The sequence below is a fragment of the Phacochoerus africanus genome, chromosome 15 (assembly GCF_016906955.1).
Source record: "Phacochoerus africanus isolate WHEZ1 chromosome 15, ROS_Pafr_v1, whole genome shotgun sequence".
Taxonomy (NCBI): domain Eukaryota; kingdom Metazoa; phylum Chordata; class Mammalia; order Artiodactyla; family Suidae; genus Phacochoerus; species Phacochoerus africanus.
The window spans coordinates 57525683-57669861 of NC_062558.1; the positions used below are offsets into that span (position 1 = coordinate 57525683).

At 47.2% G+C, this 144179-nt stretch overlaps 1 protein-coding gene and 1 non-coding gene across 2 annotated transcripts; one reads left to right on the top strand and one right to left on the bottom strand.

Annotated features, from left to right (window-relative positions):
- Positions 1–5300: 5300 nt before the first annotated feature.
- SLC35F3 (solute carrier family 35 member F3) lies at positions 5301–100872 on the bottom strand. Its single transcript, XM_047762279.1, has 7 exons — positions 100547–100872; positions 83951–84275; positions 21309–21528; positions 13153–13278; positions 11438–11630; positions 10568–10657; positions 5301–6796 (listed from the first exon to the last, which is right to left on the bottom strand). Exons 1-7 carry the CDS (start codon positions 100620–100622, stop codon positions 6561–6563), a joined length of 1266 nt encoding a protein of 421 aa, XP_047618235.1. The 5' UTR covers positions 100623–100872; the 3' UTR covers positions 5301–6560.
- Positions 100873–121375: 20503 nt separating this feature from the next.
- LOC125117171 (U6 spliceosomal RNA) lies at positions 121376–121478 on the top strand. The gene has a single exon (XR_007132529.1). It is a non-coding gene; the product is annotated as a U6 spliceosomal RNA (small nuclear RNA).
- Positions 121479–144179: the final 22701 nt, after the last annotated feature.

The window sequence follows — 144179 nt, forward strand, 5'->3', positions numbered from 1 at the left end:
AAAAAAATTAAGCTTTGGAGGAAAACACCAGGGCAGCCCTAAATAGTGATTGCATGCAATAAAAGATTGAAGAAAGTCGCAAGATTGTCGTTGGATAAGTATGTGTCTCAATTTAACTGGTATCATTGAGAAAAAGTTAGTGATTATTATGAAATGATTAGTTTTCACAAATGATTTAAACAAGTTTAAAAAGCATAGAAATAGCCTAATTGGTTGGAATGATGTGCTAAATCAAAAGCCCACAGTAGATGCAGCAAATGCATGCACACATACCCACACACAGGGTCCTTGAAGCACTCCAGTGTCTGGTACAGTACCATTCAGCAGGGACGCCTACAAAATATAGACATTTGCAAGATCCTAGAAAAGTGCTAGTCTACCAGCATTCCCACAAGGCTGCCTGCTCTGTACACTCCAGATTATAAAGGAAGGTACATCATACATGCAATTTTCTCACGATGGAGATGAAATCAGATATCAAGGATACCAGAAGTCAGATAACAGGGTGAATAAGTACATCTACTTGGTGTAATTGAGTTTACAGTTCTCATAAATGGAGGTGCCGCAAGAAGGTGGTGGGGCATAAAGAACATCAAAGTCTAATCCCTGATACTCAGTGTATGTTGACAAAGAATGCCATAGTGATATACCAACAGCTTTTCTTTATTTATGCCCAGACTTCCCTTCTACATTCCGCTGTACATGGCATAAGCGAGGCCCTTTACCCCTTATCCCTCCCTTGTCTGAGAGTCCCCAGTAGTTTGCACATAGATTCCTAGTAAACTGAGTGCAATAGGGAGCCAGCTGGTCTCCTGTTTCCAGTGGGGAAATTCCCATCTGGAGGTTTTAAAGTCCCTCTCATTTTTTTTTTCTTCTGGCAAAGAGACTCTTCTTTGGGGTACTTGTCACCCTCAGAGAGGAAGGGCCTGGGGGCTCCCTCTCAGGTAGCAGAGGCCACTGCTTTTACTGCTACTGCTGCTGCTGCTAGTACAAATGCACATATTGATGGCTTGGCGTGATGAGTATTTTTCATTTTTTGCAGGAAACCTATTATTTTCTCAATAAGAGAAAAAAAATTCACCATTTTTTTTGCTGTGAAGTAAAATTTACAATGCATGGCAACACATTACATGAAATCTCATTTGCTCTGATTCTAGTAATGCCACCTTTTTTGATAAGTTAGAAATTTATTTTATCTGAAGTTTACCACTATTTTAATCCAAGAAAGTGATTTTCTTAAGATTTTGACAATGCTGAATACATGAAAAAAATATGTAAGGAAAAATGTATTCTTTATTTTATTTTATTTTTTGTCTTTTCTGGGGCTGCACCTGCGGCATATGAGGTTCCCAGGCTAGGGGTCTAATAGGAGCTGTAACCACCGGCCTACACCAGAGCCACGGCAATGCCAGATCCAAGCTGATTCTTCTATCTACATCCCAGCTCATGGCAACACTGGATCCTTAACTCACTGAGCAAGGCCAGGGATCGAACCCACAACCTCATGGTTCCTAGTTGGATTTGTTAACCACTGAGCCATGACGGGAACTCCCATATTCTTTATTTAAAAAATTAATTTATTTTTTGGTCATGCCTATGGCATGCAGAAGTTCTCAGGCCAGGGATCAAACCCGTGCCACAACAGTGACAATGCTGGATCTTTAACCTGCTGAGCCACCAGGGAACGCTGGACAAACAGAGTTCTGTTTAAAATTCTTTAAAAAATATATTTTAAGCACTGTGAAGAATTTAAAAACCTTCCTTATTTATAAATCATGGATGTTATTTCTTATAGATCATTCTCATCCATTCTATAAAGCAGTTTGACCAAGGAGTCCTGCTAGGCCCCAGTTTCAAGATGTATGAGTACTAGAAAGTAAAAACAAATATAGGAGTCCCTGTCATGGCGCAGTGGTTAACGAATCCGACTAGGAACCATGAGGTTGCGGGTTCAGTCCCTGACCTTGCTCAGTGGGTTGAGGGATCCGGCGTTGCCGTGAGCTGTGGTGTAGGTTGCACACGCGGCTCGGATCTGGCATTGCTGTGGCTGTGGTGTAGGCCGGAGGCTACAGCTCCGATTAGACCTCTAGCCTGGGAAACTCCATATGCCGCGGGAGCCGACCTAGAAAAGGCAAAAAAAGACAAAAAAAACAAAACAAAACAAAACACACAAGACCTCTTTTAAACAAAAGTCCAACTTTTCTTTGAACATTCCAATTTTCTTGCACATAACATTCAGAGTTCTTGGACTCAAGCAACAGAAATGGCGTCTTGCTGTCTAACACAGAAGAGAATTTACTGGAAGGCTCTTTGGGGCTGTGTGCATCTGAAAGATCTTTGGGAAAAGGGAGGAAGCTTGAACATCTTTGGGGGAGGAGGCTGGAGCCACGGCAGGACCTTGGGGACTGGCCGGTCAGCAGAGCCATCATGTTCCCCAAGAGCTGGCCAAGTCCTGGGAGACTGCAGCCCACTGGCCAAGGCTAGTTCACATCTTCCCCTCCTCCCCTGGGGGCTGGAGGTGGGTCTGAGATGGAGAATCTGTTCCCTTCAGCTTCTGCTACAGGAGCAAGGTGCTATTTCCAGCAGGGCTCAGATGCTGGGCAGCCAAAACCAAGAAAAGGAATTCCAAATCATTGTGTGAGGCAATAATTTTTTCACTAAACCACTTGATTGAACTATAATTCACATACCATAAAATTCACCTGTTTGAAAAGTACAATTTGTCAAATTTCAGCATATTTGCACAATTGTGCCACGACCACTACATTCTAATTTTAGAACAAATTATTTATTTTCAAAATTGAAAATAAAGAACTCCATGTTGTGCATCCTTGGCTGGATTTAGTTGTACAGGAGAGGTAGGTCTCTGACCACAACTTCCTGTCTCTGAATTCCCTTTATCTTTGACAGCCCAAGAAAGGAAGAGCTCAGGGTCTGCCCAGGTGGGTTCCTAGACAGCTCTGATCAGTGCAGCCAGGGGGCCGCTGGGTCACTTTGCACCCTCTAACCCCAGATGTCCACATCCTGAGAGGGGCGGACTGGAGCAGCAGAGGTCCAGGTACCTTCTATCTCCTTTTCACTTTTATTCTTTAAAGGAGCAAAAGTATAAAAATCCTTTAGTTGCTTCCCAGACTGGCCTCTAGAGGGCAGACAAGAGCAAAAACGCACCCCCCCTTTCCAAAAGCCACCCACAGTTCGGTCAGGAGGAACGCCTTTCTGAGATTTTTCTCTTTATGGTCCCTTCCTGGTTTGCCCCAGTTCATCCCAGTTCTTGAAATCTGCTTGGTGGGAGTGGAGCGGGTGAGAGGAGTTGTGGTCTGTATTCTTTCTGGAAAGAAATATTTCAAACAGCCCAGCCCCCACCCCAACTCATTTACAATGTCCTGAAAGGAGCATTAAATTCTGAACTTTTTATCCTTTCCATTTCACATAACTTACCCTTCATAGTCTTTTTTTTTTTTTTAATTTTTATTTTTTTATTTTTGGCCACCCCAGAGCACATGGAGTTCCTAGGCCAGGAATCAGACCCAAGCTGCAACTGCAACCCACACCACAGCCACAGCAATGTTGGATACTTTAACCCACTGTGCTGGGCTGGGGATCCAACCCAAGCCCTGGCACCACAGAGATGCCATCAATCCCATTACACCACAGTGGGAACTCTCAGTCTTTTTTATTGGTGTAAAATATACACAACATAAAATTTACCATTTGGACCAGTTCCCAGTGTACGGTGCAGTGGCATTAAGTACATTCACAATGTTGTGCAACCATCACCAACATCAACCTCCAGAACTTTTTGTAGCTAACAAAACTGAAACTCTGTACCCATTGAACAGTAACTCCTCCTTCCCAGGCCCTAATAACTACCATTCTACTGTCTTTATGAGTTTGACTATTCTAGGTACCTTATATTAGTGGAATCAGCTAATATTTGTCCTCTCTGATTGGCTTATTTCACTTAGCATAATATCTTCAAAGTTCATCCAAGTTGTAGCCTGTGTCAGAAATTCATTCCTTTTTAAGGCTGACTAATATTCCATTGTGCATATTTACCTCAGGTTGTTTATCCATTCATCAGGTGATAGACACCTGAGCTACTATGAATAATGCCACTCTGACCATAGGTGAGCAAGTATCTCTGAGTCCCTACTCTCAATTCTTTTGGGTCTTTTAGGCCCATGGGAGAATATAGATCTGCTCTAGTGGAGGGTTTCCCAATTGCCCTTGTTATGGCTTACAAAGAAATATTTGTTTGGCTCCTTGGGATAACTCAAGGGGTTGGGAGCCCACGCTCGGTACATGGGCAGGGAATTCTGTGATCTGGGCAGCCACACCCTCCAGATTCTGACCCCACCAAGTGGCGCATAGTGTGTAGACACCCTGGGTGTAGGTGGCGGGCCAAGGTGTCCTACAGAGCTGTCACCTCCTCTCTTTTCACATGCCCTCTTAGAAAACCCATCCTTCTGTGGCCGCAGGGTGGGAGACACTGGGCCCTAGCGCCCCTGGCCACAGCTGCCTGGAACAGTGGGGTACATGTGAAATCAAACACTCTCTGGAGCCAACAGAGGTCAGGACACTCACGCCAGCAGTATGGCAGCTGAGCTCGAAGAGCATGTCAGTATCAGGCTGAGGCTGCCCTTGGAGATGCTGGGGTAAGGGAGCTGAGGAAATGGTCTGGACAGGGAAGGGGGACAGAAGCAAGACCAGAGCTGCGTGAGGGCAGACGCCGGAGGAGAGGACAGGAGAGAGGACAGGGAGAGGAGCACTGGGGGGTGGGAAGGGGTGGGAACGCTTCCTCGAGACTCATTTTCTTCAAGGTCAGCTCTTTGTCCTGCATTTCGCTTTTGTGAAGGTCAACTCTGTCTGCAGGAGTTCCCGCTGTGCTTCAGTGGAAATGAATCTGACTAGTAACCATGATGATGCAGTTCGACCCCTGGCTTCACTCAATGGGTTAAGGATCCAGCATTGCCATGAGCTGTGGTGTAGGTTGCAGACTTGGTTTGGATCTGGCATTGCTGTGGCTCTGGCGTAGGCCGGCGGCAACAGTTCCGACAAGACCCCTAGCCTGGGAACCTCCATATGCCGCGGGTGCCACCCTAAAAAGACAAAAAACAAAACAAACAAAAAACTGTCTGCAAAACAAACCTCCCTCCCTTGAGGTGGTTGGGGGACATATGTTCCTGGAAGGTGCAGGAGGCTGGGGCCTGCTGGGGGAAAACTATATGGTGAGGAAGCTGGAAAGTCAGATGCAGCACCAGGGACAGTAACACAGTTGCCACCAAGACAGCACAGAATGCTTCTTTTTTAAATAGTTTATTAATCTGTTTGGCCAAACAGGTAATGGAAACTGAGAATAATAATTTGCTAAAAAGTTCAGGTCATGAATGCCCCTTTCCCCTAAGAAACAAAAGACTCCATGGTTACAGAGTGCACCATTGGGTTATGACAACATTTCAAAATAAGGTTTCCATTTCTGATGTAACAATGTAAACTTCAAAAATAGTAAACTCTAACCCCCTTGTCCCTCTTTACAGATCTATCATAGATAGAATTTTCTGGCAGACCTAAATTGTATAAGTAAACAGCCTGGTGCTTAAAAGTTTCGTAAAAAGGTTTGCAGATTCGGTAAGTAATTTTTCGGTCTTGGTCAAATGGTAAAAGCAACCAGCAATTCATCTTCCGCGGAGTCCACCACGTATGCACACCGTGACCCGTGTTTCCACTACACTGGTCATCCGCTTTGCCGTGTTTGTACACACACACACATTTATATAGTGTTTTATTTGTTTCTAAAGATTTCTACATCTAAATGATAAGACGGCGCCGGTGACTTATAATGTCACCTCGCTTCACATAGGTAAAGACGAAAATTCTGTAGAAGGCACTGTAATTTCTCTTGCACGATCTTACACAGACACGTGAGAGCAAGCCAGCAGGGGCTGAGACTTAACCTTCCCTTCCCGTTTCCTGGCTCGGTCTGTCCTCCTCCAACTGCCACCCCCAGCTTCCCCACAGTCCAAGGGTTTTGATGCCTTTAACCTTTTCGGCTCCACCCCCTCACATCCCATCTACCCATCCATCCAGCTATCCATCTCTCCAAATTAACGTAGAGTTATCTTTTGGTTCATTGAAATCCCTTAGAATTAAGAGTACAGCTCTGGTATATGACAAAATATGACCTACCATAGCTGAAAAATAATCACAGTGTGCAATGTCGTAGTCAGCTGCGAAGGTGCAAAACATTTGCCCTGCCTTGTCAAGAACGCCCGTCCTCCGAAACAGTCTAGGCAAGGATCAGCTGAACCCGCTTCACATTCATTTAAAAAGTACGGAGAGCTGCCGCTTCTCGCTTTCGGACTGAATTGGTACCCTTAAGGGAAAGGTCTGATGTGAAAAAAGTGCAAGCAATTTGGACATGCCAATAAATACCGTAGAACTTACCGCAGATTAACCAAAACTGTACAGGTATGTACACCTCGCCAAACTGAGGTTCCCCCTGTCAGGCACGGATCCCAATCACCACCGTGAGCGGCCCCGCAGGGTCCCAGAGCCGGGCCTCAGCGGGCGAAGGAGGGCCGGGCCCTTCTGCTCTTGCTCTGCGGCCCCAGGCCCACGTCCGCGCCGCCCTCGGCCGCCTCCTCCTTCTTCCTCACTTTGAGGCGCGTGAGCAGCTTGATCAGCCAGACGTCCCACTCCTCTGGCAGGAGCAGGAGGAGGAAGCCCAGGCCGATGATGATGATGGCGATGACCCGGACCCCGTTGAAGACGATCTTACTGGTGTAGTGATCGACCACTGCGGAGACGGAGAAGGCGGGTCACTCGGGAGGCGGGGCCCAGGCTGGGCGGGGGCGGGGCCCCTGGCAGTGGGTGACCAGCCGGGCGGGCGTTGCCTCGGGCGGATCACCCTTAACTTGGGAAACCCTGCCTGGTGTGAGGCCCAGCACGGTGCTTCCCCTCCCCAACCTGACCTGGCACCTTAGTTCCGACATTGATTTGTGTGAGAGACAAAATGAAACAGAGGGCAGTTGGAGGGGGGTGTGTGTGTGTGTGTCTGTGTGTGTATACACCAGAGTTAAATGTACCCATCTCTGGGGTGGCAGGATAATTAAAACGTTATTGCTTTCTTTATATTCTTGATATTTTTCACATTTTCTATAGTGATATACTTTTATAGTTTAAAAGCACTATATATATAATAAATAAAGGATCATCCTACCTACAAAACAGAAGCAGACCAGGGACATGGAGAGCAGGCTTGTGGTTGCCAGGGCAAAGGGGAGAGGGAGTGGGCTGGACTGGGAGCTTGGGGTTGGTGGCTGCAAACTGTTATATTTGGAATGGATGGGCAATGGCGTCCTGGTGTGTAGCACTGGGAACTGTGTGTGATTGGGTCACTTTGCTGTATAAGAGAAACTGAAGAAATATTGTAAATCAACCATACTTTAATTAAAAAAAATTACCAACATAAAAAAACCAAAGAAAAACAAATCAGAGAGTTCCCCTTGTGGCTCAGCAGAAACGAATCTGACTAGTCTCCATGAGGATGTGGGTTCAATCCCTGGCCTCGCTCAGTGGGTTAAAGGGCTGGCATTGCTGTAAGCTGTGGTGTAGGCTGCAGATGCAGCTTGGATCTCGTGTTGCTGTGGCTATAGCATAGGCGGGCAGCTGCAGCTCCAATTCGACCCCTACCCTGGGAACTTCCATTTGCCACGAGTGCCGCCCTAAAAAGCAACAAGAAAAAAAAAGAAAAGAAAGAAAAAACAAACAAATCAAATCAATTACCTATCAAATTAATAAAGTTTTAAGATGCTAAATATATAATATTATATTATATATTATATATATTATGTATAATATAATATACATAATATATATAATATAAATGTACATATATAGTATATGTTTGACGACCAAACCTGACTTAGTTCTTTTAAGATAATAAATATAAATTCTTGTTTCACCCTAGGGTATTATTAATGTGAAGTGGTAACACCACCTGTGTTGTCACCGACTATTAAAGTTTATTAAAGGCCCAAGAAGCTCCTTCCTGACTCACATCAAGTGAGGGAATACAATGAGAGTGGGACTTGTGCCAGTTGATACAAATCCAAATTGTCGTGCTTTTCATAAGTAAAGATTGAAAATCTTTCAAATATTGGTTTTCTTTTCTTTTTTTCTTTTCATTTTCTTTCTCTCTTAACTAAACCAAAAAAAGGAAATTTGAAGCCTGTCTCCACACAGGGAGAACCAGTTGGCTTTTATCTCATTTTGTGGAAGAGGGTTTTCTGACTTGAATGCAGCTTTTGAAACTGGACGTGCTGGACCCTGTCCCCCATCTCGCCGAGTGAGGGCTGCCCTGTCGTCCCCCTTCGTGTTCTGCCATGTCCTCCTGCCCCCTCCGCTCCTTCATCCTCCCTCGCCCAACTCTCCCCTCAGTGGGCAGAGAGGTAAAAGTTAAACCTAAAAAACCCACTTAGTAGTGGTTTTCTGGAGTTAGTAGACGTTTTCTAGAGTTAAAGTGTCTCCTTTGTCTCACTAGAATTCAGAAGTCCTTTTTTTTAATATTGGCAGAATAGCCTGTTAATTCACAAATGGGGACAGTTAATTAGCAAGTCCCATGAGCTGCACCACAGAGGGTGTCAGGGCACATCAGGAAGCTGGGTAAGCCCTCTGCCCCAACAGGTCAGGCAACAGATCCTTTGCTTCTTGCTCTGAGTGTGATTGCTTCCTTGGGCGTGTTATTGAGCCTCTCACACTGCAGGTAAGTCGTAAGTCGTAAGAGGATTTGGATTTGTCTCTGGCACACCTGGCTGTGCGACAGGGTCAAAGCAGATTCTGTACAAGGGCCCCCTGGAATGTGCCTCCTCAAAACAGGAACACCGTGTGACTCTATAGGCGCAGTGAGATGCAGGGGGACTAGGTTGCTGAGCTGTTTTTCAAGAGCCTGTGGGGTGTGGAGACCGACAGGCTGGACCACTTTTTATCAGCTCTCTGGGAGCTCTGGGCTTTCTGCCTTTGGGAAGTGCCTCAGATCATTTCATGTGGTCCTCAGACACAGGGACACCCTTCACTTCCAGGGGACAGGCGGAGGCCCAGAGAGGTGAAGCATGGGGAGTGCCATCCTTCAGCCAGCAGAGGGGAGGCCTATACAGAACGTGAGGGGTGGCACATGAGAGAAGCCAAACCTCAGGAAGACGTTCAGGAAGTTGAGAGTGGCTGCGCCTGGGCTTCCAGGCATATTAACACCAGACTGGGGAATTCCCACTGTGGCGCAGAGGAAATGACTCCAACTAGTACCCATGACTTTTCGAGTGTGATCCCTGGCCTCGATCAATGGGTTAAAGGATCTGGCATTGCCATGAGCTGTGTTGTAGGTTGCAGACGGGGCTTGGATCTGGCATTGCTGTGGCTGCGGTGTAGGCCAGCAGCTGTAGCTCCGATTGGACCCCTAGCCTGGGAACCTTCATATGCTTTGGGTGTGGCCCTAAAAAGCAAACAACCACAACAACAAACAACAAACAAACAAAAAACCCCCAGCCGACTGAACAGAATAGAGGTTGCCATTTCCCTGGGGGGGATTCCTCTAATGGCCCAGAAGGGAGCAGGTGGGAGATGGCTTTGGAGGGCGCTGTGCCAAGACCAAGGGGTGATGTGATTCACAAATAGATCCTATAGGGATGCCGAGGGTGAGGCAGGGGGATTCTAGGAAGCAAATCCCAAATCACAGCAGAATGAGGCAGGAAAAGGAAGGGGGAGGGAGCAGGTGATGACAAGCTTTGAAAGAGCTGCCACAGGGCATGTGGGTACGTCCCTGGTGAAAGACAAAGCAAGACACTGAGTAGCTGTGCAGAGGGCTAACTTCTGGGAAGCAGGAAACAATGTTTATGCTTCTGCAGTTTGCAGACACACCCCTACGTCACACCTGCCATACCCTGAGCTTACTTTCTCTCCTAGAAAGCCACTGACAATAATTAAAAATTTTTCCTGCTGCACATTTGTGTATACTTATTTTTTTCCTTTCTTTCTTTCTTTCTTTTTTCAGGGCCACACCCGCGGCATATGGGGGCTCCCAGTCTAGGGGTTAAATCGGAGCTGTAGTTTCCGGCCTACGCCACAGCAACATCACATCTGAGCTGCCTCTGTGACTTACACCACAGCTCACGGCAATGCCAGATCCTTAACCCACTAAGTGAGGCCAGGGGTTGAACCCTCGTCCTCATGGATACTTCTCAGATTCGTTTCTGCTGAACCACGATGGGAACTCCCTGTGTATACTTTTTAATGATAGCAATGATATTCATCTCTTGACCCCTCCCGCCCCGTGCCAGTTCGAATCGAGATGGCTTTCAACTTTCTGAATCTTGGTGTGGTAAGTGAAAATCCACCCATTCGGGAGAAAATACTGTATGTATCCCAAATATCAACATTTCACCTAAGTGCTTTCTTTCTCTATAGAAGGATAAACATGCCTTAGCACAGCAAGAATAGATATGAGTGTGTGTGAGTATGTGTGTGTGTGTGTGTGTGTGTTTACGAGCAGATCCAGAAGGCCGTGGAAGTTTACCTGCATTCACAGGTACACTGAGGACGATTCCAAGAGACATCAGAGTGGGATAGGTAACAGCAATTCCAAAATTTAATACAATATTGAATGCTGAAATAAAGAATAAAAAAGTGGGTGTTATTCACCACTATCCCTGGGAGGCAGAGGCGTTTTGCCCTTTACTCTGACTCAGTGAACCTGGGATTCCTGCAAGGGTTCCAGGACTGCGGACTAGGGTCAGACATCCTGGTTCTTCAGCTCTCCTCTCTTCCCTAAGCTCTGAAGAAGGGAAAGAAATTCAGAAAGGGCGGTTACCAGGGAGAAACCATCAGAAAAGAGGACTGGGGCCAGCCTAACTCAGCCCATCAACTTTTCTCTGTTGCTGGCAGTGCTTCTGGGCTGCGTATGAAAGGGAGCTTTGGGACAGACATTGTTAGAAGGAAAAGGCATGAGGCGTGTCCTTGGTTGCTTTTCTGCTTAGGACCAGCCTTATATCAAGTAACAGTAATGAGGACACGAATACTTAGGATCATTGATGATATTCACTGACCATTACCAGGCAGTGTTCTGGGAGCGCCACATACATTAATTTACCAACTTCCTAGCAGCCTCATAAAGAATGTGCCTTGACTAGTAGATGACACACGGCACCCTGGGCTGCCAGTTCACTGTTCAGAACAGCCAGGACCACGAGTGGTTCTGGATCAGACTCCAGTGTCACCACTACAAAGGCTTCCACACAATGACCTAGATAAGCCCCAGAAACTTTAGGATGAAAACACACTAGCTTTTCTCCTTCAGAAGATGGGTTTCCAGACTGCGCTCGAGCGGCGCAGCTTCTGCTGTCAGTCCCTGCTTGCTGGGGATTCTGACAGGGGGATGGCCACTTACTCAATAAAAGGACTGAAAATCCACAAAGGTTTCCCCATGGAATGTCATCGAAAGAGCTCCAGTGTTCCACTTTGGTAAAGTAGAGGATGATAGGAATACAGGTGATGAAGACGATATTGAAAACACCCAGAACGGACAAAAATAAGGCAGCTTCTCCAAATTTAGCACTGCCCAGGAGGAGCTTGAACAGAACCTGCAGGAAAGAGCAGAGGGGGAGGGGTGATAGTGGGCCTGGGACCCCAACTCCCCATGGCGAAGAGGGTACACTCGATAAGCGGGGGCTGGACAGCCCTGTGATGGGTAAATTCCTTCTATGTAGCCTTCAGCGAAGGGCAGTGGGATTTCCCTACACTCAGCAATATCACCACGGAGAACGACTCTCCCAGCACAGAGAGGGCAGCTTCCAGAATCATGGGTTTTTACATCAGTCTGCTCTGTATTCACGACACCACATCCCAGCTTCAGAGCACTGAAGACGGGGAAGCTACCTCGATTAGAAGGATCTGCCGTGATGACACATCCCTCTCGGCGACCCCTACCGTTGATCTCTGACCTTGCACCACAGAGTTTGAAAACCACCGCCCCCAAGAAAAAGGGCTTTGGCTGCAAAGTCATTTCCTGTACATCAAAGGGGGAGGGATTATAACACGCAGGGCCCATCTCTGCTCTGTCCCACTGTCTCCATTCCAGACTTGGCATGGCTTTTAGTGGAACCCACCCAACTTTGATTTCTTGCACCTATTCTTTTTTGCACATATTTCAGAGGCATAAAAAGTGAGGGGAGGGACAAAAGTGACTGGAGTGGCCAGAAGCTGAGCTCACAGAGGCAGAAGACCCCAGTTCACCATGTTTAAGGAATGGATGGACCAATATTAATCTCTGCAGTGATGTCACTCTGACTTTCCTCCTTCATTTTACAGCCAGTTTACATCTCTTTCGAGTATTTCTGGACATTTCTAGGCAGGAAGCATGGAAAGGGACATACGGTAAATTGCTTTCAATCTTCCACCTACTGGCCTCTCTGGATAAAGATCAGGGGATAGAAGAGATGGAAATGCAAGTCCAAATGAGAATATTTGGCATTCCCGCTGGGGCACAGTGGGTTAAGAGTCTGACCGTAGCAGCTCAGGTCGCTTTGGAGTGTGGATTTGACCCCCAGCCTGGTGCAGTGGCCATTGCTGCAGCTGTGGCATAGGTCACAGGTCAGATCCAGTCTCTGGCCCGGAAACTCCATATGACATGGGTGTGGCCATTAAAAATCACTCACTCACTCACTCAATCAGAATATTTGTGTTCATCGTGGATGGGGTTTCTATGTGCTCTCTGCTTCCCATTAGCATGCAGCTCACTGAAGACAGCAGAGTGTGGCCCTTTTACTGCTTTCTGCATGTGGGCAGTGGCTTTTCAGTCGCAGACTCCACATCCTCTGGGTAAAATGTGTCCCAGAGAAGGAAGACGGCCTGTGTGTCTCTCTCTGTGGGCAGTGAGGGCAGGGAGCTGAGGAAGGGTGAGAAGGCACAGTTATTTCACCTTCCAAAAGCTTCTAGTGTGTTTCTCCCAGTGCTGGGAAAATACACAGAAAACACTTATGCCGTGACCCCTGGGTACATGTTAGCTACTTGATATGGTTAATAGAGAGCAGAGGTGAGAGTTGGAGTCCTGCCTCCCCCCGCCCTACCCAGGGCAAGCCCAGTGGGCTGGTGCCCTGAGCCTACCTTGTAGAGGGCGGACATGGACGCGGAGCCCACCACCAGGGCGATGCCGATGACCGAGTGGCTGTGGAAGCCATCGGCGTAGGTCATCATCACGATCCCAGCAATGGCGAGGATGGCGGCCACGATCTGGATGGGAGGAAGACATGGTGGTCAGGGTGGTGGGTGGCAGGGAACCAGAGGGGCTCCCTGAGTGCCAAGGAGGGGGCGGGGAGGGCACGAGAAGGCCACGACGGGAGGGGTGGTCCTTTTCAGTCCTTTGGAAACCCAGCGAGGCTGCTCTCCCGTCTAAATAAATATCTGTCTCTGCTTGAAAGGAGCACCCGGCGAAGGCCAGCATGACCCTGGAATAGGAAACGGCTGGCAGCAGGAAGGGGTGCCGTGGGTCAGCATCATATGGTGGCCAGTCACCATGATCCTGGGCACCCGAGTGGAGGGGGCCATAATCCCAAAGACAGGTTATCTGGTCATGACCACGCCTGGTGGGCAACACCTGGAAACCACCACTGCGCTCCTTCCCAACCTTCCCAAAGCACCTCCTGGGATCACGCTTTCAAGTACTTCCCATCTCAACAGCGAGGACACCTTGATGGCCACATGTCTCGGCCCATTTTACATGCCAGCAGTAGGATTATCTGAGAGAGCTCGTGTCACTCACCAATCAGTGCTACACACCCTGTCCTAACCCTGGCATGCAGCTTCTCGGGGGGGGGGGGGGCGCTGCTGCTGGCCTGACCCCCATGGCCCCCCTCAATCCCATCCTCATCCAGATACAAACTTCTCAGATGGAATGATGCTCCAGGGCCTCAGACACAGTCCTGAGGTGCAAAGTCAAACTGTCGGAGCACATGAGCCATTAACTTGGGAAAGCATTTTGCAAAGGAGAAACACATTAACACCCAGAATAAGTACAAGTTCCTTCCCCCCCGCCCCAAGTTTTGGCTGCCCCGCAGCATATGGAGTTCCCGCGCTAGGGATCAGATTTGAGATGCAGTCATGACCTAAGTTGCAGCTGAGACAATGCCGGATCCTTAACCCACTGTGCCGGGCCGGGGATCGAACCTGCACCCCAGCGCTCCCAAGGCACTGCCAATCCCGTTCCACCATAGCGGGAACTCCAAGTACAAGTTCTAATCAAATTGGCTGGGGAGCTCCCTTAATGTCGCTGAGGGGCAGGAGGGGCTACTGTAGGGAGAACACGGGGAGGGCAGAACACACGGAGGGCAGAACACACATGTGCAGGACAAGCTTTGACTCTTGGATTTACCAATTTTCTCTCATGGGTTGCTCAAAACTGACCTCTGCTCTCTATCAACCATATCAAGTAGCTAACATCTACCCAGGGGTCATGGGATAAGTGTTTTCTGTGTATTTTCTCATTTTATCTTCCAAATAGGTGGCTATTATCATTCATTTCATTTTATAGACAGGACTACTCAGGCTCAGAGAGGTTCCGTAACTTGCCCAAAGTCACAGAGCTGCTGGGTGGCAGAGCAAGGACACACACTTCAGGTCCCATTGCAAAGTCAGTGTTTATATGTACACACAGAAAGCGTGACTCACATAATAAACCATTGCTAACTCAACTCGGCGATCTGAAGGGAGAGTTTCTGCAGGCTCGAAACAACACGTTTAGATGAGTGAAAGATAATGTGGTTGAGCCTCAGTTTGAGGTAGAGACTTCTGGTGCTTTCCTCACAGTATTTTCACATAACGCTCTGTCCACCCACACCACAGAGGCCCTGGGGAGAGCAGGTGACTGTCAATTCCCAGAGAAGCACCAGCCCTGCTCTGTCTACCTGCTGTTCCTAGTTTAATGGTTCACTCTTAGCCGCATCATTCTGCATCACGCAAGGCATGTATTTTATATTCAAATGCTACAGGTGGTGACATGACTCTCCACTAAGCAAAGGAAACAGGTACCAGACTTTTCCCCAGAACAAAGGGCTGGAGAAGCAGCAGGAGGTCACGGAGGTGTGGGTTCTGCTCAGAGGACACACTGGGGACAAAGACGCTGGGTCCTTCTACCTGGCTGGGCAGCCAGGTCAACAGAACCAACCAGAAAAGGAAGGAAGGACAGAGGGGAAGGCAGCTGCCTTGCAGAAGATGCAGCGCATTTCCAAGGGTTCTCAAGACTTTCCAAACATAAAGATGAAATTGGAGGAAATAAAGGAGAACAAGGGGTATCATGACCTGAAGATTGACAAGGCAGATTGCGGATCTCTTCCTCTTTTTTCTCCATTGATTAAATCATCAACAGCTAAAAGCTTCTGCCTGAGCTGTGCTGTGTGCAAGAGCTGAGGGAAGAGGCGAGACATAGAGGGTGTGGGTGGCCACTGGTCTTCCAGCCAACATTTGAGACACCCAGGCCAGTGGGGTGTGGGGTCTCTGCCAGGTGGAGGTGGGGTCAAGCACCCCTCTCTCCCAGTTCACACCTCCAGGTTTTCTTCTGCTTTTGGGGGGCGGGGGGCGGTCCCAGCAGCCACAGGGCACAGGATTTTTTTTTTTTTTTTTAGCTTTTTAGGGCTATACCCATGGCGTATGGAAGTTCCCAGACCAGGGGTGAAATTAGAGCTCCAGCTGCTAGCCTACGTCACAGCCACAGCAATGCAGGATCTGAACCGCATCTGCAACCTATGCCACAGCCATAGCAATGCCAGATCTGGGCCGCATCTGCGACCTACACCACACCTCATGGCAACACTGGATACCTAACCCACTGAGTGAGGCCAGGGATCGAACCTGTGTCCTCATAGATACTAGTTGGGTTGCTACTGCTGCACCACAACAGGAAATTCCCACAAGTCACAGGATTGACTGCCCCAGCCACAGGGCACACTCTCTGGGCACCAGCAGCCCTGCTAGGACTCCCAGCCCCGAGCCTGGCGCTTGACCAACACACTAGAGGGGAAGCTGGTGGCTTACCTCGCTTCCAATGCCCCTTCCCCAGCCTGAAGTCCCTTTGAAGATTCCAGTTCTCTCTTTTGTTTTTATGGTCACACCTGCGGCATTTGGAAGTTCCCAGGCTAGGGGCTGAATCAGAGTTGCAGCTGCCAGCTTACACCACAGCCCCAGCAAAGCCATGTCCTAGCTGCATCTATGACCTACGCTGCAATTTGTGCTGACCCTGGATCCTTAACCCACTGAGTGAGGCCAGGGATGGAACCCGCATCCTCACGGACACTATGTAGGGTTCTTAACATGCTGAGCCACACAAGGAACTCGTTTAAAAAGTAAGTGCATAGTTTGTATTTCACATCCTAACATGTCTGGGCTTCTGGGTTCCCATTTGGAAATGCTCCCTACCTACTTCCTACGCTGGGTCGACCTCTCAGGAGGGCCAGTCCTGTGTGTCCTGGTCTCGGAGGGTGCTCATCTAGAGCTGGGCCTCCCTGGGGAGGGGGCCGAGTCCAGGATGGAGTAAAGATGACGGAATGTCCCCACTCGCCCCGCCCCTGCTTTCCCACACTTTCCTGTTGCCCACCCCACCTCCCCCGTGGGTCCTGCTGAACAAGGACTTGGGGATCCAGACTGATGGGTGACTGTGGCCTGGGACCAAGGTAGGGGAAAGCCACGATCTCTCCCTTGGGTGGAGAGGAGAAAGACGTGGGCATGGGGGATGCCCAAGCCGGCGTGTTGCCACTTAACCTCTTAATGATAGCTTTGCTGTGAGGTCATCCATGGTGACCACCGGCCGGCCCCGGGACACTGCACTGAGCCCCAGCAGCTCACTGACATGCCCGTACCCCCTTCGGCCACACTGCTCCCCATCGGTGGTCAGGCCCAGAGGGACGGGCCACCAAGGGAGCACTGAGGAGGGAGCCATCCTCAGACCAGCTCTGCTCCCCACTCCTGCTGCGTGTCCTCTGCTAAACGGAACCCTGTTTGTGATGCATTTTAGATTTTACAGTTTGGGGCGGTTCCAAAAAGGTAAAGAACAGTCTAATTTTTAAGGTTTTCTTTTTCTTTTTTGGCTCTACCCAGTGCCTGTGGGAATTCTGGGGCCTGGAATCAAATCCTCACCACGGCAGTGACAATGCTGCATCCTTAACCTAATGAGCCACCGGGCAACTCCCGAGCCATCGATTTTTAAGTTTTTTTTTGGCTGCACCCTTGGTACATGGAAATTCCCAGGCCAGGGGTTGAACCCATGGCATAGCAGCAACAATGCTAGATCTTAACCACTAGGTCACTAGGGAATGGCAAGAATAATTTTTAGATATACTTCCCCTGACACTTCTCCTCCTGAGCCCTGGACTACTCTCACCGACTCCGAGAGTCTGGGGGAATTCAGACATCTTCTAGTTCGCCCCTCTTGTTTCAGAGACTGGAAAGGGGTTGCAGGGCCGTGAGCCCTCCCCCCCACCAGTGCTCCCCCACACTCCTTGTGCTTTGCGTGCCCTCCCCCAGGCTAGGCTCCAATGGTGGGGGCCGGCCGCCGACAGAGAAGTTGGAGTCAGATCAATGACGTTCAGGGCCCCTGTGAAAGGCGGCAAGCATGTAATTATGAAAACCACGGATGGAGTCTGCTTGGAGAGGGGACCTGCTCTTGGAAAACGTCCAGCCCCCTAGGAATGTGCTGTTGGCGCCAGCGGGCCACGGGGGCCATGTCACAGCTGGCCCCCTTGCTCCTTGCTGGTCCCTCCTAGTTAGAAGTCTCTGCTGGAACCTCTGAGACTCTGATGGTGGTGCAGCCCATCAGCCCTTTCACTGTCCAGCTGCTGACCACAGCTGGGTAGGCTTTGGCTTCAGGGGGGCCATGCTTCATGCCCCCCAAATTCTACCTGCTCTCATTCTACTGCGACTTCTGACACACAAACATGGCTCCCTACGTGTCAGCTTCTTTTTTTTTTTTTCTCGTCTTTTCGTCTTTTTAGGGCTGCACCCCCAGCATACAAAGGTTCCAAGGCTAGGGGTCCAATTGGAGCCAGCCACAGCCACAACCACAGCCACAGCAATGCGGGATCCGAGCCATGCCTATGACCTACACCATGGCTCATGGCAATGCCAGATCCTTTACCCACTGAGCAAGGCCAGGGATTGAACCTGCGACCTCATGGATACTAGTCAGATTCGTTTCCGCCAAGCCACGACGGGAACTCCATCTAAGCATCAGGTTCTGACTTTGTCAACCAGAGAAGTGGACTGACCCATCAGAGCCTGCTAATGGAGAAGGAATTAGAAGAGTAACAAGACTGAGAAAAGAGAACATTAATTGGCTTTCACGTGTAGCTATCACCTTATTTTGTTCTCACAACTATGCTATCAGATGAGTACTAACAATTTTATTTTATTTTATTTTTTTACTTTTTGTCTTTTTAGGGCTGCACCCATGGCATATGGAGGTTTCCAGGCTAGGGGTCAAATTGGACTTGCAGCTGCCAGCCTATACCACAGCCATAGGAACACAGGATCCAAGCTCACGGCAACAATGGATCCTTAACCCACTGAGTGAGGCCAGAGATCGAACCTACATCCTCAAGGATATTAATTGGGTTCGTTACCTTTGCCACAATGGTAACTCCCTAACATTTTAAAATGAGGTCATTAAGGCTCAGAGACGTTAAATAACTAGTTCAAAGCCCAAGAACCTCTAAGAGTGGACTCAACCCTCCTCACGCCATTCTGGGCTGGAGCACCTCCCTGTTGCATTATGGCCCCCAAGCCTAGAGAGCTGGGAAACGCGTGAAAAGTGCACCTAAGCTCGAGAACAAGGTTGACCAGGGGGCCAGCTTGGGCTCTTCTCAGCCACATCCGATGCTGTAAGTGGCCTCAGTCTCTGCAGCACTCGAGGCTGAACATTTGCTTCTTTCTGGTTGGTCCACGTGTCCTGGCCCTGTTGATGTTTTCCAGGAACCGTGACCCTTGTAAGCCAAGTTACTGCCTCGGTAATGCACACCCTCGCCGTCATCCCTTCCACATGCAGTGCTGGGCCTCTGTCTTGTTCTTGATATGTGTGTGCTCAGCCTTCGGGGATAGAGTCAGTTTCCTTCCAGCTCTGGAAAGGGCTCAGTGGAAGGTGCCAGCTGAAACCAGCAGTCTGAGACAGTCTCCAAGAACTCGGGTTCAAGCTGATCTTGGGCTCAAATCTCCATCTCTTTACCAAGGTGGGGACCGTCTGGTCACTCTGGCCATGCTGGCGTCTTACCGATTTTGCTGGTTCTCTGATGCTTAAGGGAGAGAAGACAGTCCACCTTGACTTGGAGTGGGTGACCTTAGGTGACAGGCCACTTACTTCTGAGGAGAGTGACGATCATTAGACCCATGACTGCCTGGTGTTTACAGGTTAGAAAATCCCACCAACAACACCGGCTCCTTGGACCTTGGTTTCAGTGCTGGCCTAGTGCTGAAGGCTTCAACATACAGCCTTGTTCCATCTACAGTGGTCAGCACGGGCCACGCAGATCAAGTGGCCAGGATGCTAGACTGAATCACAGCTCAGGGATGCTGGGGGAAAGCCCTCTTAAAGAGCATCCGGGCAAAGAGCTGGGTGTGCCACCTCTACTCTCCGGGGGTCCAGGACGGTTTCAGTATTTTCACCTCTCTTTCTCTGAACCTTGAAAACATTGTGTCTTCTGCTGCTTCGATGCAGACTTAACCTTGAAGCATCGCTTCCTGGCAATGGTGTCACTTGGAATTGGCTTTGGTCTCAGAATCATGCCATCAAATCTCCATGCATCCTCCTGGCTCTTTGCATCAAAATAAAGGCACCATGGGCCCTGGGGCATTTGAGTCTGGAGTGTCCAGTCAGGTGGGCTGTTGGACAGATCGCCGCAGGCCAGATGGCATTTCTTGTGGAGATGTGTTCCCTGGATTATCTGCTCAAAGCTTTTCTGGGTCGGAGCACGGTGAGTTCTTATTCCAAAATTAACACTAAGCCTCAAAACAAATTTTCCCCCGGCTGCAAAAGCTAAAAATATGACCCAACAGTTGACTCATGTCCCACTGCTGTTTGAGTAACTAGGTGGGCGTGAATCCACCGTTAAGGTGATGTCACTGTTCCCAGGACAGTGAGCAGAGGACACTAAGCAGAGGGCCTGGTGCCAGCAAGGTTCACTCTAGCTGGACCACACTTCAAAGGGACTTTTAGCCTCCAAGCTAGCCTGCATGACCAGAGGGCGCAGGACGGAGTGAGTGATGCTCTGACTAAGAGCACTAGCTGCTTGGTCCAATTCTTTATGTCCTTGTTTGAGGCAAGGTGATGACGAGCAGTGGCAGCTCCTGGCCACCAGAGGGAGACAAACAGAAGCTGGCAGGATGCTGTGTCCAGGCAAAATGTCACCTATTCCTTTTATCCAGGGCTAGTCCCTCTGTTTCAGCTGCTGTTTTGTTGTGTGTGTGTGTGTGTGTGTGTGTGTGTGTGTGTGTTTTAGGGCTACACCGTGGCATGTGGAGGTTTCCAGGCTAAAGATCGAATTGGAGCTACAGCTGCCGGCCTACACCACAGCCACAGCAGTGTGGGATCCAAGCTGCCTCTGCAAGCTATACCACTGAGGGAGGCCAGGGATCGAGCGCGCAACCTCATGGATCCTAGTTGGATTCGCTTCCGCTGTGCCATGACAGGAACTCCTCGGCTGCTGTTTGATAGCGCATTTGTGACTCGCTAAATGTGACTGGACTTCAGTGGAATTTACACAGTCTCAGTTGTTTTAAAAGGGAGTACTTCAGGGATAGCATTCCATTCTTCCTGTCCCTGCACAGTGTGGACAGTCTGAAGTGCGTCCGGCCTGCTTCGGCACTGAACACACGGTCCAGACCAAGGGCCCAGCAAAACTGCACATCCATGTGGATGCGGAAACGCCTTTGGCTTGCGGATACCTCCTACTCGCATAGAGGGACCATGTTAGCAATTCGCTCTGGGCTTCAGGGCCCAGCTCCCTCCTCCCAGGTGGGCCCCCGACCTGCACGCACCAGGGAACCCTGGTTGAAATGCTTGAAATGAAAGGTGCTTTAAATGAATGCTTATCTAGAATGGGTCGCAAGCAAGAAGGTGTGCAAGAACCGGGGCCCTGGGCTGGGCTCCTTTTCTGCTGCAAATCACAAGGGAAGTGGTCAGCGGCTGGCGCTTACAGCCCAGCACATGGAGCTAAGCAAGCCGATGGGCGGGTTTTGGTTGGCATGACCGAGTGAGGGAGGAAGACAGAGAATAAGGAACTTACCCTCACTCCCATGAACCTGTCCCTGAGAACGATCCACGAGAGCAAGAACACAAACGCTTTGTTGCAGCAGAACAACACGGAGACATCCGTAGTGTTTATTTTCTTTATTGCATGTAAGTACAGGTAGTTTGTGAGAGTCCAAAGAACACCAAAGGGTGCTGCCTTGGTAAAAAACACCTTCAAAGTCAAGCCATTGTCTCCAAAAAATCGACAGCATTCCCTAAAACAAGGAAAGAGAAGCAGTGTTATTATATTCTTGGGTCCAGGCATCGTTTTCTCCCCCTCTCCCAAGTTTGTTTACTTTTTAGTGGATGTAGGACGGGGTGGGGCCCTTTTATTACCATTTTATAATTTTTGCTTTTTAGGACCACTGGTGTGGCATAGGGAAATTCCTAGGCTGGGGGGGGGTCGAATCGGAACTGTGGCTGCCAGCCTACACCGAAGTCACAGCTACGCCAGATCTGAGCTGTATCTGTGATGACACCATAGCTCATGGCAACAGTGGATCCTTAACCCACGGAGCGAAGCCAGGGACGGAACTCGCATCCTTAAGGAGACTATGTCAGGTTCTTAACCCGCTGAGCCACATGGGAACTCCCTATGATTATTTTGCATCAGCATCTTTCTATTACAGCCCTTCAATCGACTGCTTTAGTTCACTGAAGAAAGTGCTGCTTGAGGCTCGGCTGTGGTGGATTAGTCTTGCTGTCCATCTGGGATTTGGAAGGGATGGTTCCGGCAGAAGGCAATGTTGGGACCCTCTGATCTGAAGACGCCCCAATTCCAAGTGACTGCCCAAGGGCTTCTGGCACTTGGTTAAGAAGACATATACACCTCTAGGTCTTTTTTTCCCAGGGGGGCAGATGTTGGAAGAGCACTCGCTGAATCGTATTTTCTAAAAATCTGCCCCCAAATGGAATGGCTTTTGGGATCAGGCAGCAGCTGCCATGTCTTGGGCACACTGAACACATTCTGGCTATGACAGCAGTAGGGTTAACTGCCTAGCCATTTTCTCCATGAGGCCACTTTCTTTTCATTTCTTTCTTTCTTTCTTTTTTTTTTTTGGCATCCCCGTGGCATGTGGAGTTCCTGGGCTGGGGATCAGATCTAAGCCGCAATTGCAACCTACGCTGCAGCTGTGGCACTGCTGGATCCCTAACCTACTGTGCCGGGTCAAGGACTGAACCTGAGCCCTAGGGCCCCAGCGATGCCGCTGACCCTGTTTCGCCACAGCGGGAACTCCCATGAAGCCACTTTTAGAGTTTGTTCTTTCCCTGGCTGGAAGGTCCTGTCTCCATGCCGCCTGAGAGGCTGGCACAGAAGGAAGGAACAGGTGCAAGAGCTCAGCATCTTTAGAGAGGAAGAGATGCACAAACACTGCAGAAGTTTCTTTTTTGTTTGTTTGTTTGTTTGCTTTTTAGGGCCACACCCGAAGCATATGGAGGTTCCCAGGATAGGGGTCTAATCGGAGCTACAGCTGCTGGCCTACACCACAACGCACGGCAACACTTAACCCGCTGAGCAAGGCCAGGGATCGAACCCACAACCTCATGGTTCCTAGTCGGATTCGATTCTGCTGTGCCATGATGGGAACTCCCAGGAAATTCCCAGGATAGGGGTCAAATGGGAGCTATAGCTGCCAGCCTACACCGCAGCCACAGCAATGTCAGATCTGAGCCGTGTCTGTGACCTACACTGCAGCTCACCACAATGCCGGATGCTTAACCCACTGAGCAAGGCTGGGGATCGAACCAGCATCCTCATGGATACTAGTCAGATTACCACTGAGTGACAATGGGAACTCTGATATCGATCTAATTTAATTAAACTTAGAGGTTACCCTTCTTAAAGGGACAGAACACAGGGAGGATTTCCAAGTCTCCCTTGACTATTATAAAAAAGGATTCCCATTGTGTCAGGGGCCATGCCAAGTCAATTGGACACCTCACCGATAATCTATGTTTGCCTCGGCCTGAGTGTGATGGATGTAGAAGTGTGGGTGGGATACAGACACGGTGGGGTAGTGACAGCCCAAGGTGCTGACTGGAAGTGGGGAGGAGGGAAGGTGTCCATCCTAGAGACAAAATTGATTTCTGGGCCCAGCAGAGCATGGCTGGCCTGTGAGGACTCATGGTCGGGGGATTACAGCTCAGGTGGTGGATCTCAGTTCTAATGAGAACCCAGGGAGCCAAGCGCCTCATGTTTTAAGACCAAAGACTGTGCACTAATCCATGTCAGCTGGCTGGGGGACATGAACCCCCCCCCCCATGGCAAGGGGACACAAGAGGGATGACATCATCTCTGCCAGAGACCTCCTCTTCTTCTTTTTCCTTTTTTGCTCTATTAGGACCACACCCACAGCATAAGGAGGTTCCTAGGCTAGGGGTCAAATCTAAGCTGCAGCTGCCAGCCTACACCACAGCCACAGCAACGCAGGATCTGAGCTGTGTCTGCGACCTACACCACAGCTCACAGCAACACTGGATCCCCAACCCACTGCACAGGGATCGAACCCACAACCTCACGGTTCCCAGTCGGATTCGTTTCTGCTGCACCACGACAGGAACTCCAAGAGAGACCTCTCCCTGATACACCAAGAATACAGTACGGTAGATATCCTGTGTTTGTCTCTAATTGTTCTTGGTTGTTTCAAGTGCATAAAATTCAATTACGTGTTTTCTAAACCAACGAAATATGACTGAGAAAAGAAAGCTCGGGTTTCCCTATGAAATCTAAGTTGAGAGCTTCAAGGTAGACATAATAAAAGTAAGCCACAAATGTACCACTGCTGCGTTAGCAGTGAAACACTAAAAGAAAGGGAACACTGTAAAAATCTACAAGTTCTACATCCATATTATTTAATGACTACCTATGTCCTTGGTACTCTTTAAAGAACCTTGACTGGAGTAGCCTGGCTGGGTGGGATTAAGATAGTTTGTCATTGAATTCATTTTTTTTTTTGTCTTTTTTGGGCCACACCCACGGCATATAGAGGTTCCCAGGCTAGGGGTCTAATTGGAGCTGTTGCCGCCGGCCCACCCCACAGCCGCAGCAACATGGGATCTGAGCCGCGTCTGTGACCTACACCACAGCTCACAGCAATGCTGGATCCTTAACCCACTGAACAAGGTCGGGGATCGAACCCGCATCCTCATGGTTCCTAGTCGGATTCCTTAACCACTGTGCCACGACGGGAACTCCTGTCATTGAATTCAAATCAGGAAGTTCATTTATCACCTGTTATAGTCATAGTTCTAGACAAGGCACTGCAGCTGATACAGACCAAGTAAACAGTCCCTCCTCTTGAAAAGATTATGGTACAACTAGGGAGATAAAACTGATTCCGCCAAAGGAAGCAATGCAGGTTTAAATAAAATCACCTATTAGATGGTGCGGCCTATAATAACACTACGGAATTCCTGTCTGGCAGAGAGAGTTGGACTGAGGGGAGAAAGTCCCATAGAAGATAAGATTTTGAGTTGAACTTTGAAGGATAGGTAGAACTTAGACAGTTGGGGTTGGGGAAGAGATGATATCCTTAGAGAGAGAAGAAATGGTCCCCACAATGCAAGAAAAAATAGCTATAACAATGGAAGTTGAAATTGCAAATTAAATATAGAATAGTCGAATTAAAAAAATTAAGAGTGAGAATATAAAGTCAAGGTAATCTCGAGGAGGAGGTGAGAGTGAGAGCGAGAGGGAAAGAGAAGGAAAGAAAAGATAAAGAGAGAAGGTCAGGCCAGAAAGTCCCATACTGAACTATAAGAAACAGAGGAGTTCCCATTGTGGCTCAGCAGTTAATGAATCCGACTAGTATCCACGAGGATGGGGGTTTGATCCCTGGCCTCGCTCAGTGGGTTAAGGATCCGGCATTGCCATGAGCTGTGAGGTAGGTTGAAGACACAGCTCTGATCCTGAATGTCAGTGGCTGTGGTGTAGGCCGGCAGCTGCAGCTCCGACTGGACCCCTAGCCTGGGAACATCCACATGCTGTGGGTGCAGCCCTAAAAAAAAAAAAAACCCAAACCAAAAACCTCCCAATAGAAGTAAAACAAAACAGGCCAAAGGATAGGAACTCATAATAGTACCAGGCATCTCAACTACAAAAATGGAAGCTAGACAGTGATGACCTTAACATTTGCCAAGGAACAATATTTTTCAAGGCAGAATTTGAAAGCCAGCCAACCATCCATCCAGCCAATAGGAGGGTAAAGATACTCTTAGGGAGGCAATACTCAAAACACTGTCTCCAAAGCCACTGAAGGATGGGTTGCACTAAAACCAGGGTGTAGACCGAGGAAGAGGAAGATAGGGCAGCCATGGACAGGTTCCACCACGGGCAAGAGTGAAAAGCTGCTCCAGGATGGCAGACAGGGGGCCGCAAAAGGCTCTGGAAATGGCGGGAGTGGGGTGGGTGAGGTGGGGGGTGTCTCCTGATGAAGCAAGCACAGGGCACATGTGGACAGGTTTTTGAGATGGTGGAACATTTCGAGGAAAACAGCAATCAAGAATGGAAATCAAGGTAAATGAGAGAGAAAAGAGGCAAATATCGCTGGCAGGAGAAATGCAGGCTGTTCACAAAAGGAGACAGAGGTGGTGAGTAACATCTGTACGCTGATCATAGACACAATGAACCCCAAACTGGCCCAGCGTGAGGATGGAGGGAACAGACTCAGGTGAGGTGGGGATGAGGTGGAAAAGAAGCAATGTATGTTTACATTTACGAAACACGGAGGAAAGGAGTTCTTGTTGTGGTGCAGCGGAAACGAGTCCGACTAGGAACCGTGAGGTTTCGGGTTTGATCCCTGGCCTTGATCAGTGGGTTAAGGATCCAACATTACTGTGAGCTGTGGTGTAGGTTGCAGATGCGGCTCAGATCTGGCATTGCTGTGGCTCTGATTCGACCCCTAGCCTGGGAACCTCCATATGCCGCGGGTGTGGCCCTAAAAAGACAAAAAAAAAAAAAAAAAGAAAAAGAAAAAGAAAAAAACAAACAAAACAACAACAATAACAAAAACCCAAAACAAAACAGAAACATGGAGAAAAGAATTTAATTTAGGTAAAATGGCATAAATACCAGGGGAAAATATCCACAAGAATCTGGAGTGACTGAGAGAGAAGCTGTGTTGGAGCGGGAGTTGCTGGGTTTTAATGGGATGTCTTTCACTACTATTTTGTTTTTCCAAGGTGTGTCCACTTAGTATGAAATTGCTAAATATAAAAAATTGTTTAAAAACACAGGAGAGGTCAAGTCGCTGTGGTTGCAACTGAAATGGGAGTGCCCTCACTCCCAATGGGAGACAGCTTGGAGGGGTACAGTTTGAAAACCACAGATACAGAGAAACCCTGCCAGTTCCCTGTCATAAGCGTGCTGTAGCCCAGACAGATGAAACGATGTGCTCAAGTTCAAGTTCAATCAGAGAGTGGTGGAGCCAGACCTGTAGCTTTTGCTCACTCCTTAATGAACAGCAATGATCCCGTCTTTCTCTCCTGGATCCTTTCCACCTCCATTAAATATGCACAAGCTTCACTAACTTTAAAATACCCATTCCCTAGGCAAAAGCTAGCATCTTGTCAGCCCCCTTTCCTCTCTTTTCCCTCCTTTCAGAAACTTTTAGAAGAGTAATCTGCACTCGTGTCCCTTGGTGGCCTCACTCGCTCGTCTGCGCACTCTAATCAGCTTCCATCACTCACCCAAACCCTTAGACTGATGGCCAATGACCTTCTAGTTGCTAAATCCTACAGGCAACTTCTGGTCTTCACCTCACTCTTGGAATCCTCTGACAGCACTAACTGTTCTGCCCTGAAACAACCCTCTGAGCTTCCAACTCAGCACTGCCCCCCCCAGGTTTCCTCCCGCCTTGCCACACCCTTCCAAGACTTCTTTGGTATTTTCCCGGGTTTGCTGCTAGTTACCCCTCTTTTTAGCCTGCAAAGAGTCACTGAGCAATCTCATCTACTGTTATGACTTCAAAGCCCAACCAGTGGTCTAGTCAAAACCCTCCTCCTGTCCAGTACCATCTGCATCCTGGACATCCCAGACACCTCAAATTTGGCCTTGCCTAATGAATGCCACCATCTTCCACCTCAATCCTCAATCATCCTAAGATACCATGATTCATATTTCTACTGGCTAGATATTTGGGAAACACTCTTAACACCTCCTTTTTCCTCTTCACATCTAATTCATCGCCAGGCTTACAGGTTATTTTTCCTAAGTATCTCTTTGTTGTGACCAGCACCTGCCCTGTGCCTCTGTCCACCTCACTTGGACCACAGCCACTAGAATTACTGAGCTTCTCAGCACAGTTGTCTCTCCTCCAATTCAACCCATTCCATACTCCATGCTATCATTAAGGAAATCCTCCTCTAGCCTCATTTTCCCTTAGGATGATGGCCAGGTTCCCAATGGGCTTACCAGGGCCTCCCTGACCTGGCCCTGGCCCACCGTGCATTATCTATCACCACTTCCCCACCCCTACTCTGAATTTAAGCCACTTTGAACTCATTTCAGTCACTTGAATTCAGTGCTCTTTCTTTATCTGCTCTCGTTCTCAATGGATTTTCCAATCCCCTGAAACACTCTTCCTCCTTTAGGTGGCTTCTTCCCATCCGTTGGGTAGCAGCTCATAGAACCTCTTCAGTGAAGTGCCCTGATTTGTGTTCCCAAAATGTTCTGTATGCCTCACTATATGCATAGGACCCTTTATTATAGCTGCTTGTTTTATCATCTGACTTCTTCACTAGAACATAAGTTCCATGTGGTCATTCCATTTTTGCTTCATTTTATATTCCCAGAGTTTATCCCATAACATGTTTTTTTTGGGGGGGGGCCACACCTGCAGCATATGGAGGTTCCCAGGCTAGGGGTCTAATCGGAGCTGTAGCCGCCACCCTACACCACAGCCACAGCAACGCAGGATCTGAGCCATGTCTGCAAGCTGAACCCCAGCTCATTGCAACGTCAGATCCTTAATACACTAAGCAAGGCCAGGGATCAAAGCCGAATCCTCCTGGATACTAGTTGGGTTCATTACCACTAAGCCACAACGGGAACTCCCCATAGTGTTTTAATAAGGAATATTTTTTATTTTTATTTTATTTTATTATTATTTTTTTTGTCTTTTTGCTATTTCTTGGGCCGCTCCCGCGGCATATGGAGGTTCCCAGGCTAGGGGTCGAATCGGAGCTGTAGCCACCGTCCTACACCAGAGCCACAGCAACGCGGGATCCGAGCCGCGTCTGCAACCTACACCACAGCTCACAGCTCACAGCCAGATCGTTAACCCAGTGAGCAAGGGCAGGGACCGAACCCGCAACCTCATGGTTCCTAGTCGGATTCGTTAACCACTGTGCCGCAACGGGAATTCCAGGAATATTTTTTAACGAATGGATGTGCTTAGCTTTTTATGGAGGAACACTCATTTCCAAACTATGCACTGACCAGCAGTCTTAGAAATCCCAGGGATTGTTTAAAATACAAATTGCTTGAATTCATCTTTAGACACGTTCAATCATATCTTCCCGTAAGAGGCCTAGGATTCTGTAGAGAGTGGTGCAGTTTATACAAAGATTACATTCTTGACTGCGTTCCATGATTCAAAATTCACAAACCTTGATTTGTTTTCCCACAGTAGCACTGTGTTTCTGTCTGCCAGCTAATGCTAAGACGGCTACCTGACATTTACAATTCACTTGGCCCCCCAGAGTTGACATTGTGATCCTTGTTTAACTTTTAAAATCTCGAGGGAGTCACATTATTTGAAATTTTATGCATAGCTGAAACATTAGTCATACACCTGTACTTTGCTACTGCACATTTGCATTAAAATGTGATTGCATTATATTTTTAAAAATTTCCAAATGATTCTCAGGTGCAGCTATGTTTGGATCCAAAAACTCATGCTGTCTCTCTTTCTCTTTCCCTGTTTGCTGTATTTCTTTTTATGAATTTTTAAAATCATGGCAAAATCCATATAACATAAAAGTTACCATCTTAACCATTTTTAAGTATACAGTTCACTGGTGTTAAGAACATTCATATTATTGGGTAGCCAAACTCTAGAATTCTTTTCATCTTGCAAAACAGAAAGGCTAGACTCATTAAACAACTCCCCACTTCTCTTTCCTACAGCTGCTGGTAGCCACCATTCTACCTTTTATCTTTATGAATTTGTCTCCTGGAGGTACTTCATACAAAAGGGATCATTTAGTATTTATCCTTTTGTGATTGACATTTCATTCAGCTTAATGCCCTCAAGGCTCATCCATATTGTGTCATGTGTCAAAACTTCCTGCCTTTTAAGGCTCAATAATATTCCTTTATAAGTGTGCATCATGTTCTGCATACCCATTCAACCACTGATGGACATATAGGTTGCTTCCACCCCTTGGCTATTGTGAATAATGTTGCTATGGACAGGGGTGTACAAATACGCCTTGGAGATCTTGATTTCAATTCTTTTGTACATACACCCAGAAGTGGAATTACTGGATCATATGATAATTCTACTTAAATTTTTTGAGGACCCATCATACTATTTTGAATAGTGGCTGTGCCATTTTACATTCCACTGAAAGTGCACAAAAGTTCTAATTTACTCACATCCTCATCAACACTTGTTATTTTATTATTATTTTTTTTAGTTTTTAGTTTAGCTACTGTAATGACTGTAAGATGATATCTCGTTGTGGTTTTGATTTGTATTTCTCTCATTAGTGATGTTGAGCATCTTTTCATAAGCTTCTTGGCCATTTACGTATCATCTTTGGAGACTATCCAAGTTCTTTACTTATTTTTTCATTGTTTCTTTTTGCTGTTGTTGTTTGAGTTGTAGGAGTTCTTCATGTATTCTGGATATTAACCCCTAATCAGATATACGATTTGCAAATAGTTTTTCCCATTCCATAGGCTGCCTTTTCACTCTGTTAATTGTGTTTTTTGATGCAAAAGAGTTTTACATTTTGAAGTAATCCAATTGATCTAGTTTTACTTTTGTTGCCTGTGCTTCTGGTGTCATATCTAAGAAATCACTTCCAAATACAATGTCATAAAACCCTAATGCTTTCTTCTGAGAGTTGTATAGTGTTATCTTTTATATTGAGATATTTGATTCATTTTGAGTTAACTTTTGTATAAGATATAAAGTTAGGATCCAATTTCCTTCTTTTGCATATGGATAGCCAGTTTTCCTAGTATTATTTGTAGAAAAGATCGTCTCTTCCCCATTGAACGGTCTTGGCGCCCCTGTCAAAATCATTTGACTGTACATGGGAGGTTTATTTCTGGGCTCTCTACACTAGTCCATTGGTGTATATGTCTGTCTTCATGTCAGTACCACATTTCATGCCAGTTTTAATCACTGTAACTTATGTTTTGTAACAAGAAAATATGTGATCTCCAATTTTGTTCTTTTCTTTCAAGATTTTTTTTTTTGCTATTTGGTACCCCTTGAGATTCAGTATGAATTTTAGGATGGATTTTACTGTTTCTGAAAAAAAAGCTCTTGAGATTTTGATAGAGATTCCATTAAATCTGTATATATCCTTATGTATTACTGATATCTTATCAATATTATGTTTTCATTGGATGTCTTTCCATTTGTTTGTGTCTTCTTTGATAATACCTTTCTAATAGGGAAAAGTGTGAGTGGCATCCAGCTACAAGTAACAAACTACTGGGTAAATGTTTATATCCCTTCTTTTTTTTGCATTTGCATTTATTTAGAACATTAAGCTGACAGAAGCAGCAGAGACCAACTGATCAGAGTTATGAATTAGGCTTTTGTTTATCTTGAAAATTTTAAAACATCTTTGGGGGAATTTTAGGTAAAATTGGTTTTCCCATGTGAGCCACTCTTGCTCTTAAGGAGGTGAAATGTGTTTGCATTTTTCACAAGCACATTTTTTTTTTGTCTTTTTGCTATTTCTTGGGCCGCTCCCTCGGCGTATGGAGGTTCCCAGGCTAGGGGTCTAATTGGAGCCGTAGCCACCAGCCTACGCCAGAGCCACAGCAACGCAGGATCTGAGCCGTGTCTGCAACCTACACCTCAGCTCACGGCAATGCCAGATTGTTAACCCACTGAGCAAGGACAGGGACCGAACCCGCAACCTCATGGTTCCTAGTCGGATTCGTTAACCACTGCGCCACGACGGGAACTCCCACAAGCACATTTTAATGTTACACATCTTCCCTTTCATAGCACATCCAGGCTTAGCCACGTATCCCTGTGTGTGAGAATCAAGTTGTAAAAACTTGCTTAGATCATCTGGAAAATTAAATTTTGCAGCACAACAAAAATACTGAATCATTTTATAGCTTGGTTTCCTATATTGTAGATTTTATGAGCAACTAGTAGAGTGTTCATTAACTTTGAGTCCAGAAATTGTGCATCTATCTGAAATTGCATGCATCTGTCTGTCTGTCTATCTTACTGTTTGGTCAGTTCCGAAAACACATGCCTGAGACATTTAGGGGCGGAAAAAGACAGGTCTTCCATGATGTTAGTGGTGATGACCAAAAAGAAAAGGGATGTGAGAGGAACAGAGAACATTCACAGCCTATAAAGAATGCCAGGGAGTTCCTGTTGTGGCGCAGCAGAAACGAATCCGACTAGGAACCATGAGGATGCAGGTTCCATCCCTGGCCTTGGTCAGTGGGTTAAGGATCCAGCATTGCCATGAGCTGTGGTGTAGGTTGCAGACATGGCTCAGATCTGGCGTCACTGTGGCTGTGGCGTAGCCAGCAACTATAGCTCTCATTCAACCCCTACCCTGGGAACCTCCATATGCCATGGCTGTGGCCCTAAAAAGACAAAAGACAAAGAAAAAAAAAATTCCATTCTCTAAGATTTCCCCCCCGAACAGTCCAGCCTTCACCATGCCTTGAAGAGGGAACATTTCAGAAACACAGATTGTATACATGTCTCACTAACCAGGAATTTTACAGCCTCCTCCACAGGAATCTGTTCTTTGGGGCTCAGCTGGTTTTTCACGCACAATCAAACAGCACAAGTGTCTGAGGGGCACAGAGAGCGTGTCTGCTCCTCCAGTGTTGTTCTGTCCACAGGGTGCCCAGCTGACCTGCTGGTCACTGTGAAGCAATTCTGGATTCCATCCAAAGGTAAGGACTGAAGCAGCAAAGACAGGGATGACGAACAGCTTCCATTTGTGGGTAGAGACTAAAATGCCAGCTGAAGTACAGTGGTCACTGGGAAAAGATGGGCCCCCACGGTGGCTGTACATTTCTGCTCAATCTGAAAGAGCCTCTGGATATCAGACACCATGCCGTTTGTCCTGAGGAACTCATGCAAATATTCACTGCACAAACTAAAGCCACTCTCAGAATCTTGGCTTGTGGTAGTCCACTTAACCCAGCGAGACTGGATATAAGGTTTTCTGTAGCAGAAAGACACCAAGGGACCATCTGTTGCAAGATGGGATTTCTCTCCTGGGCAGAGCCCTGTTAGTATCTTCTGTGGTCCTGGGGCTTTTTTGGAGCAGCATGAGCAACAGCTTGTCCTGGTGATCTGTCTGCTAAAGCTGGCCACATGGAATCAGAGCTTCTGTCACAGGGCTCAGCTAAGACAGCAGAACACAGGGGTGGGGTCCTGCCTCATTAGGAATCAAAGCATTTCTCTGCACTGGGCTGAACTTGGTTCTCATGGGCTTCAGAAGTTCAGAGATGCCTCTCCATCCTCTCCCCTTCACAGACTTACCCAGGCACCTCCTTCTCCAGGGCTCCTTCTTTGACTTCCACCTCTGCCCAGCACGATGCAAATCTGCCCCCACAACATTCTGTAGCTAGCACCCCCACATCTCCTCGGAGTTTTATAATTACTGTTTGCACCAGTGTCTCTTCCAACTGATTACTGGTCCCTTCCTGGAAGGAGCCTTAGTGCCCTTTGGGCCCATCAGGACCTAGGACAGCACCTGACTCCAAAAAATACTGGTGAATAAATAGCCATAACTCAGCTTTTTTTTGCTTCATTTTGTTATTTTTTAGGGCCACACTCATGTCATATGGTAGCTCCCAGGCTAGGGGTTGAATCGGAGCTGTAGCCACTGGCCTATGCCACAGCCACAGCACTGTAGGATCCGAGCTGCGTCTGTGACCTACACCACAGCTCAGGGCAAGGATGGATCCTTAACCCACTAAGCGAGGCCAGGGATCGAACCCATGTCCTCATGGATACTAGTCGGGTTCGTTAACCGTTGAGCCATGACGGGAAGTCCCAATTCACTTTTATTTTGGCGAAACCTTAATGGTGGCTGATGTGCCAGGTAGAGTGGAAATATCTTTGCCACCCACTCAGCCAGCTGGGACAGGATGAGAAAACCAAGCACAGCCTGTTGTTGCAATGGTTTCTCTGCCACTTCATGTTCAGGGATTGTGGAAGGGGCCTGTGTGGAGTGCTGAGCATAAGGAATCTGCTTCCCTGAATTTTGCAGGAATGGGCATGTGGATTTAGGGTATATTCCCTGCAACTAATTATGCAAATGTGTGGGCAATGCGCTTTGCTATTTTCAGGAGCTGTGCCCCAACTATTTAAAATCATGGGCATAATTTGTCTTCAGAAAGAAGAAAATCAGGGAAGTTATCCTAAAGTTTCTCCCTCTGGCATTATCAGTGCATTTTTTTTTTTGCTTTTAAGAGACAGCTTCCTTCAAACTGAAAAGATGTAAAGATTTGTGTAATTCAGCATCAGATGAACAGTCTGATCTGGAACCTGGAGTGAAACACAGATGCCACAAACTCGGGGGCTGAAAAGTCAGGGTAGTTACTAAGGAGAGCAATTTTATAAGAGGTGAAATGAAATTCTGCTGTATTTCAAAGATAGAGATGTTTATGGATAAGATCAATTCCAAATGTGCTCTTTTGGATGGAAGTGATTTACATTAACTGCAAAGCTTTTCAAGGAGAGCACCAGGGGACCAGCGTGTGGATAGGTGTCTGCTGTGTTTCGAAGACAATTTTCCTCTCGGTGTCTCTCTCTCCCTCACACACACAGCCGGATCTGCCTCCATCCAAAGGAACAGCATCGACTTCTTTAGAATTGGATGGATTTCCGTGGCACATGCCAACAGCTCCTTTTAAAAATAAATGAGACTGGACCCTAGGAACTGTCTAAATACATATTGCTTGGCCCTATTGACCCCAGACATGGAAGGTATCCCCTTGAAGCAGACTCTGGTGATCCCTTGAGATTTAAGGATTCAAAAATGGCTGAGAGAGAGTTGCCCTTGCTTTGGGGTGTCTCTCAGCTTAGAGAAAACTGCAGGGACCATCTGAGTTCTTGCTGTCACATCCTCCCACCCTAGACTCTGACCTTCACCCCAGGAGCTACCATTCTCTGGGGTCCTGTTTACTCCAGAGGGTTCCTGATGGGCCTTCCTGTTTCTTATCTCACCGCAATTCCTATTTATGGTTTGCTTCTGTTCACCCAGAATCTATAAACACCCAGTACAGACAGCTCTGTTTGGGAGAGAGACAGTCTACATTTTCTAGCAAAGGGCAGGTTTTCACAGGAAAGTGACCCCCATCTGCCTGAGGGCAGCACAGGTGTCTGGAGGGAGGATCTTACTCAGAGTGTCCTTTCTGGGAACCTGGTAATGAGCCACTGGAGTCCTAAGTCTAAAAATGACTTTGTTGGGGTCTCTAGGCCTCGGCGTTTTCACCTGTGAAATGCAGGACCCATTCAAGGGACCTCTAACACCCATTTACAGTCAATAATATATGACTATGGGACTCATATCCCAGTAGCTTAAACATCTATTGCCCTGGAGCAGAGGCCTAGGCCCAGGGCCCTGGTCTGTGAGGCTGCAGGGAAATAGATCAAGCCTGACCTGCTTCTGCCTCTCTATCACAGGGGCCACTCCACCAGCAAAGAACTGCACTCTGAGTGTATTAAAACCAGCCCAGTGTGGGCCAGGGCAACATGCTGCAATTTTGCAGGGCCCTTTCCCATCTATGGCAGGGCACTGGGGAGTGTCAGGGTTCTCTTTTCAGCCTCCCGGAATTCTCCTGTACTGCAATTGTTTCCGTTATTTCTTTTTCTCTTTTCTTTTTGTTTAGGGCCACATCCATGGCATAATGGAGGTTCCCAGGCTAGGGGTCAAATCAGAGCTGCAGCTGCCGGCCTACAGCACAGCTCACAGCAACATTGGATCCTTAACCCACTGAGCGAGGCCAGAGATCCAACCTGCAACCTCGTGGATCCTAGTTGGGTTAGTTACTGCTGTGCCAGCACGGGAACTCCATGTTTCCATCATTTCTTGGTAACAGTTCAGAAAGTAGATGATTTAGGGAGCCAGGATCTTCTCTGACCATATTCTCTATGAAAGCCCAGAATGGAAACCCCCACAGGTCTGGCAGAGGCCACCGATCTGAGCCAGATGGCTTCCCTGCTGTCTTCCACTGGCCTCGGAAGGAATCCGCTGCCTCAAACATTGTCATGCTTGTCACGGTTCTAAAATGTGCCACATGGTCAAAACTCAGCACAACAGGGAGGGAACGCGCATCGTAACATTTCAGGGATGTGATAAAGCAAGGCCTCACAGGTCTCTGCCCGCTGCATCCTGAGACACCGAAGCACAAGCCCGCAGACCTGCAGCCAGGCCCAGACACGTGCAATCTGAGATGCTGAGCCACTGTTTCCCTGGAGCCAGGACAGCTGGGGGTCACCCCTGCCACTGACCCCCTCAGCTTCCCCTGTTCCTTTCATCCCTCCTCAGAGTCCACTGCTCCTATTCTAGCCTCCACACATCAAGGACCTCCACCAGCTCCTGATGTTTTTTGCCTTTTGCCTTTACATGTATTTGGAAAGCACCACGTCCAACTGGTGAGAAAATGCATGATTGAGAAGAGCCAGACAGCGACGAACACACACTACGCTGGTTTCTCTAATCACAAAAACCCTACGACCTGCCTCTGTTATTTGGGGAAACCACTCCTCCTTGAGCCCCCAACTCCCCCCCAAGCTCTAGCCAAGATCTGAAGTGTGGTGTGGTCCAGAGACCAGCAGCTGCATTGCCCAAGAACTTGCTAGGAACCTAGAATCTCAGACGTCATCTCACACCTTCTTCTTTCTCTCTCTTTTTTTTTTTTTTTTTGGCTGCCCCGTGGCATATGGAGTTCCTGAGCCAGGGATCATATCTGAGCTGCAGCTGTGACCTAAGCTATAGCTGTGGCAACCGTGGATCCTTATCCCACTGTGCTGGGCCGGGGGTTGAACTGGCGTACCAGAGTTCCCAAGATGCCTCCGATTCCATTGCACCAGAGCAGTAACTCCACCTCATGCCTTCTTCTTGAGATCAGCACTTGTGTTTTTTTCTTTCTTTTCCTTTTTTGGTCTTTTTAGGGCTGCACCAGTGGCACACAGAGGTTCCCAGGCTAGGGGTCGAATTGGACCTGTAGCCATTGGCCTATACCACAGCCACAGCAACACCAGATCCGAGTTAAGTCTGCTACTTACACCACAGCTCACGGCAATGCTGGATCCTTAACCCACGGAGCAAGGCCAGGGATAGAACCTGTGTCCTCATGATTATTAGTCAGATTTGTTTCCACTGAGCCACAATGGGAACTCTTGAACCTGCATTTCAACAAATTCTGAGATCTGCACGCAGAGACACACCTGCATTTGAGAAGTGGGCCTCTGGCCATGGAGACTGAATAGCAGATGCTGCCTGGCACCTTCCTGGCCACAGAGATTAATGTGTATGTTGATTAACGTGCCACCCTAAAGGGTCCTTAAAGATACCATCAAAATCAGAGTCCAGGGTCTCTGCAGTCCATCCAGGGTAAAGGAAGGAAGCTGAGCCTGGTCCTCAGCATCTCCTCTGTTGATGAGTGTCTGTACCCTTGACATTGGACTTGGGGCAGTGAAGGCATCACTTCCCTTTCAGACTCTCCTGCAAGTGTGAGAGGCTAATTCCTCCCTTGAACCAAGGAATTTGCCCGAAGCTTACCGTCCCGTGTCTGCTAGAGCAGAGTTACAGTATGTCAGAACTGTGCTCAGCATAATACACTTTTTCTTCCTCCATTTTTCCTCTGAGTTATTGTAGTCTGATGGTTAGAATTCTCTGGCTGGAGTTCCTGCTGTGGCTCAGCATGTTAAGAACCCAACAAGCATCCATGAGGATCCGGGTTCAATCACTGGCCTCACACAGTGTATTAAGGATCCGGTGTTGCTGTGGCTGTGGCATATGCCTGCAGTGGCAGCTCTGATTCGACCCCTAATCTTCGAACTCCACCTGCTGTGGGTGCAGCCCTAGAAAAAGGAAGGAAAAAAAAAAAAAAAAGAATTAAAGAATTATCTGGCCAAACAATCAGGAAAGCCAGAGGCTGCTACTGACCTCCAGAGGGAACAATGGCAGAGACAGTAATCTACCACTTTTGGTTCCTACTGCCTTGATCAGGGGGGCAGTGTAGAAAACAATAGCTTTTAAGGACAGAGAGGCAAAGATTAAACACTGCTTCCCTACTTGTGCTGCTGGGGTCACAGACAAGATATGGAATCTTGGGGGTCCTTAATTCCTTCATCAGGAAAATGGGCATTTTAACAGCAACCTTCGAGGGCCAGGGTGGTGGTTAAATGAGATAAAATGAGTTATGTAACCACCGAAGTGGCTGCCATTCCTTCTATTTAAAGGGACAGATTTTGGAGTTCCGGTTGTGGCTCAATGGGTTAAAAACCCGACTAATATCCACGAGGATGCAGGTTCAATCCCTGGCCTCACTCAGTCGGTTAAGGATCCGGCGTTGCCACAAACTGCTGTGTAGGTTGCAGACGTGGCTCAGATCCTGCATTGCTGTGGCTCTGGCTTAGGCTGGCAGCTACAGCTCCGATTTGACTCCTAGCCTGGGAACTTCCATATGCCTCAGGTGTGGCCCTAAAAAGTCAATAAGTAAAAAAAAAAAAAAAAGACAGATTACAATGTAAGGAAAATTATTTGCGGCTTGAGTCTAATCCCTCATGCTACTAATAGACACAGATTTCAAATCTCCTTAGCATTCTGTACCAAATCACAGTAGACACAGTGATCAGTCTGGAGTCCTTTCAAAAGCTTTTATTAATAGTTGCTATACTTGCAAGGGTCATAAAGAGTTTTCTTTGAAAAGTACTAATATATCATGATTTATTTATAGTCTCAGCATCTAATTAAATTCTAGATTCTATTCAACCGCCTCAGCTTCCTAATGTTCTTTTACTGCCTTCTTTGTTTTCACAGGTGCAGGGCACTGGCTTTGGGGGAGGAGGGGTCTATGCTGTGGTACAGACCCTGCCCTTCAACATCTGGGTAAGGTGAAGACTTGCCCTACACCAGCCTCAACAGGGAGGGAACTGCCTTTCCAGATCCAAAGTCAATGCCGATGACTGAAGCTTAGAGTCAAAGTAAATGATCCCATTCTGATACTGAAGCCTCACATCCTTGGGCAAAAGTTTCCACTACACAGTAGCAGCCCTTTGTTGAAGCTGGTAATGCAGAGATGCAGAAAAAAAAAAAATGAGGTTAGGGGAGGGAGTGGGATGGACTGGGAGCTTGGGGTTAATAGATGCAAACTATTGCATTTGGAGTGGATAAGCAATGAGATCCTGCTGAATAGCATGGGGAACTATATCTAGTCACTCATGATAGAACGTGATGGATGATAATGTGAGAAAAAGAATGTATATATGTGTGTGGGTGTGTGAGTGTGTGTGTGTGACTGGGTCACTTTGCTGTACAGCATAAAATTGACACAACATTGTAAACCAACTATAATGGAAAAAATAAAAATCACTAATAATAATTAAAAAATGAGGTTGAAGGCATGGGCTCTAGAGCCAGACTCCCTGAGTCCATGTACTGGTTAGGAGAGTTACCTGGACCAGTTACATAGCTTCTTTGTGCCTCAGCTTCATCATCTGGAAAATGGGAATAATAATAATACCCACGGCACGTGGCTGTTAAATGAATCGCTTTGTATAAGGTGCTTTGATTAGTGCCTGTACAAAGTAAGCATTCTGTAAACATTAGCTCTCATTGTATTATTTTGATGATGACGATTCTTGATTTTAGGCACATCAAGCCTCCTTTCAGAAGGCTCACTAAGCCACATGCCCCAGTAAAGCATGGATCTGGGTGCTGGCAGACCTGAGGCTGAAACTTCATTCTTCTATTAGCTGTGTGCCTTGTATAAGTTATTCACCTCTGTGAATCTGTTCCTGTACATCCGATAAGGGTTGGAAGGCAGAACTTTCAGGATTATTGTGCAGACAGAATAAGAGAGTATGTGATCTCCTAACCCCCAACTCCCCATCCATCCCACTCCCTCTCCCTGCCCCTTGGCAACCACAAGTCTGTTCTCTATGTCTATGAGTCTGTTTCTGTTCTGCAGATCGGTTCATCTGTGCCATATTTTAGATTCCACATAACAGTGATAGCATAGTGCATTTGTCTTTCTCTTTCTGACTTACTTTACTTAGTATGAGAATCTCTAGTTCCATCCATGTTGCTGTAAATGGCATTATTTTGTTCTTTTTATTATGACAGAGTAGTATTTCATCGTGTATATATACCACATCTTCTTAATCCATTCATCTATAGGTGGGCATTTAGGCTGTTTCCATGTCTTAGCTATTGAGAATAGTGCTGCAATGAACATAGGGGTGCATGTATCTTTTTTTTTTAATATTTTATTTTATTTTTATTTTTGTCTCTTTGCTGTTTCTTGGGCCGCTCCCGCGGCATATGAAGTTCCCAGGCTAGGGGTCAAATCGGAGCTGTAGCCACTGGCCTACACCAGAGCCACAGCCACGTGGGATCCGAGCCGTGTCTGCAACCTACACCACAGCTCACGGCAATGCCGGATCGTTAACCCACTGAGCAAGGGCAGGGACCGAACCCGCAACCTCATGGTTCCTAGTCGGATTTGTTAACCACTGCGCCACGACGGGAACTCCCATGTATATTTTTGAATGAAAGTTTTGTCTGGAAAAATGCCCAGGAGTGAGATTGCTGGATTATATGGTAGATGCAAAGTATTACATTTAGAATGGATAAGCAGTGAGGCCCTGCTGTATAGTACAGGGAACTATATCCAATTACTTGTGATAGAACATGATAGAAGACGAGAAAAATAATGTGTATATATATGACTGAGTAACTCTGCTGCACAGCAGAAGTTGACAGAACATTGTAAATCAAGTATAATACAAAATTTTTTTAGAAAGAACTTTGGGAGTTCCCACCGTGGCGCAGTGGTTAATGAATCCGACTAGGAACCATGAGGTTGCGGGTTCGATCCCTGGCCTTGCCCAGTGGGTTAAGGATCCGGTGTTGCCGTGAGCTGTGGTGTAGGTCACAGACGCAGCTCGGATCCCATGTTGCTGTGGCTCTGGCGTAGGCCGGTGGCTACAGCTCTGATTCCACCCCTAGCCTGGGAACCTCCATATGCCGCAAGAGCGGCCCAAGAAATGGCAAAAAAAAAAAAAAAAAAAAATACAGAAAAAAGAACTTCAGGGAGCTCCCACTGTGGTGCAGTGGAGGCAAACCAGACTAGGAACCATGGGGTTGCAGGTTCGATCCCTGGCCTCGCTCAGTGGGTAAAGGATCTGGCGTTGCCGTGAGCTGTTGTGCAGGTCGCAAATACGGCTTGGCTCCCGCCTTGCTGTGGCTGTGGCTGTGGTGTAGGCCAGAGGCTACAGCTCCGATTCAACCCCTAGCTTGGGAACTTCCATATGCTGTGGGTATGGCCCTAAAAAGCAAAACAAAACAAAAAAACTTTAGGGAAAAAATGGTGAAATTTAAATAAGGGAGAGACTACGTGAGAAAGTGCAGTGTCTGGCTGGTACTTCATAAATGAGTTACTTTTTCTGTTAATGTGAAATTCATGACTTTTGCAGAAGTCCAGAGCTCTCTGGGGAACTCTGAGCAAATGCTTGCTTTTTAATCCTGATGCATGATCTAGATTCATATAACTATTCTATGGTGGTCCTAATTCTACTTCTTTTATTTTTAAAAATATTTTATTGAAGTATAGTTGATTTACAATGTTGTGTTAATTTCTGCTGTACAGTAAAGTGAGTCTGTTAAACACACATACACATTCTTTTTCATATTTTCCTGTGATGGTTTATCACAGGATATTAAATATAATTCCCTGTACTCTACAGTAGTACCCTGTTATTTATTTATTTATATGGTTTTACCCACAGCATATGGAGGTTCCTGGGCCAGGACTGAATCCAAGCTGCAGCTGCAACCCAAGCCGAGGCTGTGGCAACACCAGATCCTTTAACTCACTGCACCAGTCCAGGGATTGAACCCATACCTCGGCACCATGTTGCTGCAAATGGCATTATTTCATTCTTTTTTATGGCTGAGTAGTATTCCATTGTATATCTATGTACCATGCCTTCTTTCTCCATGCATCTATGGATGGACACTTAGGTTGCTTCCATGCCTTGGCTGTTGTAATATTGCTGCTGTGAACACCACTTGTGTTAACTTGCAGGCTCACAAGCCATCTTGTCAGTAATCCAGCCTCGTCCTTGGCCTGGGATCAAATCCTGCTCTCAAGTTGAAATTTGTAGAGCCTTTCTTCTTCCCTGGCCCATCTCTATTCTTCTGCCCTCCTCTCTCCCCAGAGCACATCAGAGACCACTAGCTGGGAGTTCTCATCTGATACCTGGGAATATCACCATTTGGATCAAATGACCTAGAAACCTGCATTCTGAGAAGCCAGGCGTCTCACCCCCTCTTTCCCTACTCTTGGCTTTCCGTGGCCTTTTAATTTTAACTCTGCTTCTTTTGAATTCTTTAACACAGGAGACAGAATTACAATGAAGGGCTTTCTGCCTTCTCGTCTACATTTTCCCACGTTCAGCAAGCCGTGAGAACAGAGCCAGGCACGCAGAAAGAGCTCAATTAACATTGGTTAGATGTGTGACTCCTGTTTGAAACTGAACCAATGGCTTCGGTGACAACTCACGGGGGAGGGGGGTGGTGGGAAAGAGTCTGAGCTGAATATTTATGTGGAACCCTAACAGGAGCAGTGAGGGGGTTGGACGTGTGCCACATAGCAAACAGCTGCCTTGCGTACAACCTTAGAAGTCAGACACACCTGGCTATGAATTCTGTCCTGATCACTTCCTACTGTGCGATCTCAGAAAAGTTAATGTCCCTCTCTGAGACTCAAATCCATCATCTATAAAATGGGGATAACAGGAGTTCCCTGGTGGCTTAGCAGGTTAAGGATCAGTGTGGTCACTGCTGTGGCACGGGTTTGATCCCTGGCCCAGGCAGTTCCGCATGGCAAAAATAAGGAGATAAATCAAATGGGGATAACAATACCTCTTGAAAAAGAGGTAAAAAAGTCTTGATCACTTGAAAAAAGTCATGAAAAAAGTCATGATCACTCTCTCATTTGTGCCTAAAGGTTCCTGACAGGCAACAAATTCTCCAAAAGCGGTATCTGTACAGGTGCCCTTGATTTCAATCACCATCATCATCCCAATAATTAGTGAGTTCTTGAAAATTCCAGGTTCTGGAGTTCCTGTTGTGGCTCAACAGATTAACGACCCAATCTAGTCTTTGTGACGATGCAGGTTTGATCCCTGGCCTTGCTCCAGGGGTTAAGGATCTGGTGTTGCCACAAGCTGTGGCATAGGCAGGCAGCTGCAGCTCTGATTGGACCCCCCCTAGCCTGGGAACTTCCATAGGCCATGGGTGCGGCTGTGAGATTAAAAAAAAAAAAAAAAAAAGTCCAGATTCTGAGGGTAACCATTCTCTTGCTGCACATTTTTCACCACCATCAACATCTCTGCTGCAGGGAGCCTTCCCATCACTGCTGGTGATAAGGCCTGTGTTCCCTGGTGGGTTGGAATGGTCTGCCTTCAAAAATCTCTGTCCTTTCCAGAATTCCAGAATTTGGCTGTGTTTCCATGGTGGCCCCCCTTATGGAATCCATTCACTCTCGCCATGATTAGGATCTACCTTAGGGACAACTGGACCAATCCAATCTTTTCTTGACCCACAGTGCTATTCTGTATTCCTCAGTGCTTTCAATGAAGCTTCAAATAGACCTAAGCGCATGGCTACTAATTAACAATGACTTGCGTAATTATTTAGTGTTTGTTATTTGTGAGACAATGACTAGCAGAAAATACCCGTCCTTTGTGTTTGAGGAATATTTGTTGGATAAAGCATAAGGAAGTGAGAGAATTTGTTCAAAGGGTTCCTGCCAGGTGAAGGCTTGGCTCGTGGTCATGTGCATTGGGCGTGGGCTAGCCTGCTGGGAGAGGGCCGTGGAGTCTGTCCTCCAACAGGAAGGCCTGCGGGAAGGCTCTGTTCCAGACCCTGGAGAGGGGCTCTCCTCCGAGGTCAGACCCAGGTCAAGAGCGAGGTGGGACAAGCCACCAGGTAGGTCCAAGCCTGGATCATAAGCTAAAGGCCCAGGAGGGCCTGCAGTGCACTGTCAGCATGGACCAGATGGGGAGTTGAAAACTGCAGTCCTGGCTAGCATCAGGGATGATGTGTTAGTTGGGGCTGGAAGACGGGATCCTCTAATATATTATTTTTCCTTCAGAACTGAGCACAGCAGAAACTGTCTGGTGCACGATTTAGGGCTCTCTCTTTCCTGCAGTGAGTGACCAGGAGTGGCCTGCGTGGATCTGGGCACAAGGATGTCAAAAGGTGTTGGGAGGGGTCCCTGTCCTCTGGCAGCTCACTCCACGGGGGTGTGGGGCCAGGATCCTCCTCCATGCCCTCAACCAGGGAAATGTTTGGGAAAGGACAGAGAGCTGAAGCTTAGCAGCAGCTGCAAGTCCCAGCCTGCTCCCTGCTCCCTGCTCCTCCGACAGGGCCACAGCTCTGACAGTAATTTGACGTGATGCACAATAGAGGAGTGAGTGGTTGGTTGGGCCTTCACAATGAGCCCTAATTCTGAGACAGAGTACACAGAAGTCTTCACGCGTGCTGGAGATGATCAATTCCCAGGGGGCCACAATGTGACCTCGGAAGTGTGGGTGATTTGACCATGTGTCATGGACCTGTTTCCGCTACCAGATAAAAACTGAGCTGCCTCTTCTGCTTACATTTATTTATTCTAGGATGCATGTCTCAAGATTCTGTTTTAAACTACCAGCTATTTGGTCAGTTGTCATGCTGAGGCCTTAAAAAAGTCTGTTTTAACATCTTCCTAGATGTGTTTTTCCAGAGATGTATCATAGGTGATGTAGATTGACTTTATATCCATTTCCTTTCTTTCTTTTCTTTTCTTTTTTCTTTTTATGTCTTTTTTAGGGCCACACCTGTGGCATATGGAAGTTCCCAGGCTAGGGGTTGAATCGGAGCTATAGTCACCAGCCTAATCATAGCCACAGCCACAGCAATGCGGGATCCAAGTCGCATCTGCAACCTACACCACAGCAATGCTGGATCCTTAACCCGCTGAGAAAGGCCAGGGATCAAACTCATAACCTCATGGATACTAGTCGGGTTCAGTACTGCTGAGCCACGACAGGAACTCCGAACTCCGACTTTATGTTCATTTTCTTCTCTGCCAACCGGAGACAAGGAGGAAACAGGAGCTGCAGGTCCTGAGTATTAGCCTGCAAGGGCCGCTGTAACAAAGTACCACAGGCTGGGCAGCGACCACAGACATTTATGTCCTCTCAGCTCAGGGGCTGGAAGTCCAAGATCAAGGTGTTGGCAGGGGTGGTTTCCTCTGAGCCCCCTCCCGGGCCGGCAGACCCCCCAGCCCTGTGTCTTCGCATGATCTTCCCTCTGTGTTTGTGTACTGGTTTTTGCCTTCTTCTCTCTCTTTTTTTTTTGTTTTTTTTTTTTTTAGGGCTGCACCTGCGGCATATGGAGGTTCCCAGGCTAGGGGTCGAGTCAGAGCTACAGCTGCCAGCCTATGCCACAGCTCACAGCAATGCCAAATCCTTAACCCACTGAGCAACCAGGGGTTGAACCCACAACCTCAGGGTTCCTAGTCGGATTTGTTGCCACTGTGTCATGACAGGAACTCTTGATTTTTGTCTTCTTATGAGAACGTCAGATTGGATGAGGGCCCAGCCTAAGGACCCCGTTTTAACTTAATCATCTCTTTAAAGGCCATGTCTCCAAAAAAACCGATCATATTCTGAGGAAGGGGAGGGTTAGGATTTCAGCATATGAGTTTTGGGGGCACATGACACAGCCCATAAACTGTGTGCTTAAACTCATGTAAGGACACAGTAGCCTGGGAAGGCATCTTGCCGTCCCTGCCGTGACCTCTGCTGACTGCCACCTTTAGGAGGACCTTTGGCACTGACCACAGTTGCCGGGCAGAATCTGTGGGCACTTCACATTGGTGTCCCAGTGGCCCGGCCACTGCAGACAGGATGAGTGAAGATGGTGGACAGGGCCAGCAAGGCACCACCTGGAGGCACCTCTGGGTTCACATCCTGAACAAATTCCACCTCTCTGAGCCTCTGTGTCTCCATCTTTACAGAGGACATGGGCATCAGGCTTACCCCGTAGGATGACTGCAGGAGATATGAGATAAAGCATGTACCTGTGGTCGGGACTGTGCTGGCACCTGGTGGGGGCCCAGATGGGGCTACTGATAATGACATGCAAAGTCATGGGATGGTCCTGGCAATGGGGGAGTCACGTAGGCTGCCCCGGGGCCCGGTCCCCTGCTTCCTGTTGGTTTTTAATCCAGCACCACCCAACCCCTTTCTTGTTCCACTCCACTCTCCTCTGAGAAAGCGCAGGGTTCAATGAAAGCTGACTGACTTCTGAATCAACACAACGTCTGGTCTCAGAGCATCCCTTGTTATTCTTCTCGCCACTGGCTTCCAATACACGGACTGGCAAAGTGTTCCAGTTACAGGGTGAATGTATTTAATGATGAATCTCGGTAGAAAGGGGAAAACACAGGCATGAGAACTCTAATGATAGCCCCTCCATCTTGCAAATGTGCTCAGGCATCTGAAAGTAGGTGGTGAACGGTAACAAGAAGGAGGTCCATTTGGGACCCAAAGAATTCAGTGGGCACCCTCGTTTGAAGACTTCAGCTGAAAACGAAGCAGGAAGCATTGCCATTAAAGTACACAGGTTTGGAGTTCTCATCATGGCGCAGGAGGAACAAATCTGACTAGGAACCATGAGGTTGCAGGTTCAATCCCTGGCCTTGCTCAGTGACGTAAGGATCAGGTGTTGCCGTGAGCTGTGGTTTAGGCTGCAGACTCGGCTTGGTCTAAGAAACCAACTGAATCTCTGTATACATTGTCTTTATTGTGATCAATGATATGTTTGGATTGAACTTCTACCCTGTTATTTTGTGTCTTCTATGTATCATGCTTGGTATTTGCTTATGTTTGTTTCACTTTTCCTATGTTCTTTTTGTTTGTTTAATGCCACACCCAGGGTATATGGAAGCTCCTGGGCCAGGGACTGAATTTGAGCTGCAGCTGCGGCAATGCCAGATCCTTTAACCTACTGGGCCAGACCAGGAATAGAATTGGTGCCTCTGCAACAACCCAAGCTGCTGCACTTGGGTTCTTAACCCACTGTGCCACAGAGGGAACTCCCTCCCCCTCTTTAGCCTCACCTTCAGCATGTGGAAGTTCCTGGGCTGGGGATGGAACCCTTGCCATAGCAGTGACAACAATGAGTCCTTAACCACTAGGCCTCAGGGAACTCTCCCTTTTTTTCTTTCCTATTTCCATGAATTGATTTCCTCTAGTTTCTATATATATATTTTTAACAAGCAGTTATCTTTAAAATTTTAGCATGAAAATTTAGCAAGAAAATTTTTCTTAAAAGTATACATTCTTTTATAGGAAGCTCTCATGTTAGGGGTGAAATCGGAGCTGCAGCTGCTGGCCTACACCATAGCCACAGCAACATCAGATCTTTGACCTACACTATAGCTCATGGCAATACCAGATCCTTCACCCACTGAGCAAAGCTAGGAATTGAACCTGCATCCTCACAGACACTATATTAGGTTCTTAACTGCTGAACCACAATGAGAGTTCCTATTATTACATTTTTTATGTATTGATTTTAATTGGCGCTTATCCAAGCCTATCTTTTTTTTTTTTTAATTATATCATTTTCCTATTACCAGTGTAACAAACTACCCTAAACACAGGCTTAAAGCAATGGAAATTCTCTCCCAGTTCTGCAGCTCTGAAGTCTGACACAGGTGCCCAAGGTCTGGATTCCCTCCTGGAGGCTCTAGCGAAGAACCCATTTTCTGCTCATTCAGGTTTTTTGCAGTCCTTACGTTTGTAGGACTGAGGTCTCCACTCCCTGCCGACTGTCAGTGGAGGCCTGTTCCCAGCTTCTAGAAGTTGCCCTGTTCCTTCCGTACATCCTTAATCCATTTCCATTAAAAGTATGTCAAGGAGGAGTTCCTGTTATGGCTCAGCAGGTTAAGGACCTGACACAGTGTCCGAGAGGATGAGGGTTCAATCCCGGCCTTGCTCAGTGGGTTAAGGATCTGGCATTTGCTGTGGTGTAGGTCGCAGATGTGGCTTGGATCTGGCATTATTGTCACTGTGGCGCAGGCTGACGGCTATGGTTCTGATTCAACCCCTAGCCTGAGAACTTCTCTATACTGTAGGTGTGGCTGTCAAAAGAAAAAAAAAGGCCCTTTTCACCCTTCCATCTCTCCTTGCCTCTTCTTCTTCCCTCTTACTTCTCTCTCCTCACCTCCCTCTTCCTACTTCTGGGACCTTTGTGATTACACTGGACCTGTTTCCAGAATGAACATAACCCAGGATGCTCTTCCCATCCCAAGGCTCTTAACCTGAATAACATTTACAAAGTCCCTCTTGCCATCAGCATATCCACAGGTTCTGGGCGCCAGGACATGAGTACCTCTGGGGGGTTATCATTCCTCTGTTTACCTCCTCTGTTGTTCTTGTTGTGGGGGCTCTATTTCTTCCTTTATCTCTTTGCTTATTTTAAACATACTTATGTGCAGGTGGCTTTCTCCCTGCTCAATTATCTGCAGCACATGGCTTAGGAGCCATTCCCATCTTCTGCCTTTTTCTCAGAGCAGTGAGCTCATCTTCATGGATCTTATCTGTTATGGGAAAGCATTCTCAGCTGTGAAATTCCTACAGGGAAGTTTTCACTTAAAAAAAAATGGTTTCTGGGTTTTAGCACTGCAATTTTTTTTGGTCTTTTTAGGGCTGCACCTGCTGCATAGGGAGGTTCCCAGGCTAGGGGTTGAATCAGAGCAACAGCCACAGCAATGCCAGATCTGAGCAGCGTCTGCAACCTACACCACAGCTCACAGCAACTCCAGATCCTTAACCCACTGAGCAAGGCCGGGGATCTAACCCACAACCTCATAGATGCTAGTCAGGTTCGTTAACTGCTGAGCCGTGATGGGAACTCCAGCCATGATGGTAACTCCCAAATTTTGACTTTGATTTCTCAACTAAGTATGGAGCAAGATTGGGCTTCCAGTTTTTTTGGGTGGGTGCCTTTTTTTTGAAGCTATGACCCAGGGCAGGTGATCTGTTTCCATGCCACATCCCTGGACCATTAGCAGTTTGTCTAGTTCCCCAGGGGAAGGGCCTTTAAATCTCAGCCCAAGTCCCACTTAATTCCTGAGCTTTTCTTCACAGCCAGTGGGAAGGGCGTGGGAATTGGTGTAGGAAGCGATAAAGGAAAGGTCTGAGGAGGGGGGCAGAGAGACCTGGCTTCTTAGCCAAGGAACCATGTTTGCACAGACCCCAGGCTCAGGAGGGCTACACGCTGGTTTAAAGCTTTGCCTAGTTTTTGTTTGTTTGTTTGTTTTTTTGTTTTGTTTTTTTGTCCATGCCCCCAGCATGTGGAAGTTCCTGGGCCAGGGATGGAACAGTGACAATGCAGGATCCTTAACCCCCTGAGCCACCAGGGAACTCCTGCTTAAAGTTCTTCATGTTTTGAACAAGGGACCTTGCATTTGCATTTTGCACTTGGCCCAGCAAATTACATAGATGGTCCTGATGGGAGAGCAAGAAGAGGGTAAGTGAGGCTCAGGGAAGGGGGTTAGGGGGTGGGGGACAGGGCCAGGGAAGGAATGAGAGGGAGAAAAATGAAAACTGAAGAGCAGAGTGCGAGTGAGAGATTCATGACGTCACACATTTATTAGCAATAAAAACAAAAAGTGGTGGTGGTACACATTGAAATAGTCATCACGTAAAAAAATTCTCTGCAGAATGAATGACACTATTTTTTTCAATCAATAAATTGAAGGGGCCACTACAGATTAAAAGACTGAAAAGGCTTATCAGTGACAGTCAGGAGACAACTGGAAATTTGAACCCTGATTTGGATATTTTATACTGTTAAGGAATTTTTATTAAGTATTTTAGGTATGGCCATGGCCATGGTATTGTGGTTATCTTTTTTTTTTTTTTTTGGCCATGCCCACAGCATGAAGAAGTTCTGGGCCAGGGATTGACCCTGAGCCACAGCAGCGAGAAAGACAGATCCTTAAACCATTGAGCCACCAGGGAACTCCTTGTGGTTATCTTCAGAAGAAAAAGACTTACATTTTGGGGATACATACTGAAATCTTTACACATGAATTGATACGATGACTGGGATTTGTTTCAAAATAACACAGGAACAAGTAGGGTATGAATATTAGGTGAAATACGATTGGCCCTAAGTTGGTAATTGTTGAAGTTGGAAAAATGTATACATGGAGGTCACCGGACTATTCTGTGTGCTTTGTAAATGTTTGAAGTTGTTCAGAATAAAATGTTTAAATTTTTTCTCCGTACCCAAACACGTGGCTTTTGGCCACAGACATCAGGAAAGGTAGAACTTACATTTAAATAATGTGTATGTCTTTTTCTTTTTTGGTTGCCCCAAGGCTTATGGCCAGGGATCAGATCTGAGCCACAGATGCCACCTAAGCCGCACTGCAGCAACACCAGATCCTTAACCCAGTGGGCCAGGTCAGAGACCGAACCTGCATCCCAAAGCTCTCAAGATGCCACTGCCAATCCTGTTGCACCACAATGGGAACTCTGTGGGGCTTTATTAAAGGGGCTCATGATCCCGGCCTGGGAAAGCCTCCTGCGAGGATGGAGAGGTGGGGCACCTCCCCTCAGGTCCCAGAAAAACCAGTAAGAACTGGGAATACCAAATGCATCTCTACTCTGGGGTTTTTTTTTTTTTTTTTTTGCTTTTTAGGGCCACATCTGCAGCATTAGGAGGTTCCCAGGCTAGGGGCTGAATCGGAGCTACAGCTGCTGGCCTATGCCACAGACACAGCCACAGCAACATGGGATCCAAGCAGCATCTGTGACCTCTACCACAGCTTGCAACAACACCGGATCTTAACCACTGACTGAGGCTAGGGATCAAACCCGCAACCTCATGGTTCGTAGTTGGATTCCTTTCCGCTGCACCACTACAGGAACTTCCTACTGTGGGGTTCTTTTGGCACACTCTGAAAGAAGCCGGCTTTCAAACCATCAGGATATATTAGTTAGAAACTGTATACCAACATCCTACAGTCATTCAAATGATGGTTCTGAAGACTGTGGCACCACCAAAACAAACCGTTCAATGAAAACATCAGCATACAAAATTTTATAGGTCTATCTTCTCAGCTATATTGACGTATGCAAATGAGTACATGTAAGGTAACTCATCAAGGTGAGGATGGCTGTGTTTGAGTTAGGGGTGATTTTTTTTCTTTTATTGAAGTCTATTATTATTTTTTTGTTTTTGTTCTGGGCCCAGGAATTGAATCTGCACTGCAGCCGTGACCTGAGTTGCTGGAGTGACAATGCTGGGTCCTTAACCTGCTGCACCACAAGGGACCTCCAAGTCTATAACTTGTTTGGAATGAAACAGGCCTCTATCATTCAAAAACACACCTATTAGTTTTGTTGTTTTTTTGGTTTTTTAACACAAATCCAAATCCTACACAATCTGTTCAAGAGTCTACATTCCATGTAGAGTGAATCTTCAACTTGGTTCCACATAAATTCCTGGGAGCCTGGCTGCACAGCCCACCACTTGCTTAAGAGCCTTTCTGAGATTCATGCCCTGAATTCTGGGCTGACATTTCTAACCTTGTCTGGGGACTCTGCTTTCCATGACCCCAGATCAAGACACAAGCAAATCACCTGGAGAGCTGCTTGGTCCTCTCCCCAAAGACCCTGGTTTCATTGGTCCAAGGAGCACCTGGACCCTTACAAGCTCCCCAGGTGATTCGAAGCTCAGCCAAGGTTGAGCATCCTGGTCCCAGGCCTCTGGGAGCGCCAGTAGGTGCCTCCAGTGCCAACCAGTGCCTTGCAGGTTGACCGTCTCTAAATGCTGCTTCCATAGCCACCCGTGGCTCTCAAATTTTAAGCCGCATTGGAATCAACCAGAGAGTGTGTGAAAGCACCGGACCCAGAGGTTCTGATTCCGTAGGGCCTGGGTGGGGCCTGAGAATGTGCATGTCTCGTAAGTTGTCTGCCGCTTCAGGGACCACACTTTGAAAACCACCTGACCTTAAACCGCGGCTCAGAACACTGTTGCCTACTATTCCTGAGTGACAGAGCCCAGAACGTAGACTTAAACAAGATACAAGGATCCTTTTTTCCCTCTTTTGTGGCTGCCCCGAGCCATATGGAGTTCCAAGGCCAGGGGGTCAGATCCCAGCTTGCAGCTGTGACCTAGGCTGTGGCTGCGGCAACACCAGATGCCTTAACCCACTGTGCCTGGCTGGGGATTGAACCCGCAAGCAAGCACCACAGAGATGCCGCCGATCCTGTTGCGCCACAGCAGGAACTCCCGGGATATATTTTACCTAAGATTTCCCAAGGGAGGTGAGAGAGAGGGTTTATTGTGCATGCTAAACACTACTCTTCATAAGAATTAAAATTCTTACTAGAAATGTCAAATACTTCCAGCTCTCTCTGACATTCTTCTTTAGACAGGACCAAATTCCCTGACTCCTTGTCTCTGGCCCCAGATTTCTCCTCTGTTTCTCTGTATGTCTGTTTTTCAGACACAGCTTTCCTGGTCTTGCCTCATCGCACCCTGAGCAGTGAGCAGGGTTACCAGGATCAATTATTTGAGTTACTGTACATAGCAACTCTTTTCGTTCATCATCAATTGTGTGTGTGTGTGTGTGTTTCCATTAGCAAGGTAACCAAATCCAGGTCCCATGACATGGACACACCTGCTCCAAAGACAAACCGTAACCCAGAACTGTGACAACCTGGACACATAAGCAGCTTGCACTTGTTCCAAGGCCAAAGCCATTAGTCAAAGAGCTGTTTGCCAAATAAAAACTCAGCTCTATCTGGCTGAGTGTTAGCACACAAATAGTCCTGTTTCCCTAAAGCAGATGGAGTTCCAGTAACCCCCAAGTGGGGGCTGGGTGCAGAGAGTGAGAAGGAGAGGTGGGGACCAGAGCTTTGGGCCTTGGCACCATGAGCATCTTCCCACCTGTCCTGAGGCCACAGCTGGAACCTCATTCTGGAACCAGCTGCAGGTCATCCTGAAGCTGAGGCAAGTCAGTTTACCCACAAGAAACGCACTGATGGGGTGGGGACCAGAGAGGCTGCCTTTGGCACACTTGGGTCCTAATTCTGCCAAGATCAGATGCCAGAAGACCTCTGGAGGACCAGGAAGGGGAGTGATAAGGACAGCACTCCTGGAAGAAGTGGAGCTGCTTCCTTCTCCTACAAGAGTCAGGCCCAAAAGCTGCCACTACAACCGCTGCCACCATACTTTGAGCACCAACTCATGCCAGGCACGGGGCTAGGATTTTTTCTTTGCTTTTTGCTTTTCAGGGCCACAGTTGTGGTATACATGGAAGATCCCAGACCAGGGACTGAATCTGAGCCACAGCTGTGACTTATGTTGCAGCTGTGGCAACACCAGATCCTTAACCCACTGAGCTGGGCCAGGGATTGAACCTGAACCTCTGCAGCAACCCGAGCTACTTCAGTCAGATTCTTAAGCCACTGTGCCATGGCGGGAACTCCTGGGGCTAGGACTTTTACATGCATGCTTTTTAATTAAAGTTTTTTTTTTGTCTTTTTTGTTGTTGTTGTTGTTGTTGTTGTTGCTATTTTTTGGGCCGCTCCCGCGGCATATGGAGGTTCCCAGGCTAGGGGTTGAATCGGAGCTGTAGCCACCGGCCTACGCCAGAGCCACAGCAACGCGGGATCCGAGCCGCGTCTGCAACCTACACCACAGCTCACGGCAACCCACTGAGTTAACCCGGATCGTTAACCCACTGAGCAAGGGCAGGGACCGAACCCGCAACCTCATGGTTCCTAGTCGGATTCGTTAACCACTGCGCCACGACGGGAACTCCTAAAGTTTTTTTTTTTAATTAAAGCATAGTTGATTTACAATATAGTGACAGTTTCTGCTGTACAGCAAAGTGACCCAGTCATATATATGAATATATGTATATATATATTCTTTTTAAAAATAGTGTTTTCCATCATGGTCTATCCCGGAAGATTGGATATAGTTCCCTGTGCTATAGAGTAGGTCCTTGTTGTATGTTCATTCTATGTATAATAGTTTGCACCTATTAATTTCAAACTCTCAATCCATCCCTTCCCCACCTCGCCTTCCTTTTGACAACCACAAGTCTGTTCTCTATGTCTGTGACTCTATTTCTGTTTCATAAGTTCATCAGTATTTTATTTTAGGCTCCACATATAAGTGGTATCATATGATATTTATCTTTCTCTATTTGACCAACTTCATTCAGTATGATAATCTCTAGTTGCATCCATGTTGCTGCAAACAGCATTATTTCATTCATTTTTAATGCCTGAGTAATATTCCATTGTGTGTGTGTGTGTGTGTGTGTGTGTGTGTGTGTGTGTGTGTGTGTATGCCACACCTTCTTAATCCATTCATCTGCCATGGACATTTGCGAATAGATATGTACTCTTTATTAACACATATATTCTCAAGTTATTTCTTAGAGTCACAGCAAACAACCCTACAAGGTCAGTCTTATCAGCCCCATTTCACAGATGAGAAAACTAAGGCTCAGAAGAATAAATCGCTTGCGCAGATATACACCGAGTCAGTGCCACAGCAGGTCTGTGCCTGTGCTAGCTCATTATGGTGCCTTGAGAGTTGTGGTTATGTCTTAGTCATTATTTTGCCCTCCAGCACTCAACACAGAGCTTGGCACATAGTAAGTGCTAAGTAGATATCTACTGAACACCAAGAACCCCCTCCTTGCTTAGCCAGGTAGTAGTCCTGGGGGAGTCTTAGAGGGTGCAGAGATGTCAATTTCATGAGGTTATAAGGGCACAGGATTTCTTGCTACAAACCCAGATTTGGGTCTTCACTCCGCTTGGTATAGGGCACTAGTTTAGTCTTTTAACTTTTCTTGAGTTCCTTATCCATGTGACTCCTTCAGGAGAGGTGCAACAGTGTCTCCAAACAATGTCACCTCACTTCTCCCAGCAGGATCACCAAGGGGATCCCAAGCCTGCCCCACCCCCTTCTCCTGCCCAGAAAAGGATCTGGGAGTCAACTTGGATGGTCTGCCAGCAGCAAGGCTTGGCTGGCATTATTTTAGCCAAAACTGTACTTAATAAAACTATTTTCATTTTCAGGAGAAGAATTTCAGTCCATGAAACGTTCTGCTTTTCTGGTCTGGCTTCAGGTAAAGGAATAAGAAAAGTTGTCCATATTGATGTTTTGATTTTTAACTTCTTCCCTCTAATGGGCACCATGTTGTGTACACTTGGGCTACAGTGGAGGGAGGTGAGGACAGAGAAGTCCTGTCAAGTGTCTTGTTCCTGTTCCCACATAATTAATAGTCCTAGTGGACCAGAAAGGAGAAAGGAGGGACATTTTCCAGATTCTCCCATGAGCCGTGTGCTCGCTTGAGTCCTTTCTCCTAATCCTCCTATCAGCCTTTCAATGTCAAGATCATGTGATTTCTCATCTTAACAGGTGAAAAAGATGAGACCCCAAAAGTTACGGGAATTGCCCATGGTACTCAGATATTTGAATTCCATATCTCAAGATCCGACCCCAGAATTTTATTCTTATTAGCCTATTTGAGTTAGTCTTCACCATTCATTTCTTTTTTGGCCACCCCGTGGCATATGGAGTTCTTGGGCCAGAGATCAGATCCGAGCCATAGCTGCGACTTAAGCTGCAGGTGCTGCAATACCGGATCCTCAACCCATTATGCTGAGCCAGGGATTGAATCTGCATCCCAGCGCTCCCAATACACCACCTATGCTGTTGTGCCATAGCAGGAACTCCAGTCTTTACCATTCGAACCCCTAAGAAGGCCACCGGAATCAAAGACTGAAACATCCCTCCTGTAGGCTCTCTGGGACCCCTAGCAAACTCACGTAGTGCAAGCCTCAAACTCCCCAAGTGACTTTGATCTTCAACCCAGATGGTTGTCACTGCACTCATGTCTAATTTACAGAGGACAACATCATTCCTTCAGTCTAAAACAGTAGGTTTTGTTTGTTTAAGTGAGACCATATTAAAGAATAGAGGGGCAGATTTCTACTTTTGAATTCACATGGACTTTGACAATTTGTAAAAATCACCCGGGGAAGAATCAGGCTTGTTATAAATTCAGTGCCCTGGGTCTGCTTCTGGCAGAGGAAATGAGAACAGGCAGACACAAAGCCTTGGAATCATCATTTTCACCAGTGCCCTGGACGATTTCTTCAACACACCAAACTCTTGAGAATTGCTGACACATAGTAACCAGGACTAAAGAGCCTGATGTGAAGAGAGATTATTCAATTCTTACACCAACAAATTTCAAGAAATGAGTGCTTCTCTTGCACTGGTCAGAATGGCTGTCATCAAAAAGTCTACACATAATAAATGCTGGAGACGATGTAGAGAAAAGGGAACCCTCCTATACTGTTGGTGGGAATGTAAATTGGTGCCGCCACTATGGAAAACAGTATGGATGTTCTTCAAAAATCTAAAAATGGAACTACCACATGGTCCAGCAATCCCACTCTTGGGCATATATCTGGACAAAACTATAATTTGAAAAGATACATGTACTCCTATGTTCACTGCATCACAATTACAGTAGCCAAGACATGGAAGCTACCTAAATGTCTATTGAAAGATGACTAGATAAAGAAGATGTAATACACACACACACACACACACACACACACACACACACACACTGGAATATTACTCAGCCATAAAAAAGAAAAAGACAAAATCATAATGCAAGAGAACATAAAAAAGAATATATATACTTACATGAATATATTTATACACATATGTATATAAACACACACATGTATGTATAAATTGAATCACTCTGCTGTATACCAACAACTAACACAACATTGTAAATCAACTATATTTCAATAAAATAAATTTTTAAAAAATGAATGTTTCAGGAGTTCCCGTTGTGGCGAAGTGGTTAACGAATCCGACTAGGAACCATGAGGTTGCGGGTTCGGTCCCTGCCCTTGCTCAGTGGGTTGGCGATCCGGCGTTGCCGTGAGCTGTGGTGTAGGTTGCAGACGCGGCTCAGATCCCGTGTTGCTGTGGCTCTGGCGTAGGCCGGTGGCTACAGCTCCAATTCAACCCCTAGCCTGGGAACCTCCATATGCCGCGGGTGCAGCCCAAGAAACAGCAACAACAACAACAACAAAAGACAAAAAAAAAAAAAAAAGAATGTTTCAAAGGGATGCACAAACTCGCTGATTTTCTCCATAAGAGTAAAACACCGTCTTTCTTCCCCACTTGCCTACATTATCCATTTCCTTGGCAAACTTTTCTTCAAGAGTAGCTCAAGGAGTTCCTCTTGTGGTCCAGTGGTTAAGGAATCTGACTAGGAATCATGAGGTTGCAGGTTAGACCCCTGGCCTTGCTCAGTGGGTTAAGGATCAGGTGTTGCCATGAGTTGTGGTGTAGGTCGCAGAAGCAGCTCCGATTTCGAGTTGCTGTGGCTCTGGCGTAGGCTGGCAGCTGCAGCTCTGATTCAACCCCTAGCCTGGGAACCTCCATATGCCACCAGTGCAGCCCTAGAAAAGGCAAAAAGACCAAAAAAAAAAAAAAAAAGTAGCTCAAAACACTGCAGTTCAGTCACTGTTAAAATTCACTCTAGGAGTCCCGTTCTGGCCCGGTGGTTATGGCTGTGGCTCTGATTTGATCCCTGCCCAGGAACTTCCATATGCTTTGGGCGTGGCCAAAAAAACCCCTTCCCTCTCAACTAAAGAGGACAGAATTCATGTGATGCAGTTGTACTGAAGCTGTGATCTCACTGAGTAAGGGTACCAGCATCCAAAAAAGACATCACTGAATAGAACAGTCTGAGGAAGAGAGATACAACGACCAAAGAATAAAAATACACAAGGGGGAGTTCCCGTCATGGCGCACTGGTTAACGAATCTGACTAGGAACCATGGAGTTGCGGGTTCGATCCCTGGCCTTGTTCAGTGGGTTGAGGATCCGGCATTGCCATGACCTGGGGTGTAGGTCGCAGACGTGGCTCGGATCCCACATTGCTGTGGCTGTGGTGTAGGCTGGTGGCTACAGCTCAGGTTGGACCCCTAGCCTGGGAACCTCTGTATGCCGCGGGAGTGGCCCTAGAAAAGGCAAAAAGACAAACAAAACAAAACAAAACAAAAAAACGCAAGGGTGTGAGCATCCATCAGGAGAGGCTTCCTGATGCTGAAGAAGCCCCACCCCCCCATGAGCCCAAGCACCCCAGCCTGCACCTGGAGACAGCACTGGAACTGTGCTTAGCAGCCTGGTTATGGGTGCGGCAGCTGGGATTGAGTAAAAACCCTCTTTCATTCTCTTTTATTATCGTTGGTTGCAATTAGCTAATGGGAGGTGGGAAGCGATTAGCTTGCTACTAAAAGGCAGTGATATGCTTTTGTTTAGGGCTTATGCAGCATACCAGAGGAAGAAGCAGAAGGCAGGAGATGAGATCTTTTAAAGGAAAGATTTAATAGTAGGCATCAGAATCTCTGGGGGGAAGGACTATTAGAGGTCATTGTGTCCTACAGAAAAATGCTAGCATTTTCCTTTCCAGGTTGAAGGTCTTAAGGCAGTTATCAGGATCTCTTAAAGTCTCACTTTATCCAGGATAAACATTCCCACCCATTCTTCATATGAAATGACATTTAGTCCCCTCCTCACCTCAATTATCCCCTACACCTTATCTGGACACAATAATTTATCCAAACCCTTCTAAGAGTGTGGAGCCCAGAAGAGGACGTTACCCCATTTGGTCCCATGAGTACAGAATTCAGCAACTCTTATCTGCACCATGAGGACAATGTCATTTAATTGACTGAGACAAGAAGGATATTAGTTTTTTTACAGAGCCATCTAATGCTGTTGGTGCGCCTTGATCTGGATATAAACTAAAACGAAGACTTGTCCTGTAAGCACAGGTTCAACAAACCACAGGCACAATCTACAGGGAACATCTGAAATTAGCCTCTTACACTTAGATAGGTGATGTATTAAAGGTAGTGTGTGTGCAATCTCCCCTTGCTGGTGTAGGCTGATCTTCTCCATCCTGTCAATATCATTTCAAATCCCAATAGGACCATCCGCTCTTTTAGCTCGGTTTCATCCATAATGTGATTTTGAGAAATGCATCCTCTTTCTCCAAGGGATTCTCACACCTTTTTATTGCAGTCTCTGCAGCTACAAAATTGGATGGGAAAGCAAAAATCATCCTAATATGAAATGATTCCCTAGTGAGCCAACTCTAATGTAGTGTAAGAGTATTTCCTACTCAAATATCTTTCCCCATTCTATACTAGCTCATCCTTGGATTCAAGGTATTTGTCCATCTTCTTTTTGCTGAGTGCAAATACAGGGCAATGAGTTGCAAAGTATACGGCAAATCTTGCCAAAAAAAGAGAACCAAAACAAACCAGTAATCCAATGGCAATGATGTCGGGGAATGGATCAACTCCTATACAAAACCACTGACCAACCGAGGTCAACAGATTTAGAAGAGTTAGCCATTAAAGATAGGGATGATGACCTCAAAGAGGTTTTAAAAGAGAATGGTCTAAATATTAAAGTATTTAAAGGAGACTTGGAAAAAGCTGGAAAAGCTCTTGTAAAAATAATTCTCTTAGAATCATGCAGTAAAAGTCAAACCCACAGTGAACGATGGCATTTTGTGCTTTCACACAATTTTGGCATAAAAATTACATTCCCAACTCACTCATCTCACTTTAAAAATTTCTCCATTAAGGTATAATTTATGTACAACAAACACATTTAAAAGTGTAAAAATCCATGAGTTTTGATACATTTATACAACCATGATACTAGTACTACTGTCAAGATAGAGAACATTTCCATCACACCCAAAAGGTACTTGGCCCACTTTTTATCCATTCTAAGAATTCACTGTTGCATTTATACACTAATTTCCCCCCTTTTTTGGCTGCCTGGCGCATGAGGAGTTCCCAGGCCAGGGAACAGATTTGAGCCTTAGTTGTCTCTGGATCCTTAATCCACTGTGCCGGGCTGGGGATCGAACCTTCATCCCAGGTCTCCAGAGACATCTTCAATCCATTGAACTACAGTGGGAACAGGATTTGGTGGTGTCTCTGCAGTGGCATAGGTTTGATCCCCAGCCCTACGCAGCAGGTTAAGGATCAGGTGGTAGGTTGCAGCTGTGGCTCAGATTTGATCCTGGGTGGCCTGGAGAACTTCCATATGCCTCAGGTGAGGCCAAAAAGAAAAAAAGTCTAGCCACAGCCACTGTAGAAGCAAAGCCGAGTAGCTATGCTTTGAGCCACATGGCTCTGACATCAACCTTACAAATGTTTTCTCAGTCTCCCAAAGCAACAGAAATAAAAGCAAAAACAAACCAATGGGACATAATCAAACTGACCAGCTTTTGCACAGCAAAGGAAACCATAAAAAAACCAAAAAGACAACTTACAGAATGGGAAAAAATAGTTTCAAAAGATGCCACTGACAAGGGATTAATTTCTAAAATACACAAACAACTTATACAACTCAACAGCAAAAAACCCAACAACCCAGTTGAAAAATGGGCAAAAGACCTGAATACACGTTTCTCCAAAGAAGATATACAGATGGCCAACAAGCATATGAAAAAATACTCAACATCACTGATTATTAGAGAAATGCAAATCAAAACTACTATTCGGTACCACCTCACACCTGTCAGAATGGCCATAATTAACAAGTCCACAAATAACAAATGCTGGAGAGGGTGTGGAGAAAAGGTAACCTTCCTGCACTGTTGGTGGGAATGTGAATTGGTACAACCACTATGGAAAACAGTATGGGGGTACCTTAGAAAACTATACACAGAACTACCACATGACCCAGCAATCCCACTCTTGTGGGCATATATCTGGACAAAACTTTCCTTGAAGAAGACACATGCACCCACATGTTCACTGCAGCACTATTCACAATAGCCAAGACATGGAAACAATCTAAATGCCCATCGACAGATGATTGTATTAAGAAGATGTGGTATACATACATCATGAAATACTACTCAGCCATAAAAAAGAGCAAATAATGCCATTTGCAGCAACATGGATGGAACTAGAGACTCTCATACTGAGTGAGGCAAGTCAGAAAGAGAAAGACAAATACCATATGATATCACTTATATCTGGAATCTAATATATGGCAGAAATGAACCTCTCCACAGAAAAGAAACTCATGGACTTGGAGAATAGATCTGTGGTTGTTGACGGGGAGGGGGAGGGAGTGGGACGGATGGGAAATTTGGGGTTAATGGATGCAAATTATTGCCTTTGGAATGGATGAGCAATGAGATCCTGCTAAATAGCACAGGGAACTATGTCTAGTCACTTATGATGGAGCATGATAACGTGAGAAAAAAGAATGTATACACGTATGTGTAACTGGGTCACCTTGCTATGTAGTAAAAAATTGACAGGAAACTGTAAACCAGCTATAATGGAAATAATAAAAATCATTATTAAAAAATAAAGAAAAAAGTCTTACTTTTATAATTCTTAGTTTCATTTTCAGAAAATTTCCCAAATATTTTTTCCGCTTTTCAGTTTGACATTTAAAAAATAGATACACCTTATTCTTTAGAGCAGTTTTAGGTTTACAGAAAAACTGAGCAGAGAGTACAGAGAGCTCCCATATACTCTGCCCCCTCATACACTATTATTAACTAAAAGTCTACAGTTTGAATTAGGGTTCATTCTTTGTACAGTTGTGCAGTTTTTAGTTTTGGTTTTTAAAAATGCATAATGGCATGTACCCACCACTACAGTATCATACGGAATAGTTTCACTGCTCTAAAACTCCCGCATGCTCCACCTATTTGTCCCTTCCCCTCTTACTCCATCACTGATCTGTTTTTCACTGTACCTGTAATTTTGCCTTTTCTGGAAAGTCATATAGTTGAATCACGGTAGACTGCTTTTTCAGATGGGTTTCCTTCACTTAGCAGTGTGCATTTAAGATTCTTCCAAGGACATCTTGGTTGCTTCCACATTTTGACAATTATGAATAAAGCTGTTATAAACATCCCTATGAAGGTTGTTGTGCGGCCATAAGCTTTCAACTTATGGGTAAATATCAAAGAGTGTGACTGTGGGATCATATGGTGAGAGTATGTTTAATTTTATAAGAAGTCACATCCCTGCCTTCCCAAGTGGCTATACGACTTTGCATTTTCAATAGCAATGAATGAAAGTTCCTGCACCTCTGAGTCCTCATCAGCATTTTCTTTTTGTCTTTTGTCTTTTTAGACCTGCGGCATATGGAGGTTCCCAGGCTAGGGGTCCAATGGGAGCTGTAGCTGCCGCCCTACACCACAGCCACAGCCACGCCAGATCCAAACCGTGTCTGTGACCTACACCACAGCTCAGGGCAAGGATGGATCCTTAACCCACTGAGTGAGGCCAGGGATTGAACCTGTGTCCTCATGGATACTAGCGGGGTTCGTTAACCACCAAGCCATGATGGGAACTCCCTCATCAGCATCTGGTATTGTTGGTGTTCCAAACTGTCACCACACTAATAGGTGAGTAGTGGTATCTTGTTGCTCTGATTTGCAATTCCATGATGATGTGACATGGAGTATCTTTTCATGTGCTTATGTGCCATCTGTATATCTTCTTTAGTGAGGAATCTACTCATGGATTTTGCCCACTTTTATTTATTTTTATTTTTTTAGGATCTAATCGAAGCTACAGCTGTAGGCCTACACCACAGCCACAGCAACGTGGGATCTGAGCCGCGTCTGTGACCTACACCACAGCTCCTTAAAACTCTTAACCTCAAATGCAGTCATGTCTTCTGTCTTTCAAACCTCCCACCAAAGCATAGGAATGGCATATTCTGCCTATCTTCCCTTACACTGGGTGTCATTAAACTAGTTTGATCTTTGCAGTCTAAGAGTCATAGCTGTTCTCACCACGGTGGCACAAAGAAGTAGGGCTAATATCTGCAATAACTTTTTTTTTTGTCTTTTTAGGGCCACACCCGCGCCATATGGAGGTTCCCAGGCTACAGGTCCAATCGTAGCTGTTGCTGCCAGCCTATGCCAGAGCCACAGCAATGCCAGATCCGAGCCACGTCTGCAACCTACACCACAGCTCAAGGCAACACCGGATCCTTAACCCACTGAGTGAGGCTAGGGATTGAACCTGCAACCTCATGGTTCCTAGTCGGATTAATTTCTGCTGCACACAACGGGAACTCTCTGCAATAACTTTAAAGTTGTGTCATGTTCATTCAGCATTTGTGAGGTATTTTATGGAATGTATAAGAATAGAGGATGGGAACTGAGGTCAGAAAGGTGGGAGATGGGTCAAGACAGGATCAGAAGTGGCTTCAGCAGACACTGGCAAGAAGCACCCCTCTTTATTCACAGCTGAGTAGCAGCTGCTGTACACCTGTACCATAATCTCCTTAACCGCTTTCCCACTTTTGAATATTTTAGGTGGTTGCTAATCTTTAGCTAGTTACAAACAATGCTGCCATGGTACCTTGTTTATTCTTCATGATTCATACTTTGCTGTACATCCTGTAACTTAATTAAATTCCTTGGTCAAAGTAGATATGTGTTTGTGATTTTGATAGGTGCTACTACCCAAACTGCCCTATATAAGGTTTACCAATTTGCACCCCACCATCAATGTACTAAAGTACTTGTTTCTCTCAGTTTTGTCAACACAGCGTATTATCCAATCTTCTTTTTGTTTATTTATTTTTTATCCATATCACCATTTAAAAAAAAATTACCAGTTTTGGAGTTCCCATCGTGGTTCAGGGGAAATGAATCTGACTAGCATCCACAAGGATGTAGTTTCGATCCCTGGCCTTGCTCAGTGGGTTAAGGATCTGGCGCTGTGAGCTGTGGTGTAGGTCACAGACTTGGCTCAGATCTGGTGTTGCTGTGGCTGAGGTGTAGGCCAGCAACTGTAGCTCTGATTCAACCCATAGTCTGGGAACATCCATATGCCGCAGGTGTGGCCTTAAAAGAAGACCAAAAAAAAAAAAAAAAAAAATTACCAGGTTTAATTTGCACTTCTCCCATAATGGGTAAGATTAAGCAATTTTTCATATATGCTTATAAATGATTTTCATTTCCTTTCTTAGGAACTATTTGTCACATCCTCTTCACATTTTCCTATTGCGTTGTTGGTTATTTTAATAGTGATTTGTGAGAGCTCTTTATTAGGGAGTTTAACTCTGTTACGTGAATTGCAAACATTTCCCCCAGTTTGCCAGTTTGTTTTTTTCCTACTTTGCTTATGGTGGTTATTATTTTACCAAGCAGTAGTCTTTAAACTTTTTTTAAAGTGTCAAGTTTAATTTATAATTTATTAATTTTTTGATGATTTCTAGACTTTTAGTCACAATAATAAAGGTAAGAAAAGAAAAACAATAAAAGGATTATCTCATGTTTTATCTAGCACTCATAAAAATTTAGGTTTCACAATTAAATTCTATTTGGAATTTATCTAGGCTTATATTAGTCAAATTATTTTTTTACCCAGATGGCTTCCCAGTTGTCCTAACATCACTTACTAAATAGTTCATCTTTCTTTTTCCTTTTTTTTTTTTTTTTTTTTGGTTCTTTTAGGGCCGCACCACCCGAGGCATGTGGTGGTTCCCAGGCTAGGGGTTGAATCGGAGTTGCAGCTGCCCAGCCTACACCACAGCCACAGCAACGACTGGTCCGAGCCGCATCTGCAACCTACACTGCTCACAGGATCCTTGACCCACTGAGCAAGGCCAGGGATCAAACCCGCAACCTCATGGTTCCTAGTCGGATTGTTTCCATTGTGCAAAGATGGGAACTCCAAATAGTTCATCTTTCCTTCACTTATAAGACACACCACATTTATTATATACTACAGTTCTTTATGTATTTAGATGTTCTGTTATGTTTGATCCATCTACTGTCTAAACGTGTGTAAGTACACCCTGCTTTAATTCCCAAGGCCTCCCGCCATATTTTAACCTCTAGAACAACTAGTTCCTCGTACGGCTCTGCTTTTTCAGGGCTTTCCTGTCCATTTCCTAAAACAAACCTTTTGGTATTTTAATTGGGATACCATTACACTCATAAATGAATGCAGGGAGGAGTGACATTTTTATGTTGCTGTCTTGTTTTGAAGTCTTCTTTATAGAGATTCCATAAAAGTTTGTTATGTTTATTACTAGGGATTTCAAAAATGGTTTGGTTGAGCTTGTAAATGGCTTCTTTTCATCCATATAGTTTCTCTCTGGATGTTATTCCCATGATTAGCCTATAAGGCAAAGGGTCAAGCTCAAACGATTTTTTTTTTTCCCATTTCTTGGGCTGAGGCATATGGAGATTCCCAGGCTAGGTGTCGAATTGGAGCTGTAGCCGCCGGCCTACGCCAGAGCCACAGCAATGCGGGATCCGAGCCGCATCTGCGACCTACACCACAGCTCATGGCAATGCCGGATCCTTAACCCACTGAGTGAGGCCAGGGATTGAACCTGCAACCTCATGGTTCCTAGTCGGATTCGTTAACCACTGAGCCACAATGGGAACTCCTCAAACGATCTTTTAACTTAAGATCTCTCCAAGTCCACGCATTGGTGCTTCTCTTTCATGAACTTTATGATTACATGGTTACTTTCCCTTGCATCCCTGTAACCTTCACTCACTAAGCTGATTTTCCTTATTCGTTAAATAATACTATTTACCTCTTGAGCAATGAAATTATTGTAAAGGATGGTCAAAGGTTTATCAGAGGACCAAAATTTCACTTATGGGGCATCCAGTGGTGGTCTAGATTATTCCATTGTTCTTACACATCCCCTCCAGAGTGTGCTGGTATCATCAGTTCTACAAAGCAGGATCCATCCCTGGCCTCCCTGTGCTGGGGACCATGGTCCAGCCACCCTTCTCTCAGCCTCTGCTTTTGGCTGAACCAGATGCTCTACTCTTTTCTACCAATTACCACAAATTACATCTCTTTAGGTTAGGGTTCCAACCACTTCTTCTGCTTCCATTTGTAATAATCATCTTAATATTATCTTTAAATATACACTTCTTAGAATGCTAGTACATGTGTTATATTCAGCAGAAAAAGGGCTTGATAATTAGCCACGTTGGGAGATAGCCCGTGTTATAGGTCTTGAAAGGTTTCTGTGCAGGTTAACGCCTTAAAGACAAATCAGTTCTGGAATAAAACACTATGCACTTCACAAGTGGATCTGACTACAAAAGCCTAATTAACACTCTGCACTACTCATATTTTGTAGAACACATTTTGCAAGATGCGGTCTTGAGAAATAAGCACCCAGGTATGCCTGAGTCACTCTGCTGGGGACACCTGTGATACCAATTATCTACCCTGGCTCAAGTGTCTATGTCACCTATGAACTGTGACCATGAGTAGAGGATTTAAATTCAAATATTCTCATCTACCCTGAGGATAACTACATTATTTTGCCGGGCCTCGTTTTTATTTTCAGTAAAATTAAAATATGGGGCTCTGGCTAGGGGCAGGGCAGTCCATCCCCCTTCCACAGAGACCCACAGCCCAAGACAGGTGACTCCAAGGGATGACAAGGCCCAGCCACGATGCATATCCATATCGTACCTGGGTAGGGGTGGGGAGGGCGCTACTGAAGGTGAGAACTAAAGGAATCTGCTCAGGCCCACAAGGCAAGGGGGGCACCTCTTCTGCCTGAAGGGTCCCTGGGAACATGAGGTACACACACTGGCTGGCTACCCTGCTAGAGGAAGAGGAAACGGATGTCAGGGATTCCTCTTCCTCCTTAGAAGGATGGAAGCTTCTATGTGGGACAGAGGGAAAAACAGGACAGAGCCTACAACTATATAAAAAGAAGGAAACTGAGTGGAAGAATAGGAGTCTTCCTGTCCGGAGCTGGTCATAAGGTCAAGACGGCCTGCAAGGGATGGACGAACCTTGTTAGGACTGGAAGCAGCCAGAGTTAGCAGATGGAGGAGACCCCCTCCCCGGCCCTAGTGCGCGCATCCGTGTGCGTGCGCATGCGCATGCGTGGGCCTGGATGCCCTGCCCATCCCGCTGTCTCAGCTACTCCAAGAGGATGCACAGCGACCTGGGCCATCAGCAATTCCCAGCAGGTACGTAGGGTGTGTGACTTCCCCCACCAGCCACCGCTCGCTGCCTGGGGTAAGTTCCCTATGATTCACCCACAGAGCTAGCAACTCCCTTCTCCTCCTAAGTGCAAACCAGTGATTCAATCTGAATAAACCTGGAGCCCACTCCGCCGTGTATCAGAAAGTCCACACTGGCTGCACTGGGGTGCTTCACCTGGCCTGCACTGTGATGGGGGTGGGGGTGGGGTCCATGAGGCTGGAAGGGCAGGGAGTGGGGGAAGACATCCTGTTCCCCGAGTGGCAGCAAAGAACAGAGTGTGTGGTTTCTGTGCAGTGATGTGATGCTTCTGGCATGAACACACTTGCATCTCAGGCTTTAGCATCCGATCAAGAACAGAAATATGACTGAGAGAGATCAGTGTCTTCAAGAGGCAGCCAGAGTAGTGATTTTTTTTCCTTTTTTTAAAAAAATTGAAGCATAGTTTCTTTACAATGTTGTGTTAGTTTCAAGTGTATAGCAAATAGCAAAGTGATTCAGATACACATATATTCTCTTTTCTTTTTTTTTTGCTTTTTAGGGCCGCACCCACGGCATATGTAAGTTCCCAGGCTAGGGGTCAAATTGGAGCTACAGCTGCCAGCCTACACCAGAGCTCACGGCAACGCCAGATCCTCAACCCTCATGGATCCTAGTCGGGTTCGTTAACCACTGAGCCATGAAGGGAACTCTCCACATATATTCTTTTTTGACTCTTTTCCATTATGTTATTACTTATAATTAGAGTAAAGTTATACTATACAGTTGGTCCTTGTTGGTTATCTGTGCGATACAGTTCCCTGTGCTATAAGGTAGGTCCTTATTGGTTATCTCTTTTATATATAGTAATGTATATATGTTAATCCCAAATTCCTAATTTCTCTCTCCTTTCCCTTTTCCTGTGGTAACCATAGGTTTGTCTTCTGGGTCTGTGAGTCTATTTCTGTTTCATAAATAAGTTCATTTTGTATCTTTTTTTTTTAGATTTCACATGCAAGTGATATCACATGATATTTGTCTTTCTCTGTCTGGCTTACTTCACTTAGTATGATAATCTCTTATTGAGAAGCAGCAATTCTTGAATCTTATTTTCTATACAGCATTGCCTTATGTGATTTTTTTTTAATTAGAAGAAAATATTTCTCTGCTAAACACTCCCAGACAAAAGCTAAGCAGCCAACCAATTAACCAAACCAGTCAACTGACCAAGTGATCAACCAACCAACCAACCAACCAACCTATCAAACAACAAAGTTTAAAACCACTTCTCATACTAAGTGAAGTAAGTCAAACAGAGAAAAACAAATTATCACATGATATCACATATATGTGGAATCTAAAATATGACACAAATGAACTGATTTACAAAACAAACAGACTCCTATAGATAACAGACTTATGGTTACCAAAGGGGGGATACACACTAGTATATATAAAATAGGTAAACAAGAACCTACTGTATATTGTATAGGAAACTACACTCAAGACCTTGTAATAACCTATAATATAAAAGGATCTGACAAAGAATACATGTTATGTATACATGAAATCGAATCACTGTGCTGTACACCTGAAACTAACCTGACATCGTAAATCAACCATATTTCAATAAAAACCCCAAACCATTCTATATTCCCCTCCCCATCCTTTTCCCTTTCTCTTTCTGGTCTCCAGCCCATAGCACACCTGTGCCCTTGGCCTTGGAACTGTGTTCTACCCCATTTGGTTCCACACCTTGGTTTCTAGCCTTGTGAACTCTGCCAGGTCTTGGCCTCGGCTGAGCTTCTCCCTCCTTCAAGACCATCGGCCATCGCAGCCTGCCATGTCGGTGGCCTGTCCTGTGCCCCCACCCTCTGGCTCCTGGGACAGCACTACAGTCTGACCTCCTCCCTGCCCCCCTACCACTCGACTGGAACACACAGGGCAGCCAGTGAAGCTCCCAGTTGTTCAAGCTCTCAGTTCCCAGAGCCACAATGACACTCTGCTTTGCCATCCTGGCCGCTTCTGGGAGCAAATTCCTACCCACATTTTAACCCATCACACAGCTCTTTTTGTCTGACGTGTGGTTTTTGTTAATGTGAGGTTTTCTGGCAGTTCAGTGCATAAAAGGACGTGACTTGAGTTACAAACTCCTGTGTCGTCAGTGGCCTCTGATACTGCAGTCCTTACATCATTTGCATAAAAATAATTCACATGTTTAGCTAGAGAAAACTCAGGATGGAGAGAGGTATCAAGGAGCTACCAGGGCCATAAGCACATCATGGGGTCTGTTCTTGCAATTCAGCAGTTCAAGGTAGTTTTCCACTCTCTGAGACAGTTACTGACACTCTTCTTAGCCTTTTCTACCTGGGTTGCTATTATTTTCTGTTTTACTGATAAAGGCCCTGATTCTCAAAGAAAAGGAGACCACAGAGGCAGAAGCAGAAGTCTGGGCAGGGGCAGAGCTGGAGGGGAATGTGACCTGGAGATGCCATGGGTGTGCAGATGGGCAGAGCTGATCCCCACCCCCCACCCCCGCCCCAAGCTGAGGAGGGAATCAGGGTCTGACATTGCACAGGTTCCTTGAGGGCCTGCTGCCTCCCAGACAAACTCCTCCTCCAGAGCCGTTCCTCTGCCTCCTCCTCAGCCGTTCCTGCTCGCCTCTTGCAGCCCAGACACCTCCTTTCTGACAGAGGTCAGTCTATCACCCAGCCCCACACTGGCTTTAGATGTTGTGTATTTTCCACATGTGGTGACAAATCCTTCCATTCTCACCATCCTCCAGTGGAGGGGTGGGGTCTCTGTTCCCCTCGACACTGGGCTGGCTTGGGACAGCAGAAGTACAGTGAAAATGTCACTGGGGATGTCCGAGGCCAGGGCTGAAAAAGAATGAGGTGGCTTTCCACTGGGGCCCTCACCGCTGGGCCTCTGAGCCATCATGAAAGCAGTCTGACTCCTGAGAGCCGTGTGTGTGTGTGGGGGGGGGGGCTCCCCCTGAGAGCTAGGGGTGTGGCCAGGAACACGGCAGTCCCTCCCCACCCCAGGGAAGAGCTGTAAAGCCTCAAAAGTCCCCTAAGAGGATCATGTAAAATGCAGTCTGCCCGCTCAGTTCCCTCTGCCTCCTACAAAGGAGTTAAACATCTTCTCCAAGAAATAAGGGCTCTGAGCTGGCTTTAAACACATTGATGAAATAAAACCAGACGCCTGAAAAATAACCAATAAGCATTTAAAAGACCCAATCCTCCCAACACTAATTAATAATAAAATATTAACAAGCTGCTCTCCCTTCTGCAGATTGAGCACCTAAAGTCTGTTATTTAAAAAATGTGCTTCCAGGGAGTTCCCGTTGAGGTTCCACGATAACGTATCCGACCAGTATCCCTGAGGATGCAGGTTCCATCCTTGGCCTTGCTTAGTGGGTTAAGGATCCGGCGTTGCTGTGAGCTGTGGTGTAGGTCACAGATGTGGCTCAGATCCAGCGTTGCTGTGGTGTAGGCCAGCAGCTGTAGGTCTGATTCAGCCCCTAGCCTGGGAACCTCCATATGCTGCCGGTACGGCCCTAAAAACAAACAAACAAAAGAAATGCTTCCATTTCCCATCCCACCCCCACCCCCTAGAGAAACAGGCAACAAAATATCCCATAGAATGGCTCTAATGAGATGTTCCTGCAATGAGGGAGTTTTAGTTTCTGGTATTTTTAACTTATGCTGTAAATTAATAATATACGTATGATGGAGAATGACTCATTAAACATAAGTGTCTTAAAATCTGGCACTTAGATAAGAAAAACATGAAAGGATCCTGATGTGCTCCTAAATGTTACATTAAGTACATAAATCATTTGGTTTTCTCTCTACTTCAAGTGAAAAACAGCTGAGGAGGTAAATGGAATTATTCTAATTCTATTTTAGAAGGTCCAGGAAGCACGAGAATAAGATTTGTACAAACATCAAAAAAAAGACAATCAGATTTGTCATTTTGTGATAAACTCAACTGGATGGTGTGGGGTGTGGCCATCAAACCAGAATGTACTTTCAGTGACAGAGAGCTTGCCAGGGTCAGGTTCACAGGGCACCCACTAACAGCTGGGGTCTCTCTTGGAACATGATGGCCCAAGCTGGAAAATGCATCTGAAGTTTTCCGGGGACCCTCAGCTGCAGATCCCCCACGCCTCTCAGGCCCAAACCTGGGTGGCAGGTGGAGGAGAGGATTGGCCCGAGGGGACCTGATCCTCTCTGATTCATGCTTGAAGCAGATAAAATGTGTTTTGGTGAAGAGAGGGCTGACTCTCTGAAGCACACAGCACAGGCATTGGCTATATAAGGGCATTGGGTTTGACCTTGTTTTAAAAATCAGACATGACAATATGACCCAGCAATCCCACTCCTGGGCATCTATCTGGCAAAAACCGTAATTGAAAAAGATATCCGCACCTGTATGTTCATTGCAGCATTATTCACAATAGCCAAGACATGGGAACAACCTAAATGTCCACTGACAGAGGAATGGATGAAGAAGGTGTGGTACATACAATGGAATACTACTCAGCCATAAAAAAGAATGAAATAATACCATCTGCAGTAACATGGGTGCAACTAGAGATTATCATACTAAGTAAGCCAGACAGAGAAAGACAAGTACCATATGATACCACTTGTATGCAGAAGCTAAATTGTGGCACAATTGAACCTATCTATAAAGCAGAAACAGATGCACACACCTAGAGAACAGTGTGGTTGCCAAAGGGTAAGAGGGAGGGTTGGATTGGAAATCTGGGATTAGCAGATGCAAAGTATTATATATAGAATGGATACACAAGATCCCACTGTACAGCACAGGGAACTATATTCAATATCTTGTGATAAACCATAATGAAAAAGAATATGAAAAAGATATATATGTGTCTGTGTGTATTATGTGTATATAACTGAATCACTTTGCTGTACAGCAGAAGTTAACACAACATTGTAAATTAACTATACTTCAATAAAATAAATTTTTTAAAAAAAATCAGGCATAATAATTTCCAGTGACTGCTTTCCCCACATGCTATCAATTCCTTAGCTGAGGAGGGCCTATGTGGAATGTAATATAATGAAATAATGTTAGAGAGAATTCAAGTGCAAAAAAAGTACCTTTTTTCTATGGCTAAGTTAGAAATGAAATATCCAGAGAAATATGGTCTGTGCAGTAGGCTGTTAAGGCTGAGGATGTAAGTTAACAACCAGCAACAGGAGGAGCAGTGACCACTGTGAATTCAGTGACAATCCATGACCAGGTTTCAAATAAGTACCCCAAACCCTTAAGTCAGCCTGTGGAAATAGACATTACTGGTCCCATTGTTAAGTATGAGATCACTGAAGAGAAAGGAATGCTTGCAAATAACTTGCTCAGAGTCACAGATTATAAGCGATGGACCTGAGAACCCCAACCAGCCTGACTCCATTGTCTGGGGTGCCTCCCCTCTGCCACGTGGCCTTGTTCCTCTCTGCATCATCTGCCTGGTGCAGGCATGAAACTAGTAGGTGTACAAATGCTGTGTGGGGGCAGGAGGCAGGGAGAGGGCTGCAGAAGCCATCCATAGCTGTTCCCATGGATGGAGGAGCCATTCTAACTTAGTTCTAAGTTGTATACAATCAAAGCTAAGATGATGGAGTTCCTGTTACGGCTCAGTGATAAGGAACCCAACCGGTATCCATGAAGATTCGGGTTCAATCCCTGGCCCTGATCAATGGGTTAAGGATCCAGCATGGCTATGAGCTACAGTGTAGGTTGCAGACGCAGCTTGGATCCAGTGTGGCTGTGTCTGTGGTGTAGGCCAGCACCTAGAGCTCTGATTTGACTGCTAGCCCAGGGAACCTCCATATGCCTCGGGTGTGGCCCTAAAAAGACAAAAAAAAAAAAAAAAAGGATGGTGCCTGTGGAAAAACTATGACACGACACATGACAAGATGCATCAGCTTAAGCATTCTGCACAGTGTGAGGATTTCCACTCTTTTTCTTTTTCAGCTTTCAAAAAAACCAAAAGAACATCAAGACAGAATACTGCTTTCCAGACATGTGAATCACCGTGCATGTCTGTCTCGCTTTCAGCTCATGTTCTAGAATGACATGACGATGGTCTGTGACACATGAGTTCTCTGCCCTTTTCCTGTCAAACTTGTCTCAAAGCCCCCCTTCCCAACAGCCCAAAATAATGACAAGGCACGAAGCTACCCTCTCTACTACAGGCTCCACATTGGCCACATGACTTAACTGAATCTTCATGAGGAGAAAGACTCCGTCAAGGTGGTTTAAATGTTGTCACTATCACCATCGTCACCACCATGACCATCCCTACCATCGCCATCATCACCACCATCATGATTATTACCATCACCCTCACCATCCCTACAGCCCCGTCAGCACCATCATCACCACCACCACCATTGTTACCATTACCTCATCACCACCACCATCATCGTTAACATGGCCATCATTACCATCCCCAGCATCAGCACCATCATCATTACCATCCCCAGCATCAGCACCATCATCATTACCATCCCCAGCATCAGCACCATCATCATTACCATCCCCAGCATCAGCACCATCATCATTACCATCCCCAGCATCAGCACCATCATCATTACCATCCCCAGCATCAGCACCATCATCATTACCATCCCCAGCATCAGCACCATCATCATCATCTTAGGATCTACAGAAAGCAGGAGCCAGGGTGTGTGTGTGAGTTTGGGGAATCACCTTTGGAGTCAACCAAAGATGAGCAGGAAACCTCTGGACCAAGTGAGGGTTTGGCGCTTTCTATACACTATCACATATAATTCTGTTTAGTTCAAACGCAAGGTCTCTCTGCAGGAACTGTGAAAGCCTGGGAGAAGGGAAATGCCAAGTGCAACCCTGAGGGGTAGGTATTAGGGTCTTCATTTTATAAATAAAGGGTAAGGCTTAGAATTTTTGGTGACTAATCTATGGCAATGTGGCCAAAAATGGCAAATGGGCTGATGAATGGCAAGCCTGCATTCCTTTCATTTCATCCCAGTGCCCCAAGCATGGGCTAGTCGTACTCTTCCCCCATCTTCCATCCTGCCCAGGCACTGCCTCCCTGTTCCTTCCTATGAGGAAACAATGTTTACCATTTTCCCACTGCTAGCATTTTTGAAGAGGTCTGGGATGGAAGTGAACAAAGGCCTCATGCCCCTTCCCTGAGCACCTGTGGCCTCTTTGATGGATGACTTGGATTAGAGAATCATCAAAGCTCTTTTCTCATCTTTGAGATCTCTACGCAGATACCTTTTTCCTCAACATGGTAAGATTTTAATATCCCAACGTGCCTGGGAACTGGCTTGCCGGTCTTGACTCTATGACTAGGAAGCACATGGAAAATCAGAAATGGCTTGACAATAGCTGGTGGGATGGGATGGAATCTGGGCCTCCCAGTCACACTGGAAGAGACCCCTCTTCCTGCAGCCACCACACACCTGCATGTGCCTCTCTGTACCTTCCCGCAGCCATGCATAGGAAACCTTCTCCATCACCTTAGACAATGTTAACTGCCCCTGGAGACCCACTGGCTGAAGTACTCCTCCCATCTGGGATCTAGTGATGCCCTGCCCTCTGCCTTCTATGCCACTGTGACCCTGATCTTGCAAATGTTCAGAGGGACTCTGGTGCTTTGTGCTGAAATTTTTACAAACTCTCTTAATAAGTCCGGCCTAGGCTATCTTGACCTTCAAAGAACAATAATCACATTGCTACAGCAATTATTTCAGTGGCTGTCATTTTTATAGGCCATAAACATGAGCATTGGAACCAACCTCTGGCAAAATTTCCATGAAACTGCATGGAGAAACAACACAGTGTCAGCTAAGGGAGACATACTTTGAAATTGTATAGGTAAAACATATGAGCCTCCTTATACTGCTGCCATGGAAGACAGATCCCTGATACCTGTTCAAGGAGGAACAGGGACCTTAGGTAACTGAGATATGAACAGTGGCTGAAGTCCAGGAGAACAGAAATCGGCAGTGAATGTAATACTTCCTACTTGTCTGAGTGAAAGCTGAAAAATCACTTGTGGAATGCTCTGGATTCGTCCTTGCAGGTGTCTGGCTGTCACTGAATTTCCCTGGGACGAGGCCAGTGGCTGTTTAACTAAGATGTGGGGGTGGGGTGGGGGTCATATCCCAGGGAAAATAGGTGAGCTACATTACAAATACCATGATAACAGGACAGAGCCCTGGGGGCCTGGCATCAATGTGTGTCACTGGTATCATAACCTGGAGCCCAGGGATGATGTGTTCCATTACTCCACTGATGCATCCTTGAGTATTTGAAATGTTGTCTTAAGACTGGCAGAGACTGTATAAACCTTTGCCAGCTACTCATTGCTATTATTTACCACCAAGCAGAAGATACCAGCCAAATAAAAAACTGCAATTCCCAAATATTTTGCCCATTTCTTCTAATCCAGTGACAAAAACAAACAACAAAAACATCATCAACTGTAAGGACTCTGGATATAGCTTATTTCTTTGGGGGTTGATGATTCTTGGAAATAAGAAGGGAAATGAGATTGTTCAAGTCATGAGGAAGGATGGGGGGAGGCAAAGGGATGGCCAAGCCCAGGACATTCTGCTCCTTCCTCCAAGAGCTGGTGGCCACATAGGGCTCTTTGGCCCCACGGAGGCCAAGCTGATCAGACCCCTTTGCCACTGATCTCCTGTACCCTGGACTCTGAGGGGCCTTAACCCTTGTACTCTGGATATCTCGAGGGCAGAAATGTGCTCAGAACCTCCCTTTCCCAGTGCCCTGCAGAGCACGGCTGAAGTTGATGGTCATGAGTGTACATTATTATAGGAAGGAATAAAGAATGAATGAATGAGTGAGCAACTAGGGCTAACCCAGGCATTTGGGTCTGGGTGGGGTAAGGAGATGCTGGGATCACCATAAGCCCCTTCAGAAAGACAGAGGGACAGGTCCCCAACCTGACATCAATGCCTCCCCACCCCACACCCCTGCACCCAGGCTTGTCCACCTTTCTCCATAGCACTCAGCAATCCTGTACCTCTGGCTGAGGTCATCAAGATAACCCAAGTCCAGAGATTTATTTGTTTGTTCTTTGTTTCCCCACTAAAAGGTAAGCTCCAGGAAGGCAGGGCTTTTCACTTGTTTTGGTCACTGCTGTATCCTTAAGTACTAGAACAGGAACACTTGCATCCAACACACAGAAAATCCCTGGTGGACTCTGTGGAATGAGTGAAGAGCTATCTCTGTTCCTCGAGTGGAGGGTCCCTGTGGCCTGGTTTCCAGAGCAACCTCACCCTCTGGAGAAATTTTTTCTTTTTTTGTATGGCAGCACCCACGGCATATGGAAGTCCCCAGGCCAGGAATTGAATCTGAGCCACAGCTATGACCTACACCACAGCTGTGGCAATTCTGGATCCTTTAACCTGCTGTATTAGGCTGGGGATTGAACCCAAGCCTCTGTAGCAACCCAAGGTGCTGCAGTCAGATTCTTAATCCACTACACTACAGTGGGAACTCTCTCTGGAGAATTGTTGATGGCAGCAGTGGGCCAGAGTAGGTCCAGGGCTCAGGGAAGAAAAAGCAAGCAGGGATCCCTGTCAGATCACATCAAGTAGGAGGCCTGATGGTGCCAGGAGGGCAGAGGTGTGCAGGGGCATCACTAGTTAGGGTGGCCTTGGTGATGCCCTCACACTGGGCTTGAAAGCTGTGTACCAGTGTTTCCCAGAAAGGAGATTTCCCTGAATGCCCAAGTTTGGTGAGAAAAAAAAAAAAAAATTGAAGTGCTTTTCACCAACACAAGAGTTTGCTTTCAACTGGAGAAGCAACTGATGATTCAGAACAAGAGACCTGGCCTTGTCCTATTTCAAGATTTACACACTCAAAGAAACAAACAAAAAAGCAAAATACCTGAGTCAGTCTATCACAGATGGGAAATAAGCACACAGTCCTGTAACCAGTTATGTAATTAGCACTCTGACTCCTACTTTCAAAAGCAGCTCTGATTATTCTGGTCCTTGATTCAGAAACTTTGTGAGGCTCCCACTGCCTGGAGAATAAAGTTTCAGCCCCTTGACCCATCACCCTTGACCCCATCCTGGCCTCCACCTGACCGTTTGGTCTGGACATCTACACAGCCCTGTCCTTGCAACCAAGCTGCAGCCAGTCTGTCCCCACACTTGCCCACCTCCTCCTTGCACCCTATTCTATATTCATATTGGGGGAGGGGTCTTTATCCCACTTGGATGCGAGCTCCTAAGGTTGGAAACAACATTTGTGGTACCCACATGTGCCTACATGCCCCTGTGCATGAGAAACACTAGCTGCTATATCGATAAACAAAGGATGTTGCGGCCATCAAGCCATCAGCCACTGCAGCCACCCACACGGGTGTTCCCAGAGGGGACCTGGGACAGGAAAGCACAGGACACTGGCCCCAGGCAGCTGAGGTGCACATCAAAGGAATGATTTCAGTGAGCCAGACTCTTGCGTCTTCCAAGAAAAGCGCTATGTTCCTTACCTTGAGATGTCTGGTTTTCCTTAATTAACAGTCATCTTGAAGTTCCCATCATGGTGCAGCAGAAATGAATCCGACAAGGAACCATGAGGTTGCGGGTTCGATCCCTGGCCTTGCTCAGTAGGTTAAGGATCCTGTGTTGCCGTGAGCTATGGTGTAGGTCAAAGATGTGGCTCAGATCTGGTGTTGCTGTGGCTGTGGTGTAGGCTGGTAGCTGTAGCTTCGATTTGATCCCTAGCCCGGGAAGCTCCATATGCCATGGGTGCGGCCCTAAAAAGCAAAACAACAATAACAAAAAAACCCTGCCAAAAAACCCAGTCATCTTTTGAAGTTCGGACTACCTGGTCTTTGTGGCAAAATCTCATATATCCTGGCTCCCCCTGACCTCTTTGGAGCCGTCGATCAGAGCGAATGGAGAGGCTGCCTCCTAAGCTTAAGTCTTCATGATGTTCGCTGAATAAAACAAAATTCTCAACCTTTAGGTTGTGCTTTTTTTTTTTTTCAGGCAATACCCCGACCGACACACAGACACGGAGCATGTGACTGTTCCACTGGCCTGGCTTCCACTTGCCCCATTCCATCCTGAACCGAGGGCTGTAGTGGTACCCTAAAGACCCAGTCTAGTGGCTTCTCCGCCCCACCCCCTCCCAACATTCACACCAGAATCCAAACCTCTCTGTGAGTGGGAGTCACAGGTTTACTCCTGACTACCTTCCTGCTCCTCTGTGGCGTCCCCCACTCACCTCCCACATTGAACCAGAGCTCCGCCCCCCAGACACACACACCTCTGAGCCTTCCCCAGGCTACTGCCTGCCCAGGATTCAGCACATGCAGGACCATCTGCTCACCCTCCGAGAGGCTCCTCCTCAGTCATTTCCTCCAAGAAACTTTCTACCTGGCCCAGGACCAAGCACCTGGCCCTCTCCCCTGGGCTCCCCCATCCACACATCCTCGCCCTGTTTGGCCATGTGACCCTTCCTGGGCCAGGGACCATGTTTGACTGTCTCCCTGAAAAGATGTGTTGTAACCATGTCCAGAAGGAACAAACCTCCAGACTGTGACTGCTCTGCTCCTTAGACTGAAAATTCCAGCTGCGTCTGAGACCCCTTGTGGATCCTGGGTACACTGGCGCAGCCACAAACTCACACCTGGCCTCCTCCAGATTTGAGCCGGAAGGTACCCAAACCGCCCTTTCCCCTTTTCTTGGCTCAGAAGGTCTGCTGGTGTTTCTGAAGCAGCATTGACTGGCTGGCTTCCAGAAGCCAAACTACGAAAGGCAGCGGGAAACATCTGTCACCACGGTCTCATTCACTTTTTTGGCAGTCACCCGAGAGCAGAAGGTTCCAGTGTTTGCTCATGAAAAGAGGTCACTCCTGGGAGGAATTCCTGGAAGATCTGACAAGACTGCAAGGGCCCCAGCTCTGCTCTGGCTGGTTTCTTCTGGCTGAGGCAGCCTCTGGGATGGACATGCCACCTTCCTGTGCCGGGGCCAGAGGGGCTGGGTGGCTGCGTGTCCTCACACCTGCCCTCACCGGTCTCTCCAGGGCTACAGACCCGACACAGTCTCCTCCGTGCACCTCCCGCTGGAGCCCAGCTGTGCTGGAAACTCTGGGCCGAACCCCCTTTCAGGTCATAGTTTCCGCAGCGCCCTCAAGCATCTCTGTGGCCAGAGCCCTCCCTGCAGCCACTACTGCTTCCCTGGGGCCAGCCGTTCAGCCGTCAGCCAGAAACAGGCAAGGGGAGGGTGGGGGTGTTGACAGTCTGGGAAAGAGGGGAGCTCGCTTTATGCCCAAATGTTTAGGGGTGTTACTGGGGAGGCCACAGGCTTGAGGCTGAAAACCTGGGACAGCTGGGCTGGGAGGTTTCATATCCACATGCTAACTCCTGACAACAGTGCCCGATCACAGGAAGCCCTGATCATCCTAGGCTGCCCTGCGCAGCCAGCAGACCTCCAAGTTAATTTTTGCCAGGCATAGCACCTGCGTGACACCGCAGGGGTTGGCACTCCCTGTAAGACCCACTCCTGCAGTTAAATAGGCCACCATGAGGCAGCCAAGGAACGAAGCATGGGCTGTATCCTAATTCAGAAGATATCATAAGATGGTGAGGGTTCCTGGCAATTTTTTTTCTTTTTAGGGCGGCATCCATGGAAGTTCCCAGGCTAGGGGTTGAATTGGAGCTGCAGCCGCTGGCCTACACCACAGCCACAGCGACTTGGGATCCAAGCCTTGACTGCGACCTACACCACAGCTCATGGCAATGCCAGATCCTTAACCCACTGAGCGAGGCCAGGGATGGAACCTGCATTCTCATGGATACTAGTTGGGTTCATTACTGCTGAGCCACAACAGGAACTCCAGGTCCTGGCACTTTTACGGCATTTCATAGTTTTTAGGACACTTGCATGTACAGTGTCTCATGGGATCTGACAACCAGCTTTTGTGCAAGACCACGTGTGTGTCACTGCCCTCTGTTTACAAACAAGTATCTGAGCTCCCAGAGCTTAAAAGACGTGCCCATGGAGCCTCCTCTCCCTCTCCAGTGGCAGTGGACTGGTGCTCAAGCATCCTCAGGGCCCCAAGTAAGTCACTTGCCAGTTCCATGTGGTACATATGGTGAGTTCTGGTTCCTAGTCTGGGCAGATGGATAGTGTTTTAAAAACCATGTCGCCCAGGAGTTCCTGTCGTGGCGCAGTGGTTAACGAATCTGACTAGGAACCACGAGGTTGCGGGTTTGATCCCTGAGGTTGCGGGTTTGATCCCTGGCCTTGCTCAGTGGGTTGATGATCCAGCGTTGCTGTGAGCTGTGGTGTAGGTCCAAGACGTGGCTCGGATCCCACGTTGCCGTGGCTCTGGCGTAGGCCGGTGGCTACAGCTCCGATTTGACCCCTAGCCTGGGAACCTCCATATGCCGCAGGAGAGGCCCTAGAAAGGGCAAAAGGACAAAAAATGAAAAAGCCATGTCGCCCAGACTCAATGTCTCCAGGGCCTTGACAGTCCAAGTGTGGCCCATGGGCCAGCAGCACCAGTCTCGCCTGGGAGCTCTTTAGGAAAACAGAGACTCTGATCTACCCAGACCCTTGGAATTGGCATCGGCCCTTCAACAGGATCCCAGAGACTTGTAAGGTTTGAGGAGCTCCGTGCAAGGCAATATATGCTTTCCTTCCTGTGCTTTGGATGACTTTTTTAGCTTTGTGTCAGGACAGAGCCTCAGTGGGAAGGGCTGGGGAGAAAAGAAACTGCCACCTAATTGCTTCCCCAAAACCCCAAGCCAAGCTACCTTATCTGTCCAACTATCCTCTGCGAAAACAGTCTCGACCTTTTGCCTTTTCTCCCAGCTCCCCGCTAAAGCACCATCACCCAAAAAAACATCTCCTCAGCTGACTCCAGATCTCCTTTCTGGCATTCATTTTGACAAAAGCACAAACAGGAAAGATGTGATTCTAGTTGGCTTCAATTTCTGGGAATCCAAAAGTCTGTTGAAAGAACTCCCAATTTGGCAGGGGAATCAGAAGTATGAACCATTAAGTATAAAGTAAGCTGTAAGGATATATAATATAACATGGGGAATATAGCCAATATTTTACCATCAATGGAGGGTAACCTTTAAAAATCATGAATCACTATATTGTACACCTGTAACTTTTATAATATTGTACATGACCTCTACTTCAAATTTTATTCTATTTTATTTTATTATTTTTGCTTTTTAGGGCCACACCCACAGCATATGGAGGTTCCCAGGCTAGGAGTCGAATTGGAGCTACAGCTGCCGGCCTACACCACAGCCACAGCAACGCGGAATCTGAACCTCATCTTTGACCTACACTACAATTCTCAGCAACGCTGGATCCTTAACCCACTGAGCAAGGCCAGGGATGGAACCCTCGACCTCATGGTTGCTTATAGGATGTTTCTGCTGCACCATGATGGGAACTCCCTACTTCAAATTTTAAAAAGACCCCAATCAAAAAAAAGAATTCCCAATTTGAGTTATGACAGAGTCGTGACTTCCTAAGTAAAGCCTATGATAACATTTTTCTCTCCCTTTTTTGAGGAAGAATGTCCCTTCACCGAAAGTGTGCATGGCTTAAGTGACATACCCAATAATTGGTTGGTAAATTAACAGCTCTGCTTAGCTACAGGGAGAACACAGTTTACAAATCAGAGAGAATTTTTTTTTTTTTTTTTGGCATGTGGAGTTCCCAGGCCAGAGATCAGATCCAAGCTGAAGTTGCAACCTAAGCTGCAGCTTAGACAATGCTCCATCTTTAACCCACTGTGCTGGCCTGGGGATTGAATCTGCATCCCAGTGCTCCCAAGATGCCCCTGATCCCATTGCACCATAGCAGGAACTCTAGAAGGATCTTTTAAAGAGGCGAGCTAAGCTTTATGATAGAACTTGGGCTAAGTTTTAATTGGCTTCTTTATCAAGTTTATGATTCTCCTCCCTGCCCTCCACTGGTCTCCAGTGGACAGAGCAGTCACCATAATTCTTTCATGTTTCTTCTCAGATTTTTCTGGCGGGGGGAGCCACACCCATGGCATGCGGAAGTTTCCGGGCCAGGGATCAAACCCGCACCACAGCAGCAAAACGAGCTGCTGCAGGGACAACACCGGATCCTCAACCACTAGGACACCAGGGAATTCCTCTTCCCAGACAGTTTTTACAAGAGAACTGTAAGCTGAAATCAAGGTGCGATGTCTTTCTATGTTTAATCTGCTCCAATGACCTTTCATTTTTTTCCTCCCTTGACCTTCTAGCCAATGGAGCTTGGTTTCTTCTGCGTTGTTTTCAGCACCATTGTTTAATGGTGCTGGGCCTGCCCTAAGTGGCCAGAGGTGCTAGTCATGTCCCAAGGTAAGCGTTATATTGGGGACACATGTTTAAGGCAGCAGCTAGCCCTGTCCCCAAGGGAGGCCCCTCTCTGAGCCAGAGTGTTTGAAGGAAGCAGGGAAAGAACATTTCATCAGCCCTCTAGTAATTCTCCATCAAGAAAGGGTGAGTAAGCCCACTGTTAACCCTTCATTAGAAACAGCGCCACGATAGTCCACGCAGTTTAAAGAAAGGCAAACTCCTAGTGACAAACTGAAAACACTCAGGGCTACTTTACTGTTAAATACATCATTCACTGAATATTTGCTTTTGTCTGTGATTAAAGGCAGGCCATTATTTCTCTCTTGCCTGTGGGACAATCTGGGGCCCTACAAAGTTTCTATTTGTTTCAGTTTGCCTTTAGCTGCTGTTTACAAGAGGCATATAAAGTGCCTCTTGGGCGCTCTCTGGCTGGTCCATGAATCCGCTTGTTTAAGTCTACACTGAGAACGCCCCAGGCCCACATGCCTTGTCTCTAGAATCCGCTCTGAGACCTTTCCACTAAGGGGACCTGTGAAGCTGGCCTTGTGACTCAATCTAAGCTCCATCATCGCTCCTTCCTCTAGACTCAGTGCTCTGATTTGCTCCTTGGTCTTTTAAAGGAGCCAGTCCAAGTTTCCCCTGAACGTGAGAAAAATCTGGCACCTCACACCCCCAACCATAACTTTACAGTGACATGATGGTAGAATCTCAGAGAAAATTCTGATCGGAGTGTAGACCTCCAATCCCACCCCTCCTTGCTCCTTGGACCCAATGATGTTTTTAGCAGTCTTGCAACTTCGAAGCACAATTTCAGAACAGGGCTGAAGTTTGAAGCAGATGGTAAATGGGACATAGTGAGTGTATGGTGGGGGGGGATGTGTCTGGCGGAGTATGGGGGAGGGGGAAGAAGGCAGTGGTGAGGGAGTAAAGAGCCCTCAACTTTCAAATTTCTTCCATCTCTGGGGCTGACAAAAGATAAACTCCCAGGGCCTACCTGGTCACCTTGGCCAGCATTTTTTCCTGAGTTTAGAGCTGTCTTGGGACAGCAGTGGGCCAGTGCCATAGCCACAGAGGGCCTTGGCTTTGGGCAGCCACGAGATCCAGGGGTTGGCTCACATGAGGCCCCATGGCCAACACTGACCATCTGATGATGCTTGCGGAGGCTGGCAGAGCCCTGCTGTGCATTGTGGCAGAGGGCTGGCATTGGGGTTTCTGGCCTCTTTGAAAGGGAGGTCATACCCACAGACCCGTAAGAGAAAACACAAAGCTCAGATGGTGTTTTGACTTGACAGCCGCACTGCCAGACATTTGGACCCATGCAACCACACAACCAAAGGAAGAAATGTCTTGGGCTGGAGAGGGAATGAGTAATCAAGTCTTGGCAATGAACTTGGCTGGGCAGGAAGGTAAGCTACAGGAAACAGCCCAGTCACCTGGCTCCATGGACCAGTCTTGAGCCCAGTCTTGGGAGGGGTAACAGAGCAACAGAGTTCTACAGTTTTCCCATGTCTTCCCTTTCTGGGGATCTGCCACCAGCCATCACCTCTGGAGGATGCTGCCTTCACTACGCCAAAAGGTGACACGGTGACGCGGTGACGCTCATCGCTGTGCCCACTGGCCGCGGGATAGCCCAGCAGCATCCCAGCCGGCCAGCATCCCTACCTGTACCTCTGCTTCACTGACTGCTTCTCTGCAGACTTGCAGACGTGCCCCGCGTAGTACAATGGAAAGAATAAAAAGTTCCAGTTGGTGGCGAACCATGTGAGGGTGAAGGGGGCATCGAACTTCCTGAAGGTCAGCTTGGCAAGCTGCGTGGCACCGGCCCAGGAGGAGCACACGCACAGGACCACGGCTACGCCCCAGAAGATCTTCTTGAGCTGCGCCTGGGAGCATCTCCAGCAGAGGCGGCTCGTTCTCCCGCTGGCCTCCGCCCCGGCCGGCGCCTGGGCCTCCGCCGGGCCCGGGGACTCCCGGGGGCGCTCCTCCCCTGCAGGAAGAGAAGGGCATGGTTAACCAAGGCCTCCACACCTTCACTGCGCCAGGATCCAGGGATGAGCGGGAGCAAGAGGGCAAAGGATCCCTGACTGCCATTGTCACAGCCTGCCACCCTGGAGAGGGGATGGGGTGGGGATAGGGAGAATGGGGTTGAGGGCATGGAGACAGAAGGGGCAGGGTTGGGGGGATAGGACTAGTGGGCATGGAGGCAGCTTCCTGAAACCTAACTTTAAGACCTCTTCATTGGCTTTCTTATGCTCTCAAAACTTGACCCTGAAAGTGTGGTTCAGGAGCTGCAAGCATCAACACCACCCCAGCTTGTTGGCAATGCGGACTCTCAGGAACCTTAGAATGAGAATTTGTACTTCAGACTTCCCCTTGTGACTCAGTGTGTTAAGAACCTAGTTAGTTTCCATGAGGTTTTGGGTTCAATCCCTGGCCTCGATCAGTGGGTTTAGGATTGGGGGTTGCCTCAAGCTGTGGTGCAGGTCATAGATGCGGCTTGGATCTGGCATTGCTGTGGCTATGGCATAGGCTGGCAGCTGCAGGTCTGATTGGACCCCTAGCCTGGGAACTTCCATATGCTGCATGTACAGCCCTAAAAAGTGAGGGGAAAAAAAAAAAGAAAGAAATGGATTGACATTAGCTGGAGGGATGGGCTGGGGTCTTGGCCTCCCCAGTGGGTCGTGGATCCGGTGTTGCTATAGCTGTGGTGTAGCCTCTAGCTGCAACTCCAATTCAGTCCCTACCTGGGAATTTCCTATGCCGTGGGTGTGGTCATAAAAAGAAAAAAAAAAAAAAGAATCTGTACTACAACGGGTGATCTCTGGGCACATCTTTCTCCAGAACACAGAGTGGCTGAACTAGTTCACCGTGTGTCAGCTCACAAGCAATGATGTGCTACAGAGTGCTGGCAGTGCTGGGGGCTGGGGAGTCCCACCTGAGGAGGTCATAGGCCTTGACATCTACAAGCTGCCAGGACACTGACACAAGCTCCTCCTGGCCTGTCACTTAAGGACATGGAACCCTGAGCCTCCTCTTATTTTGCATGTAGAACAAAAATCAATGCATTCCTCTTATTTCTTTCCTTGCTCTTCCTGACTTCCTGCTGATGGCTGTCAGTCCCATTCTGAAGTGTTACTTAGAAACCACAGCCTCAGAGTTCCCGTAGTGGCATAGTGGTTAATGAATCCGACTAGGAACCATGAGATTGCAGGTTTGATCCCTGCCCTTGCTCAGTGGGTTAGGGATCTGGTGTTGCTGTGAGCTGTGGTGTAGGTTGCAGACATGGCTCAGACCCCGCATTGCTGTGGCTGTGGTGTAGGCCGGTGGCTACAGCTCCGATTGGACCCTTAGCCTGGGAATCTCCATAAGCCTTGGGAAGCGGCCCTAGAAAAGGCAAAAAGACAAAAACAAACAAACAAACAAAAAGAAAGAAACCACAGCCTCTGGCAGCCAGTTCTGAGAAAGGCCTCAGACAGGCCATGCTAGAACCACGTGACTTGTGGAAACCAGGTGGCAGCCCAGAACATGGCTCGGTGGCAGCCTTGTTTCCCCAGACTGTGAGAAGATGGAAAAGGCGTTATCTTCTTCACTGTTTGGTTTTAATTCATGATTGCATGCACATCAGTCAGCTGGAAATTTAAACAGAGCTGTAACTAGTGTAAGGTGTAATTGTGGCTGGATGCAAATTTCTAGGAGACAGCCTACTTGCCTTTTATATGTTCAGCCAGGCCCTTAGCTGAATGGGGTCACCCAAGTGCTAAGAGGCCATCTCCACTCTAGGGGTACAGGAGATGGGTACCCAATATACTGGAGTCAAACATACTCTAAGGATTTTTTTAAAATTTAACAGTAATTTAAGTAGCTCTAATATCATTAAGCCAAATTTGGTATATCATGCTTTCCTTTTTTTTTTTTCCTTTTAGGGCCGCAAGTGCAGCAAGCATATGGAAGTTTCCGGGCTGGGGGTGAATCCGAGCTGCATCTGTGACTTACACCACAGCTCTCGCCACGCTGGATCCTTAACCCACTGGTTGATGCCATGGATCAAACCTGTGTCCTTATGGATACTAGTTGGGTTCTTAACCTGCTGAGCCACAACGGGAATTCCTCTTTACAGAATCTTTACAAAAGGACTGCACAGCAAAAATAAAAAGCAATGCACTGTATACTAATCTGAGTTCCCAGAGACACCACTGATATTTTGCTGCATATGCCCCAGTCTTTCGTATCTGTGCACAACACACATGCGTACACACTCACGCACCAGTGTGTGCTGGGGTCATCCCGTACTTTCAGCCAGCAGTCATTTAACCCAGTGCATCAGAGCATGGACTTTTTAAATCTCATAGGGCTTGGTAGAGTATACACATCCCGGGAGCTCTCAATCTGCTGGGAAATAACCATGAAGCGTCCATCTACCCTATGCCAAGAACTTGGGTGGTCAATAAATAAACAGACAACAGGACCATGTCCTGCTCTTCAGGAACTTACAGTCTCTCTGGGAGTGACAAGATGGGTCTCTGAAAGAATGAAAGAACAATGACAAATGGAGAGATTCTGACCGTAACGCAACTCATCAAGAAAGCATAACGAGTGAAGGCTGTGATCACAGCAGGAAGAATCAGATGGGGCTTCTTGAGCCAGGCCTTGAAGGAGAGCAGTATGAGTACCAAGAGAAGCAAAGGTCAGGGTCAGGAACACATGTGGTCTGCCCCAGGAGCTGTGAGGAAGATGGTGAGATCTGAAAGAAATGAATGTATGCCGAACGACGCAATGAATTTGGTGGGCAGACGCACCGATTTGCCACTATCTGAAAGCAACAAATGTATCCTATCCTGAACTAACATTCTCAAAGTCATTTTCAAGGAGGCCTCCAACTGATGCTGTTTTCAGAGAGGGGGAGTTACACCCCAAGGAGGGCAGTATTCTCTTCTCAAAAGGCAGAACTGGGGTCCACTGGAACATGCTCTGGGGAAACACTGGAATAGACCCACAAAGAATCATAGACATCCAAACTTGATTCATTGCAAACTTTTTTTTTTTCTTTTTACAGCTGCATCTGCAGCATACAGAAGGTCCCAGGCTTAGGGTTGATTCAGAGCTGCAGCTACCAGCCTATGCTGCAGCCACAGCAACGTAGGATCCGAGCCACATCTGTGACCTACGCTGCAGCTTGTAGCAACGCCAGATCCTTAACTTACTGAGTGAGGCCAGGGATCGAACCCGCATCCTCATGGATGCTAGTCAGGTTCTTAACCTGCTGAAGCACAATAGGAACTCCATCATTGCAAACTTTCCATTTCATTGTACTGAGTCTCTCAAAGCTTCCACTGCAGGAAACTCTTGTCTGCTTTCTCTCCCCTCCTAAATTACAAGTCCAGAGGTTTCTGTGTTTGCTGTCACTCCTGTATTACAGCTCAAAGAGGCAGACCAGACTGCCTGGAGGAAATCGGTGCTGAATGAGCCTCATGCTATTTCCTCTCCTAGTTCCTTTGACCATTACTCCACAAGAAATACTATTCGTCACCCATACCCTCACTCTCCATCACCCCCTCTCCACTAACAGCCCCTCTATTTTTGGTCTTGAATTTTCCATCCTAACCTGGCACTTTGGCCAGGAGTTCCGGGCTAAATGCAAAGCAGATCATATACTCTGGCCCCAGCGCTGTGGGGATGGATGTAGAGTCACGCCTCTCCCTTTGGCAGTGTGGCCTCTTAAGGCTTTGTTTCCGCCACTTAATTCACTTAATTCACTCAGAAGTGTGTGTGTGGAGGGGTAGGGGCAGGACAGCCCTTCCCACGCCCAGGTCTGTTATCAGTGTTACATTACCACTGAGCATTTCTGGAGAAAGGGGTGTGTGTGTTGCGGGGGGGAGTGTTCTCCCCATTCACAGTGCATATGCCACAGCATGCCAAGATATGGCTATACCTGTGCGTGGACTTCAATCCTGAGCTCTGTTCAGAGTCAGGCAATTTACTGAAAGCACACGTTAGCCCTACCACCTGCCAAATCACATTTGAGGTGTGTCTCCCCAGGGACTAAGAAAACACCCACACTTTCTGGACAAGCAGAAGCCATACTAGAGGCCGTGTCTACTCAGCAGAAGGAAACTCAAGGTCCTCTCGGGTGAGCTGGAGGTCTGTTTGAGCTGCTAATTAATTCATTCTGGGACCCAGGCAAGTCCTGTCTCATGAGCTGTCCACTGCTTTCCGCTGAGAAGATGATGAATGAAGTGCTTTTTATGTTTATGCAGTGAAAGCCCTTTCTTCAATAAGAAAGCAAGAAAAACCCAGAAAATCACTCACTCTCAAAGTTCCCATGAGATGGCTCTCCCAAGGTTCCAAGAGAACACAAATGTTTTTGTTTGGTTGGGTCTTTGGGCACGCGCACAGCCTGTAGACGTTCCCGGGGCCAGGGATCAAGGATCAAACCTACACCACTGCAGCCACCTGGGCCAAGGCAGTGACATCAGATCCTTTTTTTTTTTTTTGTCTGTCTTTTTAGGGCCTCACCAACAGCATATGGAGATTCCCAGGCTAGGGGTCGAATCCAAGCTGTAGCTGCCCCCCTACGCCACGGCCACAGCCACACGGGATCTGAGCCGTATCTTCGACCTCCACCACAACTCACGGCAACGCTGGATCCTTAACCCATTGAGCAAGGCCAGGGAACGAACCTGCGTGCTCATGGATACTAGTCGGGTTTGTTAACCACTGAGCCACGATGGGAACTCTGACATCAGATCCTTAATCTGCTGCATCACAAGAGACCCCCACAGATGTTTCTTTTTTGAGGTCCCCTGAGAATAAGTGGACCCTGGTTGACTCTATGAGGAAGGTCCAGAAGGGGTGCCCTTAGAAAGTTCAGAAGTCTTGTTTCAGAGACAGGGACCCAGAGCTGGGATCAAAGCCCACCCCCTGGCTGGCCTGTCCCAGCCTCCTGAGAACAGAGGCAATGTCATTAGGAAGAGAACAGAAGATGCCTCCCAGTGACATCGCTGTCAAGAAGATCTATGCGGTTAAGTTTTTTAAAGCTCTTTTGAGGCCTAATTTTCATAACCATAAAATTCACTTGTTCCTGGAGTACAATTCAAGAGTCTTAGTAAATTTACAGAGCCGTGAAGCCATCACCACTCTCCAGTCTTAGAACATGGCCATCACCTCAAAATGAGTCCCCACGTCCACCTGGAGTCCCTCTCCATTTCCATCCCCGACCCCAGGCAACCACAAAGCTGCTTTCCAGCTCTACAGATTTGCCTACTCTGTGTGCTGTTCCCTATCAATTTGTAAACTTCTGCATTTGACTTCAAGTAGCACAGTGTCTGAAGGGTTCCTCCATGGCATAGCATGTTTAAATAGTTTATTTATTTATTTATTTAGTCTTTTTAGGGCTGCACCAGCAGCATATGGAAGTTCCCAGGCTAGGAGTCAAATCAGAGCTGCAGCTGCCAGCCTACACCACAGCCACAGCAACACGGGATCCCAGCCACGTCTGCAACCTACACCACAATGTCGGATCCTTAACCCACTAAGTGAGGCCAGGGATCAAACCCACATCCTCAAGGATACTAGTCGGGTTGATTACCGCTGAACCACAATGGAAACTCCAATTTATTCTTTTTCATGGCTGGTTAGCAGTCCATGTGGATATCCCATATCATATTTTGTCTACCAGTCATCAGTTGATGGACATGTGTATAGTTCCTGCGGATGTTTTTTTTTGGGGGGGGGGGTACCATGAATAATGCTGCCACAAACACCCCTATGTAAGTCTTTGTGGGGACATGCTCTTGTTTCTCTTGGGCGGACTAGTCATGGAGGCCACTCATTCAACAAACACTTATGGACACTTACTGTGGGGCCTAATAAGGCAGACACAACCCTCTCTAGCAGAGCTTGCTTGGTCCAAGGGGTGAGGCTTAGAGTGTCCACATGGTGTACAGGGTTCCATGGCTCCAAGTCCAGGCAAACAAGACACAGCTGAGAGATGTTCTAGCAACAGAGCCCCTCCCTTTGCCTTTTTTGGACTGCCCAGGGGAAGAGGGCCTGATGCACAAGTTTTCCTGTATTGATCCTTGATGCATATAGCAGTTTGGGGCCTGGCCGCCCAATGAATAGCATTTATACAATGAGGTGCCTGGAAGAAAGCTTTTGTTGATGGTCATTTCCAAGTGTAATCCACCTCCTCAAAATGCAGTTCCAGTTTTGCTTATCTCATCTACTTGTTAAATACTTGCTCAGTGAATTTATGTGGGACTGGGTTTTTTCACTGTTGGGTTATTTATTTATTTATTTTTTTGGCTGTGCCTGTGGCATATAAAAGTTCTCAGACCAGGGCTCAAACTTTGCCACAGCAGTGACAATGTATCTACAAGCCAGCAAGAGAGCCCTCACCCGAAACCAAATTTGCCAATACCTTGATCTTGGAATTCCGGCCTGCAGAACCATGAGAAGACAAATGTCTGTTAAGTCATCCAGGCTGTGGCACTTTGTCCTGGCAGCAGCCTGACCTGAGCGTGTTACAGGGGGGTGTGCACTGTGCTGGTGAAGGTGTGAGGCACAGCCAACAGCTGTCACTGCAGGATAGGGCGTGGTGACAAACTGCACATAAGTGTTTATTTTGATAATCTCTCAGAAGAAGAAACAACTGCCCTGGGTTACTGGATCAGAACTACGAGTTCCCATTGTGGCGCAGCAGAAATGAATCCAACTTGGAATCATGAGGTTGCGGGTTTGATTCCCTGGCCTCGCTCAGTAGGTTAAGGATCCGGTGTTGCCGTGAGCTGTGGTGTGGGTCACAGATACATCTCGGATCCAGTGTTGCTGTGGCTGTGCTGCAGGCCAGTGGCTACAGCTCCACTTCGACTACTAGCCTGGGAACCTCCATATGCTGTGGGTGTGGCCCTAATAATAAAAAAAAAATTATAAACTATATCCAATCACTTGGGATAGAACATGATGGAAGATGATATGAGAAGAAAAAGAATGTATATATATATATATGACTGGGTAACTGCGATGTACAGCAGGAACTGACAGAACAATGTAACAACTACACTTTAATAAAAAACTTTTTAAAAAAGAAAAATACTAGACACAATCTTATACTCTTCTTCCTGTGAATTGCCTACGCCTTTGCTCTGATTCCCAGAGACAGTGTGGAGAGCGATAGAAGGAAACACGGCGGCTGCAGAGTTGTTTATAAAAACCAAAATTATTTCTCTGGTGTGGATATGGAACTGGGAGAAGAATGAGGGCTGCTTTTCTGAGGGGGAGGGAGTGGGGTGGTGGGAGTTTCTCTGAGATTCCCCTGAAGTTCCACCTGGAGTCAGGCCTGGATCTGGCCACGCCCCTGCCATCACAACCACTCAGTAAACAGTCACCTTGACTGGACTTTCTGCCCCATTCCTCACATCCTTAGCGGTCCCTGGATAACTCCCAATGTCCACATCACAGCGCCGCATGCAGGGGATTTAAGATAATCCTGGATGGGAGTTCCCTGGTGGCTCAGTGGGTTCAGGATCTGATGTCACTGTTGTGACTCAGGTCACTGCTATAGCGCAGGTTCCATCCCTGGCCTGGAACTTCCACATGCCACAAATGCGGCCAAAAAAAAAAAAAAAAAAAAGACAATCCTGGAATGCTTCACAGCCCCCAAGGTACACATGCCTGGAGCTGGATAAGCTTTAAATAATGGCCTTTGCATTCTGGGGGCAGGAAGAAGCTGCTTGGGAGGGAACAAGGGCCTGTTTTGATCTGTGATCTGAAGACACACCTGGGCTGGAGTGGATCAACTTTAATCCACATGCCTGCCAGTTCTGGCCTGTGCAGCTTCCACCTCGAGCCCAGGCACAGCAGGCACCCACCAGGTACAGACCTGGGATAATCCGATACCTCTCACGACCTGCATGCACCCCACTCTGACGTTTCTCCTTCTATCAGAGGATTCCTTCCCATCTACGTGGTGGGACTCAGGATGCGGTATCCCACGGGGAGAAGGGGGTTTACAGGAGGGTGGACTGTGCGTAGCAGGGCCCGCCAGGAAGAAAGTGGTATATGGAGCCCTTCCCCCCTGCAGGGGAGCAGGGAACAGGGAGATATTTTCACTGGCGGCCGGGGAGGGGGTCGTTTTATAACAACCTCTGGAGAAGCAAAGCACCAGCTTCTGAAACATCCAGTTCTCAGCAGAGTCATGCATGGCGCGCACATCTCTGAGACAGGACCAAACTTGCTTGGCCAAGGACCCAAGTGGGGTTGGGCTGAAGGAATTACAGGAGCCTTTTTAGGATTCTCTCCTCCTAGGGGGCAGGCCTTTCCCTGTCACCCGAGGGTGATGCTCCTTCTGACAGAAACACCCAGGGCAGCGTCAGGAAAAGCTGGGAAGTTGCAACTCTCCTCTTTGGGGTCTTTCTAAACCCTTCTTTTCGTAGCACCCATCGGAGCAGGGGTGGGGGGTGCTGCTGCTGAAGATGCCTGGGACAATTTGAGCTCACCCAGCTGGTCTCTCCTCCCCCTGCTCAACTGCCAAACCCCACCCCTGAAAGCGCATGCTGTTGCATGAACTCACAAATTTGTACACATGCGCACACTCTCCGGCCAAATCTCTTAGTTGTCTCGGGCCTTGTGCCCTCAGAATTCTGCTCTCTGATTAGAGCTCGTAAAGGGTTTTAATCGGATAAACCAATCTCTACTAATGAGGAAACTACTTAATAGACTTCGAGAATGTTCCTGCCTGAAAGAGCTAATGGAAGATCCATTCTAACCCCCTTTCTTTTCAGAAATGAGAAGGCCAGGCTCGGGGGGCAGGGGGGGCGGAGGCACGTGGGATCCAGGCATTAGAGCTGGAGTGGGGGGTGGGGGGGGGGCAGCAGGTGAACCGGCAGCATCCTACCCCTATGCTGGCCTCCCCTTGGCCTTCCTCCCCACACACTCTGCCCCCAGGTTCCAAGGTGTCTTAACCAGTGAGACCCGATCACTCGCCAAAAAGGCTTTTAAGAATTACATCTTGGAGTTCCTGTTGTGGCTTTCCTGTCGTGGCGCAGCGGAAATAAATCTGACTAGGAAACATGAGGTTGCAGGTTTGATCCCCGGACTCCCTCAGTGGGTTAAGGCTCCAGGGTTGCCGTGAGCTGTGGTGTAGGTTGCAGACGTGGCTCAGAGCTGGTGTTGCTGTGGCTGTGGTGTAGGCCAGCGGCTACAGTTCCAATTCGACCCCCAGCCTGGGAACCTCCATATGCCATGGGTGCGGCCCTAAAAGGACAAAAGACAAAAAAAAAAATTACATCTCTTCCTGGCTTTCCAACATAGCTCCTCCGAACCCTTTCTCACTTCTTCAAGCCATCACTCCCCAACTATCATTTTTGGCAAATGATGCCACTTCCAACGTGCCAGAGGTGAAAGTTACCAGCTTGGGACTGACCCTAGGCTTCCCTCCCCCGCAGCTGCACATTTCCCTGTGTCTCATCCCATCCCTTCCCTCTTCCTTTGCTAGGCTAATCACACCTTCTCTGATCTGTGCTGTCATTCCAGGCCCCTCTGCCTCCCCAGGCCACCGTCACGTTCTCCTGGGGCCACTGCAGACCTGTCCTGGAAGCAGCCTCCTTCCTCCGGTTTACAGAAACGTGGGCTCTCCCCAAATCTCTCCGTTTCCTCTGAAGCGTGCCTACCTCCCCTCACCAAACGCCTTTACCTGCTACTGCTTTTCTTCCTCCTCAACAAACACTCACCCCTTGCAACCTGGCTTATAGACTACCACCCATTTAAAAGCGTTTCTACAAAACCATTTCCTTTGGTGTTTTTTTTTTTTTTTGGCTTATTAGGGCGGTACCTGCAGCACATGCAAGTTCCCAGGTTAGGGATCGAATCAGAGCTACAGCTGCCGGCCTACACCACAGCCACAGCAATGCCAGATCGAGTCAGGTCTGCGACCTACACCACAGCTCACAGCAACACCGGATCCTTAACCCACTGGGTGAGGCCACGGATGGAACCCACAACCTCATGGATCCTGGCCGGGTTCCTTAACCACGGAGCCACGAAGGGAACTCCCTCCTTTGGCTGTATTTGATAGCACATTTCTCTTTCTCGGTTTTCTTCCTGAGGTTTTCATGATGGCATATGACCCATGTTCTGCCTCCTCTTCAGCCTCCTCTATCTCCCAAATGTCTGTGGCCAGGAGGCTTCTGTGCCCCACCTTTCATCCCCATGGGGCCACCTCTCACCTGATTTGTCACTGTGCTTTCACCGCTTTCTCCTGCACTTGAAGACACTGCCAAGACAACCTCAACTTGTCTAAATTCCTTATCTCCCTCACAGATGAGTTTCTTTTCCTACCCTGGCTGTGACTGCCAATGGTGTCTTCATCTTTATTTTTATGCATTTGTTATCCATTATTTTGGCCACATTCAAGGCATGTGGAAGTTCCCAGGCCAGAAATCCAGCCGAGTCACCGCAGTGACCTGAGCTGCTGCTGTGACAATGCCAGATCCTTAACCCTCTGAGCCACCAGGAAACTCTGGTGTCTTAATCTTTAGAGTCATCTTTGGCTCCTTTTCTGCCCTCCTCCTTAAACTCTGTGATAAACTTTGGTATTTTTACTCTATCCTAATTCCTTTACTTAAAGGAAAATATTTATTATGACTGATAAACTCACCTTCATGCTCATTTTGAACATCACAGATGCAGATAGTGTCTCCTCCTCCCTGCAATCCCACCTTCCCTTTCCTTCCTGTTTCAATCCACTCTCCTGAGCCCAGTGTCTGGGAGGCCTCCAATTTGCCCATGGTCAGCCTTGACCTTGGCCCCTGCCTCCCCTGACTTCTTTAGTTAACCTAATATCTGGTTCTAGCAGACCAGCCACAGCTCTCTGCCAAGGGCCACCCATTCCTAGCCTCTGCCAGGAACCCGTTCTCACCTCCCACATAGGACACCCCACGTTCTCACCTCCCACCTATGAGGGCAGAAGAATGGCCTCCACCTTGGCGCCTCCATCTTGTTCCCAGAAGACCAATGACTGCATAGTCATCACCTGGAGTTGGCTGATGAAATCAATTCCAAGGCCACATCCAGGTTCAGTGGGAAAGAGGGTGCTGTTAGATGATGTCATTTTGGCCAAGCAGGGGGTAATGGTAACAGGAATGCTACAAAGCGGCCATCTGCATTCCTGCCAGCAGTGAGCATGCCCTCAGCTGAAACCCACCATTTCTTTTCTACTCCTTTCATGGCATTAAAAACGTTGCATTTTGGAGGTCCGGTTGTGGCGCAGTGGAAACGAATCCGACTAGGAACCATGAGGTTTTGGGTTTGATCCCTGGTCTCACTCAGTGGGTTAAGGATCTGGCGTTGCTGTGAGTTGTGGTGTAGGTTGCAGACTCGGCTTGGATCCCGCGATGCTGTGGCTCAGGCGTAGGCCGGCGGCTACAGCTCTGATTAGATCCTTAGCCTGGGAACCTCCATATGCCGTGGGTATGGCTCTAAAAAGGCAAAAACAAAACACAACAAAAAAAATGTTGCATTTCAACAAACAATCATTCTTTGCATGCATGCACCACATTCCACTTGTTTGGGTCAAGGACTATAACTAACTCCTCTTAGTTTCCCTAACAATATCTTCATTGTCTTGCTCATATTGGGTAACATCGGATCAAAGAGCAGGGGTTCTTGTCATTGAGGTTTCAGTCCAACCTGAGAAAGGTTTGGGGCTCTGGAACCCTTTGGCAGCAGACTTCTCAAGAAAGCAGGCCATTCAGGTTGGCCTTCAGGGCTATGTCCCCACATACATAATAACTGAGGCTTCCAGAATGACAGTCTTATTCCCATAATCAAAACAAAGGAGCCACACCTGGTTGAGGGAGGCTGTGACTGGCTGACCACCATGGAGCAGAGGCACTAAAAATACCAACAGCAGAGGGCGCTGTGAGCCCCCAGTGATCCAGACTTCCATCACGCTGTGATGGAAGCTTCTGGAGAAAACATTTATTGAGCACTTACAAAGTGCCCTGCAGGTAGAGAGGTGAAGTTTTGCATGTTTCTTACTGCATGACCTTAAGTGCAAGAACTCTCTGAGCCTCAGTTTTCCTGTCTGTAAACTGCAGTGACAGTGCTTGCCCTTTCTTGGGGAGAAAGTCAAATAATATAGCCACCTCCTCAAGCAAAGTGCAAAGGCTCTTTGGCAAAAACAACTGTCAATATTATAAAGAGGGGTATATTGTCACCCTCATTTCCAGATAAAAGAATGGATTCCCAGAGCTTTACTCATTAAGCTAGTTACTTGGGTCAGCAGGAGGGGTGGGTGCTAATCCCGTCCATCTGACTCCAGGGCCCTCATTCTTTCCACAGAACTAACTACATACGGGCAGCCTCTTGGGGATTGAATTTACTGCACTGCTCTCAACCATTAATTCCTACCGAATGTAATTTTATTGAACGTGAATTAACTGGTTATGAATATAGATGATCCGAGTAAATAGGTCTTTACTAAAGATGTGTTACTGGTCAATATTCAGTGTCTGAGTCCAATGAGAACATCAGGAAAGGACTATGAAAACAAGATATGCCCTCAGAGGGGACCAGTGCCCTCCACCGGGCTGGAAGTCCCTTGCGAGCTTCATCTCCTATTCTAGGCCCCGCTATGGTCTCCTCAAGCTTCCTGGCCAGACTTGTACACAGAAAAGCCTCCCCTCCTCTCCTTGCCTGACAAGTGTTCTCACTTCAGTTGTAAAGCCTCTGCCTTAGGCCTCCTCCTCAGAAAGATCCCCTCTTCAGGGAGAACCCCTCCTCCTCAGGAAGACCCCCCCTTCCTCCTCAGGGAGGCTCCCTCCTCCTCAGGGAGGACCCCTCCTCAGGGAGAACCCTTTCTCCTCAGGAAGACCCCCTCTTCCCCAGGGAAGCCCCCTTCTTTTCAGGGAGAACCCCTCCTCAGGGAGACCTCCTCCTCAGGAAGGCCCCCTCCTCAGGAAGACCCCCCTCAGATTAGTCAGTTCTCAGTGTCCCTGCAGTACTTTGTCCTCACCTCTGAACCAGAACTTCCTACCTCATACTGGACAATTCATTCACCTGGATGTCTCCTTCCCACTAGCCTGAAACTTCCTTCAGAGAATGAAGCTAGTGGCTCATCTTGGCATTTCCAGGGCTTTGCTAAGGAGACAAAGGACGCAGAGCAGGGTCGGATGAGGTATTCATTGAGTGAATGAAGTCATCTCGTCCACCTTCCCGTGTTTGAGCTCAACCAAGCACTGTATTTGCTATTTTGGTTTTATATGGACCACATGCTGGTGCCTTCTGGCCTCCCCTTAGAAGACACACTGCACAAGCTGATAAATATTCCTTGCTGGCTGCGTTCTGTCACTGTAGCCTGTCTGCCATCCACACAGAAACAGCCACAGCCCGGGGACCACCTTATTCTGTGCACCCAAGGCAAAACAGTGATTCAACACTTCCAAAACAGGCACGCAAGATGCAAATGGCTTCAAAAAATAGATCCAAAGGCAAACTGAACACAAATACCAAGGGGGAAAAAAAAAAAACAGGCAAAGAGAACGAGCAAGCTACATGGAAGTCCAGGCAGGTTTAATCAGGCCCTGCCCTGCGGACTTGCTGACACACACACAGGTACCCTACACATGAAGGCCACTGGAGGCCTTCTAGGACCACTGGAATTCAGCAGATGCTTCTAGATACTGTCCTCCCCAACACACACACATTCTTTGAGAACAGCAAGGAGATTCGCCGAAGGTGCAAGATAGTCTGTGACTAGAGGATTGTCAGACATTATTAAGCACCTACTGTGTGCCCGGCATGTGGCTAGGTGCTGTCACCCACCTACCTCACTGCATTGGCCAAAGTCGCTTGTTAGTTTTACCTTACAGTTGGAGAAATGGAGGCTCAGGGTTTATGATTTATAAACGTCAAACTGTCAGGGGGGAAGCGCACAGACTGGCTCCCCAGTCTGCCCGATTCTCTGTTTAATACACTCTCCATCACCCACAGACGTGCAAATGTCGGTTAAGAAACTAAGCCTGTGGCTTGCTATGATTGTCCGTGTGAACTGGAGGCTCAACGCTCAGCTGGCAGTAGCCTATAAAGGACTTGGGGAGGATGTCCCCACGTTCATCCCCTGAATGAAGGGGCTGGAGGGGAGCATGCTGCCTGACATGTCCTCCCCACCCCCCTGCCCCCACCTCCACCTCCTGCAACACAGCTGAGGTCATAGCACCCAGCCTTGGAAGCTTCACCATCCATGCCCAGCCTGACTCCCAGTGCCACAGGTGGGTGGGGGGCTGCCTGAGGAGGGTACCCTGTGGCTGGAGAGCAGAACCAACCTGTCTGACTTAAACAGTCAGGGCGGGGCCGCTTCCCATGAAGATCCCATGAATGAGCAGCCACTTTCAGCCTCTGCAAACGAGGCAAACTTCCAATCTCCCCCTCTCCAGCCTGTACATACACCCAGCAAGGTCCCTGAGAAGGCTTGAAACTGCAACCTCCCCCCTCCCCACAGGAGAGGGAGCACAGGCCCTAGATTCAGGTGTAGGTCCCTGATACTAAGTTTTTTCCTAAGATTGGGGTGCGGAGGGGAGAAGAGAGCCAGGCGAAGGGGGAAAAAAAAATCAACCTCCTAAAGGTAGAAAATGATGAGAAATAGGAGTTGCAGATTAGTGCAAAGCCACATTCAGAAGAGAATGGCTTTTGGATCCGACAGCAGGATTCCATTCCTGCTTCCCCACCTAGTAGCTGTAGGTCCTGGACAAGTCCACCCACCTTCTGAGGCCTCACAGTCCTTATCTGTAGGATGGGGGTCCTGCTGGCCCCCATCTTCCTTCCTCTGGTTCTCAGTCTCATTGTAACAAACAAGAGCTTGCGAGAGGATACAGGGTCCGTGGAAGCTATCACCTAAAGGTCCCAATGCTAGGCTGCAGGCCCAGTGTAACTGATCCTATGGGACCTTTCCAGAGCAGGCCCTCCCCTCCATATCCTCTACCTTAGCTCCTCTCTGAAGTACCCAGAAAACAGTATCTGATGTACATTTCCTGAGCCGTTTGAATCCCCACCACCACTAAATGGAAGTTAACTACTTGAAGACCATGAGCACTGAGCCTCCAGGCCTCCTAGAACCTAAGGACAAGTAATGTGAACCCCTGTGACCTCACCATCAGCCAATCAGAGAATGGTGCACTGAGCTGATCTCTCACCCTGAGACCCCCCTCCCACCTCCTGCCCCCAACCTGGCTTTTAAAAATGCTTTACAAAAACAGTTCAGAGATTTCAGGTGGTGGGTTTTTTTTTTTTCTTTTTTGGTGGGAAGCAAGCCACCGGTCCCTTTGCATGGCCTACAATAAACCTTTCTCTGCTCCAAACTCTGACGTTTGGGTTTGTTTGGCGAGGGGCACAGGAGCCAGCGCTAACCCGGGGGCACAGCAGAGGTGGGCTGGCTGTCCCAGGCCTGGGACTCCCGCTTGCACTGGGCTCCTTGGTTGAGGTAAAGTGAGGGCCTGGCTGGAACTGGGGGCGTCTGCCTTCCTCTCCCCACTGATGGTCCCTTCCCAGCCCCTACCTGGCCAACTTGGCCGGTTCTAGGGGAGACTCAGCCACTCTACTTCAGTCTCCTGGGAGGAGGAGTTGGGGACCGAGACCACCTCTCTGCTTCCCCCTCAACCCCTCCCCGCCATGGAAAGCAAGATCCTCTTTACTCCAGCGGGATGGCCGCTGGGTGAGAGTGAGGCAAGCTCTCCCGGTCCTTTGAGCGCGGTGGGGGGGGCACCTTCTCAGGGTGTCTGCCTTAAGTCCCCGGAATGGGGCGGGGAGGAGGGGGAGGCAGAACACATTTCTAGGCTACTGGTGGCTTTTCGCTCACCTGCGGGCCCTGCCGCGGAGCGGAGCATCACTTGGCTGGTGGGCTGGGGAAGGTTCTGGGCACAGGGACGTCTCAGCCTGCGGCGACCAGCCCTCTCCCGACTCGGCAGCCGAGCAACGCCTCTGGTCTGCCTGGGGGCAGGGTGAGGGGGAAGGGTTCCAAATCCAGGGGACTCGGGACAGGCCTGGAAGGAGCTGAGGCGCTGCCGACAGCTGCGCGGGGGCCGCCCGGGAAGGAGGCAGCCGGATGGGCAGCCCGCAGCCCCCGCAGCAGCTCCGGGCAGCGGGGCGGCCGAGTCTCCACCCCCGCAGGAGGCAGGAGCGCAGCACTGCGGGCGGCACTGCCCAGGGAGGGGGCAGGTAAGGGAGTGCGGGGACCCCGCGCCGGGCCCCGCCGCCCTGGGCCGTTACCTTCCACTTTGGTGAGGGTCAGGACCGGACTGTTGCAGGCGCTGAGCGGAGCCACCCGGGCCGAGTGCTTCTTCATGATGAGCCGTCCGCCTGCAGGAGCGCCGCCGCGGATCGCCTACATCCTGGGGCCGGCAGGAGCGCGCCTCGCGGGCCGGGTGGCCTCCCCCGAGGAGGAGCGCGAGAGACTGGCCGCCCCGGCCCTGCCTCCCCGGCTGCCGGCCGGGCTCCCGTCCCCGCGCGACTCACTGCGGCGGCCGCCCCGCGGAGCGCATGGTCCCCGGCAGCGCAACCACTGCACACAGCGCGCTCACAGCCTCCCGCTCAGAGGTTGCTGCAAACTCCAACGTCACGTCCAAGTGCACTCCCCACTCCCACCCAGCGGGCTCACCTGCTCCGCCCCCGCCCCGGGACGCCCAGCCCCGCAGCCCGGCTTCCTCCCTGGGCGCCCGGTCCCGGTTGCCTCAGGTCAGAGCAGCTCCCCGGCGGCCGAAGCCCTCTCAGCGACCCGCGCGCGGGAGGGGAGGCCCCGCGAATATAGTCTTAGCGGTTCACAAGTTCAAACAGGGTTGTCTCCTCGCACAAAATCCTGAAGTGTTGCTTTACAGGAAAAGTCAGAAAAAGGCTTGCATTAACTTCTTCGGAAGAGTCTGGAGACACTTGATTCTGTCTGATCCCGGTGGACAGTTCTTTTTTGAGAAGGAGATGAAGAGTCCATAGAAGCCGAACAGTCCCAAGCAAGCCTGAGATTTCTGCTCCAGGGCCCCAGTCGGGAGACGCCAAACTCCCAAGCAGTGGAGAAAGCTTCAAACCAGCTCCCAGGTTTTTTACTGCAACAGCAGCTCTGGCTTTTGCCTCTGCAGGTACTGGTCTCACTGCTCCCACTCAGACACACCTGTAAGCTACTGGCCAATGATGCTTGTTAAAAAGCAGTGACATACCTACTGCATCACTTGCCTGGGAGATCTCTGAGTGACTACCCAGTCCCCAGAGCCTTTATCCCAGGACCGTGCATCTTCAAAGGTGCCCTGCTGTGCCTGCAGGTAGGATGCACAGGACCTTATGGACACAGCATTCACACATGACCAGCCATCAGTTATTAGTTTTGGTCTTAGTCCTCACTGGGCATCTGAAGGTTCAGTGGTGATTCAAGGTGGGTTTTGCTGTTATTGTTAAACCCTTACCCAGAGTTTCAGAACTTCCCACTCTACCTGGTTTCCTGTCTCAGTGTTGATATTCTCCTGTGTGATGTCATTCTTGTCCCCTATAAGAGAGTGATTCAGTTGCATGGTGGAGGGGGAGAGTGGGAGGAGAAAGTGACCTTAGAGCTATGAACTTTCCTAGCCTGGCACCTACTAGATGCCTCTGGCAACATCCGCCTGCTTACGCCCAGGGCTGTGGTAGAAGTAGTTGATCTTGTAGGGTTCTTGTTATGATTTGCCCTCCTGAACAGCCATGATGAATAGAGTGGCTCCCCAGTCTCCAAAAAACAGGGCTTTCAGAGCACTTTCCCCATCACGACAGCCAAGGAAAGGTCTCCTCAGCGCCCTCTAGTGGTAGCCTCCGCACTGCGCCTCTCACGGGGAGCTTGTCCCAAGATCCTGAGATGACACCATAGTCATTAACCATTCCTTCTCTTTGTGAAAATTAAGCACAAATGAACTTAAAGAAAGAAAAAAAAAAGCTCTTCTATTATAGAGGATTTTTCAACATAATATTCCTGTGTATTGTTTCAAGTTCTTCATTCAACATTTACTATCTACACAATAAACAACCACATCATAATGGTACCTATTTTTAGAGCAAGTATCAAGTTCTGTGTTAAGTGCTTTACATAAATCATTTCATTTTCTACTCACAGGAGCTCTGTAAGATCCTTGTTACCTTGTTTTACAAATGGGTAAATGGAGGCTAAGAGAGGTTAAATAAAATGTTCCAGGTCTTAGAGTAACTGCCTGAGCAGGGATTTAAATCCAAGTCTGAACAAATCAAAAGCCTGCACTTGCAACTGCTCTGTGGTCCGCTTACATTATAAACATCAAAGGCAAACATTTCACATAACTCTTCCAATTCAGGTGGGAGATGCATCATCCGTAATCCATTTCCTTTCACTTGAAAGTGGTTTTAAAAGATCCTACGAGCTTGCACACCTCCTGGAAAACCTCAGTCGTGCTTGCCTGGGTCCTCCCAGCACTGCACACTGGCCTGTCCACACTTACTATCTGCACGGATCATAGCAAAATTGCCCAATAAGTGTCTGATTGTTTCTGAAGGTATCTACTTTCTATTTAAAATAATGTTAATGTCCAAGTCAGACAGATGATTAAAGTATAATTAAAACCCCCTGCCATTCATTTTGGTCATTAATTAACTGTCACCCAATTTTTTTTTTTTTTTTTTGCCCCCTGCAGGATGCTCTAGAACCTTCTGATAGCTGAAAGGTCATCACCTTCTGTTAATTTCTGCTAATCAAAGAAGGGGTACCTGAGTGCCTGCTGAGGAGCAGTGGGTTAAGAATCCAGCTGTAGTTGCTCATCTCCTCCAGAGATGCAGGTTTGAACCTAGGCCCAGCACCGTGGGTAAAGGATCCTGCATTGCCACAGCAGCTGAGGCTGGGATTTAATCCCTGGCCCGAGGGAACTTCCATATGCCTTGAGAGAGGCCGTTTAAAAAAAAAGAGACATTACTGATTTTCAACTTCTTCTCCTTAATTTTAATTACTGAGTGCTGTTTCTTTTTTTTTTCTTTTCTCTATATTCGACTTCATCAGCTTTGTGTGTTCCCTCACGTTGTGTTTCAACAAAACAAACAAACAAAATCTTACCTCCCTCCTGAAATAACAGACTTTCTACACTCCTTTTAAGTCTCTACTGCTTCCCAAATGAATATGGAAGCTCCTCAGTTCACATATTTTTGGGGAGTGGGGTGGTGGGGATACATGTTTAAAAACTCAAAGTTATTCTAGAATGTTAACTGTGTGCTGGTGTAGGAGCACATACTGGTATTTTGAGAATTCCAACAATTTAAAACTCTATGCTAAAGTTAGCGTATAAAAGGAGTTCTCTGGTGGCTCAGCAAGTCACTGAGGATCACTGCATTGTCACTACAGCAGTGTGAGGTTGATTCCTAGGCTGGGAAATTCTACATGTGGTGGGAGTCGCCAAAAAAAAAAAAAAACAAATTAAAAAGAAATAAAGTTAGGCATAGTGACATCTCAGGGATACCTAGAAAATCACCAAGTTCCCCACTCAACAGCCAAATCTCAAATTACCCAAAAAAAAAAAAAAAAAGGTGTTGACAAGTTTTTCAACAAAGAGAGCGACATGATCCCTGAAATACCTATGGAAGCAACTCTGGATAAATAGTATGCAGGCAAGAGGATGGGCCATTTGACCTCCGACCCCGGTTTCTCTCTGGAAGGTGTTTGTGTGCACTCATAACTACAGGATGTCATTGGGCAGACATCTATCTTAAATCTGGTATCACAGGAGTTGATCTGAAAGGGGGTGTAGGGTGACTGTTTCAGGTCATAATCACTCACAGACTTTCCTTGTCATCTTCGGAAGACACACGGCACAGTGGTTCACCCACCCAAGCCAAGCATTTCCTCAGTTTTCTATGAAACTGTCGCTGTGTTGATAGAAGCCTGATCTTTGTCACTAACCCCACTCTCTCCTTTGTTTTCCTCATCGACGCAGTTGAGGAGGTGAGATATTTAATGGTAGTTTGTGGTACAGGAGGCTTATAAAGAAGAGATAGGTTTGGTGTCTTTGGTATTACAGCCCAAACATTGCAATAGGTTCACTGAATAGATAGGCGGGCCGCAAGCCTCTGATACAGACCTTACATACCAGGAGCCTGAGTTTCAGACTCCCTAGTCTGGCTCCAGCAGCCTCCCTGCCATCTCCCTAACCCCCGACTTGCAAACCAAAGAGAAAGAAGTGAAAGAGATCCCAGGTAAGAAAGGAGAAACAGCCAATTTCTCCAACCACCAAGTGGCTCTATTTCCGCTGCAACTCGTGAGGTCCACCCATGGCCCTTTAGGAAGAAAAAGGCAGATAAGCCTGGGGTGAATCATCGGGAAGCACCTGGCTGATTCTTCACATTCTGGAGGCTTTTACCACTTTTCCTTCTGGCCCTGGGCTCCCAGCTGGCCTTACATTCTGGCTCCGGGCTCCCCACATGACCTGCTTTGCCCAAACAGTCTGTTCTGCCTTCCTGAGCGGACGCATAGGTCTTCTGTCCATTGTGGGGGGCTGGTGGTCACCGGCCTATTCTCTCCTCTGTGCTGGTATATGCATACCTGTGCTCCTACAGTTTTGTCCCAAGAAGGCATCCAATCCCTTGGGTGGGCCTAAGTGGTACCTGAGATTCTGGAGGCCAACACAGCATAGAAAAAGCCTGAACATCAGCAAACAGTGTGAGTTTGAAATCCAGCCCCACCGGGAAGAGTGGCCAACCTTGAGCGGTCATTCAGCCTATTTTGGCCTTGGTTTCCTAATTAGGGCATGAGAGGTTTTTTTTTTTTTTTCCTTTTTAGGGTTGCACCTGGGGCATATGGAAGTTCCTGGGCTAGGGGTCAAATCAGAGCTGCAGCCCACAGCCTCAGCGAAGCCTATACCATGGCCACAGCAACACGATATCTGAGTCACATCTGTAACCTACACCATAGCTCACGGCAACACAGGATCCTTAACCAACTGAACAAGGCCAAGGATCGACCCCGAATCCTCACGGAGACTATGTCAGGTTCTTAACCTGCTGAGCCATAATGGGAACTCCCTGAAAAGGTTTTTCTTTTTTTGTTTTTGTCTTTTTGCTTTTTCTAGGGCTGCACCCACGGCATACGGAGGTTCCAAGGCTAGGGGTCGAATCGGAGCTGTAGCTGCTCGTCTACAACACAGCCACAGCAACGCCAGATCTGAGCCGTGTCTGCAACGTACACCACGGCTCACAGCAACACGGGATCCTTAACCCACTGAGCGAGGCCAGGGATCAAACCCGCAACCTCATGGTTCCTAGTCAGATTTGTCTATGCTGTGCTACAATGGGAACTCCAAAATACATCATTTTAAAAATTAAGAAAATATATTTTACGTATACAAACACACACACATATATATAACTGACTTTAAGAAAATATGCCTTTACCACTTGTTAGCACTTCTTTTCCTTTTATTCTAGTCTGTTCTTTCATTGCAAAAAAACTGCTGAATGGGGTCAGCTAAGTTGGTTTCATTCTACCTCACTCCTGGGTCATAATCCATGTGGTTTGAAAAAATACTGTGAACACTTATATTCTTTGTAAATTATGTGAAGAGCTTTACTTAATCTGTTCAAATAACAAACAGTTAAAAATCCAGCTAAGATGTTCAATAGTCAGAAAACAGACCACTTAATTCACTGTTTCAGAGTCCTTTACAGTATTAAGCAGTAAGAGTTACAAATTATTTCTGTGGTTACTGGGGTTTAAAAATATCCGCTTAAAGTAGTTCCAGGAACCAGAAATGGAGTTTTACCCAAATGAGCCAGTCTGCAGGCATTCAGAAGCTGGATGGAGTGGAGCAAGCCTTGGTATTTCCAACAGGAAAGAAAGTTTAATGGTGAAAAGAAGAAGTTGACTCTCCTCAAGCATCAGGCAGCTCATTGTGCTGATGCAACGGGAATAATCAATACCCTTTTTCAATCACTTCAACTGCCAGGGCAGGAAACAAGACGGTAGCCTTGCCCACCTCACATCCCTTCTGTTCCTCATCGACGTGTATCACCAGGACACACCCCGACTCATTAGGGTCCCATGAAGACTTCTCTTTCTCTAAGGAAGACGGTCGAGGTTGGATAACTCCGGGCAGGACATCAAGAGGCAGCTTACTGGATGTCATTAGACATATTCCAGACACTTCCCATGATGGCATATCCATGACTGCCCCATGGTGACCAGACAGCAGCCGGCCCTTGGCCATGCCGGACCCAGAGCCGGGATCACGATGAACAAGGGGGAGGCACAGAGGCGGGAAAGGGATGTCTGGGATCCTAGTCAGGAGCCTGTCCTATGCTCAGCGGCAGACACCAGGGAGCAGCCACCCTGGGAGAGCAGCACAGCAGGGGGTCAGTGGGTGGGGGTCCCAGGTGGATGCTGGAGTAGACTGGGGCTCCCTCTCCTGGGGCTTCTGAGACCTAGCTAGGTGCCAACATGGTTGAGGGGTGCAGAGGGATGGCACAATGTCTGGTCCCCAACAGGTACTCAAAAAGTGATCAGCCTTGGGAAACAGACCTGCCAGCTCCCACACACCTCTTCCAAAACTGTGAGTCAGGAGTTCCCGTCGTGGCTTAGTAGTTAGCGAATCCGACTAGCAAAACCATGAGTTTGTGGGTTTGATCCCTGGCTTTGTTCAGTGGATTAAGGATCTGGCATTGCTGTGAGCTGTGGTGTAGGTTGCAGACGCGGCTTGGATCCTGTGTTGCTGTGGCTCTGGTGTAGGCCGGCGGCTACAGCTCCGATTAGACCCCTAGTCTGGAAACCCCCATACGCCGCGGGAGCGGCCCTAGAAAATACAAAAAGACAAAAAAAAAAAAATCCAAAAAACAAAACAAAACTGCAGGTCAGTATGGAAAGGGGGGACTGCTTACAAACGATTTCATTTGGGCAACTTACTCAATGGCTCCATGCTCAGACATTTCATCCTTAAAATGGAGATGATAATAATAGATGCTTCTGGTATTGCTGTGAAGAGGCGGCTGCTGCCACCTGGGAAGGGAGTGTAATTTCTGTGGTGAATGGCGAGCACTAGGGACACGTTAGGCACTATTTGCAGTCTCTCCCTCCAGGTTATTTCATGGGGCCGGGCCACGTCTAGTTTGTTGTATCTCTGGGGCTGACCACACGGCTTATGCAGCTGGTGCTGAAAGGAGGAAGGAGAAGAGGGAGGAAGGGAGGAAAGGGGGAAAGGGAAGGAGGGAGCGATGGAGAAGAAGGAGGAAAAGGGATATTCACAGGACCCAGAATTTAGTTTTCTAGGGCTTCGCCCTCCGCCCTGGACTGTGCCTTCTGCCTGCCTGGTAACAGGGGACAGCCGGGCTGGCCGACTCGCCCTGCACAGGGCTCTCTGCCCCTCACTGGCTTCATCTCAGAGGACGTGCTTTGGAGACCAGGACGATGGACTCAAGGTGAAGAGACAGATCCGATGCCACTTAGTTCAGAAATAGCTGCCTGCCCGGTTCCGGATGATTCATCCACCACAGCTGGCCTCCCGTCTGATCCCTCTGTTCTTCCTCTTCCACAGGCTGGGAACTGCAATACTGACCTACATCTCTGTCAGCAGCAGGGGTCGACTCCCTTGGCTGGTGTGGCTTTCCAAGGGTGAGGCAAGGAGACTGGCCTTCAGCCTCGGCTTGAAAAGGGGAGAGATGAAGGGGTTTGGGAAGGAGCTGCTCCACTCCTGAGTTACGGAGGGCAGCAGAGGTCAGAGGAGGGTCCCCGATGGGTGGACATCGCTGAGGCCAGGGCCTGTACGAGGCAGGGATCACCTCTGCCCTGCCCTGGGGTTATCCGCACACTCTCTTCAGTTCCTGCTAGGCTGTAAGCACTGTGAGGTGGGGACCCTGCCCAGGGACAGGGTCTCAGAAAGCACTGTGGACAGAAGCAATGACAAGTCACCAGGGAGAAAGAAGATGGAACTTGCCAGGGGTTGAGGTGGACAAGAAGCTGCCTCCAGAGAGGCAGATTCAGCAGGACGGCAGAGGTAGGCTGGGCTTCTGTTGGGATGGGCCTTCCAGGACCAGCCCTGGAAATGGCCCTTTAGGAAACAAGGAAGTCCTATCCATGTGTCAAAGGCACTGCAGGCAGCACAAACCCTGTGTGCTCCCCACCATCCCTGATGCCTGCTGGCTTCTTTCTTCTCCCAAGGACCTGGTTCTTCTCCTCGCTCAGGCTGGTGGGTCCAGGAAGTAGCCCAGCCTGGGTGGCTGGCCTAACCCTGCCCCCCAACACATCCTAAAAACACCAGAGGCTTCCGGGGATCAAGGAGTCTGCGTTTCCTGGTAGGAGTGGCCTCGGGGGGGGGGGGGGGGGATGTGCCACCAAGTGCCTGACAGCTACATACCACACTTCCTGTCTCCGTACATTCCCCAATCCCAGCAGCTGCTGCCTGCCTGACTCCAGGTCCACTGTCCCCCTCACCATGTGGAAGCTCTTGGAAGTGTCTTCTGCTGACTTGCTCCTGGAATTCCTGCACCTGCAATCCTCCCTGGCTTTTTCCCTGGGGAGGAACTTTCTCCTGCTCTTGGTGCCCTTGGCTCCCACCCAAAGAAAAGGCCAACCTGCTCATGCCAGTGGGTTTCTCTCTGTGCAGAGCTGCTCTCTTCAGAAACCCTCAGGCCCTGCCCTGGCTTCTGGCTGTTTTCTGCCACCTGAGAAAGGTGGGGCCCTGGTGGCAGGTGTCGAGGCCAGGTTCTTGGTGTGGGAGGGACTGCAGTGTGGCTCCCGCATTCCTGGGGCTTCTGTTCTTGGCCACTTGCCCTGACCCATCACTTCCCTGAAAGCCTTCGAAGCAGTGTGGATTCTGTTCTGGGGGGCATGCTTCCTGCTGGGGGACAATGAAGGTGAGTCCTGACCAGTGACATTCCATGCATAACAGGAAGACTAGCACCTCAGAGCACAGCTGACTAGGTCCCCTGGAACTCTCTGGAAACCCCTGGATGACAGGGACAACTGGGCCTGTCAGAGCTTACTACCAACTGATCCATTGGCCAAGAAGTGCAAAGTGCTTAAAAGAAATCATTGGGTCTTCCCCCCAAAAAGCACTGAGAATTGCCATTTTCTCTCTTGCCTTGCATAAGATATCTGGTGACCTGGCCTGGGCTGGTGGGGACAAAGCTACAGGGATCACCAGAGGACTGGGTGCGGGACAAATGGAGAGAGATGGTCCTGTGTTGTATCAGATATGAGGAGCGCACACCTCAGTTTTAAAAAAAATTTTTTCGCAAAAGTGAACAAACCAAAATCCTGCTTGAGGCCATGTCCATCTTTTGCTTTGGGGCTGAAACAGAAGGTTCCATAAATTTTTGGACAAAAGCAAGAACAGGTGAAGAGGCCAGAGGTCTGGAGGGAACGTCTGCACCTGATTAAGGCAGTTTGTTGAGCTCTTCCCCTCAGATGACAGCAGATGTAGAACAAGGGGACAAGCCCTAAGCTTTCCCTAGAGTCCCCCCCCCCCACCGGGGGTGGGGTGGGGGGGTGGGGGGCGGTGGAGGGTTAAATGCATGTGTGGTTTGTTCCTAAAATTATCTTGCTCTATTAGAGTCTCTCCATCTCGTAGGTTCCAAAACTACATTCCAACAAATACTTCCTCGTCACTTTGACAAAAGTGAGCTTATCTGTGCTTCCAAGGGCATACCCGAGGTGACGGCTTAGTGTCTAGCCCATAGTGCTGGTCCAGCTTCTCCATAACACACCAACACAACTGTGATCTCCTAGTTTGATGGGAACCTTTTGAAATTATCTCGCCCACATTTGTCCTTGGGTTTTGGTCAATCCTCACTTTGATGTTAGGATGATGACCTTGGGAAGTTTCTGTGGATGGGAGCAAAAATATTATCTTTTCTGAACATTGGCGGTAGGTATCTACTGAAGTTCCTACAAAATAAACACGTTTGGGTCCTAGAACTCACTCTTTCTATTTTTAGGAATATTCCTTAAGAACTCCTCTGACGTGAACAGAGATTTGTGACAAAGATATTCATCTAAGTTTTATTCTTACTTCATAAGTAAGAAATTGTTCAACAATTGAAGTTAAATATTTGACAGTAGGGACATGGGGAAAAAAGTGGGTGTATTTACGCAAAAGCGTATAACAGAGCTGATAAAACAAGTTAGTCAGTAACACAGGGAAAGCGCTAGAGAAAAAATAAAGTGCACATTTTATCCAAAATGATCTTTCCATATACTACATACTCCTTTCGTTTGCAGATCATGTCCCTCATGTGTGTATATATTTGGGAAAAAAAACAGGAGTTCCTGCTGTGCCACAGAATCCGACTAGGAACCATGAGGTTGTGGGTTCAATCCCTGGCCTCGCTCAGTGGCTTAAGGATCCCACGTTGCCATAAGCTGTGGTGTAGGTCGCATAGGTGGCTTGGATCTGGCGTTGCTGTGGCTGTGGTGTAGGCTGGCAGCTATAGCTCCAATTTGATCCCTAGCCTGGGACCTCCATATGCCGAGGGTACGCCCCCCCACCAAAAAAAAAAAGCAGAAAAAAACGGAATAGGCTAAAAAAATTAAGTAGGCTACCAGTCTCCCTGGCCCCCATTTTCTCAAACCCCACCACAAATAAAAACAGTGATTCATTCACTCTCTCCTTGAGGCTTCTCTAAGAGAGAAGGTTGTCTACTTTTGGAAGTTCAGTTCAGCAGAGAATAGGGTTGAGACCAATCTTGATGCTTAAGAACAGTTTAAAGGGTTTAAAAATGTGTCTCTTGTAAACAGACGCCAATGCTGATAAAAACAGGAAAAGTCTTCACACACAGGAGTGCATAAAATAATGGTGTGGCTGGTTTCTCTTGTAAAATATTTAGACAATTTCTATTCCTTTTATAGAAAACTCTTTTGGGTCCATGCTTGGAAAGCCATTGTTCCTCTGTCTTGGTAGAAGTGTCTATTATAACATCAAAAATAAATACACAGTTCCGCTTTCCGTGTTTTAAATATTTTGCTTTCTCACATCCTTTTTATATCCTTGCTGTGTAAATTTTCAGAACGAGCTAGGACTGATTAAAAGGAGGATGAGAAAGGTGCTTTAATAAGAGCTCTGGCTTCTTCCTGCAGTGGGGGAGGAAAGGCAGACCTTGAACGCTCTTGAGCTGGGGAGAGGCACGGGTCCCCTCCCCCTGGGGGGAGCTCTCCTGCGCTCAGCATCTTTCTCTATGCCTTCTGATATCGTCTGTCTTTGCTCCAATCTCAGTGACATCTTTCCTGGTCTCCTCTCTCCTGCATCTTTCCATTCCTGCTTGAACGTACTTTTAGCTTTCGCCCTTGAGTGTATTTGTGTGGAAAGGCTACTGAGTCTGTATGTGTCTCAGGCAGGAGGACAGCCATCTCCTTGCAAACTAGCTGGGGGCCTTGCTGGCCCATTATCACAGCTTCAGGGCACAGGGTAGAAATTACTATGAGATATAGTTTTGTTTTGTTTTGTTTTTGACCACGCCCATGGCAAGTGGGAGTTTCAGACCTGGGATATTGAACCCACGCCCCTGCCACGCCCCTGCAGTGACAACACTGAATCCTTAACCTGCTGTGCCACAAGAGAACTCAGGACCTAGTTTTTCTATCTTTCTTTTTTTCTTTTTTTGTCTTCTTTTTTGCCTTTTCTAGTGCCACTCCCGTGGCGTATGGAAGTTCCCAGGCTGGGGTCCAATCGGAGCTGTAGCTGCCAGCCTTCGCCACAGCCACAGCAACATCAGTTCCAAGCCACGTTGCGACCTACACCACAGCTCACGGCGACGCAGGATCCTTAACCCCCTAAGCAAGGCCAGGGATTGAATCTGCAACCTCATGGTTCCTAGTCGGATTCGTTAACCACTGAGCCACGACGGAAACTCCCAGACCTAGTTTTTCTTAATAGGTTGGTGTATACCCACTACATGTCGGTTAGTAACATAAATACTTCTCAGCATGGATTTATTTGGTCTGATCCATTCTACTTCCTGAAAGCTCAAATGAACAAAATGTGGCACCAATTAATCCCTCCCCCTTCTCTCAAGCTTTCTTTCTCTCTTGGATACTCAAACATGTCCCTTTCCAGCTGTACCTTATCCCTCCTTGAAACCCACTCTTCTGGTAAAACTATAGAAACGGACACAAAAAAATAGAGCATCAAAAGGAAACCATCACGCACACTCGACTCCAAGCCTTGAACTCCCCGCTTTCAGTGGTGAGAATCAAGCCTGGCGCCATGCTGTGTGGGCCCCAGCTTCTGGGAAATGCTTCCATGAGAAGCTCATCGATTTCTGTTTTAACCTTGACTGCTCATTTAAAGTCAGCTGGCATGAAATGCTCTATTGATAGCAGAAGTCTAATTTGGGATTCGTAGCAACCTGACACATCTAAGACACGAAGGCTGACTGTAGCTTGAAAAGTCTGCCCCCCAGCAGTGGTATTCTCAGGAGTTAAGGCACACTTCATCCATGGCCCTTGAGGCAATATTTGATTCATTTCTGAGATGGGAAGAAGAAACCACAAAGGATTCAACTAAACTCTCTTTGGAGCTCATCAAGAAGAAAAGATGTAAATTTAAGGTGTTAGCATAAACTGGAATAAAAAAAAGTCACTCTCAGAGTTCCCATTGTGGCTCAGGGGTAACAAATCCAACTAGTATCCATGAGGATGCTGGTTCCATCCCTGGCCTCCCTCACTGGGTTAAGGATCTGGTGTTGCTGTGGCTGTGGTGTAGGCCGGCAGCTGCAGCTCTGATTCGACCCTTATCCTGGGAACTTCCATACACTGCAGGTGCAGCCATAAAAAGCAAAAAAAAAAAAAGTCACTCTTACTGCAAAATATTTACCTACAGCACTTCCCAGAAATTATATAGGTAACGCAACTTGTCTTAACCTGTAGGAAACTTCTCCATGGATATGAAGGTCATGATAGATTTACCCTGGGATTCTGAGTACACGAGGCTTGTCCAATTCACAGCTGGAGCCTCTTCTGAATTTTGGTGACAGTTCCCTCCTGCTGGGCATTTGGGTAGGGCTGGTAGATGGTGCCCTGGGCCCCTGCAAAGAGGGCCTGGACAATGTTTAAGAACCCAGATCCTCTTAGGGGAAAGGATTTTGGAAATCACCTAGTACCTCACCCTTAATTTGGACCAGGAAGGAATAAAACTCAGAGGAATGCAGAGAAACAAAAGACCATGGCTATTCTGGGAACACTAAATAGAAGCAGCCTAAATATACTCCCAGAAGTGCAGGACAGCCAACATGATGAGGCCTGTCTCACAGCTGCCGCTGTTGGGAAGCCGAGAGTATTTTAGATCGATGGGACCTGCCTGCACTTCAGAGACTTTTTCGGAGGTAAAAAAAAAAGAAAAAAAAAAGAGGCGACTCTTTCTTGGACTTCAGTTTTAAACTCTGGACAAGATTCAGGAAACTTACAATGCCTTTAAGGTGACTCGTTTTGGGGAAACGGAACTGTGCCTCTAGGAAAGACAAAATTCAACCTTAAAAAGACAATGTGATCATACTAAGGGAAGTAAACCAGAAAGAGAGAAACAAATACCATATGATAACACTGATATGTGGACTCTAAAATACGGCACAGACGAACCCATCTACAGAACAGAAACAGACTCAGAGACACAGAGAACAGACTTGTGGTTGCTCGGGGGAGGGGGAGGCAGTGGGATGGATGGGGAGTTTGGGGTTGGTAGATGCAACCTGTTCCATTTAGAATGGATGAGCAATGAGATCCTGCTGTACAGCACAGGGAACTCTATCCACGTTCCTGGGATAGAACATGATGGAAGAGAATAGAAGAAAGGGAATGCGTGACTGGGTTGCTTTGCTGTACAGCAGAAATTGGCACATCGTAAATCAACTATACTCTAATTAAAAAAATAGATAAAGACAAAATGAGCGCTTCCTAACTTCACGGGGACATTTCCTGGGAATTGGGGGTTTTAGGAAGGGAGATGGCATGTGAGTTAGGGCATCTGGTGAGGGGTTTTTTCAGAAAGCTAAGACATAGGAACAGTAACAAACTTTTGTGCTCCTCACCATTAGAAAGTGAAAAGATGAGAAATTAGTTTTTTATTTTTACTTATTTGTTTGCTTTTAAGGGCCACATCCTCAGCATATGGAGGCTCCCAGGCTAGGCGTCTAATTGAAGCTACAGCTGCCAGCCTACACCAGAGCCACAGCAATGCCAGATCTTTAACCCACTGAGCAAAGCCAGGGATCAAACCCACATCCTCATGGTTCCTAGTTGGATTCGTTTCTGCTGCGCCACAACAGGAACTCCAAGACAACAAATTAGAATGGAAGAAAATACTCCTAGACCACATACCTGATTAGGGTCTTGTATCCAAAATACACAAAACTCTGATGACTCAAGAATAAAAAGATAACCCCATTTAATATAGGCATAGATGATTTAAAAATGGGCCAAAGACCTTACAGGTACCCCATCAAAGAAGTTATACAGATGGCAAATAAGCCTATGAAAAGGTGTTCACTATATGATCTAATGGATGTATAGGGATATTGTTGTTTTAATTTGTATTTCCCTGCTGCTGTCATTAGGGAAATACAAATTAAAACAACAACATCCCTATACATCCATTAGATTGGCCAAAATCTGGAACACTGACATCGAACGCTGGTGAGAACGTGGAGTAACAGGAACTTATATTGTTGGTAGAATGCAAAAGGGTACAACCCCCTTGCCAGACAGTTTGGTGGTTTCTTTCCAAACTAAACACGCTCTTACCATCTGATCCAAAAATCATGCTCCCTGGTGTTAACTGAGAGAAGATGAAAACTTGTGCCCACACAAAAACCCACACATGGCCTTTTACAGCAGCTGTATTCACAACTGCCAAAACTTGGAACCAATCAAAACGTCCTTCAGTAGGTGAATGGGTCCAAAACCTGTGGTCCATCCAGACAATGGAATGTTATTCGGCACTAAAAGAAACGAGGAGTTCCCGTCATGGCACAGTGGTTAACGAATCCGACTAGGAACCATGAGGTTGCGGGTTCGGTCCCTGCCCTTGCTCAGTGGGTTAACGATCTGGCATTGCCATGAGCTGTGCTGTAGGTTGCAGATGTGGCTTGGATCCCTCGTTGCTGTCGCTCTAGCATAGGCCAGTGGCTACAGCTCCGACTGGACCCCTAGCATGGGAACCTCCATATGCTGCGGGAGCGGCCCAAGAAATAGCAAAAAGACAAAAATAAATAAATAAAAATAAAAGAAACGAGCTATCAGGCCATGAAAAGACATAGAAAAACCTTAAATGCAACTTACCAAGTAAAAGTACCTGATGTGAAAAGGTTACAGACTGTAGGATTCCAACTATATGAAATTATGGAAAAGGAAAACTATGGAGACAGTAAAAAGCTCAGTGGTTGCCAGAGATGGGCTGTAGTGGAAAGGGGGAGAAATGAACAGGCAAGGTACGGAGGAATTTTAGGGCAGGGAAAATACCCTGTATGATACTGTCATGATGGGTCTATGTCATGACACGTTTGTCTAAAGCCACAGAGTGTACAGCACCAAGGGTGAACCCTAGGGCAAGCTATAAACTTGGAGCGAGTACGATGTGTCAGTGTAGGTTCATTCTTGGTAATACACGTACCACTTTGGTAAGTGATGTTGATAAATGGTGGAGGCTAGTTATGTGTTGGGTGTGTGTGTGTGTGTGTGTGTGTGTGTGTGGGAGAAATCTCTGTACCTTCCTCTCAACTCTGTTATAAACCTACAACTGCTCCAAAACAATGAAATCTTTAAAAAAGAAGAAAAGGCGGAAGGTCTGAATACCCATTTCTCTGAAAAAGATATATACAAGTGGCCAAAAAAAGCACACGAGAAGATGCACAACACCAGCAGACATCAGGGAACGCAAATCAGAACCACAACTTTATCACCATCAGGATGGCTCAAACCAAAAAGGCAATAATAAGGGGAGTTCCCGTTGTGGCTCAGTCGGTTACAAGCCTAGTATCCATGGGAATTTGGCTTTGATCCCTGGCTTTGCTCGTGGGTTAAGGATCTGGTGTTGCCACGGGCTGTGGTTTAGGTCATAAACTTGGTTCTGATCCCGCATTGCTGTGGCTGTGGCGTAGGCCAGAAGCTGCAGCTCCCGTTCAACCCCTGGCCTGGGAACTTGCAAAAGCAAACAAACAAAAAACCAAACCAAAACGCAATGATAAGGGCTGAAGAGGATGTGGACAAGTTGAGAGGAAAACCTCAGACACTGCTGGTAGAATTGTAAAGATGGGCAACCCCTTAAGACAACCGTCAGTTCCTCAAGAGGTTAAACATGGAGTTATTAATGTTACCCAGAAATTTCACCTCTAGGTATACCTGGAGAAATGAAAACACAAGAGAAATGAAAACACAAGTCCTGACAAAAAACATGTTCATAGTGACATATTCATAATAGTCCCAAATGGAAACTTCCCAAATATCCATCAGCTGATGAACAAATACAGAAAACTTGGTGTTTCTGCAGAAGGGAATAATTTTCAGCCATAAAAAAGGAATAAAGCACTGATACATGCTATAACAGTGCTGAGCCTAAAAACATGCTCAGTAAAATTTACATCCTGTACGATCCATGTATATGAGACGTCCAGAATAGGCAACTTTACAGAGTCAGGAAGTAGTTTAGTGGCTCCTAGGGGGTGGGGTGTGGGGAGGATTAGGGGGTGAAGGCTGATGGGTAAGAAGTTTCTTTCTAGGGTGATAAAAATGTTCTAAAATTAATCATGGTGATGGTTGCATGACTATATGTGAATATGCTAAGAAACACTGAATGGCACACTTTAGGTGAATTGTGGGGTTTGTGAGTTACATCTCAATAAAACCGTTATTTAAAAAACTTCTTAAAACCTGAAACATGCTTCCTAAAATTTAATATAAAAGTTTATTCTGAACTATGGTCACACATATCTACTGGTATCTATTATTAAATTGGGAGGTTTTCCACAAAAATATCAATTGTCTTTGGTGTCTGGTGCCATTGCAAGGTGACTTTGAAAATTATTGCTATTGTTCCATTTTTGGGACTGATTTTCCTTAAGCAAATATGTACCAAAAATACTGTTATAAAAAACAACCAAAAAAAATTGGCTTTTTTTTTTTTTCTTTTGACAGGCACACGGCATGCAGAAGTTCCCACGTTAGGGATTGAACCTGCACCAGAGCAGCAACCTGAGCTGCTGCAATGAAAATGCCAGATCCTTAATCTGCTGCACCACAAGGGAACTCCTTGGCCAGGTTTTAAAAATGACTACATACAGTCTTCCAGACCAAATGCTCAATACATCCACATGCATGCCTAGGCCTTCGACATTCTGAAGTGTTTGTCCTCAGAGCCCATTACAGCAGTGAAGATGTTTATCATCTGCACCTAGCGATTTCAGCTCCTGCCTGTGACATAGGCCTGGCTCTATCTTCCTGGCATGGTTGGTGGGGGAAGACGGAGTGGGACAGTCAGAATTGCCCACTGCCCCGCCCATTCCTTGGCTGGACGAGGCTGCCCACGTGACTCTTTCAGCTCTGCCCCTCAGCAAAGTACAAGCTGCCCATATCATGGGTGTCAAGGGTGCTTACGATGGCCAAAATGCAAGACCTAAGTCCAGGAATGCCAAGGGCTACAGCAGATTTCCCGCAAAACCTCTCTTGTCAGCATTTATTCAAGACCTAATTTAGCCCTTTTCTATGTATGTTTTTCCCTAAATGCCAAAATAAGGAAAACAAGGCAAAAACAGGGACCCTTTCTCCCTTCTTCTACACTGCATGGCATAATCACTTCTTTTTCTTTCTAGGAAATCTGAATGTCTCCCCCTTCTCAAAGGTTCCTAGAACTGCCAATCAACCTAGGCAGCAGGACTCACACCTTCTTACTTTCTTTTTTCCTTTTTTTTTTTAAGGGCTGCACCTGAGGTATAGGGAAGTTTCTATGCAAGGTCGAATTAGAGCTGCAGCGGCCCTAGAATAGGCAAAAGGACGACGAAAAAAAAAAAAAAGGAAGAAGAGGTGAAACACTGTCTCTTGCAAGCTGGCATGAGCCAGCTTCAGCATACCAGCATATATTTAAGGACACATGAATGATAACACAATTTTAGGCCATGCAGTTCAACGATTACAGCACCACAATCTGAGTACGTATCAGTAAAGGGGCTGGTGAATCAACTAAAAGATACTTCCTCCCTCTTAACTGCCTGTTGTGGTCCTCAGATTCTGCTGCCCAAACCACCCCAGTCATTCATCAGTTGTTAACCACCTGGGCTGGCTGACGGCCATGGTCCAGACAGGTGAAGCCCAGTTCTTTGACACCTATTTTGACACCTATTTTGAAACCGTAGCTTCAATGGTCTTCCTTTCTGATGTGGCTTTTCTGATGATTCTCCTGAAAATGTTTTAACCTGTCTTGTCTCTTTCTCTGTCTCCACTCTCATTCATTTTCCTTTCTTTCTTTCTTTCTTCCTTCCTTTCTTTTTTTTTTTTCTTTCTTTGCTATTTCTTTGGGCCGCTCCTGCGGCATATGGAGGTTCCCAGGCTAGGGGTCCAATCGGAGTTGTAGCTGCCGGCCTACGCCAGAGCCACAGCAACGCAGGATCCGAGCCGCGTCTGCAACCTACACCACAGCTCACGGCAATGCCGGATCGTTAACCCCCTGAGCAAGGGCAGGGACCGAACCCGCAACCTCATGGTTCCTAGTCGGATTCGTTAACCACTGCGCCACGACGGGAACTCCCTCTTCCTTTCTTTTTTTTGCTTTTGAGGGTTGCACCTGAAGCATATGAAGTTCCCAGGCTAGGGATCAAATTGGTGCTATAGCTGCTAGCCTACACCACAGCCACAGCAATGCAAGATCCAAGCCATGTCTGCGACCTACACCATGGCTCATGGCAATGCAGTATCCTTAACCCTCTGAGCCAGGCTAGGGGTCAAACTGGCAACCTCATGGTTACTAGTCACTTTCGTTTCTGCTGAGCCACTATGGGAACTCCTCATTCATTTTCCAATGCCCCCTGGCTGACACCATTGCTGTTTCTTAAACTGATCACTAAGCATTAAGTCCTAGCCTCTCTTGGCCACTGGTTGCCACCAGAGGGGTCTTTTGGAAACGGTAGCCCTCCAGCCCCAGCTGATCCATCTTGGCCATCACCTACCAGCCTCCTCCCTTCAGAGAGGCCCATCTTCCCTTCCCACCTTTGTCTCTGTCCGAAACGTCCTTTGCTTCTTATCTCTTGCTTGCTTCCTGTCTTTTGCTTTTCCTTGGATCTCAGCAGTGTCACTTCTATCAGGATGCCTCTGCTGGCCCTCAGCCCTCTGGTCTGTGTCTTGTACACACGCATGGTGGTTGGTCCCTTTCTGCAGCATCCCTCATCCTTTCTCCAGATTGGCAGCTGTGCATGGATCACTGAGCTGCGGGTCTTCCTGTGAGTGAGCTCCAGCAGGGATCTGCTCTCTGGTCTCATCTCTAGGGCCTGGATGATGTAGGGCACGTTGGCTTGAGGATAGGGGCAGGGCATTGAGAAAAGGAGGGAGAAAAGACTCTGAACTTGTCCACTGAACCAACTGCTCCCCATCATCTACAGCAGGAGTTTGCAACTCTGGCTGCCCAGTGGATCAACTGCAAATATGTAGCTGAGGCTCCCACTTCAGACCAACCAAACAATCTCCAGGCGGGGGCAACCTAGGCATGCTTTCGCATCTGCATTCCTCAAGAACATCCCAGGTGACTTTGCTGCAGGATGAGCGTGGAGCATCACTCACCTAGAGGATACACCCACACCTTATCTTCCACAGACTCCTCCGTGTTCACCTCTCATGTCCCTGTCTTCTAGAACCAGCAGTCTGACATTGCAGATGCCCTCCTTCCACCTCTACCTCCCTCTGGATGGAAAAGTCCTTTTGAAGGCCCAGATCAGATGCTCCTATCTCTGAGAAGGCTTTCCTGATGCTTCCAGGCAGAGCTGCGCTCGTATCTGATTCCAGAGACACTGTGTACCCGCAGACCCAGAGTGGTATGTGCGGTTCCCAAAGTGTGTTCCTTGGAACACTAGCTACTAAAGGTGGGGGCTACAGGAGCTGGGAAGTGCTGCACAGTACATACCTCCCACCCTTGTAGATCCACAATATACATTAGCTTAGTAAAGGCTCTGAGAATTGAGAAGACCTGCAATAAAAAGAACACCAAACACAAGGGCGTACTGTATAGCACAGGGAAATCTACTCAATGCTCTGTGATGGCCTATATGGGAAAAGAATCTGAAAAAAAAATGGAGATATATATCTAAAAATATAAATGATTGACTCTGCTATACACCTGAAACTAATACAACACTGTAAGCCAACCACAGGCCAATAAAATTTTTTAAAAACACAAAACAAAAACCCACCGAAATGGACTGACTTGTGGTCTCTTAAACTTAATTTGATTACAGACCCATTTTCCCAGCATTTAGGAATACTCTGTAGGGATTGCTGTAATTATTTGTTTAAATATATTCTCTTTGGGACCAGTCTCTGAGCTCCTGGAGGTCAGGGATCATGACTATGGAGCTTTCCATTTTTGCTACCTGGCAAACTTTGAGCATAGCATGCATTTCTTGAATAAACTGCTGAGTAGTTACTTTGTTTCCTCTTGCGACTTTTCTCTGGAAACTTCAAGTATCCGGATTTCTGGCATTTGCTCTTGCAAAATATTTGCTCCCAAGAGGGAAGCCAAACTTCTGCTCCATTCCTTCGAAGATCACAACTCCATGGCAATTTACATACTGGAGCATATTCTTGCTTGCCGCATCTGACTCTCACGAATGTTTTATTGTCTCATCCATCACAGTTTACCAGGAACAGTTTCATCTTTTTTTTTTTTTTTTTGGTTTCCCCATGGCATGTGGAAGTTCCTGGGCTAGGGATTGACTCCGAGCTGCAGCTGTGACCTTGGCCACAGCAATGGCAGCATTGGATACTTTAACCCACTGCACTGGGCCAGGGATCAAACCCACACCAGTGAGCTGAGCCGCTGCCGACACAACACCAGATCCTTAACCCACTGCACCACAGTGGCAACTCCAATCTTATCTTTTAAAATAAATACATGTACTCTCTTTTAGCAGCAGATACACTAAAATTGGAAAGATACAGAGGAGATTAGTATGGCCCCTGCATAAGGATGACACTCAAATTTGTGAAGTGTTCCATATTTTTTTTCACTTTGCTGTATGTATATACGAAACTAATACAACATTGTAAGTCAACTATACACCAAAAAATTTTTTAAAAAGAGAATGTCGTGAAATCAAGAGTAAAGTTATTTGTTTCAAATCTTTTTTTATGGCATCTCATTTATCCCTTTGTAATAGCATGTAATAAATTTGATTACAATTTATTTGTTTTTCTCTCTATGATACTAGACTGAGCGTTCTCAGAAATTGGGAACCATGTTTCATATATTTCTATTCTCAATGCCCAACATATCATGTGAAAAACAGACACTTAATAGATAATGTATTAACTCAAATACTTGTTAGTTTAATTTTATTGATTAAAATAATCAACTCTGGTTAAAATAAACAAACAAAAAAAACACTGGAGTTCCCTTTGTGGCTCAGTGGTTAACGAACCCGACTAGGATCCATGAGGTTGTGGGTTCGATCCTGGCCTCACTCAGTGGGCTAAGGATCCGGCGTTGCCACGAACTGTGGTGTCGGTCACAGACAAGGCTCAGATCTGGCATTGCTGTGGCTGTGGTGTAGGCTGGCAGCTGCAGCTCCGATTCGACCCCTAGCCTGGGAACCTCCATATGCCATGGGTGCGGCCCTAAAAAGCAAAAAGAAAATAAAAAAAAGAGAGAAATACACATCCAGGTAATAAACAGGAAAATGAGCAAAATGCTTTCACAAGAACTAATTTCTTCCTAGAGCAAAAGGTGTTCATCAATACATGAGAACACCTCTTGGTGGCTGTTGAAGACACGTCTATTCTTTTTCCTCTGAAATCGCTCAGGTGTCAGAGTTGATACTCACTAGGTTAACCATCTACTAAAAACCTTTCCAGGGTCTCTGGGGTGTGAGCTGCTTTCCTTGTGTCCACACAGCTTCCTGTGTTGACATTAACAGCTTGTCACAGGTGACAGGAAGACCCAGAGGGCATTTCTAGCAGCTCTGTGTTGATAATGATCACAGTTGGTACAAGACATCAGAGGAGTAAGTCTGTTTACTCTTGTGAAGAATAAAAAATGCAGGAGTTGTTCAGCTGCCTCTGTTTTTCTGCTTGGTCTCTTCCATGACAACAAATGTATTATTGCTGCAAACACACATTACAACCTGATGCTGGTTCTTTGAAAAACTGTGTTCCCTTGAACCAATGATTTTGAGCAAAGGTCAATGAAGATTCTGAAGGATGCCTGCAAGGGTCTTGTATTCAAGGGCTGTGGTGCTCTCTAGGGGGGCACATGTGGCCTGATTTCACAGCCCCGGGTCTGCTGAGCTGTCACCCTCTGCCCTGGGGCTCTCCAGGGGTGTGAAAACACCCTCCATTTCTCCCTGAGCCCACCTGCCGAGACCCACACCAGGCAGTAAGCCATTCCCTCACTTGGTCCTGATTCAATATATGTGCTACACCAGGCACTGTGCTGACGGTTGGGGTGGACAAGACTCTGCTTCGATTGAACCCTTGCCAAGCTCCTCTGAGTCCATTTCTCCATCGGTTTGGGAAGACTGGAACATACACTAACGTGCATTCATACAGACATAACAGCTCAAGGCACAGCCCTGGCGAGATCCCTGTCTGAGAAAATTGCCGACTGCCAAAAGAACTTACTGTTTGCTCCAGCCAACACCTGAGCATACACCTTCCTCCCCCGTCTCTGTGGGAGGAGAGAGTCAGATTTCAATAAAGGCCAAGTGGGTTTCTCATGCATCACCCCTTTCCTGCATTTTGTAACTCACTTCCTTGCCTCCCCCAACCCTCAGCTGGCTGACCAGGTCATAAAAAGAAGTGGCGGTCAGTTTAAAGTTGCTTAATCATGACAGCCAGACCCAGGGCTTGGTCAATCATGTCCAGGGACCACTCTGGCCACCATAGGGAGCCGGTCACCTGCTTGATGGATGGAAGCTTCAGAGCAAGTCAGGAATGTGAGCATCGGCCTTTGGGGCAGCTGAGTGCATCTTGCGACCCTGCCCTGGGGCTTCTTTTCATCTCTGTCAATGGAGAAAACAGTGTCGCACAGTCCCCAGCCTAGTTACTCAGTACATAAAATAGGAGGTTTTGTTCAAAATTCTTTTTCCAGACAGTGGAAATGGAAACCAGCAGGGTACCATGAGCGGCTCAAAAGCCAGGAGAGGGATAAAATAATCAGCGAAAGTGCAAAGGGGCAACTGCATTTTAATATAGTTTTCACGGTGGGAGCATATGATCAAATCACGCCCATCAGCAAGGACCTGGAAATTGGTAGGCAGAGGTTAACGACACCCAAATGCTGGGCATCTTTTTTTTTTTTTGTCTTTTTGCCATTTCTTGGGCCACTCCTGTGGCATATGGAGGTTCCCAGGCTAGGGGTCGAATTGGAGCTGAAGATACTGGCCTACGCCAGAGCCACAGCAATGCAGGATCTGAGCTGTGTCTGCAACCTACACCATGGCTCACGGCAACGCCGGATCCTTAACCCACTAAGCAAGGCTAGGGATTGAACCCGCAACCTCATGGTTCCTAGTTGGATTCGTTAACTACTGAGCCACGACGGGAACTCCTGGCATCTTTGGAATCAACAGCTCAGGTGCACATCTGAGGGTTCCTTAAGTATCTCTTCTGAAGCCCCAGACAGAACCCCTGGGGGTTCTGCAGAGCAGGTGGGCTTTTCACAGTGGGAGCTCGCTGGGCCTCTAGGACACAATCCCTTCTGCAACCTCCTCCCCCAGGCAGGCCACACACACCTGCCAAGCCGAGGGCACGTTCCAGCCAATGGTCCCACCTCAGGGGATGTCCTCATGTCTCAGGTACAATGTAAGCTACTAACTAACTGAATAATATACAGACCCTTGAGAATGGCCTCATTCATTTAGTTAGTTGGTTTTAAATTTATTTTATTGAAGTAGAGTTGATGCACAATGTTGTGTTAATTTCTACTGCACAACAAAGTGATTCAGTCATACATACATACATTCTTTTTCATATTCTTTTCCATGATGGTTTATCATGGAATTATATTCAGGATATTGAATATAGTTCCCTAGGGTCTATAGTGGGACCTTGTTTACCCATTCTATATGGATTTACTCACCCCAAATTCCCAATCCATCCTTCCCAACCCCCTCCCCTTTGGCAACCACAAATCTGTCCTCTATATCTGTGAGTCTGTTTCTATTTTGTAAATGGGTTCATGCGTATAATTTTTTTTAGATTCTACATATAAGTGACATCATATGGTATTTGTCTTTGTCTGACTTCACTTGAGTATGAGATTCTCTAGGTCCACTCATGTTGCTGCAAATGGCATTATCTCATGCTTTTTCATGGCTGAGTAGTATTCCATTATATACATGTACCACACCCTCTTTATTATAATGGCCTCATTTCTTTTTTTGTTTGTTTGCTTTTTTTTTTTTTTAAGGGCCGAAACTATGGCATATGGAAGTTCTCAGGCTAGGGGTCGAATAAGAGCTATAGCTGCCAGCCTACACCACAGCCATAGCAACACGGAATCCAAGCAGCATCAGTGACCTACACCACAGCTCATGGCAATGCCGAAGCCTCAACCCACAGAGCGAGGCCAGGGATCGAACCCACATTCTCATGGATACTAGTCTGATTCATTTCCACTATGCCACAATGGGAACTCCCTAGAATGGCCTCATTTAAAGTTACACAATGAAATGCATTTGCTAGGTCCCCAAATTTTCATTTTGCCTCAGGGTTGTCTCTCTCTGTTCTTTGAAGTGAAGATGCATGGAATCCGGGACACATCTGGGCTCCTTTCCCACTTCCAGTGATGGTTTTGTCCCCTGAACTGCCCACCCTCACCTATTTGCTCAAATCCTACCCAAGGTTCCAGAACCAGCTTCAGATCCTCAGAACGCCTTTCCTGACACTGGAGCCTGGAGAGCTCCTCCTCCTTCTGTACTTATTTGTCAAATGATGGTGCCTGTGTCTTGTGGTCACATGATGACACAGCTTGCATCCTGTGGCTTTTCTGGTCTTCTGAGGCTCAGACTGTGTTATGCTCATCTTGGTTCTCTAGACAAGGCTTCTCAGACTTCATGTGTCAGACCAGCCTCTGGAGAGCTTGTCGAAATGCAGATTTTGATTCAGCAGGTGTCTCAGAAGGGTCCTGAGATGCTGCATTTCTAGTTTTTTTTTCTTTTTTGGGGGGGTCCACACCCATGGCATACAGATGTTCCCAGGCCAGGGATCAAACCCAGGCCCCTACAGTGACCCAAACCACGGGATCCTTAGCCCACTAATGCCATAGGAAAACTCCCTGCATTTCTAATAAGCCCCCAGGAGATCTCAAAGCTGTTTGTCCACAAAGACCAGACTCTGAGGGCTGACTGTCATCTTTGAGGCAGTGCCTGAAAAGATCGTTATCTGTCATGTGCCATTGTCTTAATTCTTCACCTGGCCAAGGAGTTGTATTGTGTGTCCCTCTGAAGAACAGATGAGCACAGGTCCAGGTGTGGGGACATCCAGGGACAGGATGGGCCTCAGGGGCCTCTGGTCCCATCACTCCAGCCTGCAGACCCCATGAAGGGCCTCTCTCTATCTGCCAAACAAGAGGCAATGGGCACTATGTGATGCCCCGATGAAAAAAAGACAAAATGCTGGGCTTTACAGGCTCCACAGATTTCTTGCCCATTAAAGATTCATTTCTGTTTGTTTTCTCCAACAGTGCTAAAAACCAGAGCCATAAGTCAGAGATCCTGTGCAAACACAAGCAACGCTCTACCACAGAAGCCACTGTGTTGTATAGCCTTTACAAAGCATGTAAGAGGGTTTGAACATGCAAAACATCAGTCTTACATGGAGGAAGGATGTTTTGTGATGAGACAGTATTTATTCAATAAGAGCCTGTTTTCCACTGATAGTAGAACACATACATAAACTGAACAGCAGCAATAAAAATGACCACGGTGGTTCAGAAATGACCCGGCGATCTGTACATTTAGTTGCTACAACCGAGTTCCCTGATGGTACAACCGAGTTCCCTGATGGTAGAGAACAAATTACCAAACTGGGTGCCCTTAAAAACAGCTAGTATATTTTCACATCACCTAACGCCTAGGCTAGAAACCAATACTGATTCCAACTGAACACCCGCTTTTTGTTGGAGCTGCTATCTCTTGTCGTATATCAATGAAAGTAGGCTAACAGAAAAATCCAAAGAATAAATTGTAAACTGCTTTGCTTGTGCCCAGCACAAAGTAGGTGTTCCATGATGGAGTGTTGCTAAGCAACGGATGAGCCAATGGATGGAGGGGAGACCAGCAAGGCACTCTCTCAACTTTGTGAGTGAACAATGCAATGTTCTGGATTTAAATTAGAAGGTTATTTTTTTGGCTGGGGAGTTCCTGGGCCAGGGATTGAACCTGTGCCACGGAAGTGGCCCAAAGTGCAGCGGTGACGACATCAGATCCTTAACCTGCTGAGCCATCAGGGACCACTTTAACCACCTCCTTTTAAAAAGGTGTGTGTGTCGGGGGTGGTCAGAGAAAGACCCACAGTGGTGAAGTGATCATCTGTGGTCACACATAGAACCAACAGAGGTACCGAAAATACAAACTCTCATTTCCATACCACATGCTCTCTTTCCTCACCTCCATCTTCTAGAGGTTGACTGGATTTTAAAATATTATATGGAAATCAGGAGTTCCTGACATGGTGCAGCAGAAACGAATCCGACTAGGAACCATGAAGTTGCAGGTTTGATCCCTGGCCTCACTCAGTGGGTTAAGGATCCGGTGTTGCTGTGAACTGTGGTGTAGGTCTCAGACCTGTCTTGGATCTTGTGTGGCTGCGGCTGTGGTGTAGGCTGGCAGCTGTAGCTCTGATTTGACCCCCAGCCTGGGAACCTCCATATGCTGCGGGTGCAGCCCTAAAAAGACAAAAGACAAAACAAACAAACAAACAAAAACTTATAGGGAAATCAAATCCAAAGACAATTCTTGGCTAGAGCTGCATCTATACTACTGCTGAAATGCTGAAATTTCCTTTTGCAGTTTAATCTCAGTGACAAGCCAAGGTCATGGAGCTTAGGAAGAAAAGAGACCCAGGGGAAGAAATGTTTTATCTTTTGCTCCTTCTGAGGAAGCATTTCTGAACTCCAGCACTGAAGTCCGAGACTTCAGCAATCAGATAACCAGCATGCCTCACACTGCTCCTGCCCCTCACCCCTCTTTATTCTCTTCTTTAATTGAACCTGAATTGTAAAGTTATTTTTAACATAATTGGTAAAAACTGAAGAGAATGAATGCCATGTCCCTGGGCTCAGAAAAACTTATGTTCCCCTGGATAGGCTTCAATTCAGTGCTGATAAGAAAGTTGGATATGAGTGAAGGAATTACCGAACATTTGAGTTAAGCCTGTCTATCCCAAGAATAAAAGTTTGTTTTTTAAAACAATATCCTTTTATTTGGCCTTCACTTTAAGAGGCTTTCAAGCTCCCATCTGTCAGCTTCACTGAGGGGAGTCAAGAACATGGACCTTCAAGCATGGGACATACATGCTTCAACAGACAGATGGCCAAAAAGCACAGGAAAAGATGCTCAACATCACTAATTATCAGAGAAACGCAAGTCAAAACTACAGTGAGGTATCACCTCATACCAGTCGGAATGGCCATCATCAAAAAGTCTACAGACGATAAGTGCCAGCAAGGGTGTGGAGAAAAGGGAGCCCTCTTACACTGATGGTGAGAATGTAAATTGGTACAACCACAAGGGAGAACAGTGTGGAGATTTCTTAAAAAATTAAATATAATAGTACTACATGATCCAGTAATCCCACTCCTGGGCATCTATCTGGAGAAAACCACAGTACAAAAAGATTCACGCACCCCAATGTTCATTGCAGCACTATTTACAATAGCCAAGACATGGAAGCAACCTAAATGTCCATCGACAGAGGAATGGATAAAGAATATGTGGTACAGGAGTTCCCTTGTGGCAAAGATGGCAACGGATCTGGCGTTGTCATTGTAGCTGCTCAGGCTGCTGCTACAGCAAGGGTTTGATCCCTAGCCCAGAAACTTCCATATGCCACAGGTGTGGCCAAAAAAAAAAAAAAAAAAAGAAAAAAAAGATGTACTAGTCAGCCATAAAAAATAATGAAATAATGTTATTTGCAGCAACATGGATGGACCTAGAAATTATACTAAGCAAAGTAAGCCAGACAGAGAAAAACAAGTATCATAGGAGATAAAAAAATTTTACAAAAGAATTTATTCACGGAGTTCCTGTGGTGGCACAGTGGTTAAAGAATCCGACTAAGAACCATGAGGTTGGGGGTTCGATTCCTGGCCTTGCTCAGTGGGTTAAGGATCCGGCGTTGCTGTGAGCTATGGTGTAAGTTGCAGACACGGCTCGGATCCTGTGTTGCTGTGGCTCTGGTGTAGGCCAGCAGCTACAGCTCTAATTCGACCCCTAGCCTGGGAACCCAGGAGCAGCCCAAGAAATGGCAAAAAGACAAAAAAAAAAAAAAAAAGAATTTATTCACAAGACAGACACAGACTCAAGGATTTTGAAACCAAACTTGTGGTTACCAAAGGGAAAACGTGAGGGAGGAGAACTAAACTAGGAGGTTGGGACACACATGCTATTATATACAAAATAGACTAGTAGCAAGGACCTGCATATAGCACAGGAAATCTACTCAATACTGTGTAATAACCTATATGGGAAAAGAATCCAGAAAGGAAAGTGTATATACATAAAACTGATTCACTCTGATTTATGTCAGAAACAAAACATTGTAAGTCAACCACACTCCAATAAAATTTTTTAAAAAGAATATGGACCTTCAGCCTAGTTAGAACATGCTCTAATATTCTTCTATTCACAGCCTTTGTTCTACCCTACCTGAGCCTGAGATCATCAGAGCTGAGGCCATTCAGAAGCAGTGGTCTGGTGGGGGAGGGGGTGGGACCAGGAGTCCCAAGATCCAGGTTCTGACCCTGTCACACAGAGTCACCACACACCTCTCTGGGCATCAGTGTCCATGTCTATTGAAAGAGATGGTAGTCTACCCAGAATTCTAGAAACCGCAAAACCAGAGTTCAGTAAAAAAAAAAAAAAAAAATCAGTGATTGCCTTGGGTTAGTGGGAGGGAAGGATGAACAGGTGGAGGACAGGGGGCTTTGAGGGCAGCGAAACTATTCTGTCTGATAGGATAGTGATGAATACATGTCTCTATCCATTGTCCAAATGTCTAAATAAGATGCCCAACACCAAGAGTGAAACCTAATGTCAACTATGGACTTTGGGCGGCTATAATGTATCAATGTAGATCCAGCAACTGTACCAAATGTACCACTCTAGCAGGGGATGTTGATCATGGGGGAGGCACAGGACATGGGGGAGGCAGGGGTATACCAGAACTCCATGCTTTCTCCATGTTTTTTTTTTTGTTTTTTGTTTTTTGTTTTTTTTGCTTGATTGTGCTGTGAACCTAAAACTGCTCTAAAAAGTTTATTTAAAAAAAGATGGTAGATCTCCCATCTTAAAGGACTGCTGTGAAGTTCGCTGAGAGAAACGATATGAATGCTGGTTGAAAAGAGCCACATAAACATGTGCAGTATGGCTATAATTAAAAGTCATAATACAATTTGCTGTCCTGATTGCAGTTTCCGTAAGATTTGATTCTGATGCCTGCAGTCAGTTTCCATTGTGAAGGGGTGTGAGCTGGGTGTTGTCTCTCCCCCTGAGACTTGGTACTTTGTGTGATAAGCAGGACATCCCAAATGCAGTAGGACTATCATTATACCCACGGGACACAGCACAGCCAAATGACCACTGTTCTTCAGTACCACCTGTCTTGGGGGATGGTGCTCTTATTGCTAAGCTGCTACCACTAATCAAACACATTTGGATTCCCCTTTTGGAACAAGCTCCCAGTATCCTATTTTAGTATTCTCAGGGTATAGAGTTTGTTTCTGGAAAGGGATAAGTCTGAGGAATAAAGTGTGCCCCAAATGAGGTGGGGGCTGTAAAGTAACCAGCAACTGATTTTCTGGTTTGGTTGTGAGAAATGAAAGAGAAGCTATAACTGGAAAATCTGTACTATAACTTGCAGGAGAAAAAATTCATACCAAACCATGAAAAGCCAAAGAAAGCATGGAACATTCCAAGACCCCCCAATTCTTCAAAGACAGAATTCCAGCTACAGAGCCATTCTGGAGTGAGGAAGAGCTTATTTGGAACCCACGGAACAGTAGTTATCAGAATTCAGAGAACATGAATTCAACAGACTCTGGAGAGAGTTTTTTTTTTTTTTTTAATTGAGGTATAGTTGACTTACAGTGTTGTGCTATTTTCTGTCATAGAGCACAGTGATTCAAATATATTCTTTTTCATATTCTTTTCCATTGCAGTTTATCACAGGATACTGAATATAGTTCCCTGTGCTATACAGTAGTACATTGTTCATCCATTCTCTATGTAATAATTTGCATCTACTAACCCCAAACTCCCAGTCCACTCCTCTCCCAACCCCCTGCCCCTCTGGCAACCACAAATCTTTCCTCTATGTCTATGAGTCTGTTTCTGTTTCACAGAAGAGTTCATTTGCATCATATTTTAAATTCTATATATAAGTGATATCATATAGTATTTGTCTTTCTCCTTTTAGGATGTGTGCATTTTGGCTGCACTCATGGCATATGGAAGTTCCCGGGCCAGGAATTGAACCTGAGTCACAGCAGCAACCTGAGCCACAGCAAGGACAAGGCCAGATCCTTACCCCACTGAGCCACCAGGGAACTCTTAAGGTGGGTTTTAAGAGTGAAAAATAATTGTTTTCCTTCTCTTAAATATGGTGAGAGAAGAAAATAGTTAATAAAGATTGTTCTTTTTGATCAAAATGATGAGGATTTTTCCAGGGTAGATACTGCAAGAGCTTCCTTGATTAGATGAAATTTGAATAAGTGGAAGTGAAAGGCATAGAAATGAAAAAGTTTACTGGATAGGGTAACTATGGTGATGTCTCCACTTGAGATACAGAAACTGTAGGCCTGTTTCTGAGCCTAAGAAAATTCTGAAATTCATAGGTCTCAAAACACACACACACACAAACACACACACACACACACACACACACACACACACACACCCCACAAAACATAAAATCCAAAAAACCCAGGATGGTGAGCCACAGTAAAGCCCACCTCTAAGTCTGCTGGTGGATCAGACAATCAGACCCTTCACTTTGCACTGGGATTTGATTTGTTTTTTTTATTTCATTTGTTGGACAAGGATCTCAGCCTTCCCTCTCTCATTCCCTACCTGGCATCCTGATCCTGACGGCGAAAACCTTCCGTGATCCCTGTGAGAACCTCGCTCCAGGTGGGCAACACCGAGGCTGTTCCCCCGAATCAGTCTGACAGGAACATCTCAGATGACATTTCATACAGACATTTTCCAAGACTGCTCATTCATAGAGGGGATCTTACAGCCTCCTGCTTGTATATATTTGGGGTTTTCTCCAGGGATAGGGTTTCTGCAGGACCTCTGGCTGGGAGGTGTGAGTTTCTGCCTTCCTGGACATGCTCGTGGTGGAGTGGAATCTGTTCTAGCACCTGGTACCTGACCTCAGGTGGGTTGCTGCTTCTCTGACTCAGATTCCTCATGTGCAAAATGGGGACCATAACCACCTCTCTCCTAGAGACACTGGAGCGATTAAATAAGGTGGTGTCTGTAAAGTGCCAACTCAAACAATGCCTGGTACAGAGTAGGTGCTCAATAAACAGCAGCTATTATAATCATCATACTTCCCAAATGACTAAAACTACCGGGGTTATCCACTGATGCAAGATCAGACTGTCATAAACTCAAAGGAGAGGGTTGGGGGGACCTGGAGTGCTGGGCACTCCATCTCCATCAGGTCTTCTTAGAGGTCTTGTATGTTTGCCCTTGGCCTGAGCCGGGGTGAGGAGGGGCCCCCGGAGCCTCCCTTTATCGGCCCCACATCCTTGTCTGAGACGTGGGGTGAAGCAGCAGAGCTGGTGGCCACATGGAGGCCGCCAGCACAGGGATAAAGCATCCTCCGGTGGCACCATAGCAATAGCAGCCCCGGACCTTCTCGCGGTGGCCAGGCTGGACCTGCACTAGGTGAGGATGCTGGGGGCGGAGGCGAGGCGGCAGGGGGCGGGGCCTGGAGGGGGGCGGTCCTCTCTGGCTCTGCTGGCCAAGGTGCCCCTGCACCGGTCCTGAAGAGGCCGCTGGTTCTCATCCCCCAGGAAGCCCTTTGCTACTTGGTGGGGAGGTTCCAGATGGTGGCAGCAGCTGTGAGAACAGGCGAGACAGCCCTCAGCATTCACGGGCGCCTCGCCCAGTGTCCACGGGAAGAAATCACTCAACACCCATTCTTAGATCTGAGGCATCTGTCAGGAGAAGATGCATCTTGCTTCCGATGGAAAGAGTCCTAATGGCCGAGCGGGTGGCTGTGTAGCTCCTCAGTTCAGGGGCTGTGGTCAGAACGGACCTTGGTCAAAGCAAAATTTATTTAAAATCCCATGTTTTATCCTCAAATCTCCCAAGCATTTTGCATTCTTTTTCTTCTTCTTCCTTTTTTTTTTTTTTTCATCTTTTGTCTTTTTAGGGCCACACCTGCGGCATATGGAGGTTCCCAGGCTAGGGGTCGAATTGGAGCTGTAGCTGCCGGCCTTTGCCACAGCCACTTCAAATCCAAGCTGCCTCTGTGACCTACACCACAGCTCATGGCAAGGCCAGATCCTTAACCCACTGAGCAAAGTCAGAGATCGAACCTTCAACCTCATGGTTTCTACTCAGATTCGTTTCCACGAACTCCCCTTTCTTCCTTCCTTCCTTTCTCTCTCTCCCCCTTCTCTCCTCCCACTCTCGCTCCCTCCCTCCCGCCTTCTCTCCCTCTCTCTCTTTCCCTCCCTTTCTCTCCTTGCTATCTTTCCTGGCCGTGCTGAAGTTTTGGAGCCAGGAATCGAACCCGCCTCAGCAGTAACCAGAATTACAGCAGTGACATCAGATCCTTAACCTATTGAGCCCCCCAGGAACTCTGCCATTTTCTTGATCCTCATTCACAAGCTTTCAAGTGGGAAGTGAAAGGTCACTGTTTCTCTCTCAGCCCCTCCACTCCTCCGCTAGCTCTCGATGCTGGACAAGGAAGGCCACTCCTTGGGAAGCTAGATATCAGAACCCTTAGCTAATGGGACACAGACATGACAAAAGCATGAGGGAATAATTGCTCGAGGAAAATGGAAGAAGTCCTGAATCTAGTGAACAGTAATGAACTGAGGACTTAACTATGGGCAAGTAAGAGGTTACCATTGGATGGAAGGGCACATGGCACCACTTCATACCATTTTCACAACATCTATGAGTCTAAAGGATTTCAAAATTAATAGTTAAAAAACGATAGGTGTGTTCTTGGAGCTGTAACACTGACTGCGCTGCAAGGCATCCTGACAGTTCAGCTCAGGAGCTAGCTCGAAGGGCAGGTGGGCATCTGAAAGTCAAGAAGGTAGCACAGGGCCAGTGTGGAGGCTGGAGGTCAGGAAAGGTTAGGACGCAGAAGTCCACGCAGGCAACTGTCAGATGCAAACCTGGACATTCCTGATCACTCTGCAGTGGGGAGGGAGGGTCATAGGTCATGGGATGCTCAGGCCTTTCTCATGGGCCAGAGCTGGTGGCCAGCTTTGCAGGGAACGGTGCCTACTGTCCTTTTGTCCAAATGGGATGAAATGACAACAGGTTTGGCTTGGGTTTGCTCGAAAAGAAACAGACCGAGCAGGAGCTCTGTGTCACTTTGTCCTCTGGCTTGGCAGGGCTGTTTGCTCTGCAGATGAGAGGTCAGTGCCAAGAGATTTCCCACAGAGCAAACAGGGTTGGAGACCAGGTGGAGGAGCCCGAGGAGGGGGACCCAGCATCTACCCAGCCAATGCCCATGGGTGGTGGGCATGGACCACTCTCATCCTGGGGACCTCAGACTCCCCACGCCCCCCATGCTCACCTCTCCCATGCCTTCCCCATACCAACATCTGGGATTCCTGCAAGCCTGACCCACGGTTGTGGTCCAATGGTGTCCCCCTCAAAGAGATGTCGATGTCCCAACCCTGGGCACCTCAATCTGGGACTTGGTTTAGAAATGAAGTGGCTATAGAGGCAGTTAGTTGAGATGGGATCACGCTGTGGTCAGGAGGCCCCTAATCCAATATGATCGACATCTTTATAAAAGGAGGAGGAGAGACGCAGAGACATACCCACGAGGAAGTGAAGATGGAGTGAAAGACCAGAGTATCACGGCCACAGGTCAAGGATCTCCTGGAGCCACTGAAAGCTGGAAAAGGCACAGGAGGACCCTTCCCTACAGACTCTGAAGAGACCTGGCCTTGAGAACACCTGGACTTCTGTCTTAGGGCCTCAGGAATTGTGAGAGGAGTTCCCTGGTGGCCTCATGGTTAGGGATCCAGTGTGGTCACTGTTGTGGTGCAGGTTCGATCCCTGGCCCAGGAACTTCTGAGTGTGGGCATGGCCAAATTATAAAAAGAAAGAAAGGAGAGTTCCCATTGAGGAGCAGTGGGTTATAAGCCCGACTAGTATCCATGAGGATGAGGATTTGCTCCCTAGCCTCACTCAGTGGGTTAAGGATCTGGCACTGCCATGGCTGTGGTGTAGGCCGGCAGCTGTGGCTCTGACTTGACCCCTAGCCTGGGAATTTACATATGCACGGGTTCAGCTGTAAAAAAAAAAAAAAAAAAAAAAAAGGAAAAGAAGAGAAAGGATTAAAAAAACCAAAAAGAATTGTGAGAGAAAATTTTTCTATTGTTTGAGCCACCAAGTTTGTGGTGCTTGTCTCAACAGTCCTAGGAAGTGACTCTGTCTCTGTTTTGTAGTTTAGAAATGAAAGTGGGCATAAGGGCAGTTGAGCGTTTTGAGCCTGTGCTTCTCAGACTGAGATTGGCCAACTGCCAACATCAAAATCACCTAGAGACTGTATTCTGAATGCAGACTCCTGGGGCCAGCCCTGCTGCACGAATCAGAATCCTTGGAGTGCCCATCATGGCACATGGAAGCGAATCTGACTAGGAACCATGAGGTTGTGGGTTTGATCTCTGGCCTCGCTCAGTGGGTTAAGGATCTGGCATGGCTGTGAGCTGTGGTGTAGGTCACAGACGGAGCTGGGATCCTGGGTTGCTGTGGCTGTGGTGAAGGCTGGCGGCTGTAGCTCCGATTGGACCTCTAGCCTGGGAACCTCCATATGCCTCGGGTGTAGCCCTAAAAAGACAGGGGAAAAAAAAAAAAAAAAAGGAATCCATGAGGGTGCAGCCCTGGAACAGACATGCATTATAGGATTTTCAGATGATTTTTATCTACATCATAGGCTGAGAAGGACTGCTGTGCCCAGAGCCCCCCGAGACCAATAAGCAGAAACTCTGAGGCTGGGGAGGGGACATTACTTGCTTTCAGAGCCCCTGCCATGCAGCCACATCAGGGAGGCATGTACTGGAGTCCTTGGGAGGGCCGGCTATGACTGAGACTCCTAAGCTTCACCCCAGGGGCTCCTGACTTGGGATGTTTGGAGGGAGGCCTGGGAACAGCTGTTTCTAACAAGCTCCTGGGAGATGCTGATGCTGCGGGTTCCCGGCCTTCCCTTTGAGAACCACTTAGCAGAATAAGGCTCGTAGCTATGAGACACTTAACTTATTTATATTATTTCAGGGTGGATGGAAACATCTCTGAAGTCAGCTAAGCATGCATTTGCAAATTAAATTTCTTAATTGTACTCTTGGCTTGACCCAACAGGGACTGGTTGACCTGCCAAGATCTGGAGAGGGTGCCTGTCCTCGTGGCAGGCCACGTCAAAGTGACTGGGGGAAGGGGTGGGGGAATGCAATGATGCTTCATTGCAATTGCAGGTACTTGCTGTAATGCGCTGCCTTGAACACTCCCCAGATGCTTTGGCAGCTTCTGGTCTCTGTGTGCTGTGAGCCCCCCACCTACAGAGCTGGACATCACAGGGCTGCAGCGAGATAGTGGGGGACACCATGGGAGCTGGAGCTTTGGCCTCTATGCCCAGGGAGGGGTGGATGTCCAGGGAAGGGTGGACACCCATGCAAGGCCCGCTGTCCACTCGGGGCTGGACTTGAGTTGGACTGGGCGCTCTACATCTTGAGGTCTGTCTGCCAGTCTGTGGCCTCATCATCACGGAGTCCCCCTGAGACCACTGGCCTAAATGCTGCGCTGCAGTGGCTGAAGTCTCCCTTCTGTGCTGGTCCCTGGGCTTCCACTCCTACTCAGAAGGCAATAAGGTGAGGGAGAAATGGCTTTGTTTTGGCATCAGTTAGCTTGAGCTTGAGCCCAAGCAACTTCCTTTCCCAGGCAGTGACAGAACCTCTGGGAGCCTCAGGGTCCCCCCCTCTGTAAAAGGAGCAGGCCACCTGCTTCATAAAGCTCTGGTGAGAATGAGATGGGATGGGAACGCGTCCCAGTGCAGGGCCTGACATACAGGTGCTTAACATATACCTGGTCTTTTTTTTTTTTTCCTTTAATGGGAGCTCCCAGGTGTGGCCACACTGGATCCTTTAACCCACTATGCCGGGCTGGGGATCTAACCCACACTTCCACAGCAACCCAAGCCACTGCAGTCAGTTTCTTAACCCATTGCACCCCAGCGGGAACTCCTGTCTAGTCTTGTTGTTCTGGTTTTTCCACCTGTTTCAGGGTGGGAGGGTGTGTTTATTAGTCAGAGTTCTCCAGAGAAACAGAACCAACAGCACTAGGATATGTGTGTGTGTGTATGTTTATTTGTGTGTGTCTATTTTACGGAACTGGCCCATGGGATTGTATATGCTGGCCAATCCAAAATCTGCAGGCCAGGCCAACAGATGGGGGGCTTAGGGAGGACCTGATGTTACAGTTTGAGTCTAAAGGTAGCCTGGAGGCAGAATTCCCACTTTCTTGGGGGAGGTCAATTTTTTTCTCTTAGGATCTTCAATTGATTGGATGGGGCCCACTCACATTATGGAGGATCATCTGTTTTTTTCTAACTCTGATTTTAAGACTAATCTCATATGAAAAGAATCTTCACTGTATGGAGGTTCCTTAAAAAACTAAAATTAGAGTTGGCATATGATCCAGCAATCCCATTCCTGGGCATCTGTCCAGAGAAAACTCTAATTTGAAAAGATACCTGTACCTATGTTCACTGCAGTACTATATACAATAGCCAAGACATGGAAACAATTTAAAGGTGCATCAACAGAGGAATGCATAAGGAAGATGTGGTGTACACACACAGACACACACACACACAGGAATATTACTCAGCCATAAAAAAGAATGATCTAATATCATTTGCAGCAATATAGATGGACCTTGAGATTATCATACTAAGTTAAGAAAGCCAGACAGAGGAAGACAAATACATATGATATCGCATATGCAGAATCTAAACTATGACATGAACTTTTTTTCAAAACAGAAATGGACTCATAGACATAGAAAACAATGTATGGTTACCAAAGACAAAAGGGGGGAGGGATAATTAGGAGTTTGGGATTAAAATATGCCCACTAGTATCTATAAAATAGATAAACAACAAAGACCTACCATATAACACAGGAAACTCTATTCAGTATCTTGTAAAAAGCTATCATGGAAAAGAATCTAAAAAAAAAGACTATCTATATGACTATCTAAATGTATATCTATATCTTTCACTGTACACCTGAAACTAACACAACACTGTAAATCAACTATATTTCAATAAAAAAAATTTTTTTTTAAAAAGGACCTTCACAGCAACATCTAGACTAGTGTTTGATGAAATAGCTGTGTACGATGCCTGGCCAAGTGGATGCATATATTAACCATCACAGAAGCAAAGAGAAGTCTGGAGAAGACACATAAAGGCTGATGACCAAAGGTGATGTTCACTCAGGGACAACGTGCTTCACCTTCATTGCTAGGCATTGGGGCATCTGCATCCATCTGCTGGACCAGAGGCAGGCAGCCTGACTCTGGAACCCCCATGCAGCAGGCTGGTGGCTGTCTCTCCTATGTGGGCCTGTGGTTAATGAGGCATCTGGAAACTGGAAGGATGCCCTTGTCCAGGGCATCAGTCTCAGACAGTCACAGCCAGGACCACTTGGAGCTTCCAGGCAGAGGCCAGTGCCCTTTTGGCTGCCCAAGCTACAGAACCAGAGAATGTCAGAATAGAGAGGACCTGGCGTGGAAACTGAGGCCTGGTGGGGGGGGGCAAAAGGGATGGCTTTTCCAAGGCGACATCACTAACTGGCTACAGAGGTAGGGTGAGAGCCCAGCCCCCTTGACTGCAGCTCCCACACCAGCTGCAACCACAGGTGAGATGCCCCCCAGTGGCAGCCATGCCTCCTGGAGGAGGGTCTCTCCTGGGGGACTGTCTACACTGGCGTCCCTACCAGTCAACTGGAATGCTTTCTCCTGGGGACTGGAACATGGGCTGAGACATAGAGACTGGGGGTCTTGGGGCTGGGTTCTTGAAGGTGGTTCCTGTGCCAGGCCATCCATGGCATCCTGCTGAAGGGCATGCATCTCAGTGACCCTGCCCTCCCTTCTCTAGACTGGCTGTCCCATAGTTCTGTGGATTCCAAGAGAGTCCTCACAGAATCTCCTTTATGCTCAAGGCTGGGACAGTCCTAGGTCTTGCTGCTGTGCGTGTGCATGTAGGTGCAGGTGTGGTGCACGCAGCCCCAACCCTGGGTCGCTGGAGGCAGGTAGGCAGACATGCCCCTCTTCTGTGTGGACCACCCCCAAGCACCTCGGCAGGCAGGGGTGGGGGGTTTGGCCACGTATCTGTTACAGCCTGGAATCATCTGGTCAGAGGGGTTTCCACAGGGTGGGAGTCCCCACAGGCTGAAACCCCAGAGCCCCCACCCCCACCTCTGCAGCCATCTCAGCCTCACCACTCACAAGGAATGGTAAATCACAGCCCTGAACCCTCACTCTGCATTTCCTGGCAGGTAGTCAGCAGCAGAATCACGTGCCAAGAGCCACTAATGGCCACTGTTGTAAATAACGGGGACCCTCTGGCAAGCTGGCCTGGCCTGTCCACTTGGAATGCCACTGTGTGATGGTCAGAATGGCAAAAACACTTCCAGGATGGTCTGAGCCACAGCCTGGCACCTCCATCTCATTCATTACGGGAAATGGGGACACAGGGTTCTGGAGGTTACTGGAGAAGTGACTGCAGCCTGGCTGGGTTGTGTGCAGTGACCAGCGGGTCAGCAGGGATCTAGAGAGACCCCTAGGGAACATCCTGGCCACCACTCATTCTTTGAGAAGCTCTGTGACATGATGTTGCAGCAAATCTTTTTTGTTGTTGTTGTCGCTTTTTCTTTGATTTTTTTAGGGCCGAACCTGCGGCATATGGAGGTTCCCAGGCTAGGGGTCTAATCGGAATTACAGCTGCCAGCCTACGTCACAGCCACAGCAATGCAGGATCCAAGCTGAGCCTTTTTAAAATTTATTTATTTTTAAATTTTTTATTACTCAAATGAATTTATCACATCAGTAGTTGTATAATGATCATAACAATCTGATTTCACAGGATTTCCATCCCACAAGCTGCATCTTTGACACACACCACAGCTCATGGAAATGCTGGACCCTCAACCCACTGAGCGAGGCCAAGGATAGAACCCGCATCCTCATGGATACTACTTGGGCTCACCACCACTGGGCCATGATAGGAACTCCTGCAACAAATCTTAAGATCCATCTCAGAGTCATATTCCAGCCCTGAATGCTGGCAATGTGGCTTCAGCATAGCCCGAGGGCAGTTCAGCCAGCTGCATTGGAGGTTTTGGACTCTGAACAGCTGTGCAGACCAGAGTTCAGCCTGCCATTTGTTTCAGTCAGTACAGTTTGTCAGACACAGCCACACCTCTTCCTTAAGTATGGTCAACGCTGCTCTAGCCTGAGTTACTGTGACTGAACCACATGGCCTACAATGCCAGAAATCCTTACTATCTGACCCTTTCCAGAAAAAGCCTGCTGTTCTTGGGACTAGGGGACAGAACAAGGGCTGGGCAGCAAGATAGCTCCCTGCCGGGAACCTTAGGCAAACTGGTCTCACCATTCCCAAACTTTCTCATCTGTATGATGGGGTCACTAACATCCACCTCACCAAGCTGTGTGTTGGGGAGACTAAATGGTGTGATTTCCTGGCATGTGGGGCATATTCAACTTTCATCTTTCTTTCTGCCTGCTATGGAAGGGGGCTGGTCCTGGCAACCTGTTCTGCTTGTAAGGTGGTTATTAGTTCATCATGGATGTGAAGAAAACACTCTGAGAAGTGAAATGTGTTTGGTAGCCATAAGACCCTACTACAAGTATTGTGGGGTTTTTTTTTGGCTGTGCCCATAGCATGTAGAAGTTCCCAGGCCAGAGATCAAGCCTGCGCCACAGTAGCGACCCAAGCCACTACAGTGACAACGTCCCATCCTTAACTTGCTGTGCTACAAGGTAAATCCCTAAATACTGTTCTTGAGATGAGAAATCAGGAGCCTCCTGTCAAGGTGAATCAAAATAGTTCTATGTCAGTGGATGTGTCATGGAGAAGCCTGCCCGGCCATGGATGTGGACTCAATGTCCCTTTGTAATACTTACTCACTTGCATCCTCATAGGCTGCCTGGAGGTGGCCTGCCTTCCCATCAGGTTTCCAGCCCTTGCGAGCTGTGGAGCCTTAGGCACTTCCTTTACCTCTTTGAGCCTCAGTTCCTTATTTGAAAAACAGCAATGCCAATCGCACTTTTCTCAGAGAAGTGCTATGAGTATATAATGAGATGTCATGACATATAAAGAGCTTGAGACAGGAAGATGTAAAATGTTAGCTATTATTTTCACTGTAATTCTCACTAGAGTAGCAGCAAACAACTGGCAGAAGGGGAGTGGCTGTACAGGGTCTGAGATGGGGGGAGAGGACAATGAAGAGGATTCAATGGTACATGATTTCTGAGATGGCCCCAGAAATGGGCTCAACCCCTGGGGCAGGAGCTTTCTCTCTATCTCTGGAGGGAGCCCTGAGTGATCCTGGAACACACTAGGGATGCCAGTAAGAGAAGGTAAAAACACCTTTACAATCTTCCCTCCTGTGGTCATGGAATTAGAGTGGGAACCCAGAAAGGTTTTAGGTTTTTGCTGGTTGTCTGGGAATATTCCTTAGCCCCATGAAATGAACACTGAAGAATTGAAATTCAGAAGGGAGCCTCAAGAGGGAGCATCTTCAGCTTTATAAAAAGATCTTAGGGAGAATCATCCTCAAAATGGTGGAGTAGGACTTGAGCTCACCTCCTCTCATGAAAACACCAAAATTACAACTAACTGCTGAACAACCAGCAACATAAATGAGTTGGAAGCTACCAAAAAATGTATCATACAGACGAAGACAAAGAAGGAGCCATATTAAGATGGTGGGGGGGCACTTTTGGGACATAAGCAAACCCATGCACATCAGGTCGGTGACCACAGGCTGGAAAATAATTATATCACAGAGGCTCCTACAGGAGTGACAGTTCTGAGCCCCATGTCATGTTCTTCTGCTGGGGGTCTGGCATTGGGAGGAAGGTCCCCCCAGAGCATTTGTCATTGAAGGCCAGCAAGGCTGGAGAGCAGGAGCTCCACAAGTCTATGGGAAACAGAGACTCCAGTCTTGGAGGGCGTACCCAGGAGTCCATGTGCACTGGGTCCCAGGGAAAAGCAGGGACTCCATAAGAATCTGGGTCTATCTGCAGATCTTGGAGAGTCTGCTGGGAAAGCAGGGGTTGGCTGTGTCTCACTGGGGGGGAGGGTCATTGGAGGTGGAGGTCCTGGTAATAATCAGCATGAGGTCCCCTGAAGGCTGCCATTTTGGACAATCTGGTCCCACCCATTAGGGCCGAGAAGTCTCATGGCAAACAACAAACAAGGTGGGAACACAGCCCCACCCATCAGCAAAGAGGCTGCCTAAAGACCTCCCAAGCATACAGCCACCTCTAATCTTACCCAGTGACAAAACCCCACCCACCAGAGGGACAAGACTCAGCTGCACCTCATATCAGGAAGCCTGCCACAAGCCCCTGTATCAACTTCACCTACAAGGAGGCAGACACCAGAAGCAAGAGAGACTAAAATACTGTAGCCTGCAAAAAGGAGACTACACAGAAAGCTAGACAAAAATGAAAAAGCAGAGAAATATAAGCCAGATGAAGGAACAAGACAAAACCCTAGAATAGCTAAATGGAGTGAAGATAAGCAACTTACATGAAAAAGACTTGAGTAAAGATAGTAAGGATGATCCACGATCCCAGAAAAAAAAAAAAAAAACCTGGAGGCTAAGATCAGTAAATTACAAGAAACATTTAACAAAGGAATAGAAGATTTAAAAAATAAAAAATCAGAGATAAACAACACAATAACCAAAATGAAAAATTCACTTGAAGGAACCAATAGCAGATTACAGAACACAGAAGAATGAATAAGCAAAGTGGAAGACAGACAGGTGGAAATCAATGATGCAGAACAAAATAAGAAAAAAGAATGAAAAGAAAAGAGGACAGTCTAAGAGAACTCTAGGACAAGAAAAAATGCACTAACATTCACATTATAGGGGTGCCAGAAGGAGAAGAGAGAAAGGGCCAGAGAAAATACTTGAAGAGATAATAACCAAAAACTTCCCTAACATGGGAAAGGAATCACAAACTCAAATCCAGGAAGCATAACAAGTACCGTGTAGAATAAACCCAAGGAGGAACATCCTGAGACACATATTAATCAAACTGACCAAAACTGCAGACGAAAAGAAAATATTGAGAGCAGGTAGGGAAAAGTAACAAATACCATACAAGGGAACCCCAATAAGGATATCAGGCTTACTTTTCAGCAGAAACTCTGAAGGCCAGAAGGAAGCGGCACAATACATTTAAAGTGATGAAAGGAAAAAATCTAAAGCCAAGAATACTCTACCCAGTAAGGCTCTCATTTACATTTGAAGGAGAAATCAAAAGCTTTACAGGCAAGCAAAAGCTAAGAGAATTCAGTATTACAAAACCAGCTTTACAACAAATACTAAAGGGACATCTCAAGTCAGAAAAGAAAAGGCCACAACTAGAAATAAGAAAATTACAAATGAGAAGGCTTACCAGTAAAGGCAGACATACAGTAAAGGTAGGAAATCATCCATACACAAATATGCTATCAAATCCAGCAATCGTGAGAAAAGGAGGTACAAATGCAGGATAATGGAAATGCCATTTGCTATTAAGAGACCAGCAACTTAAAATAATTGTGTGTGTGTTCTTATATCAAAAATCTCATGGTAACCACAAACAACTAAAAATCTATGATACACACACAAATAAGAAAAAGCAATCCAAACACAACACCAAAGACAGTCATCAAACCAAAAGAGAAGAGAACAAAAGAAGGGGAAAATACCAACAGAACAAATTAACAAAATGGCAATAAGAGCATGCATATCAATAACTACCTTAAATATAAATGGGCTACATGCTCCATCCAAAAGACATAAATTGGCTAAATGGCTAAAAAAAACAAGACTCATATATATGCTGTCTACAAGGGACCAACAGTTTTGGGGACACATACAAACTGAAAGTGAACAGATCATAGAAGATATTCCATGGAAATGGAAATCAAAAGAAAGCTGAAATGGCAACACTTCCATCTGTTTTACAGATAAAATAGACT

Bases quoted from the DNA above. Each gene is read 5' to 3' on its own strand.
- SLC35F3 (XM_047762279.1), bottom strand. From the start codon at position 100,622: ATGAAGAAGCACTCGGCCCGGGTGGCTCCGCTCAGCGCCTGCAACAGT. The intron at 84,276-100,546 runs GTAACGGCCCAG...CTCTTCCTGCAG, and splicing joins GACCCTCACCAAAGTGGAAG to GGGAGGAGCGCCCCCGGGAG. The intron at 10,658-11,437 runs GTAAGTGGCCAT...TCTTTATTTCAG, and splicing joins ATTTTCAGTCCTTTTATTGA to CATTCAATATTGTATTAAAT.